Source organism: Stylophora pistillata, chromosome 1, assembly GCF_964205215.1.
Source record: "Stylophora pistillata chromosome 1, jaStyPist1.2, whole genome shotgun sequence".
In the NCBI taxonomy this organism is placed as follows: domain Eukaryota; kingdom Metazoa; phylum Cnidaria; class Anthozoa; order Scleractinia; family Pocilloporidae; genus Stylophora; species Stylophora pistillata.
Window position 1 is genome coordinate 59,466,063 of NC_142519.1, and position 125,550 is coordinate 59,591,612.

The 125,550-nt window shown below is 38.5% G+C and overlaps 11 protein-coding genes and 2 long non-coding RNA genes across 14 annotated transcripts in view; 8 read left to right on the forward strand and 5 right to left on the reverse strand.

Moving 5' to 3' along the window:
• Window positions 1-3,961: 3,961 nt before the first annotated feature.
• LOC111319194 (uncharacterized) lies at window positions 3,962-17,018 on the forward strand. Of its 2 annotated transcripts, XM_088726448.1 has the most exons (11): window positions 3,962-4,535; window positions 4,936-5,007; window positions 5,694-5,765; window positions 6,150-6,221; window positions 6,529-6,600; window positions 6,670-6,741; window positions 7,351-7,422; window positions 14,440-14,511; window positions 14,988-15,059; window positions 16,542-16,613; window positions 16,783-17,018. In XM_088726448.1, exons 4-11 carry the CDS (start codon window positions 6,175-6,177, stop codon window positions 16,892-16,894), a joined length of 591 nt encoding a protein of 196 aa, XP_088582574.1. In that variant the 5' UTR covers window positions 3,962-4,535; window positions 4,936-5,007; window positions 5,694-5,765; window positions 6,150-6,174; the 3' UTR covers window positions 16,895-17,018. The 2 variants fall into 2 exon arrangements, with proteins under 2 accessions (XP_088582574.1, XP_088582577.1); XM_088726451.1 differs by lacking the exon at window positions 6,670-6,741.
• A 94-nt stretch (window positions 17,019-17,112) lies between these two features.
• Window positions 17,113-23,023, forward strand: LOC148743457 (G protein-coupled receptor GRL101-like). Its single transcript, XM_088726445.1, has 9 exons — window positions 17,113-18,090; window positions 18,370-18,454; window positions 18,779-18,847; window positions 18,946-19,008; window positions 19,783-19,845; window positions 20,322-20,384; window positions 21,202-21,243; window positions 21,596-21,635; window positions 21,978-23,023. Exons 1-9 carry the CDS (start codon window positions 17,122-17,124, stop codon window positions 22,075-22,077), a joined length of 1,494 nt encoding a protein of 497 aa, XP_088582571.1. The 5' UTR covers window positions 17,113-17,121; the 3' UTR covers window positions 22,078-23,023.
• Window positions 23,024-29,109: 6,086 nt separating this feature from the next.
• LOC148743458 (uncharacterized) lies at window positions 29,110-36,104 on the forward strand. The gene is made up of 9 exons (XM_088739019.1): window positions 29,110-29,220; window positions 29,592-29,719; window positions 29,986-30,050; window positions 31,523-31,846; window positions 31,955-32,194; window positions 32,485-32,608; window positions 33,877-33,948; window positions 34,255-34,326; window positions 36,029-36,104. Exons 3-9 carry the CDS (start codon window positions 30,008-30,010, stop codon window positions 36,102-36,104), a joined length of 951 nt encoding a protein of 316 aa, XP_088595145.1. The 5' UTR covers window positions 29,110-29,220; window positions 29,592-29,719; window positions 29,986-30,007.
• A 7,392-nt stretch (window positions 36,105-43,496) lies between these two features.
• On the forward strand, window positions 43,497-44,126 carry LOC148743459 (uncharacterized). Its single transcript, XM_088739457.1, has one exon. It carries the CDS (start codon window positions 43,497-43,499, stop codon window positions 44,079-44,081), a length of 585 nt encoding a protein of 194 aa, XP_088595583.1. The 3' UTR covers window positions 44,082-44,126.
• A 5,954-nt stretch (window positions 44,127-50,080) lies between these two features.
• Window positions 50,081-59,015, forward strand: LOC148743460 (G protein-coupled receptor GRL101-like). Its single transcript, XM_088726455.1, has 17 exons — window positions 50,081-50,142; window positions 50,830-50,901; window positions 51,297-51,368; window positions 52,055-52,126; window positions 52,510-52,581; window positions 52,888-52,959; window positions 53,029-53,100; window positions 53,713-53,784; window positions 55,666-55,737; window positions 55,906-55,977; window positions 56,215-57,172; window positions 57,402-57,483; window positions 57,654-57,701; window positions 57,820-57,879; window positions 58,190-58,258; window positions 58,445-58,504; window positions 58,625-59,015. Exons 5-17 carry the CDS (start codon window positions 52,535-52,537, stop codon window positions 58,675-58,677), a joined length of 1,737 nt encoding a protein of 578 aa, XP_088582581.1. The 5' UTR covers window positions 50,081-50,142; window positions 50,830-50,901; window positions 51,297-51,368; window positions 52,055-52,126; window positions 52,510-52,534; the 3' UTR covers window positions 58,678-59,015.
• A 3,733-nt stretch (window positions 59,016-62,748) lies between these two features.
• Window positions 62,749-64,080, forward strand: LOC148743461 (uncharacterized). The gene has a single exon (XM_088751277.1). It carries the CDS (start codon window positions 62,749-62,751, stop codon window positions 64,078-64,080), a length of 1,332 nt encoding a protein of 443 aa, XP_088607403.1.
• A 3,741-nt stretch (window positions 64,081-67,821) lies between these two features.
• Window positions 67,822-69,654, reverse strand: LOC148743462 (uncharacterized). Its single transcript, XM_088751293.1, has 2 exons — window positions 68,704-69,654; window positions 67,822-68,364 (listed from the first exon to the last, which is right to left on the reverse strand). Exons 1-2 carry the CDS (start codon window positions 69,652-69,654, stop codon window positions 67,822-67,824), a joined length of 1,494 nt encoding a protein of 497 aa, XP_088607419.1.
• Window positions 69,655-74,169: 4,515 nt separating this feature from the next.
• Window positions 74,170-75,091, reverse strand: LOC111344418 (uncharacterized protein K02A2.6). Its single transcript, XM_088751308.1, has 2 exons — window positions 74,856-75,091; window positions 74,170-74,722 (listed from the first exon to the last, which is right to left on the reverse strand). The coding sequence occupies exons 1-2, from the start codon at window positions 75,089-75,091 to the stop codon at window positions 74,170-74,172; spliced, it is 789 nt and encodes a 262-aa protein (XP_088607434.1).
• A 17,911-nt stretch (window positions 75,092-93,002) lies between these two features.
• LOC148743463 (G protein-coupled receptor GRL101-like) lies at window positions 93,003-97,598 on the reverse strand. The gene is made up of 13 exons (XM_088751313.1): window positions 97,531-97,598; window positions 97,299-97,370; window positions 96,687-96,758; window positions 96,140-96,211; window positions 95,907-95,978; window positions 95,753-95,824; window positions 94,545-95,505; window positions 94,235-94,316; window positions 94,019-94,054; window positions 93,841-93,900; window positions 93,462-93,530; window positions 93,207-93,266; window positions 93,003-93,067 (listed from the first exon to the last, which is right to left on the reverse strand). The coding sequence occupies exons 1-13, from the start codon at window positions 97,596-97,598 to the stop codon at window positions 93,003-93,005; spliced, it is 1,761 nt and encodes a 586-aa protein (XP_088607439.1).
• A 557-nt stretch (window positions 97,599-98,155) lies between these two features.
• On the reverse strand, window positions 98,156-99,822 carry LOC148743464 (uncharacterized). Its single transcript, XR_015995158.1, has 3 exons — window positions 99,167-99,822; window positions 98,674-98,745; window positions 98,156-98,228 (listed from the first exon to the last, which is right to left on the reverse strand). It is a non-coding gene; the product is annotated as an uncharacterized LOC148743464 (long non-coding RNA).
• A 9,383-nt stretch (window positions 99,823-109,205) lies between these two features.
• LOC148743465 (uncharacterized) lies at window positions 109,206-110,715 on the reverse strand. The gene is made up of 2 exons (XR_015989199.1): window positions 110,614-110,715; window positions 109,206-109,934 (listed from the first exon to the last, which is right to left on the reverse strand). It is a non-coding gene; the product is annotated as an uncharacterized LOC148743465 (long non-coding RNA).
• Window positions 110,716-120,264: 9,549 nt separating this feature from the next.
• Window positions 120,265-121,621, forward strand: LOC148743466 (uncharacterized). The gene is made up of 2 exons (XM_088726469.1): window positions 120,265-120,503; window positions 120,643-121,621. Exons 1-2 carry the CDS (start codon window positions 120,330-120,332, stop codon window positions 121,102-121,104), a joined length of 636 nt encoding a protein of 211 aa, XP_088582595.1. The 5' UTR covers window positions 120,265-120,329; the 3' UTR covers window positions 121,105-121,621.
• A 2,826-nt stretch (window positions 121,622-124,447) lies between these two features.
• The window catches only part of LOC148743467 (G protein-coupled receptor GRL101-like), a 2,498-nt gene continuing 1,395 nt past the window's right edge, over window positions 124,448-125,550 (forward strand). The window contains exon 1 of the mRNA XM_088744563.1: window positions 124,448-125,402. Coding sequence (XP_088600689.1) covers window positions 124,461-125,402 — 942 coding nt within the window. The 5' untranslated portion in view covers window positions 124,448-124,460. The remainder of the gene's footprint in view (window positions 125,403-125,550) is intronic.

Consider the following 125,550-nt stretch of genomic DNA (forward strand, 5'->3'; position numbering starts at 1 on the left):
TTATATCGGTTTATACTAATATATTTCTTAGCATGAGTTAGAACTCTCTTCATTTAGTGGGTGACGAGGAACTGAGAATTACTTACACTAAAAGAGAACACTCTTCTGTGGAAATCTGTTCAAATTACCCTACAGCACATACTATTTTGAACAACCAACTGTAAAAAGCTGTATTAGCAAATATATTTGAAAAGACCTTAAAGTCAGGGAATATCAGTAATTTTCCTAGTGACTTAAGAACAACCAAATTAAGGATTTACCTCCTGGACTCTTTAATAAAAATTCCGAATTGGTCAACTTGAAATAGACTACAAGCAGTCCCTCCTTTTCGGCAAAATTCATCGCGCAAGTCAGGAAAATCAGCGAAAAAAATGGACGTAACGCTTACATTTCACCTCTTTTCGCCTGGACTATTACAGTTGAAAAATTTCGAGCAGTTCTTCGTGCTTTGTCTTTTCACCCTCAAGAAACGTTTTTAAACACCTTTAGGCGGTTAAGCAATAACACAATCAAGGAATTTGAAAATTTTGAGCAGTTCTTTCTGCTTTGTCTTGTTACCCTAAAAAGACGTTTTTAAACTCTTGTAGGTGGTTAAACAAAAACCAAATCAAGAAGTTGCGTGGTGATTTATTTGCTCATTTAGTCAAGCTTCAGTGGCTGTAAGTGAAGAGCCTATGAATATTTATTGCTGATAGAGTCTTGGATAATAGCCAGAGATTGTGGAATGTGTCAACAGTCATCCACCATGAGCATAGAATCTGGTTAATCATTAATTTTACTCAAAAAGGCCTTAAACTCATTTCAGAGAATCAGTGAAAGGAAACTTCGCTCACGGACAATATATCTTTATTCAAAATTCTGCACAGTAGGTACTTTTTTTATAGTGTGAAATTGGGTCTCCTCTTTGGAGGCACCGTCGATTGTCGATTGTTCAATTTCTTATCTTAAACTGCACCGTCATTTGCTGCCACTGTCGTTTTGTTAAGGTCGAGTCCGGCTTGAGACTAATTGCGCGATATAAAATATACCAATTCCAAATTGTATCGTTTGTCTCGAAAAGAGAAATACCCAACAACAACATTAGTAGAAGAGACGATAAACCCATAGTTATTATCAACCATGAAATGGTTGAAAATAACCATTCATTCATGTGCGGTTGGCTCAACCAGTCGAGCAATGTTAGTCGACGCTTCTATGACGAGTACACTTTGCTCCAGCTTTTTAAAGATTGTTACAAAATCTTGCATTTTCCGATTCATCTCAAAGCCTTAAATCAACAACCTCAAAAGGAAGCAACAAAAGTAACGTTTAACTCACTAACCCGTATGTTCTCGTAGAAATCTCGGCGCTAATCAGATAGAGGAGCTACCACCTGGAATCTTCAATAAGAACACGGAGTTGACCGACTTGTAAGTCACCAATCTAATTACCACTCAATACTGTACTGAAATGTTATACCTGCTCAGTACTGATATTTACATGGCATGAGTTAGAATTCTCCTTATCTTGTGGTCGATAAGGAAATGAAAATTACTCATTAAAAGGGAACACTAGTAATCTGTTCAAATTTCCCTTCAGAAAATACTATGTTAAACAACCGACTCTTAAAAGATAGAACGGACCTTAAAATCAGGAATAATAGTCATTTTCGTAGGGTGTGATACAACGACCAAATAAAGGATTTATCTCCTGCAATCCCTCCTTTTCGGCAAAATCCGTCTCGCAATACAAGAAAATCAGCTAAATAAAATGGATGTTTGCGTACCGCGCGGAAATCTGGGAGTGTACCTCACTCCCAGCGGTCTGTGTGATGTGATAACATCAGGTGTTTTTTTTTTGCTGATTTTCTTGACTTGTGCAACGAATTTCGCCGAAGGGAGGAATTTCTCGTTATCTAACTTGTAGGTGTTTAACAAGTCCATTGTGCATAAACGCATTCAATACTATTATTATCAGTGTCGATATCGTTACTAATTCTTAAATACTCAAAGGCTGTTTTACGACAACAAATTGCGTGGTGATTCAATTACTTATTACTTTAGAATTGCCGGCTACTGCGAATAATCTCACCATTACCACTCCTAGAACGCTTGTATTACTTTTTACCAAAAATTGACAAATCTAACAACCCAGCTCGACTCGTTGTCTTGGCCTGCAGTTGTCCCACTAAACCTGTTTCCAGCTATTTAGACAAAGTTATGGCTCCCAACGTCAAAACTTTACCATCAGGTATTAAAGACAGCAAACACGCACCCGAAATTTTTAGACTTTAATTTTCTTGTTGAAGACAAACTTCTTTTGACTATGGATATTAGATCTCTCTACTTATGCTGTCATTCCTAATTGCGTAGGTCTCCTGGGCTTCAAACACTTTTTTGACCAAGGCACTATTAAGAAACCTGTTTCTGTCGTTCAGGCGGGCCACCATCGCGCCCAACTAATTGATCGACAATCAGCACTACAAACGTCACATAAGGAAACTACTGACCACATTCTATTCACTCTCACATTTCACTCTCACAACCGCGCAGTTAAATCCATCATTCTTAAAAAATTTAAATAACTTCAAAACGATTCAGAGACCGGTACTATCTTTTCACAACCTCCACTTACTTCATTCAAAAGCTTCAAAAACATAGGCAACTTTTTGGTCAGAAGTTCACTACAAACAAATGATCAGCCCGCAAGTTTCAAATGCACTCGCGCACGATGCAAAAGTTGTCCTTTCATTCATAAAGTTAGAAAATATCGGGACCCACACGATCAATTAAGATTACTGATCACTTCACGTGCACCTCCGCCAAAGTCATCTATTGCATAACTTGTACTTATTACAAAAAGATATTCATTGCTGAAAAAGGACGACAACAAAGGCCGGGTTGATCGATAGGGGTTAACGTTAGTCTAGGGATTTAAAGTTAACCTTGCCTTTAATTTCTCTTGTAAGGGGGCGTGTACAAGAGCTAGCGTTTTGTTGGATTTTATATCAATATGACTCGAAACTAATTGGGAAAAAAAAAATACAAAAGAATAATTCTTTTGCAGAGCTATAAGTCTAAATTAAAACTTTATACTAGCCCCAGGTTAGGTTAACCGTGTTTTGAGCAACCCTGCTCAGATGACCGATTCTGAGAACACCTTCACGACAGTAGAAAGGAATGACAGGGACGCATTAAAACGAGTCGCTAGACAATTTAATCTGACTTATCATTCTAAGCAGCATATCGCAGTCTGCAGATTTTCCTTACAATTATGTAGTTCGAAAAGCCGCAAAAGTCTGGAACAAAAGTTTATCTTTCAAATCGGCACTGTTAATCGCCACGGTATCAACGAACGCTTTTCATTCAACTAATTTTGTCTTTTTTTTTTCTCGTTACCATGTTCCCACTAAATAGCGTAACTCCATTTTTGCGTGTAGACACACGCACAACCTACAATTCCTCCATTCCTCTGACGAAGGGCTAACGCTCGAAACGTCAGCTTTGAAACTCTTTCGGTGGTCAATTTACATTATTAACTCAGTTGATAAAACGAAAATTACCTTGTTATAATCTTTGTAAGCAAAGAACCTTGCTTGAAACACAACAGATATTTGTTAGTGACTGAGAAAACCCTCTATACTCCTAGAATATCAAAATCTGAAAACTTTGAGAAGTTCCTTATGTTTTATCTTGTCACCCTCAAGAAACATTTTCTAAACTTTTATAGGTTGTTAAAAGAGAACAAAATTAAGAAGTTGCCTGGTGATTTATTTAATCTTTTAGTCAAGCTACACGAGCTGGAAGTGAAGAACCTTTGAATATTTATCGCTGTTAAAAGTCTTAACCAATAACCAGTTGATCCTTAACGATAATGCGCAACTATGATGTCAACACTCATCCACCATGAGTACAGAATCTGGTTATTCATTAAGTTTTATTTGAAAAGGCCTTTTAAATCATTTTAGAGAATCGGCAATACCGCATACCGCATATCAGCAATTAATTTTTTAGTCAAAATTCTGTAACGTATGTATGTGTTTTAAAATGTCAAATTAGGTCTCTTTCAAGTAATCAGTTAAAGGAATCGATGAATCCATCGGCGATTGCCCAGTTTCTAATCCGCAGCACTTACAACGTCCTTTGCTGTCTCTATCGTTTTGTTTAAGGTTAAGTCCGGCTTGAGACTAGTTTTGCAATACCATAAATACCAATTTCAAAATAAATCGAGTGTACCAGGAGTTTTCCAGGGCAACGCAAGTAAAAAATATCCAACTACAAGGAGAGAAGAAAAGACATCCATGGTTGGTTATCAACTATGAATTGTCTTTTTAGATTATTCATTGACATGTGGTTGGCTCAACCAGTCAAACAATGTCATTTGACGCTTATATTACATGAATAAAACCTTAAATTCACAACCACTGAAAGGAACAACAACAGCTACGTAAGACGTTCAACTCACAGACCTGTACATACTCGTAGATATCTAGACAAAAATCAGATAGAGGAACTACCGAAGGGAGTCTTCAACAACAACACCGAGTTGACCTACCTGTAAGTTTTCAATTGCTGAAATAATCAATGAATTCCATTTCTAAAGACTATATCGGTTTTGCTAACATTTACCCACCATATGGTGAGATTCGTTTTCATTAATTAGCGAAAATATATTTAAATTACAGCCGAGTGTCGTCAGTCTTAAAGGGAGTAAGAGAGGATAATATGGTGTACAAATTGACAGTTCCGAGCAGATAAGAGTAATAACTCCTATTTGAAGCATGTTTGGAGTTCCATTAACCAAAATTTTGCCACTATGAGCGTTGTTTTTCCTCACTCCATTTTCTCCTGGTTTTTCTTTCGAATTTTGCCTTTTAATTCAGCCGCACAGGGAAACTTGAACAGATTTATTACACTTCCTCATGCAACTGTTTTGCATACTTTCTAACTCTTCTAGATCCCTGGACAACAACAGAATCAAGGAGTTGCATCATACTCTATTGACTCAGTTAATAAAGCTTCAGCAGTTGTAAGTGAAGTGTGTGTTTCTTTACCAACCAAATAAGCGCATGCAATATTCTACACATTTTAAGGAGAGCGATAAAGATATTTTAAGGGTAGATTATACAACCCTTCAATATCTGGTGGCACAAGGACTGATTACGAGCCCGAGTAAAATATAGGGGCTAGTCGCATGATTTTTAATGCATGCCTTGATATTTAAAAGAGAGACATTTTAAAGTAACTTAGCACTGATTAAGTTAGTAATGTTGAAACTGAGCTTCAGAGGCGGATTGGTCGAAATCTGTTAAATAGTTGTTCATTAGTTAACAAATGGTAGACACCACACCCCAGCACAAGAAGCTAGAGTCGCTCTCGATCATCGCCTTGCGCGACTCTTAAGTTTCCCTTACGCTTAGCAACTTCCCGCGTGCATCCATAACTCCATTTTGTACGCTGTGGTGTTTACCATTTGTTTTATAACATAAAAAACAATTTCTTCCGAAACATTAACTTACTTGGAAACATTTGCTCACGTCAGCAGCGTACCCCCATGAGCAAATAGTAGACACTGAGTTGACCAATTAGAGCGCGCGCTTTACGTGATTTATGTTATAATTCAAATCCGGGGTTGCAAATTTCCCCATTTTTATTTGATATTGTTTGCTAAATTTTTATCATGACGACACTCCTTGAACTCCTCTTCTTATGCAGACGCCTTCACATCAACAATCTGGAAAAATTACCAAAGGGATTGTTTGATGGCTTGTGGAATCTAACAAAACTGTGAGTTAAGAAAACCAAGCTTTCCACGAGCAAAATTACAATTAGAATTAATTGTCTATGCCGTTTCCGTGAGACCTTAATTGATTATTTTTGAATTAGTGTGCAAAGTATCAACATGCCAAAATAGAGGTGTAAGAGATTATGAAACATTTTTGCGTTAGTTTGTTTACTGAACTGTAATCACACATGATATTTTACTAAATGAGCAGATCCAGTTAGGTGAAAGTTAATGCCAAGCGCAGATGTAAAAAAAAACTAATTTCAGCAGTACTGTATACCTTGATCTAAATAAGGAAGAAAAGCTCGTTCCCACTTAGCATTAACAGGAATAAGATTTCGGTGAGCATTGGGTATCTGAACTCAAATTTTTACAATTCCACTCAGACGGCTGCAGGACAACGCGATCCAAATGCTACCCAAGGACATTTTCAAGGATTTGGTTAACTTGGATGAACTGTAGGTTCTGTCATTTCAAGTAAATGCAATAGACAGTATTTAAATTTAACTTATTACGAGTTTCAAAAAATAAAATTCTTCCATTGAGTTATGTTCCATGACGTATTAGGATCTAACTTAGGATCCTATGCGGCTCGTTTATGTAGAGATCGAGGAGAGGTGTGGGTTGGCTACAACAAAATCCTCTACGATTTTAGATATTTTTTTATTGTTTTCCTTATTCTGTTATTATTTTTTTTATGGGCTTTATATCTGTGGATTGAAGATGTTTCTGAAACTTCTAACTCATTTTCTTTGTAACTTTCAGGGATCTCTCTAATAACAAAGTGGAGAAACTGCCAGAAGGAATCTTTAGCAAGCTAACGAAGCTCACAAAACTGTAAGGAACAAAACTTATATCTGTGGCTTTAATATCTTTCCTCTCACTCATTTTCCCTGCAACTTTCAGGGATCTTTCTAATAACAAAGTGGAGAAACTGCGAGACGGAATCTTTTGCAACCTAACGAAGCTCACAACACTGTAAGGAACAAAGCTTTCGGCAATATCCGTGGATACATATATAAATGTTGTATCGCGTAGCACTTTGAACACAAATGGTGGAACAGAGAATTAACTCGGAAGCGTAAATTGAGTGCCAAGTGAAACCCATGAAAAACCCACTGAGTGTTAGTCCTAGTAAAGGGTATTAGGGAACCACACGAGGTAAAGAAAAAACTCTTATGACCTCGGTGGAAATCGAACCCACTACCTCCGCGGCACAACATTTATATATGTACCCTAAATTTCTCTTCGCTGCGATTCACCATCTTAATCGACCCCGACTTTCTCGATCTTTCCGACCTTGTAGCTTAGTAGGCAGAGCAACGGTAGATCTAATCCGGAGGTCAGGGGTTCGATTCCCACCAAGGTCATAAGAATGTTTTCTTTACCTCGTGCGGTTCCCTGATACCCTTTACTAGGGCTAACGCCCAGCGGATTTTTCATGAGTTTCTCTTAGCACTTTAATTTACGCTTCAGAGGTAATTCTCTTTTCCACCATTAATATCCGTGGATAGTTTGTTTTCCGTTGAAACTACAATTACGGCTTTATTCTTTATCAGCATCTCGCTAAATTTTGTAATCTTACAGGATTTTATCCAGCAATCAAATCGAAGACTTACCACCAATGATATTTGCTAACCTAACCAAGCTTAGGACATTGTGAGTAGTCGTTGTGATGAGGTTTTTACTGATTAGGCGTTTGATTGAGGGATTGACCATTCGTAAATTGATTAATAACTGACACGATTATTTATTTAATTCGCAACTTTAGGAAAGAAAACTATTGTAAATATTTGAAAGTATTCATAAAATACTTGAAAAAATTACCAGGTGTTCAAAGACGAAAATATATTCATCAGCTAATAATTAATCTGAAATAGTTGGTGATGGCAATCGACAACAGTCGACGAGGTCGTCGTGCCAAATCGGTAATCGTCGATCAGTCATCAGCAGCTACGTGATTCTTCGTCAGTTTTCGACTTACTATCGACTGAAACGTCAAAGATACGTCGCTTCCTTTGGTTTGTTTCTTTGCGCCACGTTTGTGTATGCTTTGTGCTATGCTTGTACGCTCTACGTTCTATGTAAGTAGAACCAGGCATGTCTTTCAAAGAATATTTTTAAGATCTGTATGGAAAAGTTTCCAGAAGAATGAACAATGAATCAAAGTGTTTGTTTCGTGGTCATTGTGGAATGGCTTCATACACAACTCAGTGGCGTCAAGTCCAGTGTTTGGCGTTTCGTAGACGTTTTAAAGGTTTAAATAATTCCTGGAGGAAAACGAATATCCTTCAGGAGACAAATAAGCCCAGAAATTGGACAGAAAAGGTCCTTCGGGAGACAAATAATTCCAGCAATGGGATAAAGTACCTTATTTTGGAGACAAACAATCCCAGTAGGACAAAAAACCTCCTTCGGGAGACAATAATTCCAGCAGTGGGACAAGAAACCTCCTTCGGGACACAAACAGTCAGAGAAAGGGGAAAAAAAACGTCTTTCTGGAGACAAATAATCTTAGCAATAGGACAGCAAAGCTTCTTCGGGAGACAAATAATCCCGGTAATGCGACAAAAAAAACCTCCCTCGGGAGACAAATAATCCCAGCAATGGGACAATTGATATAAACATTTCATGTAAAAAACATCCCCGAGAGTTGTGCCTGGTTCTGAAGCTGATACATGTAGTAATAATGGATATGCAAATCGAGTTAGTATAGTAAATCAGTTCATGACACTTAAATGTATATAAAGAAGTAGATATTTTCAGCTACGTTCACGAGTAAAACACAAGGTTAGATATAGAGAGCCATCCAGGATATCACCAAGAAAAGTTATCAAGTCATTGCACTGCAGAATATTAAGAAGTAAACACAGGAATATGCTCAGAAAGTCAGTTCCTGTTTCATCTGTTTTACATAGCATAACTACAAGTTATAGATAATGGAGTATCAAACATATTAAGAGACAAGACAAGCAGCGAGTACATGCCGTGAATACCGACTATCAAGACAGTCAACTCGCCGTGTCTGCATACTTTCTAAAATATTGTGTTGTCGAACTGAACACAGAACTGTGCACATTTACCAAAGAATCTGCTCCTTTCATCAATACCTTTTTCTTAACCATAAGGCTCGTTTTTCAGAAAGATAAGCAGTTGGTACATTTCGACGGTTTGCTTCGCTTTATGTAATTACATGCCTGATTACACGTACTTGCTGGTTACGGAGTTATGTTATGCAGCTATCATACGTTACAGCGCGGTCACGTGCCGATGCAAGCGGCTTCTGGTGCCTGCCGCCTATTACAAAATATTCTTCCTTCTATAGAAAATTCTAGCTACAACCCTGTAACAACATCAAAATTGATAACTCAGAACTGAAGGAAAACAGCCGTACAGGCCTATGCATTGGTGTAGACCTGAAAAGAAAAAACAGCCTGTTGTGCGGTATGCAACAAATACCTCCAACAAAAGCTTCAGATGAAGAAATGATCAGTCAATTGTAGTAGTTGCAAGATAACAACACTGTTGTGCTTGTTAAAAACCAAATTGATGTGTCGCACCCTAGTTAACACTAATTAAGATGGCATGAGAAATAATACCTGCTTTAATAATGCCGCACAGACTTTCTTGACAAAATCAAGAATAGGACACCTATTGCAGATATTCCACCAAATAACCTAAAATAAGTTATTATTAAAGGCAGAAAATCAAAGAATGATTGTGGACAAAACAGCAAAAATTATTTCAAAGTTCTTGTGATACAAAGCTGTCTTGTGTTTTTATACAGTAAAATTGAGCATGTTGCAGTTCTATACATTCCCTTTATCAAAAACATTATTAAAACAAAGTTAAGTAATTGTTATTTTTGCATCTGATGACAGAGTTACCAGTGTAGAAGTAATTATTACCTAAACAATTTCCAGAGAATAATGGATCACAAACGAATGCAAGGCAAATGACGATATAAAGATGACAATATTTATTAGTCTCCGCCATTTCGATTCTCCCACAATTCCTTTCCAATCGTAAGCTGGTTTCCATGCTTCGCACGTTTATTTTCCTCCCACACGCTTAACCCCTTTTACCTTATCTCGAATTGAGTTGGTTCCAGGCAACTTAATGCGGCTTTAAGCGGCTTTAGACGACTAAAGGTCCCAGAGTCAGCCTATCTCGGATGGAATAAAACAAGGGAAATAGCACCTTCCTTCCTCACGATTCATTGATGCATTTTCGTGAATACCAAAACGCGCCATTTACCCATTGCTAAACTGGGGGAAGGGGTTAATTTTTAATTTGAAATTTCCAAGATTGTATTTCATTAATTTTATTTCTTTACATCACCTGACGGGATTGTCCATCTCCTGATCTTGTCATTTATATCCAGGATTGCATGCAAGTGTTTTTTAACAAATATTTTATATGTGATAGACTAATTTCTGAATTTCATATTGCTTCATATACAAGAGAATTATGTGTGTTATGGTGAACTTTTATACATGAGGACACTTTGTGATACATATCATCGAATAGCGCGGCCCCCTTCCGCATGCAATCCTGGACGTTACTCGATCTTGTGAGACTCAAATTTTAAAATTTACGATAGAAAGGCTGATCACCAGACTCTCCTTTAAAAAAAGGAACATTCCAAATTTCCCACAAGTAGAACAAGTAGACACATGTAGTCGTTGACTATCTATTTTTGAGATTACCTTTACTCTGATTTTAAGATAAACGCTTTTTTAGACTTATAGCTTGTAATTTTGAGAAAAGAGACAACACACTTCGACGGTTTTTTACAATTTCAGCTAAGGTAAACGCAAAGCACAAAGTTGAGTTTGTATAATGTTACATAGAAAACTAACTAGGAAACCAACAAAATAAAAGGTATCCATGTAAGTTTAACACTGTCACTCCCAAGATCTCATTAGTAATTCTCCTCTATGCGCACGAGCGTGTAATGTCAGGACGTGTCTTTTCACACTCCCTACTCCTGATAATTTCTCTTTAACTTCTAATGCCGGACTCGGCAAAATCCCTTAAAAAGAGCAACGAAGAGATGAAGGGGCAGCTCAAACAAGCTAAAAAAGAGTTGAAGAACCTGGAGTAGCGAGTTACGAAACAAGAATGTATGGCAAGAAATGCCAATAGTGAAAAAGGCGCTGCGGCCATCTTGAATAGAGAAGCTGAGGCGAGCCTTGAGTTCGTTAGTCAAGAGTTTGATGATGCTAAGCTCCAGCTGGAAAGAATTCGGGAATCCCTCGCCAACATCGAACAACAGCTTACCAATCTCGAGGAACGATTGCTAAACCTTGAATCTACATTCGATGACGTTCACAATCATAGCTATTCGTTCAACGTCAAAGAATTGGGTGTCCCAGAGCTGTCTGACTCGGAGAGTGCAGCCGATACCAGTTTATTATGTGTACGATTATTTAATGCAATGGGTAAGTCTGTTTCTAAACAAGACATCGACATTGCACACCGCGTCCCTCTTCGTGATGCATCGAGAGGAGGTCCGAGACCAATTATTTGTAAGTTTACACGACGGTTAGTAAGAAATGAGGTTATGATCTTGAGCAAGGAGGCCAACAAGATCAGCGCAGCTGTTATCGGTTTTGATGAAGATCGGATTATGTCAAACGCCAGGGTGGTTGAGCATCTAACTCCCAGATTACAGAAACTTTTTGTGGACGTAAAAGCTTTCAAAAATCAATATCAATTCGCGTTCTGCTGGGTAAAAAAATGGATCCATATTTCTCCACAAGACGGCTGACTCTCACCCTGTTAGAGTCAAGAGTCAAGAGTCAATATTAATGTTAGATAATATTAATGTTAATATTAATATTAATGTTAATATTAATGTTAGTCAATATTAATGTTAGAGTCAAGAGTCAATATTTTGTAAACTTGACGCGAAAAGAACAATCAGGCGGAACTCTTCTTCTTCTGAGATAAGTCATGCTTAATAACTCTGTTTTATCTACTTTAATATTTTTCGCTATGTCATTGTTAAATCAAGTTAAAGAGCATAAAAGCTTGCTCCGTGACTTTGGTCAAAGCATGACTCTCTACCATGGGCAATTTAATAATCTTATCCAGTTAAAAGATCTCCCAACTAAAAGTATTTGGAGCGCTTGCCTAGTTTTCATGACATTGACCTTTTTAGCTTGAACCTTGATGTTCGTGTGGGGTCTTTATTGATCTGCAAAAGGCAGTCGATACTGTCTAACATTATATTTTATTACGTAAGCTGGCTCATTACGGAATTCGTGGTATAATCAATGATTGGTTCTGTTCATACTTAAATGGAAGAACCCAAACCACTCAGGTCGGTGCCTATATTTCTAAAAAAAAAAAAACCTCCTGTGGAGTGCCACAGGGTTCGGATTTGGGTCCTTTATTGTTTCTGATTTATATCAATGATATTTACAAGGCTTCAAACAAACTAGGATTCTACCTATTCGCTGATGATACAAACCTGTTATATGCTGATAAGAATTTAAAATCACTTGAATCTGTTGTAAACGTGTAGCTACTTAAGGTCTGTGACTGGCTAAGCGCTAATAAACTCTCCTTAAATATAAAGAAAACTAATTTTGCTATCTTTCATCCATACCAAAAACGCTTAGTTTATGAAGTTAAAATTAATATATAAGACAACCAAAGTAATAAAGGCTGATAGTTTCGAAAGAAACTGTTTGGGGTTGCGTCGGTGGGAGTAACGAAATAATTTGGATATATTAACAAAGTTGAAATGGTAAATTGGCCACCTTTTTGCAATAAGTGCAAGTTATGCAATAGATTACATTGGCGGAGGTGCACGTGAAGTGATATACATCGGCGAAACAGGCAGAAGACTAGGTGACCGATTCCGAGAACACCTTCGAGACGTGGAAAGGAATGACAAGGACACATCGAAACCATTCGCTAGACATTTTAATTTACCTAATCATTCTAAGCAACATATGGCAATCTGCGGTCTTTCCTTGCACTCAGGTGACACGGAAAGCCGTAAAACTCTTGAACAAAAGCTCATCTTTCAGACCGGCAGTCTAAATCCCACAGGGATCAACGAACGCTTTTCATTCCACTAATTTATTCATGTTTTTCTCGTTGCCATGCTCCCACCAATAACGTAGCTCCATTTTCTGCCTTTAAAAGCACACACAACCCACAATTCCTCTATTCGCTCCGACGAAGGGCTAACGCTCGAAACGTCAGCTTTTGTAATCATTGCGGTGGCCAATTTACCATTTCAACTTTGTTGATATATCCAAACCAAAGTAATAGACTGATAAGTATAGAACGTAAATCATATGTTAAGTACTTAGGGGTACTAATGGACAGACCGCTTTCATAAATGGCTGCCAGATTAATATTCTTTTGTTTAAATTTAAATTAGCCTTTCTGGCCTCGTTCTCCAGTACAATATTCAAAAGAATACATTATCTCAAGCGAGGCCAGAAAGGCTAATTTAAATTTAAACAACAGAATATTAATCCGGCAGCCATTTATGAAAGTGGTCAATATAGGCATAATATCTAGATTAAGGCACTTCACTCCCTTCGTGACTTTGCTTAATATATATAGATCTCTTATTCTTCCATATATCTCCTATGTCCTTACTGCCTGGGGACAGGCAGCCAAAATGCACCTAAACAAGCTACTCCATCTTCAAAAACGGGTAGTCCGCTTGATGAATTTCTCTAAGTTTAATGTTCACACTGTTCGAATTTTTATCTCTACCAGTATTCTGCCTTTACCTTAAATTTACTTTAAAAATTGCTTTATCTTAATGCATGATGTCCATAACAAAGTCGTGCTATCTAACATTTCTGCTCTCCTTAGACCCATTAGAGATGCTCATCATTATAACACACGATCTTCTACCGCTGGTAACTTCTATATAAACTACTCTCGACTAAATCACTACAAGAATTCTTTTTCCTCTATGGGCTCAAAAATTTGGAACTGTATTCCTGATGTTTTGAGACAACTCCCAAAATATGGTTTCAAGAAAAAAATAACAGAATCTTTACCTCAAATCCTTCTAAACCAGGATTCGTATCCTGATATTGATACATTAATAAATGAAATGTCATGAAACTAGATTTCGTTAAAATAGAGTATTTTGAGCTTTTCCGTTTTTAATTATGTGCTCGTGGCTTCGAAATTAGTATACCTATATTTTTGTATTCACTTTTGTAATTGACATCTGTACCTTTGTAATTGTTATTTATTTTTTTCATTAGATTAACGTTATTTTTAATATGTAATTGACACGTTTTTCATACTACCTGCCTCGATTAGCTTCGCTATATTGCAGGTAGTCTTAATCTAGAAGTTAAATCGTGATTACAAATAAAAGATGTTGTTTCTGTCTGCCATACAACTCTTAAGATGTTTGTTGTGATAACTTGGTATTCGATGAACCAATAATCTCTAAAGTGACTTATTTCTTTATTCTCATCACTAATGTGTTTGATTTTGTATTGATAGAGGAAGAAAACATTACGTCTTGGTCACTCATGGCAGTTAAAGGGTTAAAAGGAAAGGTTTAAATGGAAAATGAAATTTCAAAACAAATGACCAGGGACCTGGTTGTTGATAAGAATTCGATTTTCCAATTCAAATGAAAATTGACCTTAAAAAGGTTTCTGTTTTGCAATTCAACAGAAAAATGGAAACGAATAAGCTAGAGAAGCTTCACCCCGTACAATTTTGGGGATTGGCGAAGCTGCATGACCTGTAAGTAGCACATGGATGTTGTTGTTTCATTTTGTCTTATCTCTGAAGATCTGGTTCGAAAATGTATTACTCTACTGGTCATGAAACTTAATCTGATCGTCGAATTTGTTACTAAACACTTTGTGTATGGAAAACACCTACCCCGATGAACTCTTCATTTTTATGGAAATTTAAATTCCCCTGATTTCACTTCATCATTTCTTTGTGAATTTCCAGTTTTTACCTGTGTCGTAGACATTCTAACTGATGTTGGGAAGCATTTTGGCTGATTTGGGCGGTAAAAGCATGACAATGCCCTTCTGAAAAAAGCTTTTAAAAAATTCTTGTAATTAGATTCATTATTTGAAAAAGAGAAACCAATCACATCGTGGTATTTTTTTTCATGCTTTATCGCGCTTATGAAAACGAATTAAAAAATGTCCCATTTTTCAATTCACATGGTTCTACTTTCACGTTATCCTTTATCGTTTTTCTAGTTACCTGTCTGGCAACAAGCTGGAAAATTTGCCACGAGGAATTTTTAAAGGCCTAAGAGAGCTTTCGATTATGTAAGTGTACTATTAAATACATGGGATATTTGCCTATATCGGAATGATATTTCACAATAATTCGCCGAAGGCGAAGTAAATATTCAGTAAATAAACCCCTACGGGCGGCTGGTATGTCGGCTCATAATGTCGGCTGGTATGTCGGCTGGTATGTCGGCTGATAATGTCGGCTGGTATGTCGGCTGGTATGTCGGTATGTCGGCTGGTATGTCGGCTGATAATGTCGGCTGGTATGTCGGCTGATAATGTCGGCTGGTATGTCGGTATGTCGGCTGGTATGTCGGTATGTCGGCTGGTATGTCGGCTGATAATGTCCTCGGATGACAGATTGTCTCTCCTTTATTAATTGTAAATTGCCACCGGCTGTCTGGAAAAGTCCCCCGCACAGTGTTGTAAGGCGCATTAGAGCATTGACATGGAAATTCGCTATAGAAATCGATATATATATATATTATTATTATTATTATTATTATTATTATTATTATTATTATTATTATTCTCTCAGCCAAGGACATTATCAGCCGACATATCAGCAAGCCAGAAGGGGTTTATTTATTTTATAACCTTTCCATTAATTTTCATATTGCAATTAAACTGCGCGTAAACACAGTAAAAAAGCCAGTGGTGATCTGATAGTGAATGCGCGTGATTGACGCAAGCAAGCAAGTACATTTGATTGGTTTAAATAACTTTATTTTCAGTGTGATTGGACCAAAACTTGACAAGCTGTCAGTTGAAATTAACTCTCATAACGCCCCTTAGATCAAAATCTCGAAAACTTGGCGCTTTTGGTTCACATTTTCCGACGTGCTGTTAAAAAACTTGACAAGAAAGAAATGTTTATCAGTCTCAGGAAAAAATCAAATCATTTCAATTGTCACTGTGAGGACTGAAAAAGAAATTACATCCGAGTTTGGTTTCCTTTCATGTAAATAGGAGAACGGAAAAGTTGAATCTCTTGTGTTGACTATGTTTCTTTTTCACGGAAAAAATCGGAGGACAAATATCGACGCGCACGGGAGTTATTGCGTGATAACTGTCCTGTGATTTTGCACCACATGACGTAAAGTAACCAATAACATCGCATCAAAATTAATGGGTGGGCTATAATGTTGAATAACCACCGAGACGAAGTTAAAGGGATTATCCAACAATACCCAATGAGCCTGAGGCGAGGTGATTGCAGCAGGGCGCGAGATGATTATAGCAGGGGCGCTAAATTTTAAAAGGGTTGCCTCCCGTTTTTTAAATGTTACAGAGGAACCCAGATAGAAGAAAATTCTATTCCGAATAGCATAAAAGATGCCACTAAGTTTGGTATAACACTTTTCGATAGAAACATGACGTTTTGCTGATTAAATTCTTGCGGAGACTAGCTGTTTATCTCGATGCCAGTAATCGAAACAATAGTAACAGAATGGTTTCAACAACATAACATAGCTGCGCTTTTTATTTTAAATTGTTGAGCATTCTTTTTGATAGAGAAATCTTTAACAACGAAATTAAAGAAGTTTCCATCGACACCTTCGAAGAAAATCAACGGCTGAAAATTATGTAAGTATTTTCTTGAGTCAAAATGATTTAAAAGTTATGAAAAGCACTGTTTAACTCTGAATAGTTCAAATAGTTAGAACATGTATTGCAAAACACACCTAAAATGCTTTGATTGCTACAATCTAATGATATCATGGCTATATTTCTGTTGACAAATTTTCCATTCCAGGTACATGCATTACAACAAGTTTAGAGAGCTTCCTCATGGATTTTTTGAAGTGCAGAAGGATATACTGCGAGTGTACGATTTTAATATCTTTATACGACGATCTAAAGTTTAAAGGATAAATTGTAAATAGAGGACGGTCTGAAAACACTTTAATTTAATTTTTGCAATAACTGCCCATCGAGAATGGAAGACGTGACATTCTACGAGAAGTTTCTGATATTGATGAAGGGACATTTGCGGTTCTCTACTACATATAGTAATTTGAAATACCTTATTTGACTGGACGATGTCTTATTTTACGATTGCAGGAGTTTCGACACAAATCTGATATGTTGTCACATGCATATGCAGGACGCTGACTGTGTTTTCATTTACAACGACGACTTTGCTAACTGCGAGAGCATGTTTAAGAATTCTGTCCCAAGGAAAAGTATCTGGGTGATTGGAATCTTTTCTCTGGCTGGTGCGGTGTTTGTCATAACCTGGCGAGTGATTTTCAAAGAGAAGAATGTGGTACAATCCATCATGTTGCTACATTTGGCGGTGTCCGATGGTTTGATGGGCATCTACCTGGTCACTGTTGGCACCAACGATCTGCTGTGGAGAGGAGAGTATTACTTGCATGACTTTCAGTGGAGGTCTGGCTTGTCTTGTCGAATTATTGGGGCGATCTCCCTGCTGTCAAGTGAGGTGTCAGTAATGATGATGACACTGATTTCTGCTGATCGCCTCAAAAATATTGTGTTCCCTTACCAGGGTGCTTCTCTAAAACCAAAGGCAACACATATCCTGTGTATCTCCATATGGGCAATTGGTTTCCTTATTGCCTTTTTGCCTATGTTTGGTATCGGGTATTTTGAAGACCCTTTCAGGTACCATAGTTACTATGGTAGAAGTGTGGTTTGTTTACCCTTGCACCTTACCTCTGATAAGCCAGCAGGCTGGGAATATTCTGTTGCTATCTTTGTCGCTTTGAATTTTGCTTTTTTCTTGTTCATCATGGTTGCTTATGTCACGATACTCCTCAAGTCTTACTTGTCGAGCCGGCGACTAGCCCGCCAGGGTACTGCAAGAGAGATCCAGGCCAGAAGAGTAAACTTTAGGAGGGAAACGGCTCTTGCAAGGCGGGTGTTTTTCATCATTCTTAGTGATTGTGTCTGCTGGATGCCGGTGATAGTGTTTGGCATGAGGACAATCATCGAGAAGTCTTTCAAAGCGCCAGGTGACCTCGCCGTCTGGATTGCTGTATTTGCTCTTCCGATCAACTCTGCCTTGAATCCCATCCTGTACACCTTGTCAACAGAACAGGTATGATAGACGCCTCTAAATCAACTACAATCAACAAAAGAGACTCCGTCGACTAGAGCTACAAAAAGTAGTTAGCATAATCATAGGAATAGTAATGGGTTGAAGCCGACCAGGAGAACTATGATAAATATGCCCACAGCTGCTTTGATGACCCGAAAATGACCCTGACACTTTCTAAAATCATTGAAAAGCAGAGAGTCACTTGTTTCATTTAATCATGTGAGACCAGTTTAAGGCAAGGAACAAAATTTAAATTTTTTTCGTTTATTGCCTATTCAGGTCCGAGGCATTCTGGGGAACAAATTGGAAAAATTCTGGAACTACTTGAAGAACGTTTTCTTTTGCTGTGGTCGAAATCAGGAAGGTGCGATGTTATGATCATATATTTGAAGAACTAAAACTACAGCTAACACTTAGTGATAAGATATAAACCAAGCAATTGGGTTAACAATTAAAAGATTTCTGCAAGTATAGTTTTTGATTGATTGATTGATTGATTTTTTTTCCACATGCATTCATTCATTCAATCATTTATTCCTTCATTTATGTATTCATTCATTTGGGAATTCACTTAATCATGCTTTTCCTTGTTGGTCTCTGCGTTCGTTCGTTACTACTTTCGTTCGTTCTATCAGATACTTCTTTCCGGGTTCGTTCACTAGCCTTTTCTCGTTGTTTTCCTTAAAAGGCGAAGGACAGGGAGAACAAGTGAACCAGCAGGGAATGGATGAAAATGATCAACACGGCGGCCAGGGAGGTAAAAACCTTTCTTCTGTCAGCTAACAATTCTTGGAAACTGTAAGCGAGGGTACAGCGGAATTCTGTGACTAAAACGTATTCGATTAATTTTTCAAGCAGAAGTCGAGGGTGCGGAAGCAATCGAACTGGCACATATGGGCGCGCATCTCCCACAACAGGGTAGGCTGACGTTTCCTAACCAAAGCCATCTTAACTAGAAGAACAGTGTCGTATTGAAGTTTCCTTTGCCCTGACGATGTTTATTGTGTTCTCTACCTGGGAAGGTTGGATAATTTTATTCCCCCTAGACGTAGGTCTTTATTGTCATTACAATCGTCCAACATTTTTTCGTTCATTTTGTTACTTTTAATTTTTACATCCCGTCATGTAACACAAAATTTGATCGATTTGAGAGCTTTGTAGACGGTTAGGTGTGTGATCCTAAGCTCACGGTCATTATCATCTCCTGGAAAGGGGAAGAAAGTGATCTAGCTTGTTTAAGAGAAGTTTTTGATTTTGAAATAACCGCAAATACTCAGATACAGTGTTTTCAAAACGTCAGGAAGAATAACGAACAATATTGTTAATTAGTCGACAACTATTTTAATTTATTACACGACTCGGGCAGTCAGAGGGCCAATAACTAAAATCAACCAATCAAAATGCTCTATTGCCGTTCAATATTCTCTCAGTATTGGACCGGGTACTGTCCCGAATGGTCTCGAATGATACCGCACTTGTGTCCCTTTGAACTTCAGTCGTATAATAAAGCTCTTATTAACCAAGCTTGCTCGGGACCATACTGGAAGAATATCGGCCCTTGGTCTTTTTTGTACGGACCTCGCTGCGCTCGGTCCGTACTGTCAAGACCTCGGGCCGATATTCTCCCAGTACGGCCCTCGCGCTTGGTTGATAAGATACATGTAAAGGTATAATTTACCTATTGGTTTCAAGGAGAACTCGACGAGGCCGAAAGAATCGAACCAGCACCTATCGGATCAGCTCAACCAAATGAAGGTAGGTCGTCTCACCTTATAATATGGTTTTATCAACTGGGTTGATAATGTTAATTGTCCACCGTAATGAGTTTGTAAAAGTCTAGTTGAAATAATCACAGATACTCAGATTCAGTGTTTTCAAAACGTTGTGAAGAGTAGCGTACAATATTGTCAATTAGTCGACAACTATTTTAATGCATGGTATAATTTACCTAATGGTTTCAAGGAGGACTCGACGAGGCCGAAAGAATCGAACCAGCACCTATAGCATCAGCTCAACCAAATGAAGGTAGGTCGTCTCACCTTATAATATGGTTTTATCAACTGGGTCGATAATGTTAATTGTCCACCGTAATGAGTTTGTAAAAGTCTAGTTGAAATAATCACAAATACTCAGATTCAGTGTTTTCAAAACGTTACGAAGAATAACGTAAATATTGTTAATTAGTCGACAACTATTTTAATGCATGGTATAATTTACCTAATGGTTTCAAGGAGGACTCGACGAGGCCGAAAGAATCGAACCAGGTGCTATCGGATCAGCTCAGCCAAATCAAGGTAATTCGTCTCATCTTCTAATATGGTTTTTTCAACTGGGTCGATAATATAAATTGGCCACCGTGAAGAGTTTATAAAAGTTTAGAAACTCTCTGCGGTGGGCAATTTACATTTATTTATCAACTGAGGTGGTGAAACCAAATCATCTTTTAATACCCTCACCGACGCAACACCACAGTTTCTTCAGAAATTTACCTTACTTTATTTGTTCGCTTACTAATACAGAATGTAAACATGAAATCTTCGGCGCTAATGAGTAAAGTTTGGGGTGGAGAAAGTTGAAATTCAACTTGTAAAATCAAAACCTCAACGCTCTTACAGGAGAGCCTTTGCTGCTCGTAGGTTGAATTGATATCTTGAAAAAAAGCAAGCGGATCAATTTTTCGATTCAAGTAACCTCAGAAAAAGGAAACTACTTCAGTAAATCACGATGGTCCACGTTAACTGACTCGGCTCAGAGATGAGAATAACTTTTGATTAGTGAAATCGACATATCCTCTCAACGCCATGATTGTTTCTCTCACTTTCCTCTTGGAACCGTTTATGATGGAGCACGTGATATGTATGTGACTTTGAACCCTGTGTTAAGTCTTCGCGGGGTTACCATTTTTTGCGGAACAAGCCAATGCAAACAAGAGGTCTATATCCCTTCTCGAGTGTGTCGAGAAACAAGATATGCAAGAGACATACACGCATGAGTACACACAAGTCGACTTTTTTCGGTTGAAAAGTCGTGAAGACCCATTTTAGAAGGAGCACAGCTTAAATACCCATAGTATATTTGCTTATTTTTTTCGTTTTCTTTTTACCAACGCAGAGCAAGGGGAGCAAGAGCTTGATTCTGTGTCCCTTACTCGAGGTAGGTTAACCTTACAAAGGGCTTACAAAGACCTTTATCACAAATTTAAAATTTCTATGGCCAGGAGTGGATATAGTCTATTATCAAACTTCGTATCAAATATCAGAATCATATGGAGAGTGGAGTTCTCAGAATAGTTATGTCTTTCTGTGAGAGGATATTGAAAAACAATTTTTTTATAAGCATAACATGATAGGGCAGAATACTGATTAATATTCAACATAATCCTGTTGCACGCCTTCGTTTAGGAGAATGATGTTAGAATGTTGTTTACTGAGCAGCAAGCAGTAAGGCATCAAGTACAACATCTCTTGAATTTTTTATTTTACCTACCGTGTCCATTTAATTGCAGGTAAACGGAGCAAAAGTTTCAGGTTTTCAACCGAAAAGAGGTGAGTGAGCAGAGAGAGACGCCCAGTTTTATCTTACGCTGATGACGCGCAGTTACTATTACATAGTTGATAGACATAGTGTCTGAGAACCTGACTGCTTAAAGGTTGACTGTTTTTCTTTTTTAAAGAGTGACTGTCATTGTAACTGACTGACTAATTGACCGAATGACAGACAAATCGCTGACCAGTCGCCTAAATGACCATTGACTTTTCAACTTGGAATTACTGACTGAGTACTTGTCTGACCAACCGACGGACTAATTGACTGTCTGACTGACCAAACGACAGAATAGGGCTGTTGTCGGAGAAAGACCCCCCAAAAAACTTCTTTCTTTTTAACAGAAGATGGGGACAATCAAGATCTTCAAAGCGTCGAAAGTCGTACTCGGCTTCCAAAGTTATCCATGAAGAGCAAGATTTCGAAAACGAGACAGCACTGTAGTTGGTGTAATTCGAGGAAATTGTTGCAAAAGAAATTTTGAACAATTTTCTAAAAAGAATTGGTCATTGGGATCAACGATGAGATACAGCTGTGGCACCATTTTAACTAAGCGTATTCATTGTAGAAGATTCTTGTACCTAAGAAGAAAATATTTGCGTTAATTTTGTGCCTCAGTTTAGGAGTTTAAAAAGAATCATTTAGTCAGTTCTATTAAACCCCTCAGTGTGCGTTGGTTATTTTAAGTCAAGTCAAATCTCATTCAGCCTTTGGCTATCTTAAAAACCTTCCCGAAAAAAAATTTTTTTCTTTGGTTCAGTGATGGTTTAATCAGTTATAGTTACACACTATCACTTATCTACGTTAAACAAATAATTGATCAGATCATTTCTTGAGGATTTTATTCCCCCATGATGCAAATCGCGCATGTCTTGGGACATCCGCCATTTCTATTGACATCATCTTTGGGAGATTTTCGGGCACTCTTTCAGGCACCCTTTCAGGCACCCTTTCAGGCACCCTTTTAGTCACCCTTTCAGGCACCCTTTTAGGTATTTCATATTCATGATTGCAATTTTCGTCATTGCCTCTTAGCATTATCAGTGCCTCATTGTGATTTACATCATCATAGTTTGTACAAACAAAAGAGGGGCGCGGTTGAAACTAATGGCATTAATTGGCTCGAAACGACAGGATGGTACATCGAGGACTACAAGGGTGTTTTTTTGCCATTTTTGATCACGTGTTTGCTCGTTCGCCCTGATGTACATAGATATATTAAGAACAAGAACAGGTATTTAAATATATTTGCTGCAGAGTTCAGAAAATGCACGCTTTCTGGCCTATGAATTATCTAACATTTGATCCTCGTTTAGACAAAAAATTAAACAGTGCGCTGGCATGAAATGTGGAAAATTTTAATTAATAAAGTTTTAACATATTGATGAAATGGCTCCTGGTTAAAGGATCATGTTAATATATAGCACCATTGAGTATATTTTACGGGGGGTGATTATTAAGAGGTAACGTCGTTAGTAATTAAATGATTATTATATTAATGTTGTAACTATATTCATGTTGTATTAAAATTCTGAGATATTTAGAGATAAAGCAAGTATCTCACCTCAACTCCTGCAACCAAAACAGCATGAAAATTTTGGAGCTTACATATTCATGAAAATGTGTGAAACTGCTTCTAGAATAAAAGAGAATAAGAGAAATGCCAGGATATTCTTTTCTGTATCGTTTTCCATGTGCTCACCTTTTATTGACATAATTAAGCGATATGACACACCTCTCCCTACTCCATAACGTAATAAATGAGGATCACGAGGAAAGTTCATAATTATTTGTTATGGCTCATAATAGTTACTGCTTCTAGTTCCACCAAGTGGTGGCGCGCCTGAGGTGTTTATCAACATCCAAACTCGGCTCAGTTCAAAAACGCTATGCAGAAATGACAAGCGTGAACGAGAATAAGAAGATAGCAAAGAAGCTAAGATGAAGGAGTAAGATAAGCGAGGCGTTTACGACAGATTTCTAAGCCTTGTTAAATTGTTGTGTCATATCTGTATCTGATCCGGGCCCCCCGCGGGGCATCGATTCTTTAACAACTGTTTCCACGAAAATAGCATTTTTTTTTGTGCGGTAGCATAGATGTTTGAATATTCATGTCAAATGTAGTTTTTGAATTAAGATGGATTTCGATTGCAATCAAATGTGGAGAAAAATCGACTGAAGTTTTCGTCTACTTAGTTTTAACCATTCGGTTCATGACGAGGGATTGTTCTCCTTTGCTAATACATCACGCTACTTATCAACCACACGAATGCGACGAGTCGTGTTGTTTTCCTCTTTACTACAACCTGTTCATACCGAACATACAAATATAATTCCAAGTAGCGTAACTGGTGTTAAAAATGTAGCAAATAAAATTCCTGTTTTCATAAGCGCCCAATATTTCTTAAGTTAACCGAGTTCATCAAATGCATAATGTGGAATCTAAAGTTTATTGGCCCAAGTAAAATTCCAGTAATAAAGGTTAGACAAAGCAAGACAAAATAACAAGGTGTTTGAGAGCAATTTGTAACGTGGGAAATATACATACGCCATAGCAGGTACGTACTAAGTAAGTAACAACTTTATTTACAGAGGGTAACACATAACAGTTAAAAACTGACGAACCAGTGGCCCCTTACCCTAAGTTAAAAATCAAAAACTATTTACGCTTATAAGATAATATAAAAAAATCTAAATCTGGGTAAGCACAACTAAAAACTAAGCTAAGAGTTTTTGGATAAGAAATGTTTGCGAACAGAAGATTTAAAAGAGCCAATGGAGTCTTTCTTGCGAATGTCTAAAGGGATTCTGTTCCATAGTTTTGCTCCACTGGCCTGAAAAGTTCGCCCCCCTTCCGTTTTTCTATTATAGGAGGGGCACACTAAGTTACATTTTCCGTAGCGACTGCTTCTGGTGTGTCGGTCTGAGTTTCTCGTTAAAAGCTCTGTTATATAGCTCGGACAATTATTTTCATCTTTGATTAGCCTAAATATTAGACTGGTCCTTTTAAGGTTTAATTCTTCCATAAGTGGCAGCCAATCGAGTCGTATAAAAAGCGTCTCGCTTCTTTCAAGGTCATCGATATCGGCATCCAAGATTTCTCGAGCTGCTCGCTTTTGCAGCCTGGATACGCGGTTAACGTTCTCTTCTGACGCAGTGCACCATGCACATGAGCCCTACAACATTATTGGCTTGATCAAGGAGTTGATCAAAAGCTTACGCTCAGCTAGAGGCAGGTTACGCTTAATCTTCTTCAGCACCACAATACGTTGTGACACTTTCTTACAAATGTCATCTATGTGTTCAGTAAAACTCAAGTGACTGCCTAATTTTACTCCAGTAATTTCTGTGAAGTTATTTGCTCAATCTCGCAACCGTTGCATGATAATTTAAGATTCGTGTCTGGAGCTTTCTTTTTTAGTCGTTTGCCAGTTACTAGAAGACTTTTTGTTTTAGAGGCATTAAGTACCATCTTGTTTTCAGATGACCAGTCGGCAATCTTGTTTATGTCTTTTTGGAGCCGATGCTGAATTGCAGGTGGATCTGTGACTACAGCGGAAGTACTTAAACTAGTGTCGTCTGCGTAGATGTCTGCTGTTGACTTAGAGACTGAGTTTGGGAGATCATTTACAAAGATAATAAATAGCGGTGCCTTGCGAAACACCGTGTGAGATCAGCCTGTATTCTGAATGCACTCCATCAATGACAACTGAGTTCCTTCTACCCTTTAAGTAGTTCGTTAAGAGCACCAATTCCCTAGATGTTATACCGTATGCTTCGAGCTTGGACAGAAGTATGTCATGGTCAAGTAAGTCGAAGGCCTCCTTGTAATCCACAAATACAAGCCCACTGACTTGGTCTTTATCCATGTAAGATAACAACTGATCCGTCAGCCGAATGAGCGCTGTCTCCGTAGAGTTGGATCTTCGGAAACCTGACTGCAAGGTGTAGAACAAGTTGTTTCTCACGTAGTTGTACAGGGCTTGGTGGATATGTTTCTCAAACATTTTTGATAGTAAAGGGAGTGCTGAGATTGGACGATAATTGTTCTTGTCGGCTTTACTTCCTTGCCCCTTGTAAATAGGCGTGACTTTGGCAGTTTTCCATGCAGACGGGAAATTGCCTGTATCAATGCAGTGGTTAATAAACCGACTTAGTGGTAAGGAGATTGCATGGGACCGAGACCGTCAGATCCCGCCGCCTTGTGGGATGGCATGAGTTTTAGCAACTCCTCGATCTTTTTCGGTGTGATATGTGGGATGATGAACTGTGGTTTTTTTACGCTTTCTGCTGTGAGGTCCTTGATGTGTTTAAGAGGAACGCGTGACGATGAATTTGGTGGTTTATTTCGTAGCAGTTTCAGGGGCTGCTTTACAAACCAGAGGTTTAGACACTCAGCAATGTCAAGTGGATCTGTAATCAATTTAGCTTCTTCCCTCAGCTGACGTATAGGAGCATGATTGTCTACGTCTTGTCTCGTTAGGTTCCTGACGAGGTTCCACAATCTTTTAGGATTATTTTTATGTTCAGTAAATTGGTTCTTAAAAAGTTGCTCCTTGGCATTCCTTATCAATTTGCACACCTCATTTTTAGCACGTTTGAAGGTAGCCCAGTCAGTAGAACTTTCAGAAATTCTAGCTTTCTTTAGTAGTTTGTCTCTTCTTCTCATGGCGTCGTTAATTTCTGTAGTGAACCAAACTGGCTGGGCATTTTTACTCACTGTTTTCTCTTTCACGGGGATGTGAGAATCAAGGATGTCAGTAAAAATTTTATACCAGCTGTCGACAATGTCGTCAGTATCCTCGAAAACAAAAGCGGTGTCCCACGGGACCTTGCTCAAGTCATCCACAAATTTTTTAGCAGTGTTACTCGAGTTATTCCTTTGTGGAGTCAGACCTTTGTAGCGTCGAACCGCCATTGTTGGAAGGTGATATGACATTCTAATATTCTTTGTTTCTACACACGTTAACCTTTCTGGGTGACTTGACCAGATATGATCTAGACACATTCCTGAAACGGGCCTTGTAACTTCTTTGACGAGTTGGGTTAGGTGTAGCAGGTTAGTTAGTGTTTTAATGAGCTTGTGTTTACCTGCCTGATTTGCATTTAGGAAGTCAACATTAAAATTTCCTAAGAGAACCATTTCTTTGTTCAACAAATAGGCTTTTTCGATGTTTTTTTTGCAATGCTTGAGTCAACCTCAGACGTGGACGACAGGGGTCTATAGACACCAGCAATGAGCAATGAGCGCTTTGATTTAAAAGGGCATACTTCGAGCCAGAGCATTTCGATATCAGTTGTCATCAGATCTGGGCGACATTTTGCGTGTAGTTTGTCATTCACAGAAATCATTATTCCTCCACCTTGCTTTCCAACTCTGTCCTTCCGGAATAAGTCATATCCATGTACTTGGTAAAATGAGTCGGGCCTTTTACTGCTACAAAAGGTCTCGGTTAAGATTAGTAGGTGAGCTTTGTTTGCTGAATCCTTGTGGGCATTAAGCGACAACGAGGGTGAGTTGTTCAAACTTAGCGTCTGTTAGGTGTTGTATGTTCCATTGCCCAATCCTTATTCCTCTGCCCTGACTTGAAACGCGTAGGTAGATGGGACCAGGGTTCAAAGCAACATCATTCGATGGGACCAGGGTTCAAAGCAACATCATTCGAAAGGAAGATCAAATTGGCAGCCAGCATGATATTAAAGAAGCGCAGAGCACGTGTGAGCTTTAGAGCGGGCGCCATCTTGAAGGATTCTTTCGCGCTAGATTTCAAACTTCTTACGTTAGGATTTATCACCACCTGATTCGCATCTTTAGCAATCACCAAAGCCTCCAATTTTTTTTTATTCGCCAGATTCCAACGACGTATTGACACCTGCACAGCAAGAATATACGATAGGAGGTATATCATGAGAACGCCACTAAGACACGACCGCACGGTTCGACTTGTAACTTGAAAGTGAGTGTCACTGGTGTCACAACAGTAGCATTACGAAATAACCCAGTAAGCAGTAACAGAAGTCAAATCTGATAAAATTCGTCGATTCATTTACTAAGGTTAGTTGGTATCTCAAAACACAACAATAATTGGGAATCCATTTACCTCTCTGCTGTTTTTCTTCATGCCAAAATGATTCCTAAAGTTATCAACGAATATTCAAATTAAAAAGACAAAAACACCTGCATCCATAACTATTATGAAAATGAAATATTGTTATTTTTTCCATTTTCCATTAAATATTGAAACTTGAAAAATAAAATTTAAAAAAGAAAAAAGAAAACAACGATTATCTCATTCCTGCTGTACATGGGGTTCATTTGCAAACATCGAAGAGGACATTATCAAGTAATAACACAGCAAAATAACAGAAAACTTATTGGTTTTCCGCTATCAGGTTAGATTAGTTTGGTCCGCAACAAAACAAAACGAGGACAAGTAAGTCAATGTATACTGAGTTTTTTTTTCTTTTGGAAAAAAAATAGAAAACCTAATAAGTCCGAATCGGATATCAAGTCAGAAAAACTGCGGGTTTTTTCCCAAAAACCGAAACCAAATGCCCAAAAAAAGAAAAATAAAAGCCGCAAACTGATACTGACACCAAATTCGGTGGCCAATTTACAATTTCAGCTTAGTCGATATAACCAAATTAAATTATCTTGTTAGCCCCACCGACGCAGCACCCCAGTTTCTTTAGAAACTTTCAGCCTTTATTCAATCTCATCATACTTTGATTAACATTACGTAACATCTTTTGGCGTGTGTGTGTGTGTGTGTGTGTGTGTGTGTGTGTGTGTGTGTGTGTGGGGAGGGGTGGGGGGAGAGGAATTCGCAGAGACCTAGTCTCACAATTGTCGCCTTAGGGCACATTCTATGGTCTCTGATCACGTCACTTATCAGACAACTTTCTAATAGCATCCCCCTTCTGGCAGAGCCAGAAATTTATGAACGTCCCCGAGGGAGGGAGGAGAGGAGACTCCTCTGAACGCTAACGGCATTTTGAAAGATGCTGGAAGAAAGTACTTCCTTTTTATTGTCAAACCAACAATGTTTTCTTAAACGCCCGTAATGTGTCACTCATTACCGTGACGACTATATTTATAGAAACGCAAAACTGGCTTAAGGCCCAATTGCTGACGTTAATGCGCAGATGTTTAAGAATGTCGTTCGGAAGCAGAAACTGAAATCAAACAAACACGTTTATTTGTAACACAGTAAACGGTAAACTCGCGGTAAAGACAGTAAATACCAACGACCGCCAAATAAAATGCTACTCAAAAACTAAAAAAAAAAAAAAAGTTGCACACCTCGAAAAAAAGTCCACGTGATTTACTGACGACATTTTAACTTATGTTACCGAACTTGTGTGCGCTGCTCACGCGCACACAATTTCGGTGACGTCTTCTTTACAGATGTCGTCCTTAGTGACTTGAAATAAATGAATGGCGCTTTCGTAAGAATATTCATCTTAAGATAATGATCTGGAACAGATGTATGCAGACGGCCTTCTGTATGTGAATTAAACGCTGTTTAAGACGGTTCGACAGTTCGATCTGAATTGAAGTGAGGGAGCAGCGAAAATATACTCCAGGTATTCTAATATTCGAAATGTCGATAAGGTGAAATGTTAGTAAAATAGGTCACAGACGTAATTGAGTAAGGGGCGGAATATCAAACCTGTGGGAAAAATTAACTGCACTTTTTCCATCCTCGATATTTAACTCAAGGCAATAATGAATTACTTCAGCCATTCTCCATTTACGGGGTTACAAAACATCTGTAGATTTGTTAGCTTGACATTAAGCACTTAGTAACTTTTCCCATGCCGCTTTCCAATAATAATGATAATAATATATTTACTTATTAATGTGTTATTATAAATAGTGGTGTGTTAGTTATTCAGGCTCTTTCCGCTGGAATAAGATAAGAATTATAACAACATATTTACATTTTCGTGTTCAGTCAGTTGTTGAAGACACGTGCTTGGTGGCGCGGACAACTAAATCGGAAGAACAAGAAATAAGTAATCTTTGGAGTAATTACCTGAAATATTACTGCGGAAATGTAATTGCAAAGGTAAGCCTGGAAAGGTAAGTGTAACTGGAATGCTATAAAATTCCTTAGTTACCGTCATGACATGAACCGAATATGGTAATTTAAATTGTTCTCGAATTGCAAATGTGCAGAGCGGTGCCTTCAATATGGCCTCCGCTAACATGTACGGCGATTTAAGCAAAAAAGGAAAAGGCTTTTGTTTTTATCAGATATTTCAACTTAATTCATGTACATAAACTAAGTTGTACTAAAATGTTATATGAAGGGATACACGCAAGTGACTATTTTCACTTTCCCTCAGCTTAACAACTGAAAACAAGAAGATGGCGTCTAGAAGGACCATATGGGGTTTCTTAATTGCTTTCTGTAAGCACTTTTATGTTTATTAAAAAGGATATCAAGCCAAAAGAATAAATATTTCACATGAGTTTATTCCAAAGCAAATCACAAGCTGATATAAGACTCAAGGTATCTTGCCCTGCACTTGTTGCTTAGATGACGTTTTTAAAAGACATGTTTCGAAAGTAACCACCATCATCTTCAGTTAAAATATTTACGAAGTAATACTTTTAACTGAAGATGGCAGTAGTTACTGTCGAAACATGACGTTTAAAAATGTCATTTATTTTCCCAAATTCGTTATATCATCTGCTCTTATCTAGCCTTGTTGCTTAAATGTTTAGGTCTGAATAGAAGGCACTCGCGAGAAGATTAGGAACCTCAGCGCGATAGAAACACTTGGCGGAAGGAAACTGTTGGACGGGGACCCGAAACATGTTCCACTGCTTTTTCTTAAATTAGGTGACATCCAGCACATAGGTCCTACTTTCGTCGCTTTCACGGCTTTTCGGTCTACGATCCTTCCATGAGTAGGAACGGGCTTATAAGCCAGCAGCAGACCATGTCCGTGACATAAAAAATATTCAAATTATGCAGCGCAAGCGTTTGGCTGAGCAAAATACAGTTTAATGGCTCTTTGTTTAATTTCCAACCAAATCGTGTTGCAAAACAGTTTTTTCTCTCATTATTAAGCAACCAGCCGTATCCCCTGCGCCTAGAGAAAGCAAATTATTTTTATTGTTGATGTTCGGCATCAAAGGTGCGCTCACGTAATAATGTCATTTATATCCGTCATGAGGAGAGACAAGTTTATTAAAAATGCGTTTGTAGAAAATCTCATCGCAAGGTTAATGAATCAGTAGTGAACCGAAAGATCGAAAGAAAAGATCATATGTGTATTTTACGGAAAACAATATCTCCATACCAATTACGCGAGAACATAGGATGAGGTCTACATGTCTACAAACATAAATTTGTTATCCGCTCGTTTATTCCAATCGGTGCGCGATACATTCTCGCCGGTTAATATCTTGCACTTAATATGATGCTGAAACGAGCAATATGTTTCTTGTGCTTGATATTAAAAACCAGGAGATAAATTACGTCTAAATATCCCTGACTATTTAACAGATCAAGCGAGGTTTCAAAGTATATGCAAGTATTCCGGCTGAACCCCTCCAAAACCAAGATATAAATAGTCTGTGTGGTTTCTTTCCTTTTACTTCTTGTCGATGCGGATGTATCAGCTCTTGCAGGTGGGAAGTCATATCCTCACCTTTATCTTACTAATACAGGTTCTCACGGACATAACCAATGACGGCGTAATTTGTTATATATGGCTTTCAATGAAACGTCCCGTCGGTTCTAGTCTCCGTTCTGAACGTTTCTGGAAAATTCGAGGTGCTGTCTTGCAATGCTCCGGCGAAATTAACATATACCAAGACCCGGGCGGGGAACTTTTCTTTTTGTCCTCTCGTTTACTCTGATTCTCCTTGCAGTTGTGCCAATAGCGGAAGTAAGCCTTCAGAGAGTTGTCCCATCGTTTAACTCAAGTCAACTTTTCCAAGCTCCAAAGGGCCATTATGTAGAACTCAATTTCACCTTGGAGACGTCACATCCAACACCATGCCTTGATGATATGTACCTTGCGATTCGCGATGGATACAACAAGTCTGCCAATCTTCTTGGAAGATTTTGTGGAAGGAACATTTCTGGTATTGTGCGATCTAGTGGACAAAACTTGTGGATCAGAAAGTTTGGTTTTTCCAAGCATAAAATCAGGTTTTGGGGCTCGTACATCAACAAAACACTTAACATAACAGGTATTGTCTGCTGAAGTTACAAACTAAAACAATTTGTTTTAAAATGTTTTTAAGTCGACAGAACATGACAGAGGTGTAAGTATATGTCATTAATTTGTTCCCTTCTAGTCTACCCAAACCTTGACAACGTGGCTACAACTCAGTTTGTTCTTTTTAACCGAACCTCGTCTCTATGGTGTCCAGCACAAGGTGCACCGGCACCAATTATTGTTTGGAGAAAGAACGGCACAGTGGTACAGAACAGTACAAGTGTACAGTATCAGCTGAACATTATTGGAGAAAACTATGATAAGTACAGCTGTGAAGTGGACAGACATGAAAAAAAAGAAATTCGTCTTGTCAATGAAAGTGAGTTTATTTGGAAATATTTGATTGTAAACCCAATAGGGCTGAGAAGGAAATACACTGCACATTTGCAAAGTTTCCATGCCTCGCTGGTGAAATGAGCAAATCCTAAAGCTTTTTCACCTGCCTTCGCAACTGCGAGATTGACATTATCGTTTAAGCGACCCAACAACATTGAAATAGTATTGAGGATGCACGAGATAACGAGAGCGAAACTCAGCAAGTACAACCAAAAAACCTAAATTTCAACAAACAGCAGGTAAATAAAAACATGTTTTCTTGCCATATTCTAGGCTGCCCAAATCCTTGCAAATGCACCACAGCAGTTGGAATCATGAGTGCAGCTACCCGCATTGAATGCAGAGGAAAACATTTAAAGTCAGTTCCATGGGACTTGCCCCTTTCTACTGCGAAATTGTAAGCCTTTCAACTCTTTTTGTTTAACATGCATATACTCGTAGTTATCTTGGTGAAAATCAGATAGAGTAGCTACCATCTGGACTCTCCGACACCAACGTACATACATACATACATACATACATACGTTACTTGACCACTCCCCAGGGGGGCTTTTCAGGGCCAATTTCCACCCATCCCACCCCAGGGGAGGACAACCACTACACAGTAATCTCCTGCGCGGGAAATTAACGTCTCCTACCCCTAACCCTGCAGGAGACGGGGCCTACGGATTATTCGTCCTTAACCGAGAAGACTTGAATATCTATCCATTTTTTGATTATAGAAAGGTAGCAAATTCTCCTCATTTATTTTAAGACAATGAGTATCGGTCCAGCCGGGGCTCGAACCCTCGACCTCCCGCACAACACAATCCGGCGTTCTAACCAATTGAGCTAACCGGGAGGCGGTTTAACAAGAAGTTGAACCAAATGTCACTAAAGTTAAACATCCCAGCGGTCCGAAATCCTAACTCTTCGAATTTCATTGGCTTATTTAATTTCGGGAGCTCCAGCGGTCCGGATTTTCCCATTCAGACCCCGGGTACGGAGTAGTCCGAGTGTTACAATCTGTTGCCTAACAACCGTTTGTAATTTAATAATCGTCCTCAAAATGTAACTTCAATAGAAAACAAAAACTTACATTTCCAACTACAAAAAGAAAGAAACAACACGAAAGCAAGACGTTTTCTCGGTTTTTCTTAGCTTGATGCATATAAAAAACGAATTTAAACTTCAATCCAGGCGGAAATGTCTTCAAACCCCATTTTTGTAGTTCAAAACACGCGCTGCCTGCGAACGAAATTGTCCACTCTTCCTCGCGGCCAGAACGTCACGTGATTTTCTTTCGTGACGCTAAGTTGTGTACAGCCATCGAAACCAACATGGATTACAGAGCGGCAAAAAGAGTGATTCTATAATTTATAGAATCAGCAGAGTGACACTCGCTCAAATGAATGAATGACTCGGCTCTCACCTCCACACGTTCCGCAACTGAGTGTTTTGTGTACACAAAATTACGTCACGAAAGCCGTGAACTAGGTCCCAGATTCCGAGACAATTTTCACCAGAAAATAGTACCTTTTAGAGCGCAAAAATTCAAGTTTGAAAACGTTTCTGCCAGATTGAAGGTTAGAATCGTTTTTTTTATATGCATCAGGCTAAAAAAGACCGAGAGAAAAAATACATGTCATAGGCACTTTAAACTCACTAACCTATATACACTCATAGAGATCTAAATAACAATCAGATAGAGGAGCTGTCACCTGGAGTCTTCAACAGAAACACGGACTTAAACTACTTGTAAGTCACCAAAGTTTTGAACAACCATTATTTGTTTTCTAAGCATCTCAGCGGCCCAGAATCCTTAATCCTCAAATCTTATTGGCTTAATCCACGCGCTGCAGCGGTCCGGATTTTCCCATTCAGACCCAGGGTACGGAATGCTCCGAGTACTGCAATCTGTTGCCTAAAAACCGTTTGTAATTTAATAATCCTCCTCTAAAATTAACTCCGATGGAAAGCAAAAAACTTACATTTCCAACTACACAAAGAAACAAATAACAGGAAAGCAACACGTTAAACTCACTAACCTGTATATACTCGTAGAGATCTACAGAACAATCAGATAGAGGAGCTGCCACCTGGAGTCTTCAACAATAGCACGGAGCTGAACCACTTGTAAGTCATCAAAGTTTTGAATAACCATTATTTTTTTTCCAAGGCATCTCAGTTGTCCAGAATCCTTAATTCTCGAGTCTTATTGGCTTGTTCCGCGCGCTCCAGCAGTACGGACTTTCCGAGTATTTCAATTTGTGGCCGTTTATAATTTAATTATTCTCCACAAAAGTAACTCAGAAAGTTAAAACGCGAGGTGTTTACAGTTGATCACTGGAAATTTCTTTCATTTAAAATCCTAATTTTCCTAAAAAATTTCTCCGTTATAAATCGTTAAGCAAAGTTTTGAGTCCTTCTGCAAATACACACTCCAGGCAAGTTACTCGAATGTAGGCATTTCTAGCATACATTGCACTACAGAAAACTCTGTAATTGTCAGTTGCCAGATCATGATCGATACTTATAAAGAGAAAATGTCTCAAAGTTTGTTTGCCTTCTAATCGCCTTTATCATTACGCTAATAAAAGTATTTCTGTGAAAGTTTTTCTCTTTTCTCCACTGTCTACTCGCTAAAAAGGTTAATCGGTTCATGAAGGAGCTTACAGTTACAACAGCCCTAAATCATTGGGTTCCTTTTGGGAAGCATTTCGTCAAAATTCTCTAACTTAATTAAGTGGTCTATAATAAACTGATACGTATATGAGAACGATCCTTCGCAGTAAAGCACTATTTGAGCAATAGTGGAAATCAGACCTGAAAAAAATTTCAGGCCTGTACGGGATTCGAACCACTGACCTCTGCGATACTAGTGCAGCTAGTATCGCAGAGGTCAGTGGTTCGAATCCCGTACAGGCCTGAAATTTTTTTTTTTTCAGGTCTGATTTCCACTATTGCTCAAATAGTGCTTTACTGCGAAGGATCGTTCTCATATACGTCTCATAACCGCAGTTCACACATATGTTTCATATGTTTGTTGTTGTTTGATTTATCATCTACGGGTTTATATCGAATTAATTTGATGGCCTGCTCCCAGTTGGCTTGTTAGCTCAATTGGTAGAGCGCTGCACTAGTATCGCAGAGGTCAGTGGTTCGAATCCCGTACAGGCCTGAAATTTTTTTCAGGTCTGATTTCCACTATTGCTCAAATAGTGCTTTACTGCGAAGGATCGTTCTCATATACGTCTCATAACCGCAGTTCACACATATGTTTCATATGTTTGTTGTTGTTTAATAAACTGATAATTACTCACTAAAATAGAATATAGGGGAAAACGGCGAGCTAAGACTTCCAAACTACGTGAATGTATCAGGGTTTCTACGTTTTTAGCGAACTTGCTTTATTTGTTTGCGTGAGGTATTCTCCATGGCTTGTGTCCAAGGGGCGGAGGGGAGGGGGGAGAGACGGAAAGGGAGAACACAAATGAAGGTCGTACATGCATGTGTTCTCTCTCAGATCTCAATGTTACGGCTCTGTAGTTCCCGTCTCTTCCCTCTGTTTATTAATAGAACACTGATAATTTCTTGTGAGACAAAGTTTCAACACTTGCAGATGGTTACGTAATAACAAGATCAAGAAGTTGCGAGGTGACTCCTTTTCTCAGTTAGTCAAGCTGAAAAGGCTGTGAGTGAAAAGTATATCCGTTTTTACATATATCAGGGCACCCATTTTTAGCTCTCCTATGAAATTCATTTTGAGAATATGTACAACAACAATACACAGGAAGTTAAATGTTTCACCTCAATGCGGAATACATTTTCCTTTTAGAGACTTGGGTACAAACCAAATAGAGGAGCTGCCACCTGAAGTCTTCCACAACAACACGGAGTTGGTCAAACTGTAAGTAACTAATACCTATACCTAAGCTTGTGCTAATTTTAATGACGCGCGATGTGACAAGAATTGCAATTAACAAATGGTAAACAGCACAGCGTACACTATTGAGTTATGGATGCACGCGGGAGGTTGCTAAGCACGAAAGAAGCGTAAGAGTCGCTCGAGGCGATAGCCGAGAGCGACTCTAGCTTCTTGATTGCTTAGCAAACCTCCCAAGTGCATCCATAACTCAATAGTGTACGCTGTGCTGTTTACCATTTGTTTTATAACATAACATTGATACATTGTAGCTAAAGAGTTCCCTTTTATTTAACAAATCTTGCGTGACCAGAAAAAACAAGCGCGCACGGAAAAATAGTCTTTGCATTTGCTCACGTCACCAGCGTACACCCATGGGCAAATGGGGGACGCTAAATTGACCAATCAGAGCGCGTGCTTTACTTTGGTTATGTTATAATATAACACATGCATGGTAGGTTAGTGAACCATATAGGTAATGGAATAGGGTTGGAGGGTTTTCAGATCGGTAATATTGGCAGAGAGGAGTAGGGCATCCTTCCATCTTCATAAATGACAACATACTGAAATTTTCAAATTCCATTTTCCAATTTTTATCGGTAAATTTGTTTCATTTGGAAACGCGAAGTATTCTGGGTTGCCAACGTGGAAAGGGGAGGCAGATAGAGCGCGAAATGTGATCGTCTTTGAAGGTTTTCCCTCTCAGGCGACAACTTTCAGGTTCCGTACTACGCACCACTTTCCCTAGTTTTACCAGTTTAGCTGTCGTATTTTCCTATATGATGGTAAGACAAAGTTCTTAACGTTTACAGATGGTTAGACGGTAATAAGATCAAGAAGTTGAGTGGTGATTTGTTTTCTCAGTTAATCAAGCTGCAGTGGCTGTAAGTGAAAATTCATACTCTTATATCAGCCATTTTATGTTTCAGAACGTACCATTTCTTACAGAAAATAGAATTAAAAAAGTTAACTACCGGAAACCTAGTACGGGATTGAATTAATTTCCTGAAGATTTGAAAAAACGGTGATAATTAACGGACGTTTAAAAAGTTCCAAGCAAAAACTCATTAGGTATCATTTTTATACGAACCTAAAGGAGAACCAGATAGAGGAGCGTTCATTTCCAACTACACAAAGAAACAAACAACAGGAAGGCAACACGTTAAACTCACTAACCTGTATATACTCTTGGAAGCCTTTAAATGACTTCTATCATTATACTAAATTAATAAAAATATTTTTGTGAAAGTCTCTCTCTTTTCTCCGCTATCTACTCGCTAAAAAATTGATCGGTTCATGAAGGTTGAGTTTACCGTTACTACAGCCCAAAATCACTCGGTTCCTTTTAGGAAGCATTTCGTCAAAATTCTCTTACTTAATCAAGTGGTCTATAATAAACTAAAAATTACTCACTAAAAGAGTATACAGGGGATTACGGCGAGCTAAGACTTCGAAAATACGCGAATGTTCCAGGGTTTCTACGTTTTTAGCAAATTTGACAGAAAGGGAGAACACAAAAGAAAGTCGTACATGCATGTGTTCTCTCTCAGATCCCAATGTTACGGCTGTGTAGTTCCCGCCTCTTCCCTCTGTTTATCAATAGAACACTGATAATTTCTTATGAGACAAAGTTTCAACACTTCCAGATGGTTACGTAATAACAAGATCAAGAAGTTGCGAGGTGACTCCTTTTCTCAGTTGGTCAAACTGAAAAAGCTGTGAGTGAAAAGTATATCCGTTTTTATATGGATAAGAACACCCATTTTTAGCTGACTATTAATGAAGTCATCTTAAGAAAATATAAAACAACAATACACAGCAAGCTAAAAGTTTCACTTCAATGCCGGATATATCCTCTTTTAGGGACTTGGGTACAAACCAAATAGAGGAGCTACCATCTGAAGTCTTCCACAACAACACAGAGTTGGTCAAACTGTAAGTAACTAAGGTCTATACCTCTGCTTGTGCTTATTTTATTGAAGCGCGATGTGACAAGAATTGCTACATAACTCATGCATGGTAGGTTAGTGAACCATGAAGGTAATGGAATAGGGTTGGAGGGTTTTCAGATCGGCAATATTGACAGAGAGGAGTAGAGCATCCTTCCATCTTCATAAATGACAATATACTGGAATTTTCAAATTCCATTTTCCAATTTTTATCGGTAAATTTGTTTCATTTGCAAATGCGAAGTATTCTGCGTTGCCAACGTGGAAAGGGGAGGCAGAAAGAGGGCGAAATGTGATAGTCTCTGAAGGTTTTCCCTCTCAGGTGACAACTTTCAGGTTCCGTACTACCCACCTCGTTCTTTAGTTTTACCAGTTTAGCAGTCGCATTTTCCTATATGATGGTAAGTCAAAGTTTTCAACATTTACAGATGGTTAGACGGTAACAAGGTCAAGAAGTTGAGTGGTGATTTATTTTCTCAGTTAATGGAGCTGCAATGGCTGTAAGTGAAAATTGGTACTCTTATATCAGCCATTTTGTGTTTCAGATCGTGCCATTTCTTACAGAAAATAAAATTGAAAAAGTTAACGATCGCAAACCTAGTACAGGACTGAATTAATTTCCTCAAGATTTGAAGAGATGCCGATAATTAACGGACGTTTAAAAAGTTCCACCCAAAAATTCATTATGTATTATTTTTATAGGAACCTAAAGGAGAACCAGATAGAGGAGCTACCATCAGGAATCTTCAGCGACAACACTGAATTGGTCAAATTGTAAGGCGGTTAACAAGTTTGTGCTCGATTTTGACAAGTTGTTTTTTTACTGTCATGATCGTTATCGTTATTAATTATAAAATAATCGACATACTGTTTAACGAAACCATAGTCGTCGTGAGAGAGGGAACATTACTTTTGTGTTCATCATCGCGAAAACCACAATAGAAAAGCGACTGACAAAAAAAAGCGTACTATAGTTATATTTACCCTCTATGACGTTCTATTTCCCTAGTCTTGGTTCGTTATTTAAATTTGAAAACTGAGAGCAATTGTACATGCTTTGACTGCTTTATCTTGTTATCCACCAATAGATGGTTAAATAAAAACAACATCACAAAGTTGCGTGGTGATTTATTTACTCCATTAGTCAAGCTGCAGAGGCTGTAAGTGGAGAACCTTTGAATATCTATCGCTGATCAAGTCTTGGACAATGTAGAGTGTTTATTAGATGATCAAGATATATTTAGCACACAATACTCCGTGATGTTTTATTCTACTTTTATTTAAGAAAGTAGATTTACAACACGATTGATTAATAGGGATTGTCCTTACAGTGGTAATTATAAAGCTGTGTAACGCAATACATTACAGATAGTAACTAGTTGATCCTTCTTTATTCTCCGACTCCAAGTGTCGTAGTCATAGACTTCTTCAGGAAGTTTTACAAGTACAACTAAACGCCTGTGTTTATAAGCCAGAGTTACGGGGGCCAATGACCATAGAGGCTTGGCCGGACTTACCAACAGGAACAGGCAAAGTTTTGTGAAAAATTTTAAAACGTGTAAGGCTAGGTGACAAAAATATTTTGGGGACCACGGTTTTAAAGGCGTTTAGAGGTGTTTTTACAGGCGTTTAGTTATACTAGTAAAACTCCCTGAAGAAATCTACGACAGTTAGACGGAACGCGTTAGAGAATAAAGAAGTTTTACAACTACTGTTCGCAGAATTTCTGCTCACTAGTTTATATTTAAAAAATTGCGAGGTGACTCCTTTTCTCAGTTGGTTAAGCTAAAAAGGCTGTGAGTAAAAAGTATATCCGTTTTTACATACATGAGAGCACACGTTTTTAGATGACTATTATAGTATTAATCTTGAGAAAATATACAACAACAATAAGGAGGAGGTTAAATGTTCAACCTCAGTGCAGGATGTATCCTCCTTTTAGGGACTTGGATACAAACCAAATAGAGGAGCTACCACCTGAAGTCTTCCACAACAACACAGAGTTGGCCGAACTGTAAGTAAACAATGTCTATACCAATGCTTGTGCTTATTTTATTGACGCGCGATGTGACAAGTATTGCTACTTGTCACATCACATCTTACTAACCTACTCACGCATGGTAGGTTAGTGAACCATGAAGGTAATGGAATAGGGTGGGAGGGTTTTCAATAGACTGGAATTTTCAAATTCAACTTTCTAATTTTTATCGGTGAATTTGTTTCATTTGCTAACGCGAGGTATTCTGGGTTGCCAACGTGGAAAGGGGAGGCAGTGAGCGCGAAATGTGATCGTCTTTAAAGGTTTTCCCTCTCAGGTGACAAATTTCAGGTTCCGTACTACCCACCTCGTTCGCTGCGCTTACTTGTTCGATTGTTTTTTGATACATTACAACTCGCGAATAAAAATCGTTTGTGCGCTCTTTATATGGAATAATCTCAGTCTATATCTTACTGAGAGCAACACATTTCTGAAAGACAGAAAATACGAACCTTTCATACATGAAATAGTCTACTTGGCGTTTTGCGTAAGAGTCGCTTGCAGCGTTAACTATTGCGCAATCGCATTGCATCACAAGTTTCGAAAAGATTTAATTACCTAATAAGCTAGCCCATAATCGTGAGTGACGAACCTTACTTTTATGTTCACTGTCGCGAGAAAGCGAGAACCCTAAGAGATATTTTTTAACGACTGCGAAAGACTTCACCATGTTCATTGCACTATTCTCAATAGACGTGTACTATACTTACCATCTATTCGTCTAGTCTATCAAATTTAAAAATTTCGAGCAGTTTTTTTCTCCATTGTCTTGCTAACCTAAAGCAACGTTTTTAAACTCTTGTAGGGGGTTAAACAATAACAAAATCAAGAAATTGAGTGGTGATTTATTTACTACTTTAGTCAAGATTCAGATTCTGTAAGTGTGGAACCTTTGAATATTTATCGCGCAGAAAGTCTTAGACAATAACCAGTTGATCCTTAACGAGAATGTGGAATTTGTCGGCAGTCATCCACCTTGAGCATAGACCCTGGTTAACCATCAATTTACTTGAAAAGCCTTAACTGACTTCAGATGATCTTTGAATGTAAACTTCACATACCGACGATGAAGTTTTTTTAAGCACAATTGGTAGTAATGTTGCAATCTGATTGGCCAGTTTGCCGTAGTCAAGCAAGACGTGTCACGTAATGCATTGATCAGCTCGTCAATACTGACGTCCATATTGCGGTAAAAACGAAACGACAGTGGTTTAGCGTGGTCTGTACTCTTATCGACAACGATATTCGTCATCGTACCTTGGACAAAATTTGTTGCGGATTCCAACAGGATTTTGACCATTGTTATGACGAATATCGTTGTCGATAAGAGCACAGACCACGCTCAACCGCTGTCGATCCGTTAAGTATTCAAAATTCTTTACAGGACGTACCTGGTTTACAGCGTGAAATTGGGTCTCTTTTGAGTGATTGGAGGCACCGATCAATCCATGTCGATGGTCCAATTTCTAATCTCTATCTTATGCAGCGTCCTTTGCTGACATGAACACTTTGCTCTGCTTTTCAACGATTGTCACAATTTCTTATTTTTCTGATTGAAAACAAAACCTTAAATGTACAACCACCCAAAAACAATAAACAAGAGCAAAGCAAGACGTTCAACTCACTGACCTGTATATGCTTGTAGACAACTAGCTGAAAATCAGATAGAGGAGTTACCACTTGGACTCGTGGACACCAACAAGAAGTTGAACCAGTTGTAAGTCACTAATGTTTATTGTAGCCATTTATTGTTTTCCCGAACATCTCAGCGGTCCGGAATCCTAACTACTCGAATTTCATTGGCTAATTTAATTTCGCGCGCTCCGGCGGTCCGGATTTTCCCATGCAGACCCCGGGTGCAGAACGCTCCGAGTATTGCAATCTGTTGCCTAATAACCGTTTGTAATTTAATAATCCTCCTGAAAAAGTAACTCCGATGGAAAACAAAAACTTACATTTACAACTCCAAAAAGAAACAAACGACAGGAAAGGAAGACGTTAAACTCACTAACTTGTATAAACTCGTAGACATCTGGATGGCAATCAGATAGAGGAACTGCCACATGGAGTCTTCAACAACAACACGGAGCTGAAGTTCTTGTAAGTCACCAAAGTTTTGAGTAACCATTATTTTTTTCCAAACATCTCAGCGGTCCGGAATCCTTACTCCTCGAATCTTATTGGCTTATTCGCGCGCTCCAGCGGTCCTGACTTTCCGAGTATTTCAATTTTTGGCCGTTTATAATTTAATCATTCTCCACAAAAAGTAACTTAGAAAGTTAAAACGCAAGGTGTTTACAGTTGATCACTGTAACTTTCATTTATTTGATATCTTAATTCTTGTAAACAATTTGTCCGTTATAAATCGTCAAGCAAAGTTTGAGTCCTTCTGCAAATAAACAATTAAGTTCCTCGAATTTGGGCACATCTACCATACATTGCACTACAGAAAACGATTCGGAAGGAATTCAATGAAGGAATTCAATTCTTGGCCACGACGAACTCAATGCGTTAAATGACTACTTTGGTGACCTATGTACTGACCACGCCTACATAAAGCCAACACCTCTGGAGATTAGTGAAGACCAGGAAGTCCCAGAAATCTCAGAGCGACAAGTCCTGAATTCTCTCATGCGTATAAAGAAAACAGCAACCGGACCAGATGGTATCCCGTACACTCTATGGAAAGACTACGCCGAGCTATTCGTTCCAGTTATCACCAGGATTTGGAATCTGTCTCTTAGAACACACGCCTGGCCTTTCTCTTGGAAAAAGTCAGACCTGAACCCCTTGCCGAAGGTTGATCTACCTAAGGGAATATCAGACTTCCGCGGAATGAATGTGACACCTGTCATCGCAAGGTGCTTTGAGAAAGCTGTCTAAGGAACACACGCAAGGGAGACCTTCGATGAACATTCTGGGATCTCACAGTTTTCATACATAGAGGGAGGGAGCTGTTCGAATGCTCTACTGACTATCCAACATACTGTCAATCAATGTCTTGATATCCCAGAGTGCAAAGCGGTACGCCTATTTCAGCCAGGCTTTTGACACTTTGAAACACGATCTCCTCTCACACAAATTGAAGCAACTCCGCCTAAGCTCTTATATAATTAACTGGTATCTAAGCTTTTTGGAAGACAGGCAGCAGAGAGTCATTAGCAATAGATTTATTGGTAAATGGAAAAGTGTCAACAAAGGTACCACCCAAGGAAGTGTCAACGGGCTGCACTTGTTCAATGTCTTTCTCAGTGATTTAGAGATACACTTGGACAATAAGAGCGTACTGGTAAAATATGCTGATGATACAACCATTATCTCGCCTGTGATAAGTGATAATGACAATTCTATCGCACTGATTAATCAGTTTTCCCAGTGGTTTAGAAATAATGATATGAGTAGTAATCTATCTAAGTGCAAGGAAATCATTTTCCGCAAGAAAGGTTGTACAATAGAGTTTCCTATTGTGTCTGGAATACCACAGACAAAAGAGCTTACTATTTTAGGGGTAACATTTCAGGAAGATAGCAGGTTTATAACACATATTCGGGAAAAACTAATCAACGCAAACAAGTGCCTGTTCATTTTAAGATCTTTAAGGAAAGAAGGGTACAATCAGGCCGAAGTAGACCATCTGTTTCTAAATCTGGTTCTACCAAATATGTTATACGGGCTGCCCGTATTTGGCGCTGTAAATTCCGAATTAACAACAATCCAATTTTTCTTAGATCGATGTTATAAGCGCAAGTATGCATCCGACCACATTAATGTCTATGAATCGTTAGATCAAGAAGACATACGTGTCTTCAAGAATGTTTTTAATAATACAACACACCCTTTAAGAGCTATAATGCCAAAAAAGAAATCAACCAAGTACAATCTGAGGAAAGAGACAAGTCACCATCCTAAAATAAACACTGATAGGTTCAAAAACACGTTTGTCAACCGCTTAATTTTTAAACATAATCTAGTCTTATAATTTTTATCATGACTTTCTCTGTAATTTATATATATAGTTTCTTTTAATGTTGTAACATAGGATATGTGATTATTTATCTTATGCCTCAATAAAGATTCATTTCAAATTCAATTCAATTAAAAGCCGCATTAAATCCCTTTGCGTCCAGCTGGAAAATTGTGTCATTTGACTTAAGTTTTTCGGTGGAGAAAAGACAAGATCATGATTTACAAACGCCACTGCAATAAACAAATAAACAGATTCTCCAAACTTCAAAACATACATTTTGAAATTCCTTTCAACGACTTTCCTTGCCATTTAAAACTAAACAGAGTTAAATCTTTAAAGATGAATCTTGGCTGGAATTGAATAATACTTTCCGTAGGATCACTGACTGTTTTTGTTGAGAAGCTTGTCGCGATATTCATTCAACAAGTGTTTGTTTGCCATTTAATCGAAAGTGTCCGTGCGCTTTTTTTCGCTCTGTAATTGTCAGTTGCCAGATCATTACCGATACTTATAAACAGAAAACGTTTTTTTGGAAGCCTTTAAATCACCTCTATCCTTATACTAATAAAAATACTTTTGTGAAAGTCTCTCTCTTTTCTCCGCTATCTACTCGCTAAAAAATAGATCGGTTCACGAAGGAGCTTACCGTTACTACAGCCCTATATCACTGGGTTCCTTTTGATAAGCCTTTCGTTAAAAATCTCTTAATCAAGAGGTCGATGAGGAACTGAAAGTTACTCACTACAAGAGATCACTATTCCGTGGGAATCTGTTGAAATTACCCTACAGCACATACTATTTTAAATAGCCGACTCTAAGAAGCTCTAAATTAGTAACTAAGAAAAGACCTTAGAATCAGGGAATATCAGTAATTTTCGTAGAGACTCAAAATACAACCAAATAAGGATTTACCAGCTGGAGTCTTCAATGACAACACCGAATTGGTCAACTGGAAATAGACTACGAGTAGTTTTCCTTTTTCGAGGAAATCAGTCGCGCAAGTCTAAAAATTCAGGGAAAAAAATTGCTGTTACCGCACGGTGCAGAACTGTTGGAGTGCGCCAAACTCCCAGAGTTCCACGTGGTGTGGTAATATCAAATCTTTTTTTCTTGACTTTCTTGAAAAATTTGATCCCGTGTTAGCACACGGCGCAGAACTATGGGAGTGAGGCGACTCCAAGAACTCCGTGCGGCGTGCTTACATAAATTTTTTTCCACGCTGATTTTCTTGACTTGCGCAACAGATTTTGCCTAAAGAGGAGGGTTTTCTCGTAGTATAACTTACAAGGCAGTAAACAAGTTTATAGTTAACTTAAATATTTTACTATTATCCTTATCTTCATATTTATTATTTATATTTATTGATTATAAAATACTCAAGGATTGTCGAACGACAACTTGTTGCATTATGATTTAATTACTGAGTCAGTCAAGCCATAATCCTTTTGTGTGACGAACCTTACTTTTAGGTTCATCATCACGAGAACCCTAAAAGATATTTCTTAGCGACTGAGAAAGACTTCATCATGTTCGCATCACAACTCTCAATGGACGCGTACGATGGTTATATTTACTCTCTATTTGCCTAGGCTATTAAAATTTAAAAATTTTGAGCAGTTCTTCCTGCATTGTCTTGTTATCGTAAAGAAACGTTCTTAAACTCTTTTAGGTGGTTAAACAAAAACAAAATCAAGAAGTTGCGTGGTGATTTATTTACTCATTTAGTCAAGCTTCAGTGGCTGTGAGCGAAGAGCTCATGAATATCTAGTGTTGATAGCGTCTTGGATAATAACCAGAGATTGTGGAATGTGTCAACAGTCATCCACCATGAGCATAGAATCTTGTTTATCATTAATGTAGGCCTCTAAACACGTCTCAGAGAACTTCGTATACCGGCAATATACTTCGAGTCAAAATTGTTGTGTAGTCGTACGTGTTAAAAGAGCTAAACTGGGTCTCTCTTTTGGGTGATCGTAGGCACTATGCCGATTATTCAATTTCTAATCTAAGGCCTATGCACCGTCCTTTGCTGTGACTGTCGTTTTGTTTTAGGTTAAGTCCGGCTTAATAACTTAAGACAGGTTACATTTTCCAATGACAAACAAAACCTTGACTTTACGACCACGAAAAGATACAAACAAAAGCAACACAAGACGTTCAACTTACAAACCTGTATGTTCTCGTAGAAAACTCGATGCCAATCAGATTGAGGAGCTACCACCTGGAGTCTTCAATGGGAACACGGAGTTGACCGAATTGTAAGTCCCCAAAGTTTAAAATAATCAGATAATACTCTATTGAAATGTTACATCGGTTTATGCTAATATATTTCTTAGCATGAGTTAGAACTCTCTTCATTTAGTGGGCGACGAGGAACTGAGAACTACTTACACTAAAAGAGAACACTCTTCTGTGGAAATCTGTTCAAATTACCCTACAGCACATACTATTTTGAACAACCAACTGTAAAAGGCTGTATTAGCAACTATATTTGAAAAGACCTCAAAATCAGGGAATATCAGTCATTTTCCTAGTGACTTAAGAACAACCAAATTAAGGATTTACCTCCTCGACTCTTTAATAAAAAAACCGAGTTGGTCAACTTGAAATAGACTACAAGCAATCCCTCCTTTTCGGCAAAACTCATCGCGCAAGTCAGGAAAATCAGCGAAAAAAATGGACGTAACGCTTACATTTCACCTCTTTTCGCCTGGACTATTATAGTTGAAAAATTTCGAGCAGTTCTTCGTGCTTTGTCTTTTTACCCTCAAGAAACGTTTTTAAGCACCTTTAGGCGGTTAAGCAATAACACAATCAAGGAATTTGAAAATTTTGAGCAGTTCTTTCTGCTTTGTCTTTTTACCCTAAAAAGACGTTTTTAAACTCTTGTAGGTGGTTAAACAAAAACCAAATCAAGAAGTTGCGTATTGATTTATTTGCTCATTTAGTCAAACTTCAGTGGCTGTAATTGAAGAGCCCATGAATATTTATTACTGATAGAGTCTTGGATAATAACCAGAGATTGTGGAATGTGTCAACAGTCATCCGCCATGAGCATAGAATCTGGTTAATCATTAATTTTACTCAAAAAGGCCTTAAACTCATTTCAGAGAATCAGTGAAAGGAAACTTCGCTCACGGACAATATAGCTTTATTCAAAATTTTGTACAGTAGGTACCTGTTTAAAAGTGTGAAATTGGGTCTCCTCTTTGGAGGCACCGTCGATTGTCGATTCTTCAATTTCTTATCTTAAACTTCAGCATCCTTTTCTGCCACCATTGTTTTGTCTAAGGTTGAGTCCGGCTTGAGACTAATTGCGCGATATAAAATATACCAATTCCAAAATGTATCGTTTGTCTCGAAAAGAGAAATACCCAACAACAACATTAGTAGAAAAGACGTTAAACCCATAATTATTATCAACCATGAAATGGTTGAAAATAACCATTCATTCATGTGCGGTTGGCTCAACCAGTCGAGCAATGTTAGTCGACGCTTCTATGACGAGTACACTTTGTTACAAAATCTTGCATTTTCCGATTCATCTCAAAGCCTTAAATTAACAACCTCAAAAGGAAGCAACAAAAGTAACGTTTAACTTACTAACCCGTATGTTCTCGTAGAAATCTCGGCGTCAATCAGATAGAGGAGCTACCACCTGGAGTCTTCAATAAGAACGCGGAGTTGACCGACTTGTAAGTCACCAATCTAATTACCACTCAATACTGTATTGAAATGTTATACCTGCTCAATACTGATATTTACATGGCAAGAGTTAGAATTCTCCTTATCTTGTGGTCGATAAGGAAATGAAAATTACTTATTAAAAGGGAACACTAGCAATCTGTTCAAATTTCCCTACAGAAAATACTATGTTAAACAACCGACTCTTAAAAGATAGATTAGAGACTTAGAACGGACGTTAAAATCAGGAATAATAGTCATTTTCGTAGGGTGTGATGCAACGACCAAATAAAGGATTTATCTCCTGGAATCCCTCCTTTTCGGGAAAATCCGTCTCGCAATACAAGAAAATCAGCTAAAAGAAATGGATGTTTGCGTACTGCGCGGAAATCTGGGAGTGTACCTCACTTTCAGCGGTCTGTGTGATGTAATAACATCAGGTGTTTTTTTTTGCTGATTTTCTTGACATGTGCAACGAATTTCGCCGAAGGAAGGAATTTCTCGTTATCTAACTTGTAGGTGTTTAACAAATCCATTGTGCAAAAACGCATTCAATACTATTATTATCAGTGTCGATATCGTTACTAATTCTTAAATACTCAAAGGATGTTTTACGACAACAAATTGCGTGGTGATTCAATTACTTATTACTTTAGAATTGCCGGCTACTGCGAATAATCTCACCATTACCACTCCTAGAACGCTTGTATTACTTTTTACCAAAAATTGACAAATCTAACAACCCAGCTCGACTCGTTGTCTTGGCCTACAGTTGTCCCACTAAACCTGTTTCCAGCTATTTAGACAAAATTATGGCTCCCAACGTGAAAACTTTACCATCAGGTATTAAAGACAGCAAACACGCACCCGAAATTTTTAGACTTTAATTTTATTGTTGAAGACAAACTTCTTTTGACCATGGATATTACATCTCTCTACTTATGCTGTCATTCCCAAATGCGAAGGTCTCCTGGGCTTCAAACACTTTTTTGATCAAGGCACTATTAAGAAACCTGTTTCTGTCGTTCAGGCGGGCCACCATCGCGCCCAACTAATTGATCGACAATCAGCACTACAAACGTCACATAAGGAAACTACTGACCACATTCTATTCACTCTCACATTTCACCCTCACAACCACGCAGTTAAATCCATCATTCTTAAAAAATTTAAATAACTTCAAAACGATTCAGAGACCGGTACTATCTTTTCACAACCTCCACTTACTTCATTCAAAAGCTTCAAAAACATAGGCAACTTTTTGGTCAGAAGTTCACTACAAACAAATGATCAGCCCGCAAGTTTTAAATGCACTCGCGCACGATGCAAAAGTTGTCCTTTCATTCATAAAGTTAGAAAACATCGGGACCCACACGATCAATTAAGATTACTGATTACTTCACGTGCACCTCCGCCAAAGTCATCTATTGCATAACTTGCACTTATTACAAAAAGATATTCATTGCTGAAAAAGGACGACAACAAAGGCCGGGTTGATCGATAGGGGTTAACGTTAGTCTAGGGGTTTAAAGTTAACCTTGCCTTTAATTTCTCTTGTAAGGGGGCGTGTACAAGAGCTAGCGTTTAGTTGGGTTTTATATCAATATGACTCGAAACTAATGGGGAAAAAATACAAAAGAATAATTCCTTTGTAGAGCTATAAGTCTAAATTAAAACTTTATACTAGCCCCAGGTTAGGTTAACCGTGTTTTGAACAACCCTGCTCAGATGACCGATTCCGAGAACACCTTCACGACAATAGAAAGGAATGACAGGGACGCATTAAAACGAGTCGCTAGACAATTTAATCTGACTTATCATACTAAGCAGCATATCGCAGTCTGCAGATTTTCCTTACAATTATGTAGTTCGAAAAGCCGCAAAAGTCTGGAACAAAAGTTTATCTTTCAAATCGGCACTGTTAATCCCCACGGTATCAACGAACGCTTTTCATTCAACTAATTTAGTCTTTTTTTTTTCTCGTTACCATGTTCCCACTAATAGCGTAACTCCATTTTTGCGTGTTGACACACGCACAACCTGCAATTCCTCCATTGCTCTGACGAAGGGCTAACGCTCGAAACGTCAGCTTTGAAACTCTTTCGGTGGTCAATTTACATTATTAACTCAGTTGATAAAACGAAAATGACCTTGTTATAATCGTTGTAAGCAAAGAACCTTGCTTGAAACACAACAGATATTTGTTAGTGACTGAGAAAACCCTCTATACTCCTAGAATATCAAAATCTGAAAACTTTGAGAAGTTCTTTATGTTTTATCTTGTCACCCTCAAGAAACGTTTTCTAAACTTTTATAGGTTGTTAAAAGAGAACAAAATTAAGAAGTTGCCTAGTGATTTATTTAATCTCTTAGTCAAGCTACACGAGCTGTAAGTGAAGAACCTTTGAATATTTATCGCTGTTAAAAGTCTTAACCAATAACCAGTTGATCCTTAACGATAATGCGCAACTATGATGTAAACACTCATCCACCATGAGTACAGAATCTGGTTATTCATTAAGTTTTACTTGAAAAGGCCTTTTAAATCATTTCAGAGAATCGGCAATACCGCATACCACATACCAGCAATAAATTTGTAGTCAAAATTCTGTAACGTATGTATGTGTTTTAATTTAGAATGTGAAACTAGGTCTCTTTCAAGTAATCAGTTAAAGCAATCGATGAATCCATCGGCGATTGCCCAGTTTCTAATCCGCAGCACTTACAACGTCCTTTGCTGTCTCTATCGTTTTGTTTAAGGTTAAGTCCGGCTTGAGACTAGTTTTGTAATACCATAAATACTAATTTCAAAATAAATCGAGTGTACTAGGAGTTTTCCAGGGCAACGCAACTAAAAAATATTCAACTACAAGGAGAGAAGAAAATACATCCATGGTTGGTTATCAACTATGAATTGTCTTTTTAGATTATTCATTGACATGTGGTTGGCTCAACCTGTCAAACAATGTCATTTGACGCTTATATTACATTAATAAAACCTTAAATTCACAACCACTGAAAGGAACAACAACAGTTACGTAAGACGTTCAACTCACAGACCTGTACATACCCGTAGATATCTAGATCAAAATCAGATAGAGGAACTACCGAAGAGAGTCTTCAACAACAACACCGAGCTGACCTACCTGTAAGTTTTCAATTAAATAATCGATGAATTCTATTTCTAAAGACTATATCGGTTTTGCAAACATTTACCCACCATATGCTGAGATTCTTTTCATTAATTAGCGAAAATATATTTAAATTACAGCCGAGTGTCGTCAGTCTTAAAGGGAGTAAGAGAGGATAATATGGTGTACAGATTGACAGTTCCGAGCAGATAAGAGTAATAACTCCTATTTGAAGCATGTTTGGAGTTCCATTAACCAAAATTTTGCCACTATGAACGTTGTTTTTCCTCACTCCATTTTCTCCTGGTTTCTCTTTCGAATTTTGCCTTTTAATTCAGCCGCACAGGGAAACTTGAACAGATTTATTACACTTCCTCATGCAACTGTTTTGCATACTTTCTAACTCTTCTAGATCCCTGGACAACAACAGAATCAAGGAGTTGCATCATACTCTATTGACTCAGTTAATAAAGCTTCAGCAGTTGTAAGTGAAGTGTGTGTTTCTTTACCAACCAAATAAGCGCATGCAATATTCTACACATTTTAAGGAGAGCGATAAAGATACTTTAGGGGTAGATTATACAACCCTTCAATATCTGGTGGCACAAGGACTGATTACGAGCCCAAGTAAAATATAGGGGCTAGTCGCATGATTTTTAATGCATGCCTTGATATTTAAAAGAGAGACATTTTAAAGTAACTTAGCACTGATTAAGTTAGTAATGTTGAAACTGAGCTTCAGAGGCGGATTGGTCGAAATCTGTTAAATAGTTGTTCATTAGTTAACAAATGGTAGACACCACACGCCACCACAAGAAGCTAGAGTCGCTCTCGACCATCGCCTTGCGCGACTCTTAAGTTTCCCTTACGCTTAGCAACTTCCCGCGTGCATCCATAACTCCATTTTGTACGCTGTGGTGTTTACCATTCGTTTTATAACATAAAAAACAATTTCTTCCGAAACATTAACTTACTTGGAAACATTTGCTCACGTCAGCAGCGTACCCCCATGAGCAAATAGTAGACACTGAGTTGACCAATTAGAGCGCACGCTTTACGTGATTTATGTTATAATTCAAATCCGGGGTTGCAAATTTCCCCATTTTTATTTGATATTGTTTGCTAAATTTTTATCATGACGACACTCCTTGAACTCCTCTTCTTATGCAGACGCCTTCACATCAACAATCTGGAAAAATTACCAAAGGGATTGTTTGATGGCTTGTGGAATCTAACAAAACTGTGAGTTAAGAAAACCAAGCTTTCCACGAGCAAAATTACAATTAGAATTAATTGTCTATGCCGTTTCCGTGAGACCTTAATTGATTATTTTTGAATTAGTGTGCAAAGTATCAACATGTCAAAATAGAGGTGTAAGAGATTATGAAACATTTTTGCGTTAGTTTGTTTACTGAACTGTAATCACACATGATATTTTACTAAATGAGCAGATCCAGTTAGGTGAAAGTTAATGCCAAGCGCAGATGTAAAAAAAATTAATTTCAGCAGTGCTGTATACCTTGATCTAAATAAGGAAGAAAAGCTCGTTCCCACTTAGCATTAACAGGAATAAGATTTCGGTGAGCATTGGGTATCTGAACTCAAATTTTTACAATTCCACTCAGACGGCTGCAGGACAACGCGATCCAAATGCTACCCAAGGACATTTTCAAGGATTTGGTTAACTTGGATGAACTGTAGGTTCTGTCATTTCAAGTAAATGCAATAGACAGTATTTAAATTTAACTTATTACGAGTTTCAAAAAATAAAATTCTTCCATTGAGTTATGTTCCATGACGTATTAGGATCTAACTTAGGATCCGATGCGGCTCGTTTATGTAGAGATCGAGGAGAGGTGTGGGTTGGCTACAACAAAATCCACTACGATTTTAGATATTTTTTTTTTGTTTTCCTTATTCTGTTATTATTTTCTTATGGGCGTTATATCTGTGGATTGAAGATGTTTCTGAAACTTCTAACTCATTTTCTTTGTAACTTTCAGGGATCTCTCTAATAACAAAGTGGAGAAACTGCCAGAAGGAATCTTTAGCAAGCTAACGAAGCTCACAAAACTGTAAGGAACAAAACTTATATCTGTGGTTTTACTATGTTTCCTCTAACTCATTTTCCCTGCAACTTTCAGGGATCTTTCTAATAACAAAGTGGAGAAACTGCCAGACGGAATCTTTTGCAACCTAACGAAGCTCACAACACTGTAAGGAACAAAACTTTCGGCAATATCCGTGGATACATATATAAATGTTGTACCGCATAGTACTTTGAACACAAATGGTGGAACAGGGAATTAACTCGCAAGCGTAAATTGAAGTGCCAAGTGAAACTCATAAAAAACCCAGTGGGTGTTAGTCCTAGTAAAGGGTATTAGGGAACCACACGAGGTAAAGAAAAAACTCTTATGACCTGGGTGGGAATCGAGCCCACTACCTCCGCGGCACAACATTTATATATGTACCCTTACTTTCTCTTCGCCGCGATTCACCACCTTAATCGACTCCGACTTTCTCGATCTGTCCGACCTTGTAGCTTAGTAGGCAGAGCAACGGTAGATCCAATCTGGACGTCAGGGGTTCGATTCCCACCAAGGTCAGAGGAACTTTTTCTTTACCTCGTGCGGTTCCCTGATACACTTTACTAGGGCTAACGCCCAGTGGGTTTTTCATGGGTTTCCCTTAGCACTTTAATTTACTCTTCAGAGGTAATTCTCTGTTCCACCATTAATATCCGTGGATAGTTTTTTTTTTTCGTTGAAACTAAAACTACGGCTTTATTCTTTTTCAGTATCTCGCTAAATTTTGTAATCTTACAGGCTTTTATCCAGCAATCAAATCGAAGACTTACCACCAATGATATTTGCTAACCTAACCAAGCTTAGGACATTGTGAGTAGTCATTGTGATGAAGTTTTTACTGATTAGGCGTTTGATTGATGGATTGACCATTCGTCAATTGATTAATAATTGACACGGTTATTGATTTAATTCGCAACTTTAGGAAAGAAAAATATTGTAAATATTTGAAAGTATTTATAAAATACTTGAAAAAATTACCAGGTGTTCAAAGACGAAAATATATTGATCAGCTAAGAACTAATTTGAAATAGTTGGTGATGGCAATCGACAACAGTCGGCGAGGTCGTCGTGCCAAATCGGTAATCGTCGATCAGTCATCAGCAGCTACGTGATTCTTCGTCAGTTTTCGACTTACTATCGACTGAAACGTCAAAGATACGTCGCGTCCTTTGGTTTGTTTGTTTGCGCCACGTTTGTGTATGCTTTGTGCTATGCTTGTACGCTCTACGTTCTATGTAAGTAGAACCAGGCATGTCTTTGAAAGAATATTTTTAAGATCTGTATGGAAAAGTTTCCAGAAGAATGAACAATGAATCAAAGTGTTTGTTTCGTGGTCATTGTGGAATGGCTTCATACACAACTCAGTGGCGTCAAGTCCAGTGTTTGGCGTTTCGTAGACGTTTTAAAGGTTTAAATAATTCCTGGAGGAAAACGAATATCCTTCAGGAGACAAATAAGCCCAGAAATTGGACAGAAAAGGTCCTTCGGGAGACAAATAATTCCAGCAATGGGATAAAGTACCTTATTTTGGAAACAAACAATCCCAGTAGGACAAAAAACCTCCTTCGGGAGACAATAATTCCAGCAGTGGGACAAGAAACCTCCTTCGGGACACAAAACAGTCAGAGAAAGGGGAAAAAAACGTCTTTCTGGAGACAAATAATCTTAGCAATAGGACAGCAAAGCTTCTTCGGGAGACAAATAATCCCGGTAATGCGACAAAAAAAAAACCATATCAGCAAGCAAGAAGTGGGTTTATTTATTTTATAACCTTTTCATTAATTTTCACATCGCAATTAAACTGCGCGTAAACACAGTCAAAAAGCCAGTGGTGATCTGATAGTGAATGCGCGTGATTGACGCAAGCAGGCAAGTACATTTGATTGGTTTAAATAACTTTATTTTCAGTGTGATTGGACCAAAACTTGACAAACTGTCATTTGAAATTAACTCTCATAACGCCCCTTAGATCAAAATATCGAAAACTTGGCACTTTTGGTTCTCATTTTCCGACGTGCTGTTCAAAAACTTGACTAGAAAGAAATGTTTATCAGTCTCAGGAAAAAATGAAATCATTTCAATTGTCACTGTGAGGACTGAAAAAGAAATTACATCCGAGTTTGGTTTCCTTTCATGTAAATAGGAGAACGGAAAAGTTGAAACTCTTGTGTTGACTATGTTTCTTTTTCACGGAAAAAATAGGAGGACAAATATCGACGCGGACGGGAGTTATTGCGTGATAACTGTCCTGTGATTTTGCACCACGTGACGTAAAGTAACCAATAAAATCGCACCAAAATTAATGGGTGGGCTATAATGTTGAATAACCACCGAGACGAAGTTAAAGGGATTATCCAACAATATTCAATGAGCCTGAGGCGAGGTGATTACAGCAGGGCGCGAGATGATTATAGCAGTGGCGCTAAATTTTAAAACGGTTGCCTCCCGTTTTGTAAATGTTACAGAGGAACCCAGATAGAAGAAAATTCTATTCCGAATAGCATAAAAGATGCCACTAAGTTTGGTGTAACACTTTTCGATAGAAACATATGACGTTTTGCTGATTAAATTCTTGCGGAGACTGGCTGTTTATCTCGATGCCAGTAATCGCAACAATTGTAACAGAATGGTTTCAACAACATAACATAGCTGCGCTTTTTATTTTAAATTGTTGAGCATTCTTTTTGATAGAGAAATCTTTAACAACGAACTTAAACAAGTTTCCATCGACACCTTCGAAGAAAATAAACGGCTGATAAATATGTAAGTATTTTCTTGAGTCAAAATGATTTAAAAGTTATGAAAAGCACTGTTTAACCCTGAATAGTTCAAATAGTTAGAACATGTAGTGCAAAACACACCTAAAATACTTTGATTGCTACAATCTAATGATGTCATAGCTATATTTCTGTTCACAATTTTTCATTCCAGGTACATGCATTACAACAAGTTTAGAGAGCTTCCTTATGGATTTTTTGAAGTGCAGAAGGATATACAACGAGTGTACGATTTTAATATATTTATACTACGACCTAAAGTTTAAAGGATCAATTGTAAATAGAAGACGGCCTGAAAACACTTTTAACTTAATTTTTGCAATAGCTGCCCATCGAGAATGGAAGACGTGGCATTCTACGAGAAGTTTCTTATATTGATGAAGGGACATTTGCGGTTCTCTAGTACATATAGTAATTTGAAATACCTTATTTGACCGGACGATGTCTTATTTTACGATTGCAGGAGTCTCGACACAAATCTGATATGTTGTCACATGCATAAGGAGGACGCTGACTGCACTTTCATTTACAACGACGACTTTGCTAACTGTGAGAGCATGTTCAAGAGCCCAACCTCAAGGAAGAGCATCTGGGTAGTCGGCTCCCTTTCCCTGGTTGGGTCTGTGTTTGTCATCACATGGCGTTCCATACACGGTACAAACACAGCACAGTCAATCATGTTATTGCACTTGGCAGTCTCTGATGGTTTGATGGGAGCATACTTAATCACACTGGCTGTCAAAGATTTGTTGTGGAGAGGAGAGTACTACTTACATGACTCCAAGTGGCGGTCCGGCCTGGCTTGTCAGATAACTGGCGCTACCTCTTTGCTATCCAGTGAGGTCTCTCTGATGCTGATGGCTTTGATATCTGCTGACCGACTCAAGAACATTGTGTTCCCCTTCAGAGGTGGGGCGCTTTCTCTTAACATGACACACTTTTTTTGCGCCATCATTTGGCTCGTCGGCTTCCTCCTGGCATTCTTTCCAATGTTTGGCCTGAGATACTTCGAAAATTCAGAAGCACACCACAACTACTACGGAAAAAGCGTTGTCTGCCTTCCCTTACAGCTCTCTCGTGACAAAACGAAAGGCTGGGAGTACTCTGTTTCTGTATTTATTGGCCTCAATTTTTTCCTCTTCATGTTCATCACGGTTGCCTACCTCAGCATATTCATAAGCAGAGTGTGGGTCAAAAACCAATCAGCCAACACAAGGAGGGAGACAGGTCTTGCCAAAAGAGTATTCTTCATCATCTTCACTGATTGTCTCTGCTGGATGCCAATCATCGTGTTTGGTCTGAGGTCGGTTTTGGAGGAGAATTACAAACCACCAGGAGGTCTGGCTGTGTGGATTGCCGTCTTTGTTCTGCCCATCAATTCAGCGATAAACCCGATTCTGTACACGTTAGCAACACCAAAGGTAAAGAATAACATTTCTTTATCATCTTTGAAATCTAAATAATTTAAGAAAGAACCCGGTGGTGTACCGATTAACACACTGGGCTCTTCAACACACTGTGTGGGTTTCTTGGGCTTGACACTCGTACAGTTACTTTTCATTTCTTTGCACTTTTCACTCTTTAACAATTGATAAGGAGAACTGGTCATTCAATGAATGTCGTTCTTGGCTAATTTCTTTTTCTCTCCAGGTGCAAGAGTATCTGGGAGGCAAAGTAGCAAAGCTGAAAAGCTTCCTACGCAGCACTTTTAAGTGCAGTGAGGAGCAAGAGGGTAGTTATGCCCACTTTTCCATTCTTTGCATCACATAAGTTTAAAGAATAAAATCGTGAACGTTGTTCTTATTAGCGAAGCTTTCTTTCTTAGACTAGCGCCATTTTCTAGACAGATATCACATTGCAATGGTATTAATCTGTTGATTTACTCATGTATTATTTTATCAGAACAACAACAAGATCCACAAGAGATTGAGGACAACGGGCCACATAAAGGTAACAGCATTTTAATGAGTTCTTTTAGCCACTGCATTTTCCTCAAGAAACATTTCCCTGTACATTTTTATTTTCATGATGCTGTCCTTCAATTCGCTTTTTATTATTGTTTCCTCAGATGAACAAAAAGGAGAGGCCATGGAAATGCAGTTTCTTGGACTGCTACAGCCACAACAAGGTGTTTAACCTTGAATTTGTTCGATTAGTGTCCTAAACGAAGTAGATATTAATCGAAGGTCTCTTGGCTTAAAAGAGCCGACTGTTTTTTTTTTCCAAAAAAAACAGCGCAAAGAACTTTGGCGGGGAAATGCACCAAGGCTCGTCAGATAGAACTTCGGTAGCATTTTGACATATTATTTTAAGTTTTCGTTTGCTACAATTACTTTTTGCATCTAATTACCATTATGTCCATCACTTGTCTCGAAATCGCCTGTCTTCTCAGTACATGATTTTAATCTTTCGCTCTTGTTTTTTATCCATTGATCAAGACGAACAAGACAAACAAGTGCAGCATGGCGAAGATCGAGTTGGAACTGAAGAACAATTTCACCTGGAAAGTATGTAATGTTATTATTATTATTAAAATTATTATTATCATTATTGTTTTTTACAATGTTTGTATTAATATCAAAATCATCAACTCCATTCAAAAACTTGCCCTACAATTGCAAAAATCGTTTCTGTTTTGCTTTTGTCATTACATTAAGAGGCTTATTCACCCAACTATTTTTCTGTGTACTTAGATCAGCAAGGAGCTGAACTGATAGAGATTCGGGCTTTGAGTATGCCGCCTCAGGAACAAGGTTCTTCATAACTTCTCTATTTCTGTTCGTTGAACAATAACATAAATATGAACAATTCATTCTGTTTTGGCTTTTCCATCATACTCTAATAGTGTTGTTGTGGTTTCACATTTTTTTCAGAAGATGATCACGAAGGAGAAGAAAATGATCTGGAATATGATACAAAATTGTAATCATTGGTCGATGAATGGATATGAAGCTAACAACATTTAAACCCTAAACTGTTTAGATCTATCTGGCAATTATCCTTTCTTATATTTCATTGCGATTATATTAGTTACGAGACTTAAGCTTATAGAACTTATCAAGTCTAGCTTATAGAGTCTAGCTTATAGAACTATTGAATTCTAGTCACCTGCTCGCTGTGTGACACTTTGAAATTGCAAGATAAGGTTATCTGATAATCAGGACTAAAAGGTTAGGAATAGATTTAATCCTGACCTCTACCAAGATTTTCTTGTTGTAGCACACCATCAAACAATCAATAAAGAGCAGTATGTTGGATCATTAACGAACGGTTACCTGTAGAAAGAAATATTCGATCAGTATTATTTTGGTCGAACACAGAAAGTTTCCCTAAAGCAAGGTTGGCTTCCTATTTTTGCCGGTCAGATCACGGGAAACTTTTTTTCAAGGATCATCATTTCATAAAAGAGTGATCGTGTTTTATATCACTGGCCTATTGATTCAGTCGGTTGTTCTCCATGTTTTAAACCGAGAAACATATCCTTTCTTGCCCGAAAATGATTATAGAGGATAGAAATATTAATTAGAAAAAAACAGTCGAAATTGTACTTACATTTGCTCATAAATCTTAGCAAACCTATCAATACTTGATACTCCTGTCGGGTAATTATGAGGATCTTGATTTGACCCAGAGCTACCCTGGAGAATCCTTAATCAAACCATGTATATGGGGCAGACCGCAGCATTACTGGAAAGACACCATCTACCTAGTGTATCTTCTACATGGTTAAAACTGCTTAGAAATGCTTATAAACAACACGTTTAGGCTCTGTAAGTGTTTATTTGTTACAAATATTATTATTGATCTTATGACTTACTTCTTCAGTAACTGATAATAATGCAGCCAATAGTTTCTAATAGGAAAATTTCAGTTGACAAGGATGAAAAAGTAGAAAGAAAGTAGCAGTGCAGCTGATACAGCGAAGTAACCTAACTGCTTTGCAATGGGATTGTTCACATCAGTACCCATTCTAGATGTTCACATCAGTACCCAGTCTAGATGACTTTTCTGTCTCATTTACGAGTTAAGATTAACATGCCTATTCAAGTTTGTTTGCATTTAAGTGCAGGTCGTAGTTAGTTGCAAAAAACGAAATTGTAGTGCCGCTATTAAAAATCCATATCCATGATACATGGAGTGTTTTTGTGTGCTTTGCCGAACGGAGATAAAAAAGAGGAGAGGGAAAAAAATGTCATTTAAGAATTAGGAAAATGTGGAGGGTAAATCAGAAACTCTTATCTTTTCTATGAAAATTGTTCACTGTAATTGCTCCAACCATGGCTAAAGGAAAAGAACATGTAAGCTTGGAAGAAACGATTTTCAAAAGTATTGAAGTACGATCCCCAAAACTGGTAAGAAGTCCGGGGTTGGCCTGTCAAAACCTGATCCCAATTTTTGGAAAGAATCTCCTGAAGCTGCCAACGTTGGAAAAATTGCTATCTCGCCCATAACCCTCCCCCCCGCCTCCCCAAACTTAATATACAATCTTGATCTGTTTCCTCTATTTATTTTCTTATAAAATGATGATAAAAATAAGAAAAAAAGAAAAACATTGGCGGCTGACTTTACTTGATTAGTTCATTAAACTTCTCTAGGTTAGGATTATATGTAAGACATTGTGGTAGAGTTGAATAAGATTCTAAAATAATAATGATGGAGATCCAGCTGTCTAAAGAGCGAAAAGGAAGTCACTATACGATTGCTAATAATATGTTCCGGATACGAATGAATTGATTTGTATAGATATGAATTTCTATCAAGTATTTGAACTGAAATTACCGAATGTGGTTTTGAGCAATTTTGGCCAAATCAAACACGCAGCAAGATGATAAAACGATGAACTAATTTTTAACAAGTATCAAGAAAACAACAATTTGCACTTTTAGATGTGGAACCTCATGCTAGAGGTAACAATTGAAAACGTCTTACCTGTAGGTGTCAGTATACATTGACTGAGTTGACAGCGTTTTGTTTCAGCGAGGACTAAATTAATCTAACCCGCCTGTCGACGGAAAACCAATAAGTTCTTCATTATTTTGTTTTGTGCGTTATTACTTGAAAATGTTCTCTTCAATGTTTGCAACTGAACCGCGTGAGCAGTAGAAATGGAATAATGGCTTTTTTTAATTTATTAATTTCATTTTTCAAGTTTCAATATCTAATGCAAATTGTATAAGATATCATTATTTTATTTTCATAATAGTTATAGAACCAGGTGTTTTTGTCTTTTTATTTTTGAATTTTCGATGCTAACTTTAGGAGTCTTTTCAACTTTAAACGCTTTGACTTCCGTTACTCCTTACTAGGTTATTTCTTAGTGCTACTGTTGTGACACCAGCTACGGCGTACATATATTTCCCACTTTACAATTTGCTCTCAAACACCTTGATATTTTGTCTCGCTTTGTCTTGGCAATACATTTTGGATCCCATATCATGCATTTGATGAACTCGTTTCACTAAAAAATATCGTGCGCTAATGAACATAAGAATTTTATTTGCTATATATTTAACACCAGTTACGCTACTTGGCATTATATTTGTATGTTCGGTATGAACAAGTTGTAGGAAAGAGAAAGAAAACACCACTCGTTACATTCGCGTGGTTAATGAGTGGTGTGACGTATCAGCAAAGGGGAGCAATCCCTCGTCATGAACCTAAAGGTTAAAACCAACTAGACGAGAACTTTAGTCGATTTTACTCCGTAATTGAGTGCCATCGACACCCATCTCGATTCACAAACTGCATTTGACATGAATATTCAAATATTTATGCTACCGCACAAAAAAAAAATGCGATTTTCGAGGAAACAGCTGTTAAACAATCGATGCTCCGCGGGGGGGGGGGGGGGGGGGGGCCGAGATCAGATAAATGCACGGACACAAGAATCTAACATGGTTTAGTTCAAAAAATCTGTTGTAACCGAAACGCCTTGTTTATCTTACTCCTCTATGTTGTCTGTTATCTTCCTATTCTCGTTCACGCTTGTCATTGCTGCATAGTGTTTTTGAACTGAACTGAGTTTTGATATTGCTAAACACCCCAGGCGCACCGCCACTTGGTGGAACTGGAACCAGAAAATTGTTATGAGCCATAACATAATGAACGTAGTACGCATCGTCTGATTTTTCAGTTCAGTTTCCAAGCGGATGCCTTATCAGATTATAGAGTCAGCATGTACTAACTAGTTATGTCTTAAGCTAGCATTAAGAAATGGTTTCCATAGAACACGACGAGCTGAATTCAAAGTTACCAAGCATGGAATCAGAAGCTTAGCTATCCCAGGACATGATCCTCCTTTGGATATAACTGTTCATCAAGATATCTCTAAAAATCCTGGTCCTACTGGTTTTCATGGATTGCTTCATCGGTCAATTGATTCTACATCGATTATTGTACAACAGTCGACTACAGATCTCATGTATATATTTATTAATGATGACAGGAACATTAGCTCTACGCTAACTAAACAAGAACCAGACTTGCTAAAGCATATACCAATATTCAAAGATTTTATTCTATTCATAATTCAACCTCAAACTCGTCGAATATGAATACTAATTTTACTCAAGAATACAATAACTCAATTCCTGTGAGGATTACTACACGCATTGATGCTAAATATGCGCCTTCCATCAACAATTACAGTTCACGCTCACTGGTTCCAATCAAGTCAACCGCCAGTACAAAGCCTAATCAAACTAACACTACAAAAAATACATTATTTGCTCTATTTAACATCAGATCCGTCAGAGATAAAGCTATGGCTATGAAGGATTAAGTTGTGGATAGCAACATCGATATTCTGGCACATACCGAGACATGGCTTCGTCCTGGGAAGTATGATGAATTAGAAATCGGCACATTGTGCCCTTTTGGCTATAGATTCCTTCATGTTTCAAGATTGCATGACAAAGGGAGAGGAGCAGGCGTGGTGTTTAAAGCCAACCTCAGAATAAATTATATACTTAAAGATGATTTTCCATCTTTTGAAGTAATGGATCTTCGTTTTAGATCCATCAAGTGCATCAGGTTTTTGATTATTTACCGACCACCAGATTCAAACTACATAGCTTTTTTCCAAGATTTTTCACGACTCCTAGAGCAAGTTCATGCTGAGCCTACTAGTCATATTATAATTGCTGGTGACTTTAATTTCCATATTGATGACCCAGACAATCAACATGCCCGACAGTTTCTGCACTTACTTGATTCTTCGAACTTAAGACAACATGTGATGGAGGATACGCATATACATGGTCACACCCTTGACTTGGTTATTTCAAGATCAGATGACTTGTTAATTAATTCATATAACATCATGGATTCTGGACTATCAGACCACTATGCTGTTCTCTGTGAACTACGCCTACAAAAATCTAACTTCGAGGTAAAACCGGTAACTAGTCGAAATGCACGCACTTTGAATATGGAGAGTTTTTGCACTGACTTTATTGATGCTTTCTCTGATGAACAATGCTCAGATCTGAGCTCACTGGTCGATAAATATGATACTACACTGCCCTCTATAATTGACAAATACGTTCCAGTAAAACATCGTTGGATTACAGTTCGACCAAACGCTCTATGGTATACACCTGACGTGAGTGAGCAGAGGAGAATTAGGAGGAACCTTGAACGAAAGTGGCGCCTAACAAGATTGCCTTCTGATCGTCTGCGTTATGTAAACCAGTGCGATGTTGTTGTTAATCTCATTGCTAGACTAAAATCTGATTACTATTCATCTATTATCGAACAGCACTCATCTGATCAAAAGGTGTTATTCTCTACCGTAAAGAAGCTCTTGCAGAAATCAACTCCCAAGAGGTATCCTATCTGTCATGACAACGCAGCGTTGGCCAACTCATTTGCTGATTTCTTCTCGGAGAAGATAGACAAAATCCACCATTCACTGTTAGCTAAACAAGATGCAATCAGCAATGATCTCACTTTGGAGCCACCTACTGAAATTTCAACGTCATTCTGTGATTTCGTTGAGGTAACAGAAAAGCACATTGTGGAGTACGCCGCCAAATCTTATAATAAATCTTGCTGTTTAGATCCTATCTCATCTATCGTCTTTAAAGGATGCTTTAAAGTGCTACTTCCAGATATTACGAAGATTGTTAACATGTCACTCGATACAGCTACTGTACCTAAATCCCTCAAGACTGCTGCTGTCTTTCCTCTCCTAAAGAAGCCCGATACTGATCACAGCCAGTTTGCTAATTTTAGACCAGTATCAAACCTAAGCCTTGTCTCTAAAATCACTGAAAAGTCTGTGGTGGTTCAACTTACCGGATTACATAACGAAGCACCACTTGGGTGAGATGTTCCAATCTGCCTATAAGGTTTTCCATTCTACAGAAACCGCCTTAGTTAAAGTGCAGAATGATATCCTACGCGCTGTTGATACAAACCATTCTATTGTTTTGCTGCTATTAGACTTATCTGCGGCCTTCGATAAGGTAGACCATTCTATACTGTTGTCAAGACTAGAGCAAAAATTTGGTGTCAAAGAAAAAGTGATCCAATGGCTTAAGTCTTATCTCATGGACCGTGAACAGTTTGTACAAATTGAAAACTGCAAGTCAACGTTACGCAAATTGGTATATGGCGTTCCACAAGAGGCCCATTATTGTATGTACTATATACCTCTCCAATAGCTGATACTATTAAGAGCTATGGTCTACAATATCATTTATACTGTGATGACACGCAAATTTATGTGTCTTTCTTGTCAAGTTCGCAAGATGAACTATCAACAGTTAAATCTAAAGTGGAATTGTGTGTAAAACACATTGATTCGTGGATGATATTGAACGGCTTGAAGCTCAACCAAGATGAAACCGAATTGTTACTCATCAGTTACAGGTTTCGTCAATCTCCTGTACTCAATTTTTTTGAAGTTAGGGATGAAAAGACTAGCCCAGCTCAATCTACAAAAAATTTAAGAGTGTTTTTCGATCAATATCTAACAATGGATGAGCAAGTTAAAAAAGTCTGTCAAGCTTCGTACTATCACCTAAAGAACATAAGTAAGATACGAAAATATCTCAGTTCGGAAACTGCTGAAATTGTGATTCATGCTTACATTACATCTAAATTGGATAATTGCAATTCCCTTCTATATGGACTACCTGACTATATGATTAACAAGCTACAGTCTATACAGAACGCTGCTGCGCGAGTTATTACTTTGACAAAGAAATGGGAACATATTACACCTGCATTAAAGAAACTTCATTGACTACCTGTTAAGTATCGCATTATCTTTAAAATACTTTTACCTGTCTGTAAAGGTCTGCATGGCTTAGCTCCAACTTATATTGCTGAACTGTTGCATCACAGGAATTATGGCTCTCGTGTACTGTGTTCCTCATCACAAATGCTCCTGATGGTTCCAAGAACATTTCGAAAGAACTATGGTGACCGTGCCTTCTCCATTGCCGGTCTCAAGCTTTGGAACAATTTACCATATTCCTTGAAAACATCTGAATCTGTTGCAATTTTGAAGAAGACTGTGACCTTAAAACATACTTGTTCAAAGACGCTTTTTAATTTACGATTTTTTAATAATTTAATGGCTATGTTGATTAGTCTATAATTTTGTAAAGCGCTACGGAGAACTTGTCGAGCTTAGCGCTATATAACTGCTTTATTATTATTATTATTATTATTATTATTATTATTATGTCATAAGAGCGATAGAACGTATTTTTCCGAGCTCTATAACGTGATAAAGCCTCTTGAGATATTTTAGGAACACTTGGAAAGCTTATATGTCGCTCGCCTTCGGCTCGTGATTGATGAGCTTTCCTCGCGACCCCCATTCATCGCGTTTTAGAGCACGGAGAAATGTGTTATATTGCTTAATTATGTCAATAAAAGGTGAGCACAGGGAAAACGATGCAAAAAAGAATATCCCAGCATTCCCCTAATTCTCTTTTATATATTTTCATGAATATAATTAGCTTGACAATTTTCATTCTGTTTTGGTTGCAGGAGTTGATTTGAAGCACTCACTTTATCTTTAAATTAAATATCTCAGTATTCAAAACAAACATCACTTCAAACATCCAAGATGTAACTTACTTTTCTTGCCGTTTTTTTTTTATGATAGCGATAAGAGTTATCCAGTTTTAATACGAAGTAAATATGATATAGAGACATAGCATTTCATTGACCATATACTCACAGTTCATCCAAATTGGTCAAATCTTTGAACACGTCTTTGGGTAACGTTCCAATACCGTCTTCTTGAAGCCATCTGATTAAAAGTTAAAATATAATAGGCCACTGCCTATCTCAGTTAATTTTCGTTACATCGTCTATTCATGGCGAGTTTTCCACCCCGATTTCAGATCCCAATACTGCCAGACACTTTATTGAAGTTTATTTCTGATCATTTTTGATGTCTGCGAGAGCTCGCTGGCAAACCAGTTTTCTTTTTTCGTAGAGTGCCACACTGCTGTTATTAATTGTTTATTAATAATAATAATAATAATAATAGTACGGTATCTAGATAGCGCTATTTCTATCACTATCCAATAGCGCTGTACAGTAATTTTATAAATCGGATCGATAAGATTATAAAAACCATAAAAATCTCTAAAACATGAGTAAATGAAACTAGCTAATAAGGTAGTCTGTAATAATGAAAGTAAAAACTTTAAACTTATATTGAAATTAACTAATTTCCTAGCCAATTAACTAGCTCACCAACTAATCAACTAACTTACTAGCTAACTATCTAGCGGCCTAACTTACTACTTAAATAATTAAATAGCTCAGTAAGGAGTAGTCTAATTATAAAATTTGTTAAAAAGGTATGTCTTTATACAGGTCTTAAAATGTGATAGCGAGCCGCTCACTCTTATGTTGTTTGGAAGAGAGTTCCATAGAGTCGGTGCTATAGAAGATAAACACCTATGACCATAACTTGCTAGCTTAGCAGATGGTACTTTAAGTAAATTTTTAGAGGAGGACCTCAGATTTCTGTTCGTTACATAAGGCTTCAACAGTTCAGTGATGTAACTAGGGGCCTGGCCGTTGAGCGCTTTGTAGGTCAGAAGTAGTATCTTGTAATCTATGCGCTGGCTAACTGGGAGCCAGTGCAGCTGCCTTAAGATAGGTTTAATATGGTCGTACTTTCTTGTATGAGTGACGACACGAGCTGCGGCATTCTGGACATTTTGTAAGCGATCTATCAGGAATTTGGGCAGTCCGTATAGTAGCGAGTTGGTGTTATCTAGCTTAGATGTAATGAATGCATGAACTAACTTTTCAGTATCTGCTAGAGATAGGAAGTCCCTTATCTTGCTAATGTTTCTAAGGTGGAAGAAACAGGCTTTGCAGGTACTGGTGACATGCTTATCTAATGACATGTGCTCATCGAGGATAACTCCAATGTTTCTTGCAGAGGGAGATGGCTGGATCCGCTCACCAGACACATCAACATACTCTACTAATGGGGGTGGACGGTGTCGTGCGCTCAAGATCAATAGCTCCGTCTTTTCTCTGTTTAGTTTCAATTTATTGCACACCATCCATGAGTCTATCTCAGAAACACATGCCTCTATTTTTGCTATAGAACTAGGTTGTTCGGCTGGGTTGGGCTTGAAAGGGAGATAGAGCTGGATGTCATCGGCGTAGAGATGGTAATTTAGTCCGTGCCGTCTGATGATGTCCCCAATGGGTGAAGTGTAAAATAAGTATAAAATCGGACCCAGTACTGATCCCTGGGGAACACCGTACCGAAGTTCTTTCGTCTTTGACTTGTTTCCATCAATTGTTACAAACTGTTTTCGGTCTTGGAGATAGGATCGAAACCATTTTAGCACATTTCCTTTTACTCCATAGCGTTTTTCCATTCTTTCTAGTAGTAGATCGTGGTCGACTGTATCAAACGCCGCAGACATGTCCAACAATAGCATGGCAACACATTTTTGATTGTCTATTTCTAAGAGAACGTCATTTTGCACCCTCAAGAGGGCAGTCTCTGTGCTGTGAAAACGCTTATACACAGACCGAAAGGATTCCTCTAGATCATTATCACGTAGGTGATCGCTCAGTTGACAAGAAGACAAGAAACTGCCTTTTCAATTATCTTTGTTATGACCTTCAGATTTGAGATAGGTCTAAAATTTGAATAATCCTCAGAGTCCAGGTTGTCCTTCTTCAACTTCGGTTTGATCGCTGCTTCTTTTATTGCAGTAGGCATTGATGCTGATTGGAGCGACATGTTAACGATGTTAGTTAGGATAGGTAGAAGGGCTGATTTACATTCCTTTAGAATAGATGCTGGTATAGGATCAATATCGCATGATTTTTTACCGATAGTGTCTACAAAACCCTCAATCTCTCTCTCCGACATCACTCTGAACTCTTTGAATTCGGCATGACAAGGCTTTTTGTTTGCTTCCCAGGACTGGGTACTGGTATTTGCTTCATTGGATAGCTTTGTTCTTATTGTTGCTATCTTCTTGTCAAAAAAGTCGGCAAATTTGTTCGTAAGCTCAATCGTTGAGGATGCGGTCGGATAGCGTCTCTCTACTTTGCGGTTTAATAGCTTGTCAACGGCGTCGAAAAGCACTTTTGGATCTGATGCATTCTATGAGATAATAGATGAGTAGTATGAAGCCTTTGCGTCTTTAAGCATTTTATTCACAGCCCGACACTGGTCGACATATATTTGTCTGTCAATGCACAGTCTTGATGATCGCCAGCGGCGCTCCATCTTCCGGCGTTTTCTCTTAGCATTACTAATACCCTCGTGGTACCATGGTGCTGATGGGCGGAGGGTTATCAGGCGTCGTTTTAAAGGGGCATGCATTTCAAGTATTTCCGTCAGTGTGTTTTCGTATTTTTCAATGAGACCTGTGAGATCAGGGGTGCTAGTCGACAGAAGGTCGGACTGCTTTAGGTCATCATTAAAAATGCCCATATTTACCGAGCGCAGTTTTCGATAACTAATTTCCTTTTGTTCCAGAGGTGGTTTCTTTAGACGAAGTATGCAGTGTACAGCATAGTGATCGGACGGCATGGGATCCCGTATTTCAGTGCTATTAACTAGTTCGTCCTCGGCTCTAGTTATGATCAGGTCTAAGGTATGGCCCTTTTTATGGGTGTGTCCATTTACATGCTGGACTAGGCCGAACGATTCTAAAATGTTGTTAAATTTGACAGTATCCAAGTTGCTGATATTATCCACGTGGTAGTTGAAGTCACCCACTATAAGTAGGTTACCAGGGAACACAACTAGCTGTTCTGTGAGAATGCAGAATTCTTCGAAGAAGAGAGCACTATTTAGTTGATTTGCCTTAGATGGAGGTGGTCTATAGATGGTGACAATTCTTGTAGACCCAGTGGAACATATCGTTACGATGTCCAGGTATTCGAAAGACTTGAAATTTCTTTGGGTTTGTTTCGTAACCCTCACGCGTTTCTTTATTCGGAGACCAACTCCTCCCCCTCGTGAGTTTTTCCGAGGAACGTGATAAAACTGGTATCCAGTGGGGCAGACTTTGGTGATGGAAAAATTATAGTTTTCATTATTACTCAGCCATGTCTCAGTCATTGCGAAAATGTCCACGTTATTGTCGACTGCGTAATCTTTGATCGCAAGTTCCTTCTTATTGATCGATCTGGTATTCAACAAACAGAAGTCGATGGGTACGAATCTATTCTGCAGTTTTTGCTTTGAGCATCCTATGCTGATAAGATTGTGCCAATTCACTCCTCTGGGACAGCAATTTTTGGAGCCGAGGGCGACGTTGTGTAACACAGTGGTTGGCCGTAATGCATGGCTACGCTTGGCTTGCGATGAAACAATGACCGGTATTGTTTTGTTCATAGAGGGTCCGGGATTGAGTTTAAATGTAAGATCGCCAGTTAGTTCCATGTTGAAAGCGGCGAGGCTGTTGGGATAATAAAAGAATGGTCTTTTGTGTCTTTTTATCCTGCGCCGCTTTGATAAATTCCTGTGCAGAAGCGAACCAGTGATTGTACAGCAATTCATCCAACGATGTGAAATGCTCGTTGTGAACAAAACATCTTTGTTAGAGTAATTAGATGTATTGTGAAGCAAGATTCCGGCAGCTTTGTTGGTCGAACAGAAATGCGACGATGGATAGAAAAAGTCCCTTCAAGGAGGCGGAATATTCAGTCTCGGATCGCATTTTCGAGGCCAATTTGTAGATTCATAGCTTCTGTAACGTCTTCCGTTCAGAAATGGTTGGTTGGTCCAGTAGAGAGCGAAGTAGAGGAGAAAGAGTGCAGAACGATCACATACACGTCTTACCCTCATTGTTGCTGCGGATTATTTTCCCCTTTCATCCAATTAGTACATTACACGGTATATGATCTCTTGCAGCGATATTTTTGCGTCTTATGCCATATTTTTGGCATAAAAAGTAACTAGGCGCTGTTATGGCTGCCACATGTACTTTAGCTCTAGGCTCTCTTATCCATTTATTAACACATTTACTCTTAAGTAGGGATTTGCACAGCTCGAATGATCAGGAAAGAACTTCAGGAGCCACTTCCAGCGGATTCAGCTTAGCTCCCGTTGCCTTCTCACGATACCGCTTTCGTTCCGCAGGCTGGTTAAAATCCCCCGATGGATTCAGCGTGTACAACTTGCCCGGTCGAAGCACGGTTATATATGTTTTTCACCACCAGATTTTGAGCCTAGATACATATTACCATATAGATATGGAAGTTTTCATCAATCCTGGTCCTTGGAAAAATGAGACTTTGTCGACTGGCAAGCCTTCACACGAATTGAGTGCGACGCCGCCATCTTGTCAAATAACCGCGTTGCGCTTCGACTACTCGAGGAAGTCGCTTTTCCGTTTAATCCATTATCCTAAGTCTATCATTGAAACGCATATCTTCGAAGACCTGAAAAGATCTGGAATATTTTCCTACAGAGGAAAGCCTGGAGGTGGACGAAAAACAAGACGGCATGCAATTCCTGTTTTGGTTACCAAAAGCCCAGTCAGGAAACACCCGTCAATGTGCCGCGGATGCGATCACAACAACTTAACAAGAATTAAACGTTCTCAAATCAAGAACTCTAGCACTAATTCTCCCACGGAAGACAAATATGCGTTCCCTAAATGCATGTTTCTAAATATCTGTAGCCTTACTAAGACACGGAATGGAATCAAAGCTAATCTGGCACTTGAAGCTGACTTGTTTACGAATGATATCGACATCTGCGTTGTTTCCGAAACACGTTGAAAAAGGATCGTGCCGGACTCGGTTGTAGCCATATCCAATTATACCATGCACAGAAGGGATCGAAACTGGTTTGACAAAGACAAACGAGAGAAAGGAGGCGTAGCGATTTATGTGAGGAAAAATGTAAAAGTGAAATCAGTTTCGAGATCGGAGTTGTTTGAGTCCATCAGTCTGGAAATTGAATTACCATCGGGCCATCATATGCTAATGTGTGGTATATGCTGATGTGTGGTAACCGCCTCCCGGTTAGCTCAATGGATAGAGCGCTGAACTATAGTGCGGAAGGTCGAGGGTTCGAGTCCCGGCCGGACCAACACTCAAGGTCTTAAAATAATTGAGAAGAATTTGCTACCTTTCTATAACATCAAGAAATGGTTAGATACTCTAGTCTTCTCGGATAGGGACGAATTAATGGAGGTTCCGTCTCCTGCAGGGTTGGGGCAGGAGACGTTAATTTCCCACACACGAGATTACTGTGTGATGGATGTCCTCCCCTGGGGTGGGATGGGTGGGTTAGGACAGCAGGTCCACATCAGCTATTACAGCTGCCAAATTAATCAACCTGCTAAAACAAATAAATGAACTTCAACTTCATTTATCATCCACCAAGATCTAAATACCAGGAAGACGACTTAATTGAATATGTCACGGATACTGGTGATCAGTTTCTCGAGCATCAACCAAGTGGACTAGTGCTATGTGGAAGAGACTTCAACCGGCTTGATTTAGAAAAGCTTTCGAATTTATCTGGTTTAAAAGTGCTGGTTGGCTTTCCAACTCGAGGCGATTCTGTTTTCGAGAATTTCTTAGCTTATAATGAAGCCCTCTTCTCTAGGTGCTACCCTATTGTCGCACAAATGAAAACAGACCATAAAGGCGTAATTTTACCAGCAGGTATGAGACTAAAGCCCTTGAGATTCAGTAGCACAATGCGTGATTACCGAGAGCATCGCAAAATGATGTTTTACCATAAGTTCCTTGAACAAGACTGCAATCATGTCAATAATAACTTTGTCATCGATGCAGCGGTAAACTCGCTGCATTCCATCTAGATCTTAGAGAAATTAAGTAACGAATGTTTTCCAAGCAAATCGTTTCCAATGTCTTCCAGAGACCCTCCGTGGATGAGTCTATCAGTGAAATCGCTCTTGTAGAAAAAAACAAGATCTCGAAAAGGCGGCGGGAGAGACCTAGCTGAACTGATGGAGAAGATAGGACGACTAATAGCTGAAAATCGCCGAGCTTTAGCGTCTGGGAGACTTGGATCGCTAGCCTGGTGGAGGAAAGTTGATCGAATGTCCATGCGTAAAGACAAGAGCAGCTGCGAACCAGACAAGTATTTCATCATTAGTTTAAATGATTATTTTGGCGACATTTGCTTTAATAACGAGTTCCTGCCGAGATTGATGCGAACATCCCTGCTCCACAACTATCTACATTTCAAGTGTTTATTGCCTTCTGACAAATATAGCATACTGCCGCCGGACCTGATGAGGTTCCTTTCTGGATATGGAAAATTTATGCTGAGATATTTATCCCAGTGATTGAGAATTTATGCAACATGTCTCGAGCTCGGCAGATTTGGCTAAGCCGTTGGAAGGAGGCTAACGTCAATCCCATCCCAAAAGTCGAGACAGGAGTCGAATACGCAGACTTTAGAGGAATCAATGTTACTCCAGTTATTGCCAGAACGTTTGAAAGAACAGTATATAACATTTTTAACAAGAAGCGCCTGGAGCAACATCTGAATCACCCTCAATTTGCGTACCGCTCAGGTGGAAGTTGTGTAAACGCTCTGTTGAAAATACAGCATACATTTCTTGCGGCATTGGATAGACGGGACACCTTAGAGGTGAGAATGTTTACGATAGATTTTTCAAAAGCCTTTGATAACGTTAAACACAATCTCCTAGTTGAAAAGCTGAAACGCAGTCCACTTAATTCATGCATTAACTGGTATGCCAGCTTTCTTGAAGGTAGAAAACAGAGGGGGATTTTCAATAATTTGATTTGCCAGTGGAGAATTGTCAACAAGGGAACAACGCAGGGAAGCGTCAGTGGCTCATATCTTTTCAACATATTTTTGAATGACCTAGAGATAGATGGTTACAAAGATATATCATTGTCTAAGCATGCAGACGATTCAACGTCTTAGTCAAGATCACTAAAGATTCCCAGGATATATCTGACATTGCCTTGTCCAAGTTTATGGATTGGACTGTTCCAAACGGCATGCACTGTAACCCTAGTAAGTGTAAGGAGCTAGTCATGCGTAAGAAAGACAATTCAACAGTCTACCCAATATCGAACAATATCGAACAATACAATAATATTTCTTTATTGGGCGTCACATTTCAAGCTAATTGTAAGTTCAGCATGCATGTCAAGGCCAAGCTCCATGAAGCCAACAAGTGTTTATTTGTCCTCAGAAGCCTACGTTAAGAAGGATATACACAAGACGAAATAGACCACCTTTTTAATTCAATTGTGATCCCTAAGTTATTACACGGTCTTTCAGTTTATGCTGCAAGTGTTTCCGAACTTACTGTTATACAAAGGTTTTTGAAAAGATGCTATAAGAGGCGCTATACGTTGTAGCAATATTGGAGGGATATTGTTGATGAGAAGATAGCTTCAGTGACTCCACACGCAGTTTTTAAGATGGCCGATTAACAAAGACAGCTTTATTCCTAAAAGCGAGGTCATGACGTAAGCGTCACGCAATACACACTGTAACATCTTTCCTTTTTTGTGTGTGTGTGTTTTGGGGGGGGGAGATTAGGGTAACAATATGAACTAGCAAATTGAGCAACAATGTGGCGAAAGAAAAAAAAACGATTACCAAATGTAGGCAATAAAGGAAAATATATGAAAACAAAATGTCACAGTCTCTTTGTTCCGTATTGGTTTGTCTCTCGCAACAGCGTTCAAGTTAGCACATAGTCTCTCAGCCTAGCTGGTGGCTTAATGGCACGGCCTGATCGGGAACGCTTCACTGCTCCAGATTCACAAGGGTTGGGCAAAGTGGTTGTCTCACTTGCTCCCTCTTCCTGGTTCTGTGGGCTGGCGTTGTGCTGTGTGTCTTATCCTGGGGTGGTCACCTTACAGTCAGCACTTGGCATAGGATGAGGTTCTTTGGCAAGGTCTTGTTGCTTGGAGGGCTGTGAGGTTTTCACAGGTGTTGTCGGTTGCGTCTGTAGGTTGTGCCGGAGGCCTGAACTTCATACGATCTTTCATTCAGCCTGCGGGTGACCTCAGCTTTCTTCCAGGTGTGTTGTCCAAGGACAAAAGGTTTCATGCGGACAGTGTCCCCTTCCTTCAAGGTAGGTAGGTCATGTGCGGTACGATTATAGTACTTTGCTTGTCTTTTCTGGTTTAATTGAAGCTGTTCCATCTCGTGAGGGTTCAGGGGATTTCTTGGTTCCAGCAGGGATTTTGTAGTCGGCAGCAGGGTCCTGGTCCTCCTACCCATGAGACACTGGGCTGGGCTGCTGTCTACGCCTTGTGTTGGGGAATTCCTGATGTTGAGCAAGGCAAGGTATTGGTCTTGGCCTGATTTGGCGGTTTTCCGCGGCATGCGCTTGGCTACTTTCACGGCGGATTCAACTTTGCCATTGGCTTTGCTGTTGTGAGGTGAGGTGGTGGTGTGTTCAATACCCCAGCTCTTGGTGAAAGCGTGAAATTCACTTGACACAAACTGAGGTCCATTGTCAGAGACCAGCTGTCTGAGAATCACGAATCGAGCAAGATGGGCTTTTAGCTTCTTGATGACCGTTGTGGACTTGGTGTCAGTAAGGCGGTCCAGGTCCCAGAAGTTTGATTTGTAACAAGCAGTGATGAGGTAGTCTTTACCATTACATTATAACAGTTCGATCGCAGCCAATCTTCTCCCAGGCTCGTTCAGGAATGTCTTGGCTCATAAGAGGCTCATTGCATGGTGTCTGTTCAAAATCTCTACACGCCTCACACGCTTGTATCCACTCTTTTATCTCTTTACTCATTCCAGGCCAAAATAGATATTCTCGAGCTCGTCGCAGGCATGTGTCGACGCCTTGGTGTCCAGCGTGGATGTCTTTTTTTAACTGAGGCCTCATGTACTTTGGTATAACCAATCTCTCGCCCCGGAGGATGAGGCCATCAGTGACTGCCAGTTCGTCACGGATGCTGAAGTATGGTGTGACAAGGGGTGATAGTTGGTTCTTGTCTTTTGGCCAACCTCTTATGTCCTCCAAGATCAATGATTGTAGGCGACCTTTATCGTTCTGTGTGTAACAGAGGTCTGCTGAGAAAGTGTTCCAGGAGCCGAAAGTGGTGGTCAACCGATTTGGCTGAGACTTGGCATAAAAAGTTGTATGTGATAAGATATTTCAAAAGCCACTTTGGCTCACTTCTCTGACTGTTTGTTCTGGAGTTTCAAGGGGGTCCCATTTGCGGCCTATGGAGCACCAAAACTCATCTTTGTAGGTGGCACTTTGAAAGTGTTATAAAAACCCATTGGTAAATTGTGCTGCCAAATGAATTTGACCATGGAATCTACTACAGTGGAGCTTTTACTTCATAAATGTAACTGTGTTCTCAAGCGATTAAACAGAGAGGGGCCTGGGGCTAAAGTGAGGTCAAATTTGAGGTCAAACTCACTGCCAAAAATTGCCATTTTTCAAAAAAAACCATGACATTTATTTGCTTTCTTGCATAACTTTCATACGAAATCCAGTATGTACTTAAGTGACTTATTTATCAAAATCAGTTGAGAAAAATTTGGCTTATTAAGGTTTGTTAAGTTTTTCGCACAAACTCTCCATGCCCCTCTAAGGCCAAGCAAAACGGAATTTTAAGCATAATTCATGCTATAAACAGACCAAAGTCAGCGGTTTAGCAAAATAAAGATAATTTTTTTCCTGTGAAAACCTTGTGCCAATCATAGAGCACAAATGATGATGTTCTGACATAGATACAGCAATATATTTTTCAAAGATGCTTGAATTTTCTGTGATCTATGTTTTTCAGGCCATATTTCCGTACATATTATACTCCAAACATGCAAAGTCTCTATATTTTGTCGGGTCGTTTTTTAATTGAAAATAAAATGACCTTAACCCGGCCTCAACCAGTGAGCTCAGAATAAAACGATCGTTAAAAGATGATCTACGCCTGACCTTTGAATAAACTGAATAGCTCTCGCAAATCACTTAGCGAGCATGACCATAAGTTTAAGTGCCGCAGTGAGCACCTTCCAGGTGACTTGTGATCCGCCAGACATCTTAGGTACTTTAGAACTGAATAAATGGAACCATCTAACAAAGAGGGAGTCCAAAGTCAAAAGAGCTGGATGACAAAAAATTATTGTTGCTGTTTAAATGAAATATTCCACAAGAGACATGAGATGATGCCAATAGGGCCCGCCATTTTGGACGTGAGAGTATTAGGACTGGACCAAGTTTCCATTCCTCCCCCTATTCAAGTGTAAATGTTTGTGTCCTTATCAAGTATTAAAAGTATAGCGATAAGAAGTTTCAGGATAATTTTACGATGGCGCTTTGTTTCTTTGGAGGGGTAAATGATCAGTGCGGTGCCGCGTCATGGGCTCTGCACGAAACAAGAATGACTCCTTTGTTGTCTTGCGCTAAATAATTACATGACTACTTGTCTAAAATACAAGTACAAGGGTTCAAGTGAGTTCGGGGCGAGAGGAAGATCGGGTTATACCAAAGCTACAAGTACAGTTAATTAAAAATATCAGAAAGGGCTCATACACGCGCATAAATGTAGCAAATGGCTTTTTTAGTGCCACTCTCGCTAAAAGCAGTCCTCTCAACTTCCCGTCAAAAAATTGTTTCCTCAATTTTTCCTATGAAAAGGGTTTAGGACACATTTTTCAAAATAGTTTGATGGTTTTCCAGTTCTCTTTTGTATGAAGATTTCAACTTTCGCGAACTCTCTGCCAAGGGAAGATTAGCCAAGGTGTTACAAAAGCAAAAGTAAATAAGTAAGTAAAACCTTTATTTAGACACGATAAGCATTGAAGCTGTGCAGCTTGTGGGGCCGTGTATAAAATAAAAAGATGCCTAAACAATAGTTGTAATAAAGTACAAAATAAGACTTACGTATAAAGATAAGATAATGTTTATATTAATAATTGATAGTATTACCTAACTAATAAATTTATAGACCTAAAAGTACTTCCTTTTGAGAGGAGGTATCTTTTACAGTATAAATTAGAACCTCTTCTGCAGTAAGCAAATTCCTGTGATTGCCGCAAGTGATAGTCGACAAACCCGCGTTACTCAAAACTCAGTGAAGGTTGCGTGACTCCTCGACTTGGTGCAGTCCTCTCACTCTCGCGTCCAATATGGTTGGTCAGTCGATACAATAACAAATGTATCTCGAGGTGTTGCATGGCATGTTTCATATGAACTGCAACACAAAATATTTGTTATCCAGCTCTCCTGAGTGTGGATTTCTTATTTCCTGCCGGATGATTTGATTTATTCAGCTCTAACGTACTTGGGAAATCGGATGGATCACAAGTCACCTGGACGCTACTCACTACAACCTGTATGTATCATCCTGCTCTTTTACTGATGCCATCATGCTCATTTACAAGAGCTAGCAAGGCTATCAAAAGCTTAACCACAGATCTTCTGTTAACGGTCGTTTTCGTTAGGCTCACTTCATACTGCATCAAAAAATAGAGACTTTGCATGCTAGTGAGTATAGTAGGCATGGAAATAAGACCTGAAAAATATAAATCAGAGGAAATTCAAGCATCTTTAAAAAATATTGTCATATCTATGTCAGAACATCATCATTTGTGCTGTATAATGGGTATTAGGTTTTCAAAGAAAAAAAAATTACGTTTATTTTACTAAACCGCTAGGTGTTTGTAGTACTAATCATAGGCCTTCTTAGAGTAATTGTAAGCTATGAGTCGACATATTTCTTAATAAGCCAAACTTTTCTCAACTGATTTTGATAAATAGGTCACTAAAGTACTTCCCGGATGTGATTGAAAGTTATGTAAGAAGGCAGGTGAATGTTATGGTTTTTTTGAAAAATGGCAATTTTTGGTAGTGATTTTGACCTCAAATTTGACCTCACTTTAGCCCAAGGCCCCTCTCTGTCTAATCGCCGGGGAACAAAGTTACATTTATGAATTAAAAGCTCCACTTTAGTAGAGTCCATGATGAAATTCATTTGGCAGCACAATAGACACTTCCACGGTTTTTAGCGGCCACATTGTTTGGGGGTCAAACAAAACCTCGTTGCGTAGCAACGAGAATATATTCTTTTGTAATATTAGACGTGCTTCGGTACCTTGGCTCAATATCTTAACTTTATACAGGGAAAATGGCTTATTTTCGTCTCCAAATCTAGTGGAAACAAAGATAAGGCGTTACTGAAAGTAAGTGCCGAATTGTTCGAAATACATTTTTATCTCTGCGTTTTACGAGCAGATTGGTATGTTGTTCGAAAGTGACATAGAGGCCGCCATGATGCGAGAATGGCATTTTAAAAAGCACTTCTTTCGGTTGAGAAATTAGAATATATTTTAAAGCCATCGATATTGTGTAGTTTTAGTTTTTAGGATTTTTGGTGGTAAAATTACAACGTACTTAAAACTTTAGTTTTGGTTTTTGTACTTTAGGTGTTTTCAAGCTTTTAAAAATAATTCTTAAATGAATTGTTTTTATTTCGAAACGTGCCTACGCGTGTTCCTAAAGAGCCCTCTAGTGTAAATCCAGAAGATCTTAACGAAAACTTCTTCCAGAAAAGCTTAGGGAAACTAAAAGATTACCTAAGTTTAACAGGTTCTGCTTCTGAACGCAATTTTCGGGTTGTGGTATCCGACGAGGAGTTGAGGTCGAGACTTACAGTCGAGTACCAACAACCAATTAAGAATCTCCCTAGCGACCCCAGGCTTATTGCGGAATATGATTGGAGAAACGATATGACAACATGGCCAGCTTTAGACCTTGGGATAGTGTTTTCTTTTATTTTGTCAAAGAAATAATTTGACTCGGATTATGTAGGGAAGTACAAGCTTTGTAAAGGCTGTTTCTACTTTGCCGGTTGATTCGTGGGTACGGTGTATTCACACACATTTGTTACAACCGGAGAGTGCATTTTAAAGTGCAAAGATACACCATCCCAACGAGTAAGAGATGAGGCACGGGAGGTGTGGGTAGCCATTGATACAAATCGGGGGTGAGGGGTTGTCCTGTCTGCCTGGTGTAGCTGTACAACAGGCTACTCCCAAATTAAGTTGCAATCATGTTATGGCACTTTTGTACAAAGTGGAGCATGCAGTTTCTATAGGCTTCACCAATCCTTCATATACATCTGTACCATACAGATGGATTGAATGCACCTTCAGAGAGGTTGAGCCTAAGAAAATCAAAGACTTGAAAATAAGAACTGATTCACACAACAAAAAAACCCAAGAAAGGAGGGAAATCAACTCAGATTTAAAGAAAACTTTTGATCCTCGCAGAGAGTGTGAACGTGCTGTCATTGAAGAAAGCAAAAATAGATTTCTTGCAAAATGGAAAAATTTTACTAATAAGTCCGTGATTTTTAAGGCTGTCGAAGAGGAAAAAGATAGTCATGATGCACAAGACTTACCTCTTCCACTGAACCAAGTTGCAGAGAAATTTGCCTCAATACACAAGGGAGAAGGGGAAGTAACCATGGTGATAGGCTTTCTTGAGTCACTTCACTTTAGCCAGAATCAGTGTGATTCCATGGAAAAGGTCTCTACGGCTCAAAGCCAATGTACAGAATGGGTGTAGCAAAGGAAAGGAAGGATTGCCGCCTCAAAACTTCATGAGGTTCATACCAAAGTGAAGACACTGATAGCTGGATGCAAAAAGGTGGTCAAGACCAAACCCCTTATTGCCAGAATTGTTCATCACCAGTCCCTAAATAATGTTCCAGCTATGCAGTGGGGGCGAGCTAATGAGAAGGATGCATTAGATGCTTTTGTAAAAACAGAGGGACCTAAGCACACCAACGTGCAGATTTTTCTGGCTGGCTTATTTGTAAAAATGGATCTCCCTTACATTGGGGCAGGTCCTGATGCTATTGGCACCTGTGATTGCTGTGGAACATTTATTGTAGAATGCAAATGTCCATACAGCATTAAAGGTGAAAGGTTCTTGATGCCTGGAATCGAACCGAGTTTTTACGGATGGATAGTGGTATAGTATGTCTGAACAAGGGATATAAGTATCACACCCAATTACAAGGGGAAATTGTCCTATCAAATTGCTGTAAGGGGTATTTTGTTGTGTGGACACAAGTAGGTGAACCTTTAGTGGAAGTAGTTCTGCCAGATGAGGTTTTTTATCAAACACTTGAGCAGAATTTGGTTTTCTTTTACAAAGGTTATGTTGTTAAGGCTTTGCTGGCCTTAGTAGGTATCTTTTATTGTCCAAAATGTAAATGCCTGGGCTTGGAACCTGTTGATATTGAGAAGGATGGTGAAAATAGTGTATGCTGGGATCAGTGTGAGCTGTGGTATCACAGGGAATGTAAAGAGCTCACTACTGAACCAGGAGAACTTCACTGGCTATGTTATTCTTGTAGACAGCTTAAATCAATCAAATAAATTAATCACTGTCATTTAATATGTATCAATAAAGATTTAGAAATGCAAAGACTAGCAAAAACTAACGATAAAAACCGACGTTTCGGTGTCATCATGACGCCATTGTCAAGGAGAAATAAAAAATGAAGTTTGTGGCAAGGTGTAACACTAAATTAGCAGAAATATGTTACGAGCTAATTAAACAAATACTTTTGCGCGAATTGAATCGCTTTGCACGTTCAGAGTGGGTTTTAAGTCTCTGATGAAAAGCATTTCGTTCACCAAACAATCGAACTTGTTAAACGTCGGTTTTTATCGTTAGTTTTTGCTAGTCTTTGCATTTAATATGTAAGACAGAAATCAGCAATATAGCTCTAGTCCTTTTTGTTTAATTTTTTCAAATTATATAGGTATCTAAAAGTTATGGTGGATATTTCCTAGCAACTGAACAGCTCTCTGCTTAATTTACATGAAGTGAATGGGCACAACAGTTTCAACTTTTACATGTAACTGCAAGACTGTCTAGCGAGAATACAGGCACCAGTATTTTTGGTTCTCTTTAATATATATTACTCACATAGGGGAGGAAGAGGATTGGATAGGCTACAGAATGTGATGAAGATGTCATCACACAAGGGCAGGCAGCTCATTGGCATTATATGACTTAAAATCTTGAAGTGTTTGACCCTGCCTATTGCCTGCTCTACCTAAATGCGCACATTTGCCATCCTTGATGTTTCTAACACATCTTGTGATTGCATTTGGAAGTACCCCACAATACTTGGTGGAATGGCCAAGGTAGCCTAATACATGGCCAAGTCATCACGAATCTTGAAGCCTCTGTCGGCCATAACTTGGTCAAATGGCTCAAGGTGGTTCATGAACCTACTGTCCATGACAATAAATTTGTCTGATGCTCTACCCCCCATAGCAATCAGACACAAAAGAAATTAATCCATTAGGAGTTATTCCAATCAAAAACTTAAATGTGCAATGGTGCTTATCGTCTGACCAACAAATAGCCTGTATCTCTGAGCTTTATGGTGTTCTAATAAATACTTCTGAACAGTCAATAATGCACCGAACTTTAGAGTACTATTTTTCGAAGCACTTTGGTAGCACTTTCTTTGTGTGCTCCTTAGAGGGCCACCTGATAAGCCATGAGAGCTCATAGTTCATTAGCTTTATCCAGCAGATAAAAATTGAACTGACAACAGTGTCTGATATTGCAAATCGGAATGCCAGATCCACAACAGACAAAGCTAAGCGAAGCCTCATCATTACCAGTAAAAGTTCCTGCTCAAGTTTTAGTTTCCTTTAGGGGCCAGGTTTCCTGAAATTTGAGAACTCATCCATGGTCTTATCAGAGTACCTTTTGGGCTTCTCTGCCTCAGTTTGCTTATCCCTTTTCCAGTAAGTGATATTCTTAGCTTTAGGTAGTAAGTATTCAAATAAGGTTCTGAAATAAAAGCATCTGTATTTTGCATGCCAGTATAGAGTCGAACATCAGCATCTCTGGTTATTTGTGCAGAGGCTGTACACAGTGTTAACCGTGGGGAATCATCTTCACTTTTCATCAGTTCGTCACTTGCGGGTATATCGTTATTATCAACCGGTATTACTTTTGATGGGCCGGCATGTACAACTGACTTGGTTACAGCTGACGTTGCAGTCTCCTTTTGATACTCTAATCGACGCAGCTTTTTGGGTGACTAAGTATTTGAATGCTCAAAAGGAGTCAAAAAAAGAGTAGGTATTGGGTTGCTTACTGAAGGCTTCCCGTATCGAAAATAATTGGAGCAGACGAAAACACTCTCCATTGGCTTTCCTATTGAGAAATCTTTTCTTTCCTTCTGAACCTGTCGAGACTATGCTTCAATAAACGATTGCTTGGGCTTGTGGAACGATAACTTCTGTACATGTGAGTGGATGACCCATTTTTTCGCATATCTTCTATTGCTGTTACAGCAGCCGACAGAACACCTATCTCCAAAATCCAACTAAGCAATGGTTTCTCTATGCCGAGTTAATGGTTTTTCAAGATTATGTTAGCCTGTCTGGACGAAAAGGTTTTAAGAGAACGTAAACACATTTATTTCAATTTTTCCTCTGCCCAATTAAGTTACTTAATAATAAAAAGTCATTCAAAAAAGCATACTCTGACCTTCTGGCATTATGTCGGCCGCGAGGTCATGTCCAAAGGAAATCGATCCGAATGTTCCCATAAGGTTTTTCGCCAAGAGGAGAAAAAGTCACTCACCTTAATTAATGTCTTCTCTTTTTCAGCGATGAATATTAATTCTTGTTCCTGAACGAAGCAAAAATTAAACGAGGGTAGCGATACCCGTCTTCTTATCATAAGAGATTCTATGGCTCGTTGCTACGCAACGAGGTTTTGTTTGACCCCCAACCAATATGGCCGCTGAAACCGTGGAAGGGTCTATTTACCAATGGAGTTTTATAACACTTTCAAAATGCCACCTACAAGGATGAATTTTTGGTGCTCCATAGGCCACAAATGGTACCCCCCCTGAAACTCCAGAACAAACAGTTAGAGAAGTGAGCCAAAGTGGGTCTTGAAATATCTTATCACACTCAACTTTTGTGCCAAGTCTCAGCCAAATCGGTAGACCACCACTTTTGGCTCCTGGAACACTTACTCAGACAGGGACACTAAATTAAGTGTTGAGAATCCATTCGATGAAATGGAACATGCACTACTAGATGATAAAGTGTGTTGTCAATACTACTAATAATATGAGAGGACGACTTTCACTTACAGCCATTGCAGCTTGAATAGTTGGGAAAATAAATCACCTCGCAAATTCTTGATCTTCTTGCCATATAATCGCCTTTAAGCTTTGAAATCTTTTTAATTCCAATACGTGGAAATGCATAAATCCTCTTCGCGTTTACCTGAGATGCTGGCGCAAAGAGAAATGCGGACTGCGAGGAGGGAGGTCTAGCGGGTTATATTAAATCATTTTCAAAAAACAAGTCCAAGTCCTTTTTTTACATCAGTAATGATGTGGACCTAGTTTGTTCGGGGCCCGTCTCATGGTATTGTCCATGTCACCGTCGTTAATTTTAGTTCTTAGCTTCTTTATATCTGTAAATGAGTGTATTTTTAAAACCTCAAATCTCGCCAAGGTCTTAGTGTCCAGTTCGCGCCTTTTCCTTTAGGGTTCCGTTTCCCTTAGTTAATCTACTTATTTCTTCTTAATCTGTAAATAGTAGTTCCTCATTTATCAATCTCTTTTTCGCTTCCCTTCACCTCTCCTTTTCATACCAGCTACACTTGTACAAATTTAACAAAGTTATTAAGAGAATGGGGAATGGGGTTTAAAAAGCGAGAACCACCGACATCTATAAGAATATGATCATTAATTAAACTGAGAGGATGCTTTAATGAAGGTATTTTACTCTCTTCTGTCCAATACTGTCCATCTACAAACCGTCCCACTCCTTTTACTTTCTCTATGGCTGACTACTCCCACTAAGCTTGAGGACCTTTTTGATCATATCTAATAAATATTAAGATCAAACTCTTCGTGCTATCAACAGAGGCATGAGTACAAGTTACTTACAATCTGATCACCTTGGTGGTAGCTCAGTTATCTGGTTGATACCCAACTTCCTATAGGAAGATATTTTCTTGATTTCAGTTGAAAGTCACCTCTTACTGTATTGTCGCTGTGGCGAACCTTTTTTTCTGTCGGATTTACATTTTATTCGTGTCATGTCCAGGTAAAACAACCGCCTTTGCAATAATATTGATATGACCGATATATGATCACTCCAAGATGCTAATTTACAAGCGAACCTAACTCTATGTTACTCGCCTTGGTGTCGATCACAGTTGTTAAACATGAAGACATATTCGCTCATATTCAACAAATAACAGGACTTTGAGCACATCTCGATCACGAGCCAGGAAAAAATTAACTCTTAAAATATTCTATACAACCACTATTTAAAGAGGAGAAGTTATCCACTTCAGTTCTTTACTGCCACTAATGCAAGTTTGATTCATTCAAACAGTCAGTTTTCAGCGTACGTTCATTTTTGACTCGAGGTTGCTGTGAGTCTCCTCGGAGCACGTGATGATATAAACTAACACTTGTCAATATCTATTATTATCCTTTTCCAGCAGGTATTATAAAAACTATGCCACTATCAGTACACCATGCGTATATTGAAGAGTTGTTAAATTTTGTCCTGAAAGTGACGTTTTGCACTTAGAGCGGCTATAGCTTGACCAATAAATCAATTACCACAATTAGCTTAAAAACCATCCTCGACCCTGTTTTCCTCGCCATGAATGAAGTGTGAAGAAAATTTGACTGCTTTAAGTAAATGAAAAGAATGAAAACATCATCTTTGTAATCTTAAACTTTTATTACTTACAGAAACTAAGAAACTAAACGAAAAAGGATTTTACTCTGGAAGTAAGGTTTGTTCTAAGTAAATAAACCAGCTTTCAGGTGTCAATCAGTTGCTGCATGGGATGTTTTCCTTTGAATGTTCTCTGGTACGACTTTATGACCAATTAAATTATATTTGCCTTCCGTAACATCCACAAAACTCTCTTTTCGTGAATCGAATTCAAACGAAGACTAATGTTAGTGGATATAAGGTTCCAAAATTGGGAGGAATGTCACTTGGGAAAGTGGGAGGGGGATGGAAAGTCCTGGAAGTAAGTGTTACAAAAGTTTACATAAATCATTTGTACAGACAACTTTTCACTTAAAGCCACAGAAGCTTGACTAATTGGGAAAATACTTCGCCTTGTAAATTCTCGATCTCGTTGCCGTATAAAAGCCTGTAGGTTTTAAAACTAAGTGTTACTTATACGCAGAAATTTATAAATCCTGTTCGCGTTTGATTGAGATACTGACGTACATAGAAACGCGAAGTGTAAGGTCCGTCTTAAGCTGAGGGAACGCTTGAAGGTTCTTTAAACCATTTTATAAATCAGTATATCCTTTTTAATATCAATTTTTGTTGTGGACCTGGTTTGTTGGTGGTCCATCTCATGGGATTGTCTATATCACCATCTTTAATTTCATTTCTTTGCTTCTTTATATCCATATACTTGTAAATTTTAAACCCTCAATTCCCCTGGGTGGGCGCTTGGGTGGGCGCGTCACATGGTGTTCCCTTTGGATTTTTCTCCATACAGTTACCCTTCTTATTTCTTCTTATCTTGAAAAAAGTATGTCTATGCTTCTCTCCACCTCTCCTTTCATACCAGTCACGCTTAAACAACTAAAGCAAAGTTAAGGCAATAGAGAATGGTGGTAACAAAAGGAAGAACCTCGACATATATAAGAAGATGACACCTTATTTAATTGAGAGGATACTATAATAAACTAAGGTCTGTTATTCTCTTCTATTCAATACTGTCCATCTACGACCCGTCCCAGCCCCTTTCAGTTTCTTTATGGCTGACCACACCCACTAAGCTGGAGGACCTTCTTGATAATATCTAGTAAATAATGAGATAAAACTCTTACTACTATCAACAGAGGAAAGAAGATCAGTTACTTACAGTCCGACCAACTTGGAGTTGCTATTGAATACTCATGTTGGTAGCTCCTTTATCTGGTTGTTAACCAAATTCATACGAGAACATATTCCATTGATTTCAGTTAAAGGGGTTAAATCTTGCATATTTTTGCAGTAGCGAACCTTTTTTTCTGTCAAGTTTACAGTTCATTCCTGTTATGTCCGGGTAAAACAAACGCTCGACTTGAAGTTGCCGTAAGTCTCCTCGGAGCACGTGATGGTATAAACTAACTCTTGCATTGTCAATGGCTATTTTTATCGTCATTTTAACAATCAACAATGCCACTGTTGGAGCACCATGCGTATATTTAAGAGTTTTACAGTGCAAGTTTGTAATTAGAGCGGCTATAGCCTGACTCATAAATCAAATACAACAGTTAGTTTAAACGACAGGATATTCAAGAGAGACAACAGTTTTTTCCTTGCAGTAAATGGTTTGAACCCGGGGGTAACATGTGAAGGTGTAGTCTGATCGTCCGGGTGAGTGTAGTCCTGAGAAGGACTGTTGTCGGTGGCAGTGACTGACGTTTCGACAACCTGTGCGGAAGTCATCATCAGAGTCAAGTGAATGATTGTTGTCAGTAGACAACAGTAGACATGTTGTCTACCCAGTAGACATTGTTGTCTACTGACAACAATCATTCACTTGATTCTGATGATGACTTCCGCACAGGTTGTCGAAACGTCAGTCACTGCCACCGACAACAGTCCTTCTCAGGACTACACTCACCCGCACGATCAGACTACACCTTCACAAGTTTTTTCCTTAAGATAAGATGGTTTCTTAGGATATCTTGATGAAACCCTTGGCCTTCACAATAAGCCTTAAACTGCCTCGATAATCGCCACACGAGCAACGAACAAGATGGCGCTCACGCGAGTAGTCTTGCTCCTGTCATCCTAGTTCCTAATGGTTTCTACTTCTTTCAAAGACTCGGCTAACCCTAGTGCTAATGCATGTTCATCTGTTCGGCAACTGCTTTCTTCTCACACAGCAGCTACCCAGCGCCGTATATTTTATCTGCGTCGAGTCCTTCGACGTGAACAAGCGAACTGGACGAAACATGGTTACATCTGTTGCTCGCTACCTGACTTTTACCACAGCATAGATTTGACTATTTTCATGGACACCTCCCCTAACCCTGATCGGGACCGCTTAAAAGATTGTTTACATGTTCTTTATTTAATTGCTCGAAGCCTGAAAGCATTTGTTCCACTAGCAGGCGATGACACACCTACAACTAAAATATGCAAAATCACAATATTACAGCAGCACATTGCGGGAAACAAACTTGACCTATTACTCTTTAATTGCCCGGAGGTCATCGAGGACGTCCTGGTATATCATCCACGAGAGGATAAATTTCCCCCCGATAACTATGTCGTCGAATTTAAGATCCGATACAAATTCAAACGTACAAGGGGTGCTAAGCGCTCTGTGTTCGATTACGAGAATGGCAACTTTAACGGCTTGAGGGATTCCCTTGCAAACGTCCCCTTCACTTTAGCCGCCTCCGTAGATATTGACGAGCATTGGGCAAACTGGAAGGATTTGTTTTTGTCAGCAGTCAAAGACCACATCCCGATAAAAACTATGCGTGACAAAAATTCTCCATCTTGGATAGATACCGAAGTGCGCCGCCTGATCCGAAAAAAGTACGCTGCGTTAAAGCAATACAGGAAAAGTAAAACGCCTGAGCGTAAACAAAAGCTCCGGACGCTAAGCCAGCAAACCAAGATGTTGAAACGGGAAAAAGATCGATTGTATTTGGCCAAGATGGAGTCTAGTTTTAAAGATAATCCAAAGTTGTTTTGGAGTTACCACAAGACGTTCCTGGGCATCAAATCTGGTGTGCAGACTATAATCTCCTAGAAGGGCGAGACAGCTAAAAAACCGGTAGACAAAGCTGAGCTTTTGAACAAGTATTTCTCCACTGCGTTTCGGCCTGCCTCAGATAAAAACATTGCTGAAATTTGCATTTCCCATCTACAACTCTCAGAAGTCGAGGTGTCTGTTGATGAAGTGCGTCACCGACTAAAAAACCCTGACACCTCGAAAGGAAGTGATTCCGACGGAATTTCAGCTCGCCATCTCAAAGAATACAGTAATCAAATCGCACCAAGTCTTTGCGCTATTTTCAATCCGTCGCTTGGTAGCGCCAAACCCCCAAGTGAATGGAAAACTGCCGATATTGTACCAATCCACGAAAAGGACTACAAGGAACTAGCTGAACACTATCGTCCGATATCATTGCTACCGATTGCTAGCAAAGTTCTCGAACGCTGTGTCCTCAATCACCTTTATGAACATCTAAAGAGCTTGAAAACTGATCTTCAGCACGTTTTTTAAAAAATCGATCATGTGTGACTCAGTTACTTTCGGTTCTCCACGATGTCGGGCTAAATCTAGATAAGAACATACAGACAGATGTGATCTACTTAGATTTTGCAAAGGCTTTTGACAGTGTGGACCACAACATTCTGCCTGCTAAACTGAACGCGTACGGACTCTCTGGGAATTTGCTATCATGGCTTAATAATTATCTTTCTGGCCGTTTTCAACGAGTAGTTCTTGAAGGTGCTTCGTCAAAATGGGCCCCTGTCACCTCTGGAGTGCCCCAAGGGAGTCTCCGGGGTCCGCTCATGTTTGGTATTTTTCTTAAAGACCAGCCTGACGCTGCAAATGGCGAAGTAAAGACCGCGCTTTATGCTGACGATTCTAAGATCATAACATATTAATGTTATCGTGTCGAAAGTGAATAAGTTACTTGGTCTTCTAAAGCGTACTTGCCCACTTTTGACAAACCTGGCAGTCAGACGGACATTATATTTGTCCCTTGTTAAATCGCAACTTTGCTATAGAACGCAAGTGTGGTCTCCAAGTCATAGCTACCTACAAGGCAAGATTGAGCGCGTGCAGAGAAGAGCCACCAGATGGATTCTGCGGTCTCGCATTGAAGAAATGTCTTATAAGGAAAGACTTATTAGACTGGATTTGATACCACTAGCATATGATAGAAAGCTTAAGAATATAACGTTTTATTATAAATGCTTGTATGGACAAATAGATCTAAATCGCCATGAACTCGTTTCTTTTGTAACTCATGGCCGTACTAGGCTTAGTAATTCCTACAACTTAAAAACCCCTATTTGCAAAACCTCTACATTTGAAGCTTCATATTTTGATAGGATTGTAAAGTTATGGAATTGTATCTGTAAATCTGTGCCTGATAATAGCTTCTCCAGTTTCGATGTTTTTAATAACTGTTAAGGACATTAGCCAGAAGGCTCATTTTTTGATTGATTATTGATTAGTTCACTAATTTCAGAATGATCTTAGATAGCCACATGGTTACAATGGCTATCTGTTTTTCTGTATTTCTATTGGTTTTGTAATCGGACCTTTCAGCGTCATCACGCGCATATAAAAGGCAAGTTTAGCGTCCCTTTAATCAGTTCTTCGTAAGTTTTGAATAGTCTTAGTAAATTTTCACCCTTTCGTTTTCTCAACCTCTGGCACAAGCGGGACCGATATTGAGTACCTTTGTAACTTTGTTTTTCCTTTCCAGTCTTTTCAGTGTTGGGCGACAATATACAATAACAAATATTGCGATAATCTCTATGGATTTGAGATTTAAAGGCCGAATTCGTGCCAATTCGTCAGTGAACGCCCATCATTTAGATAGAACAATGGGCTGTTTATCAGCCACCAAAATTCTTTTAATTTGTTTCGAAACTTTTGCTCTGTTTTACTTTTATTGTTAATCTCGTTGTAGACGTTAGAGCCCAGTATTTGACATGCGACTCTTTGATTATGTATTCCGCGGCTTTTCATTAGATTGATAGAACTTCATTGTATTGTTGTTTCAGTTTACGATTGATCGTTCGATAAATTGATTGACTGTGAGAATAATCGTTATTTTCGTCGTTGATTTTGGTTCGTGGTCGATTGCCTTTCAAGAATAAAGATTCGTGCAAACAGTCAACTTTGGTTTGTCATTTCGATCAGTAAAATAGTCCCAAACACCTCGTTAACCGCGTTTTGGAGCGACACGCCCTTGAACTTGAGAATTTAGATTTTTGGTCGCCGCAAAGCTACAGTAAAATATCGTCGCATCATTCCACCATTGGTTATGAATTGTCGCTGAACTTCGCTGTAACAGTGCCCGTGCGCTTTAATTTCCGCAGTATTTTTATATTCCCCTTTTTAGCCTCTACAGCATTTTTACGTCACAATGACTCCCCGCTAGTCATCACGTGACCTTAGCTTATATGCCGCAAACACTTATGTAATTTCGAAAAGGCTCACAGAAATTCGACGGGCAACTTCAAAGAACTTTGAGCAGCCTTTAGTTACATTAGGTCGACTTCCATCCCCAAACGTATCAGATCTATATCAGTCTCGTTGTTCTTCAGCAAAGTGTCCAATACAGCATCTGTTATAAACAATAAATCCCAGCCTTGTGGAAACTGTGAGTCCTTAGTTCATTTTTAGTTTCACGGATCTCTCCGCCACAGGAGCTGACGCCGCTACATTCGCTTTTATATTTGAAAACCCGTCTTTCCTGGCAAAACATTGAGCACAGTTAGCGCACCTACATTTCACGGTTCACCAAATCCGGACATTGACGTGCCGCCACAAGCCAGGAGACCACCCAAAAGCGTGACAGGCATACAGACATCCGATTTCGAAACCTCGAAAGGAACTGGTCGTATAAGAAAAATGACGGAAAAGAGATTGGCTTTTCTTTTGAAAATTAAACTCGCGAATCGACATACTGCTTATAAGAAACTTAAGGAACAGATGCAAAAGATCCTTGCTTTACGCGACTCACCAGAGACTGAAATAGAACAGTTAGAGGGAGAGAGATTTTATCACGATAATTTAAAGGACGAATTCAATGACGCTCACAAGGAGTATGACGACTTGTTAACATCAAAAGAGAAAAGGGAAGCTTCGTATCAATGGTTCGATATCCGAAATCGAGAATTTTTTGGGTGTCAGAGTAGACTTTGCGAACGCATCCATACGTTTGAAAGAAATTCGGCCAGTTGGGCGCCATCTGTTAAATCGGGTCACAGCAGAAAGTCAAAGGCGTCTGGTAAGTCGACAGTAAGTTCCTCGTCCATAAAGCATTTCTCTCTCGCCCTAGTCGATGCGGCAGCTAAGGCCGCAAAATTGCAGGCTGAAATGGAATTTCTAGAAAAGGAAAAGGAACTAAGACGGTTGCAAATAGAAAAGGAACTAGAAGAGTTTTTGATTTACCCTCAACATTTTCCTGGATTATAAATGATGCCTTTCTCCGTTTCGCTTTAGGCAAAGTACACAAAAAAACACTTAATGCATCACTGATATTGACTTTAATAGCTTCAACTGATTTTTGCTTTTTGCTACTCCTCAGTAACTATACTACTAACTATGACCTGCACTTAAAGGCAAACTAACTTAAATAGCCATTTTAATCTTAACTCGTAAAGGAGACAGAAAAGTCATCTAGAAGTGAAGACAATCGGTAATGTGAACAATCCTACTGCAAAGTAGCAAGGTTACTTCGCTGTATTAGCTGCACCGCTACTTTCTTCATACTTTTTCATCCTTGCCGACTGAAAAATTATGTTAGAAACTATTCGCTGCATTATTATCGGTAACTGAATTAGTAAATCATAAGATCGATAACAATATTTGTAGTAAAGGTTTATTTATAAGCAATTTTTAGCGGTTTTAATCATGTAGACGATACACTAGGTGGATGGTGTATATTCTTTCCAGTAAGCATATACACGGCTTAAAAAAGGATTCTCCAGGGCAGCTCTGGGTCTACTCAAGATCGTCATATTTACCTGACAGGTTTAATAATAATAATAACGATAATGTTACCAATTTATACAGCTCATATTTACATGTGCTGATCTATAGCGCTTTACAATCATAGATAGAATTACGGTAATATTACATGTTGTTGTTAAGGTTTAGATCGGACGTCAGCATTTTATCAGGCGCCTCTGGCAGCCGCTTCAGTCCATGTAACGATCTCACCTTCCCACCCATCCCACCCCAGGGGAGGACATCCATCAGACAGTAATCTCGTGCGTGGGAAATTAACGTCTCCTATCCCTAGCCCTGCAGGAGACGGAACCTACGGCTTTACGTCTTATCCGAGAAGACGAAGCAATGTGAGTGAAGCGACTTGCTTAAGGACACAACGTAGTGCCCCAGCCATGACTTGAAACCGGGCCATCCGACCCAGAGTCCAGCGCACTGACCGCTGGACCACTCATTCATAAAGTATTGAAAGGTCTACTAAGATTTATGATCAAATGTAAATACAATTTTAGCTGTTCTTTCTAATTAATATTTCTATCATCTATTATCATTTTCTGTCAAGGAAGGATATGTTTCTCGGTTTAAAACATGGAGAACAAACGATTGAATCAGTAGTACAGTGATATCAAACAGAATCACATTTTCATGAAATGATCAGCCTTGAAAAAAAGTTTTCCGTGACCTGATCAAGAAAGGTAGGAAGCTATCCCTGCTTTAGATAAACTGTTTTCGACCAAAATGTCATGAATATGATTTTTCTCTCGATGGTGTACTGCAAGAAGAAAAATCTAGCTAGGTAGATGAAAGGGATAAATATATTCCAAAACTATCAGTCCTGATTATCAGATCACCTTACCTTCCAATTTCAATGTGTCATACAGCGAGCAGGTGACTAGAATTAACAGCGCTATAAACTAGACGTAATATCCATGTCACACCAGTCTCGTAATTAATAGAATGATTAGAGAGATCTAAAGGGGATTGGGTTGAGCTGTTGTTAGCTTCATATCCTTCCATCGACCAATAATTACAGTTTTGTATCATATTCCAAGGCATCTTCTTCAACATCATCTTCCTCTCCTCTGTGATCTTCTTCAAAAGAATGTCGAAGGGGAAAAAATTAAAAGAAACCAAAATAATACTAAGAATATGGTGGAAAAGCCATCACAGAATGAATCGTTCATATTTATGCTGTTGTTCAACGAATAGAAATAGAGAAGTTGTGAAGAACCTTGCTCCTGAGGTGGCAGTCCTAAAGCCTGAACTTCCATGATTGCAGCTGCTTGCTGATCTAAGTACACAGAAAAATAAATGAGTGAAAAGGCCCTTCATGTGACAGCAAAAGCAAAACAGAGACAGCTTTTTCAATTGCATGTAAGGCAAGTTTTTGAATAGAGTCAATGATCTTGGTATTGATATAAACATTGTAAATAACAAAAATGATTTTAGTAACAATGTTAAAAATAATAATGCGATCATTACATACTTTCTTGGCGAGATTGTTCTTCAATTCTAACTTGATCTTCGCCATGCTGCTCTTGTTTGTCTTGCTCGTCTTGATCAATGGATAAAAAGGAAGAGCGAAAGAGTATAATCATGTACTGAGAAGACAGGCGATTTCGAGACAAGTGATGAACACAATAGTAATTAGATGCAAAAAGTAGTTGTAGCGAACGACAACTTAAAAATAATGTGAAAATGCTCCTGAAGTTCTATCTTGATGAGCCTTGTTGCATTTCTTCGCTACAGTTCTTTGAGTTGTTTTTTTCCAAAAAAAAAAAAAAGTTCGGTGTTTTAATTCAAGAGACCTTCAATTGATATCTACTTCGTTTGGGTCACTATATAAAAAATTCAAGGTTAAACACCTTGTTGTGGTTGTGGAAATCCAAGAACCTGCATTTCTATGGCCTCTCCTTGTTGTTCATCTAAAGAGACAGAGATAAAAAGCGAACTGGAGGATAACGTCATAAAAATAAAAATGTACATGGAAATGTTTCTTGAGGAAAGTGCAGTGGCACAAAGAACTCAGTAAAATGCTGTTACCTTCTTGTGGCCCGTTGTCCTCAATTTCTTGTGGATCTTGGAGTTGTTTTTATAAAATAAGGTATTAGTAAATCAATAGACTAATACTACAGCAATATGACATCTATCTAAAAAATGGTGCCAGTCTCAGAAAGAAAGCTTCGCTAATAAGAACGACCTTCATGATTCTATTCTTTAAACTTGTAATACAAAGAATGGGAAAAGAAGCATAACTACCCTCTTGCTCTTCACTGCAGTGAAAAAGGCTGCGTAAGAAGCTTCTCAGCTTTGCTACTTTGCCTCCCAAATATTCTTGCACCTGGAGAGGAAAGGAAACTAGCCTATAATGACATTCATTAACTGACCATTTCCCCTTATTAATTGTTAGAAGGTGAAAGGTGCCAAAACATGAAAAGTTACTATACTAATGTCTAACCAAGAAACCCATACAGTGCATTAACGAGCACAGTTTATTAGCCAGTAAACCACCGAGTTCTCCCTCAAATTATTTAGATTTCAAAGGTGATAAAGAAATGTTATTATATACCTTTGGTGTTGTTAATGTGTAAAGAATCGGGTTTATCACTGAATTGATGGGCAGAGCAAAGACGGCAATCCACACAGCCAGATCTCCTGGTGGTTTGAAATTCTCCTCCAAAAGCGACCTCAGACCAAATACGATGATTGGTATCCAGCAGAGACAATCAGTGAAGATGATGAAGAATACTCTTTTGGCAAGACCTGTCTCCCTCCTTGTATTGGCTGATTGATTTTTAACCCACACTCTGCTTATGAATATGCCGAGGTATGCAGCTGTGATGAATATGAAGAGGAAGAAATTGAGGCCAACAAATACAGAAACAGAGTACTCCCAACCTTCAGTTTTGTCAGGAGAGAGCTGCAAGGGAAGGCAGACAACACTTTTCCCATAGTAATTGTGATATGTTTTCGAATCTTCGAAGTATCTCAGGCCAAACATTGGGAAGAATGCCAGGAGGAAGCCGACGAGCCATATGATGGTGCAAAGGGTGTGGGTCATCTTACGAGACAGTACTCCACCTCTGAACGGGAACACAACGTTCTTGAGTCGGTCTGCAGATATTAAAGCCATCAGCATCAGGGAGACCTCACTTGATAACAAAGAAGAAGCCCCAGTTATTTGGCAAGCTACGCCAGACCGCCACTGAAAGTCATGTAAGTAATACTCTCCTCTCCACGACAGATCTTTGACACCAAGTGTGATTAGGTAAGCTCCCATCAAACCATCGGAGACTGCCAAGTGCAATAACATGATTGACTGCACCGTGTTTGTATCCTTAAAGATTGAACGCCATGTAATGACAAACACAGACCCAGCCAGGGAAAGGGAGCCGATTGCCCAGATGCTCTTCCTCGGGGTTGGGCTCTTGAACATGCTCTCACAGTTAGCGAAGTCATCGTTGTATATGAAAGCACAGTCAGCGTCCTGCTTGTGCATATGGCAACACATTAAATTCAAGTCAAAACTCCTGCAGTTACAAAACACATGTCATTGTAATAATTAAAAGTTTATAGCCTATCATCAGAGTCCGGCCAATCAAAACCTCTTTCCTGAAATAAACAGATATTAGGTTGAGGAAAGAAACGACAAATCATTTGTCCGGAGCGCTCTGTTTAATATCCTTTAAATTAAAGCACTCCAGACGCTGCCTACTCACAATATTTAGCTTTTCTCATAGACTATAAATTGAAGTTTTAATCATATCAAAACCTTACACTCGCAGTATGTCCTTCAGCACTTCAAAAAATCCATTTGGAATCTTCTTCATCTGGTTGTAATGCATATATCTGAAAATTAAATCGGGAAGAATTCACTATATAGAAAGCGCCTTTTACATCTTGATTGTCATTTAATTAAGTTAACACTCACAGAATTTTCAACTGTTTAATTTCTTTGAAGTTGTCCATGGAAACCTCAGTCAATTTGTTTCCAAAGATTTCCCTGACAGAAGTGAAGATAAAAAAAAAACAGTCAGCGCAAAAGCAATGATACCATCTTTCAGCATTGATGTGTGGATTTAAAACCAAAAAGTGCGATTGGTAGAAGATGTAAAGATACCACTTCGATGAAATTAATCACCGTATGATTCATTGCCTACTTACATTATCAAAAGCTCGCTCAGATCTTTGAAAATTCCATTTGGCAAACATTCGAGCTCGTTTCCCGATAAATAGCTAGTGAAAAAAGGAAAAATGTTTTCACTGTTTTCATCTAAAGGAAAATAATTGAAAACAATTATTGATGTAATCAGATTGGTTTTTTGCAGTTTTTGTTCATTTCTAATGAAGCATCATCATTGCATAAACTTTACCACTAATTTCCAAGATATTCGAAAAATCCCAGTCCTTATTTCTAACTCGACCTATCCCCTCCCATCATTACCGTAACCTTAAGGCACGTTCTCCAGTTATCTCCACAGACCCTCCACAAGCATTTATTTCAGAAATTCCGGTGAAACATTGAGACGTTATAACATAGGGCCTTAAATGTCCATAATTTAAAAACGTGATCGATCCCAGCGTATTTTGCAGGCAACTACAAGGAGGAAAAAATCCGTCAGTCAGGCTGGATCATACAAATCAGCGTAGTAACAAATTCAAACCTAAAAACTAGATACCAAAATTACTTAGATATACAAGAAATACTTACAGGTCGTGTACCTTTGTCAGTCCCCAAAATTGTTCAGGATGGAGCTTCTTTAACTTGTTCTTCTCCACTTTTCTGTTAAATTGCCAATCATATAACTATTCATGGTAGTTTTTTCCTTCTCTTTTTTCAATTTGAAAATTGAATCTTTTATGGCTGGTAAGTATATAGAGTGCCTTTCCAGTAAGTGCCCGAAAACCAAAGCCAAACTAATCGCAACAGATCCAGAGGACACTAAGTGCAGATACCAGAATAAGCAACCGACTTCAAGTGCGAGCACAAGCGACTGACCGAGTTGCAGTTAGTTTTAATTTTGTATCCAATCGATTGGGAGAATGACACAAGTTTCAAGATTCGTCCTGAATGAAAGTAAAAAATAAGAGCAATACTTGACGATTAAGTTGATCTTTCTTTGACTTCGCATAGCTCTAAAATTGTCGAATTTGAGAGCAGTTCTAGGAAAGTCTAACTAAGCAATTTTTGTTTTCATAATTTACATTTAGCATTTTTTTTAAATTGGCTTAAGTGTTCAATTTTCAAAGTTCATAAATCAATTAATCGATTAAAAAATAGCTAACAACCAATCAATAATTCAAACTATTCATCACTACTCACAATGTCCTGAGCTGGGTCAGATTAACAAATATCGATGGCGGTAATTCTTCAATTTGGTTGTTCGATAAAATCCTGCGATAATAGAACAGTTAGCAGAACGCTGAAATGATTCTTGTAAGTGTATAGCAAAAGAAAAAACGCAATTGGTGTTTAACAGCAAAGCAATCCTTTCCTTTAGATTTTGATGACAAATGGTGTAATAAGATCTAAGACATCTTGTTTGGTGACTTACAGGTTTGTGAGATCTGATAGATTGCTAAATACTTCTTGTGGCAGACACTCGACTTTGTTATTAGACATATCCCTGAAAGGTATAACATATCATTCCATTAGAACTTTCAGAAACAAAATAACGTCACCTGGTATGTTTTTCGCATAAAAGGTGAAAACAGGAATAGGAAAACAGTCCACTTGTATCTTGTTGAGGAGCTCTAGCGCTAAATTTGAATCAGAACTTTGTTATATGCTATGTAACCATCACGTTTTTAAATTAGAAGTACATTACACTTGTCCGGTTGGTTTTCAGGAGCTTTTCCAAGCATCCTGAAGCAAATAATTTAATGTAAAATGTTATTAATTCCAATCGATTGAGACCGGAAAACGGGATCGAGCACTGGAACCCAGGAACACCAAGAAACAGCTCCACGTAATGGTCAGAGCGGGATTCAAAACCAGGAACAGCCCTTTCGAAATGGTCGTCTGTTTCAATCAGTGACCAGGTTATTCACTGCATACTCGTAACAGGATTACGAGTATGACATGGTCACTTCGTTACTATTCCCATGTCAGGAGGAGCGCAAAATTGATTAAAAGTAAATACAATATAAAGACCTAGTATTTCATTAACCATATACTCACAGCTCATTCAAATTAGTCAAATCTTTGAACACGTCTTTGGCTAGCTTTCCAATTTGGTTTTGTTGTAGCCATCTGATTAAAAGTTAAGATATATTAGGTCAGTGCCTTTCACAGTTAATTTTCGTTACATCGTCTCTTTATGTCGAGTTTCCAACCTGATTTCAGATACCCAATACCAGCCCAACACTTTGTTGAACTTGATTTCTGGTAATTTTTGATAGGTCTGTGGCAGATCGCTTGCAAACAAGTTTTTATTTTTGTCGTAGAGTGCCACTATGCTGTTATTAATTGATTAGTAATTGGAGACATTCTTGCTGCGCATCATTTTGCCCATTCATCCAATTAGCACGTCACACGGTATATGATCTCTTACAGCAACATTTTTGCATTTTCCCTTTTTTTTTTCTAAAAAACACATTAGTTTCTCCATCTTCAGTTTGTATAGATCCGAATTGTTCCACAAAAGATCTTAACTATTTTCATTTTGTACATTGAGGTTTTCCTTTAATTAACTCACAAGCGTTTCAGTCCTCTTAAACCATCGAACAAACCCTCTGGCAACTCTTTTAGGTTATTGTTGTCAAGTTGTCTGTATAGGAGAAAAAGAGTTTAAAAGTTGTTACAATTACTTTCAAACTTAGTTACTACACTTCAATCACTTTGAACTGGCTGAAAAAACTCATCGGACTGATAGGCTATCTGTAGTTTAGAATTTAGGAATAACAACTTCCGAGTTCCAAAGTGATTTATTCGGCATTAAAACGACCCTTGCTCTAATTTTCCAAAGAAATATTTCACATGAGGCTTGTCTTTTGAGGGAGCTAATCTTATGGACCACTTTACTTATATTGGCCAATCATGATCATTGATTATAGGCGACCTTTATCGGTTGTGTGTAACACAGGTATTTAAGGATTAAAACATCCGCTAGATAAAATAAAATATGCACCATTGGAAGTCAATGTGTTTGTATGACAAATAGTTTATATGAGAGGACGACTTTCACTTACAGTCGCTGCAGCATGACCAATTGGGAAAATAAATCGCCTCCCAAATTCTTTATCTTATTGCCGTATAAAAACCTGCAGGTTTTTAAAAGCTTTGTCATTCCAATATGTGGAAATGTATAAATCCTCGCTGAGTTCGACTGAGATACTGGCGTAGAGAGAAGGAGGGGGTACGCTTGCGGGTTATTTTAAAAAATGTTTGAAAAATAAGTAAAAAATAAATTTTTTATATCAGTATTTGATGTGGACCTGGTTTGTTCGTGATCCATCTCTAGAGATCCACCTCTCCTTTTCATACCGGCTACGCTACTACAAATAAACAAAGTTATCAAGGGAATACAGAACGGGGTTTAAAAAGCGAGAACCATCGACATAAATAACAATATGATCACTAATCCAACTAAGAGGATGCTTTAATGAAGTTATGTTACTATCTTCTGTCCAATACTGTCCATCTACAAACCGTCGCAGCCCCTTTCACTTTCTTTATGGCCGACTACACCCACCAAGCTCGAGGACCTTCTTGATCATATCTAGTAAATACTTTAATAAAACTCGTAGCAATGTCAACAAAGGAATAAATCTCAATTATTTACAGTCCGACCAGCTCCGATTTGTTATTGAATACTCCAGGTGGTAGCTCCTTTATCTGGTTGTTACCCAAATTCCTAAGAGAAGATATTTTCCTGAATTCAGTTAAAAGTGTTAACTCTTGTGTAGTTTTGCTGTAGCGAACATTTTTTTCAGTCAAATTGACAGTTTATCCGTGTTAATTATGTTCAGGTGAAACAGACGCTTTTGCTATAATTCTGATATGATCGATGTAGGATTATTCCACAATGCTACTTTACAAATGAACCTGACCCTATGTCACTCGCCTTGTGGTTGACGACACTCATTTAACATAAAGACATATTCGCTCATATTCAGCAAATAATGAGATTTTGAGCACATCTTGACGGCGAGTCTGGAGAAGCAATATTCCTTATAGTGTTCTTTATAACTTAAGCACCAAGCGTATATTTAAGAGTTGTACAATGCTGACACGAAAATGAAGTTTTGCAATTAGAGCGGCTGTAGCTTGACTCATCAATCAAATACGACAGTTGGTTTAAACACCATCCCCAGCCCTGTTTTCCTCGCCATGAATTAAGCCTGAAGAAAATGTGGCTGAGATAAAGTTATGGAAAACAAAACAAATAAAATTTTCCTTCTGTAACATCCATAAAACTCTCTGTTTTCTTGAATGAAAGGCAAACAAAAACGAATCTTAGTGGATATAAGGTTCGAAAACTGAGGAATATCAATAGGGTAAGGAAAAAAGGGAACAGCGGGGAAGTGCTGGGAGTGAGTGTTGCAAAAGTTGATATAAAGCATTTGTACAGACGACATTTTACTTACAGCCACTGCAGCTTGACTAATTGGGAAAAAACATCGCCTGACAAATTCTTCAGCTGGTTGCTTTTTAACCACCTGCAAGTTTTGAAACGGTCTATTATCAATACATGGAAATCTATAAATCCTGTTCGCATTTGACTGTCATACTGGTGTAAAATAAGATTTAAAGTGCGTGGCCCATCTAAAGCTGAGCCGGGAACGCTTGAGGGTTCTTTAAATAATTTTATAAAACAAGTATAAGCCCTTTTTAATATCAATTTTTTTTGTGGACTTGGTGCGTTCGTGGTTCATCCCCTGGAATTGCCCATATCACCATCCGTAATTCTATTTCTTTGTTTCTTTAGATGCGTATATTTCAATTTTTAAAACTTCAGTTTCTTGGGCAGGCGCATCACATAGTGTCCTGCTCGTACCTTTCGCTTTGCATTTTTTCCCACACAGTTATTCTACTTATTTCTTGTCTTATCTTGTAAATAGTATGTCTTTGCATCTCTCCACCTCTCCACCTCTTTCATAACAACAACGCTTAGAGTTATCAAGGCAATAGTAAATGGGGTTAACAAAAGGAAGACCCCCGAGATGTAGAAGATGAATATTTATTTAATTAAGAAGATACTCAAATAAACTAAGGTGGGTTGTTCTCTTCTGTCCAATACCGTCTATCTGTGACCCGTCCCACCCGTCTCATTTTCTTTATGGCTGACTACACCCACTAAGCCTAAGGGCCTTCTTGATCATATCTGATAATAATGAGATAAAACTCTCAGCGACATTAACAGAGGAATGAATATCAGTTACTTACAGTTTGATCAATTCGGAGTTGTTATTAAGAACTCCTGGTGGTAGCTCCTTTATCTGGTTTTTATCCAAATTCCTACGGGAAGATATTTCCCTGAATTCAGTTAAAAGTGTTAACTCTTGAGTATTTTTGCTGTAGCGAGCCTTTTTACTGTCAGGATTACCATTCATTCGTGTTATGTCCAGGTCAAGCAAACACTTTTGCTATTATTTTCAAAAGGTCGATATATGATCATCCCACAATGTTAATGTACGACTGAACCTAAATCTGTTACTCGCTTTGTGGAGGACGAAAAATGACATATCCGCTCATATTCAATAAATAATGAAACTTTGAGCACACCTCTTTGGCGAGCCAGGATAGAGGTAACCTTCACGACATTTTCTTTAACTTGAACTGCGATTTAAGAAGGGGAAGTTGGATTTTGTAGATGGCGTGAAGGTAAACAAAACCGATGTGATCTTAAAGGTTGTAACTGATTACTTATAGATCGTTGAAATCTACGTTGTTAATGAAGACTCCAGATGATAGATCATTAATCTGATTGTCCTGTAAGCGGAAAAGGATTTTACCTTGGAGTTATGGTCTGTTCAAAGAAAGAAAATCACCCTGGTCTCGTAAATGCAAGAAATTTGTGAGTTTTCCCTTCGTTCTTCTAAAAAATAAATATTGTCCTAAAAGTATCGTGCGATGAGGGATTAATTTGAAAAACCGTACTATCTTAGATATTTCCCAAATTTTCAACACAAACCTGCGCAATTTTCTGTCGGGGAATTTCCGTAAGCAGCGATTCATGCTGAATCTACTACGCGGTTTTATGTATGCAAGAAGTTCGCTCGTTGAATAAATAATTGGTCTCTAAATATTTCATGGTCGTTTTTGCTTTGTCATTTATTAATGGTTTTCGGGTAGAGTACGACTAACTGGTAAACATGACTAGTTGTAATAAACTCTTTTTCTTCCTGCTCAACGTGTATATTCATGCTGTGTTATAAAAAGATTGGTTCGTGCTTTAGCTGTGCGTATATCGGGTTGTAGATGCACTTTCGAAGATTGGAGAGCACCCAAGAAGCTAGAGTTGCTCTCAACTGCGCCTCAAGCAACTCTTACGCTTCTTTCGTGCACTTAAAACTTCCCGCGAGTGCATCCATAACTCCAAACTGGATCTTGAGCTTCTGAGACTAAACCAAGTGAAATTAAATTTCTCCCAAGTTGTTGAGGTTTTTGATTTTGAGATTTGAATTTGTACCTTCTAACCCGCGAACTAATTTGTATGCGTGGTATGGAATCTATGTAAAGACGTGTTGTGATACATAAAATAATTTAAGTAATAATAAGTTTGCTCACTTACAGCAACTGCAGCTTGGTCAATGGAGTGAATATATCACCATGTAATTCCTTGATGTTGTTCGAGGCCAACCACCTGCAAGATTAATGTAGGTCCTCCTTTTTTCAGCATTTCCCCTTTCTAGACACCCACACAAAAAAACAATTCCACCGACTTCTAATCAACTTGCGGCTATCAAAAGTCATTGCACTTAGAGAACTTTATGCTTTCATTTATAACAGTGGAACCCCTATTAACTATAGCTGGAGAGGAAAACGAAGTTAAGTTGAAATCTCATGTTATACTCTGTATGTTGAATCATAATTCATTTGATTTCAATTTAGCTCCTTTAAGTACGCATTTCAACTATTTCTTTCACATTCACTTTGTAGAGTATGTTATAAACTCATACGAACAGTAGTTCCCACAAAGCAGATTACCAGTAGGAAACTAGATAACTGTCAAAATCACGCTATATATCATCTTAAAGTTTATAAACAACAGAGTTCGACAACTTATTTGTTTTTTATTTTCCTGAAATGCAGAGATATTAATTGAGCATAAAGAGAAAACTACTGATGTGTTTTCAATCGATTTATACACGCTTAGGTATTTTTGCTTCGGCAGACAGTCTTTGGGAAGTCAAGCAGCACATATTGTGCTAAGGAAGTGTGGGGCAGATTAATGATTGACGTGTTATTTGAAAAGTAATAAACTTTTCAAGTTCGAGTATGTAATTTTTATTTCTGACCTTTGCGCTCTTGATCATATCTAAAAGAAATTCAGCCAGACGATTTTTTACTTCAACTTTTATCTCACTCCGGGCCAATTTTCACAAAAGATCGGTTCATTGCTATGAGCCCGAATTCGAAAAGTTTTCTCCAATCGGTTCGAAAATCAAAGCAGAGTAAAGCGCTTCCAAACTTTGCTTAGACGATTTGTTTAGTTTGATCCGAGTTTGATTTTTTCCTAAATTCTCGCAACAAATAATGTTTTTATCTGCTAAAATAATGAATTTCGATAGATTACAATTAATTACTTCAGATTGTTGGAAAAAATCATTTTCGAAAGATTTTGGACAGTTCGTACAATTCTATTAAAAGCTGTTATTTGGCTCTATTTGTTTGCTTATTTTAGTACATGGACCTATGGACAGATCGAGCCGACCAATCTAAACTGACTCTCTGGTTCTCAGCCAACAGAGAAACACAAAACTAGGAATAACATCTATAACAACCGGCTACCAAATCAAACAACTCCTCTCCCCTCTGATGATGAATTCCAACCACGTTTCGGATCCCTTAACGACTACTCTCAGTCGTAGGATCAAACTACATGATCAGAGTTTAATGCTTACAATTTCGCAGTGGAGTGTGGAAATTTATCTGGAACGGACTGTAGTTGTCTGTCTTCGCAGCCAACTCGTGTAACCATATCCATAAACCTATATGTAGTTGTACATTGGCAAGGATCCAGACAACCTTAAAAAAAGGAAAGATGATAATCCCGTTGTCATGCTTCATAATGCATTTTATAGTAAAGTTCGGATATAACGCACGCTGTCATTGGTTAAAAGGGCGAGCTCTATTAGAGTACAGAGCACGGAACTGAGCTAAAGCTGTCACACCATTTGCAAATTTGTACTGTATATAGCGTTTTTTTTCGTGAATCTTAAGTGAAATTTTGGAACAAGCGAGCACGCAAGTAGGACCAGAAGAGCCAAAGTGTAGTGTATGCGCTTGGTTCTTGTTAGCATGCGCACGCGTGCGTATTATTCATTCCATGTGTTTTTCGAAATAAAACCGAATACATGACACAAACAACGGTTTGTAAACGTGCCAAGTGCCGTAGTTTGCATTATTTTAACGTGTGCAGAGACGAAAATTCTCAAAAAGAACTAGGAAAATAGACAGTCCGAGTTTTGAAGGTAATCACGCTCAGTTAGATTGTAAACTTACGTGCGGTAATATCAAGTAAACATGACTCTCACTTGTATAGTATATACATGTATAGTTTCATGTTCTAACACAAAGGAGAACAAAGGAGGAATGGTGAAACTTGAAAATTTATCAAACTGGTAGAACTGTTAAATGTTTGCAAATCGTGACGATTTCCGAGCGACTGCAATCATGCTGAGTTCCATCGCGGCTAGCTCATCATGGCAATCTCCGGTCATCACAGTGAAGCTAGCCTCAGAAATAACATTGGCCGCCTCGCGAGTGAACTGAACTAAAAGCTTGCTCTGATATCCTTTCCGATGCGTGGAGTGGAAGGCCATATCAGACACAACAAACGCGTTTTACGATTTTGTCATCCCGAAAAATCTTCTTGTCCCTGTGAATTCGAATGTCGTTCATTAATAAGACAAACGCCTTAAGCAGTTTGATTTTCTAATAGTCGACTACGTCCCGTGTTTCTCTCTACACTTCCTTCGTGCTCTAGCCGATTTCTATGTGCTTTACAACAGAACAGAACACAGTCAAGGCCTTTCTGTTTGTTAACTAGTAAATGTGGTTGGAAGTGGAAATTTTGAATGCGTCCGTGTAAGCATGAATAAATGTCAAAATGTTAAAAAACTCACGTTCGATGACAAGACGGAATTCTTTCTTGTCAACACCATCCTTTCTATTCACTTCACAGCTGTACTTGGAATTGTTTTTTTCAGTAATTTTTAGTTGAAACATCACACTTGTACTGTTCTGTACCGCTCTGCCATTCTTTCTCCAAACAATGAATGGTGCTGGTGCACCTTGTGCTGGGCACCATAAAGGCGAGGAATGGTTGAAAAGAACGTACTGAGTCTTGAGCACTTTATCCAAGTTTGGCTCGACTAAGAGAGAAAAAGCAAATACAGAAAAATTAAAAGCACTTCAAATATGGTTATCTCATTTTCAGATACTTTCATCAAGACAATACTTGCCGGTTTTATTCGCTGCTTTGTTATTGGTAAAATAACTCATCTTGTAATAACCAGTTATCCAGCGAAGAGAATCGTAATATGACGGATTTAAAAACAAGTTCTGTCCACTGGATCTCACAATAGTAGAAAAGTTCCTTCCACAAAATTTTCCAAGAAGATTGGCAGACTTGTTGTTTCCATCACGAACCTCAAGATACATATCATCAATGCATGGTGTTGGATGCAAAGTCTCCAAGGTGAAAGTGACTTCCACATAATGTCCTTTTGGAGCTTGCAAAAGTTGGCTCGCGTTAAAAGTTGGGACAACTATTTGAAGGCTTATTTCCGATATCAGCGCATCTGTGTGTAAAATCAATAGAAAACGAGAGGAAAAAGAAGGAAAGTTCCTCGCCCAAGTCTTGAAATATGTAAATTCTATCAAAGCTATTAAAGGCACCATCTAGAATGAGAGTTCGAGTTCAGATACGTCTAAGGGGACTCACGACGTTACGTTTTGATTCAAAGTTATACACGTAAGAAAACGCTGAGATTGGCTATGTCTATGAAAACTAGTAAGTAAACTAGTAAGTAGATGAAATCACACAGGGGCGAAATAACAATAGCTTTGATATAAAGCAAAGGATGACCGACCAAGGAGACTGTATCACTTGTATCGGACATTGCAAACTACGACAAGTAAAGAGATTTGTCTCTTCTAGGAACAATAAATGTGGCTGGATTTTTTGTGACCGTTTTTTCCGTACAGTTTAGTTTAAAATTGAGTGAAGAAAAGCAATTATGTCTCTGTTTAGTTGCTCAAGTGCTCCCCATAAATTGACTTTTGTAATACGTCACGCGCATGGTTTGGAGCTCACGTGTAATGGTCGCCCCCTCCCATGGATCGCGGAATAACGAAGTTCGGACTCGAGAGGGAAGTGGAAGTCAACTCCATTGCTTCTATGTTTTTTCTTTGTTTTTTTTTTTAATTACCAGGGAACAGTTAATCGATTTTCGTATCCCCCTCAGAGCTTCACCGCCACGTGTCTCTTCCGTGCGTGTGTCACTCGCTTAATCGCGAGTGTATCCTACGCAGGCCGGAATATTTCATCGACGTGTGAGGTATTCTCACTAGACCAAAACCCTTATTAAGGTCGGTAAAAAGTAACGATTTCCGATCCTCTAGAATCGGCTTAAATTAGATATTTAGTCTCCTAACTTGATACTCTATAAATAAGAAAAATAGCAGTGCTTACAGAAGGCAATAATGAAACCCCAGAAGGTCCTTCTGGACACCATTTTCCTGTTTTTAGCTGATGAGCTGTGTGGAAGTTTTAAATATTGAGTCAACTTTAAATAATTGGATTGAGTAACATAAAACGATGGATGATGCATTTTTTCCGCCAAGTTAAGTGCCTTGTATGTTAGCGGATCTCATTATAGATCAGAGATGCCGAGGCTGTGTTCCTCACAAAGCAGTTAAAGACGACGAGATGCAGCTATATCAAATTTTCTTTTTTATGGCACTGCTTTGCTTTACTAAGGTTTTTAAGTGAACTTCCCAGTGTTATATTTCACAGCATTTGATAATAAGAACAAGTTATATAACCATAATACCCCGAAATTATCCTTATGCCGTAAAAGAAAAGTTGTAAAGAAATTCTTGTAGAAATGGCTTCTCCCTTACCTTTACAATTACATCATCTCCAACGATGTAATTTCTCCTAAGGTTCGTTTATCCTTCCTTGTATATGTATTTCTGTCTCTGTGTGCGCGCCTGAAAGAACGTGCCGCGGCAAACAATTGACTGAATATAAAAACATGAAAATGCTGTAATTTTTATTATCATTCCAGTTTTTAAAGTGGTGTGGGAAAGAAATCAATACTCACTTTTAAAATTATGGCACTGTAAAGATAAGTGCAGTGGATGTTGGCAGACCTGAGAACGCTGAATTTATTTATCAGCCTTTAAAATGAAGAGTGCATATGTAGTAACTCATATTCGCCTTGAATATTTGAATATCGAGTAGGCACAAGTACCAGTATTTTTTTTAGAATTGAAATATCCGCCCTTCCCTCACTTCATTCACTGACGCTGAATTTTCTTATATCGTATCAAAATTTCAAACATCAAAAAGAAATAAATACCTGAAATGTTTTTTTGCTGCTCCCTCACTTCAATTTACGAATCGAAAGGTCTTTAAATAGCAAACAATTCATATATAGAAAGTTCGCCTGCATACAGCTGTTCCAGATCATCTTAAAATGAATATTCTTATGAACAAGCCTTCCATTCAAGTCAAGTCACTATATATATATAACTCAAGTAGTTTAAGGCATGGGTCAGGAGATTAAATTGCCTTAATAAAATAAACAGCCATATCTCCATAAATATACAGCCGATTTCGCTGAAACTTTCAGGGACGATAGATTTCCATACGAACTTTTACCTTATGGCAACAATGCCGAGGACGACGGTCACGTGTCGGGTCACGTGATCAAAACGCTACTCAATCGGTTTTTAGCGGAATTGGTAAGATTTACACACACTCGTTACTGATCAATGAATGAGAAAAATACTCAACAAAAAATGCTAGCCATCTACGTTTGGAATGAATTTCCTTCGTTCCTTAAAAAAGAGATTAGAGATTTTTAGGAGCTGAGAAGGAACTTTTCTCAACTTAATGGTCTTTAGATTGTTATCAACTCTGCTCGGCACTTCATTCCAAACGAGAAGATAAAGTTTATCAACACCTTCTTCCATTTCGCTAAAAATAACTGCTTGAAATAGAAAATTCGGCACCGGCGATAGCATTCTGACTACCCCTTTTCAAACTACTAAAGAAGTAGCCATTTTGTTTCTTTTCGAACATAATACATGAACAAGACTTGACTACCACATTATACCGCTGACCAAGAAGGCGCAAATCAAATATGGTGTTTATAGTCGTCAGGTCGATCACCGGACAAATATCTGATGGGAAAGTAAATCTGCTGGCTTAGCAAGCCTAAAAACGAGCGAATTAGTATTTACGTTTCTAGTATTGTATGTCTTTATCTCCTGTAATTGTAAGATACTGAAATGCTTCAAGAATATTACTTCAAATTGTTTGTTGCTTTTTTCGCAATTTCCACGTCCGTGACTGAAAGGAAATAAAAGATGCTAAAAAAAAATGAAGAGATGTACTGTGGGACTCACTGCATGGGTTGTTGTTTCCCATGAAGTCATATATACAACAGCTTTAATTTTTCTCTTCACATGACAACAAAATCAACCCACAACATGGACCAAAATTGAGCCCCAGGAAGTGAGAGGTGGGAAGGGAGAAATAACGGCTTGTATTAGTGCTCCATGTGTTTAAAAATTATAACCCCGCTCTTAGGTCTTATGAAAATCTGTTGGTAAGAAATGAACAGGGATTTCAACTGGCCTGGCAGCAAGAAAAGGGTCAAGAACAAGGTTATTCAAACTTCAAATTCTCCCCTCCCACCCCATCTTGATGGAGAGATAATTTGCATGTGCACTTTGCACTGATTTCCTGTCAGCTCAGTTGGAGGCGTCTGTCCAATTTCATGTCGTACAAAATAACAAAAAAAAAGGCAAAAAATATTGAGTGAAAAATAAAATAGAAACAAAATGTACATTGACATGGGGATTGCCTGGGGATTGATTCACCCGTGTTTATTTATGGAATACTAAGTCCCTTGCACAAAAAAATTTTCAAGAAAGGACAAGGAATCAGAAAAGGCGTATAAAAGCCAGCAATTGGAAGAGAGATATCAACTCTAAATGGAAAATTTCAAAGAATTTCCCCATTTACATGTGAGCAAAAGTAAGTGTTTCTTTCCATAAATCTTTTGAAGGTCACTAAATACTTACAGGTAGAAACATGAAGCACAATTACAAAAAAGTATAATTACATCAATAGGTCTTTTTCTCAAGAAATATAAGGCCATTGATAACCAAATTTCACAGTCGTCACCACCAGAAAAAAAGCAATGGTATCTAAATGCATATTCTATGGAAAGCTGGCAGAAAACTGCCCAGGGTAAAAAATCTCTGCACCAAATAGAATGCAAATGCTGTCTCTTAACAACACCAGCAGAGAGTAGACTCTTCAAAAAAAAGCACAGGTTGTGTGGTGAGCAGAAGGGAGGCATTCACAGAAGTAAAAAGTCAAGACAAAGAGCTTTCAGGAAAAAATCTTCAAACCAACACAAAAAGAAGCGAAAAACTTAGGGTCGGTGATATATAAGGAATTCGACTCTGAATGTAAGGAGCAACTGGGAAAGTCCTTTAGAGAAGTCATGTCCAAGGTTTCCGACGCTGGGTTGACAAAGAAAGTTTCACCTGTTGAGGCAAAAAAAAAAAATCCGTAAAGGAGAGAGAAAATTTAACAAAAAAGTATAGAAAATTCCTGAAAAAAAAAATTAGGTCAACCTTCACCTGGCTCAACGAACATATTTTGCAACCAGGAAAAGGCAAAGAATGGTAGAATGTTTTGAAACCATTGATGAAGCAAAATGGAGGGTAAAAAGTTCCCCAAAGCGGAACACCTGAAGTCGTAAAGCCTGAAAAATTACACAACAACCTAAACCACAACTCCAAATCCAGATATTATGCCAACAGGTATGAAAACCACCTGGCAAAAATACAAGTTCTTGTTCTGAAGGCCACTAGGCAACTACAGTCTGATACAAAGTATGGGATGCAACCTTCTTAATGCAGAATAACTGGTTTCCCAATGCTAATGACTATGAGTTATCAGATGAGGTAACAAGTACTCTTCACAAGAAAAAAGTTGCTCTGAAATTGCTACAATCCTGGAAGATGATTACAGTACATTTATAAAGTATTTTGATCAAGCATTCTTACCTAATTTTGTTCCCTTAAATGATTTAGTCAGGTCATTTAAAAAAGGTAATAAATCACTTGAAAGTTATTGTTGTCCATCATTTTTACCACCAAAAGCTTCAGATTGAGAGCAAATTTGTTACTGGTAATTAACACTTATTTACTAATTGCTCACCTTCATCATAAGCGAGTCAAAGATTATGTTTGACTGTAGAATAGCTATGCTGTTGAGCTATCTTGTCCCTATGGATTTAAAAAAATACACTGTGAACATGAAATTAGAAAAGAAGTCTCAGGCAACAGTTTACATTACTTGGCTTAGAATTCTACCATAACTTAGATGGCTTTAATTTCACAAGTTGGACAACATACCCTGATGAATGTGGAAGTTGTATAAGAATTTAAGTAAAAATCATAGTTAAGAAAGGGTAATGGTCAGATTCCTGTTTGCCATGTTCATGTATGATTGAGAATGTCTGTGTATACCCCCTTTAAATAAAGTCGATTATTATTAACAGATATTTGTTAGCGACTAACAAAAAAATGCGTACTATGGTTATATTTACCCACTATGACGCTCTATTTCCCTAGTCTTGGTTCGTTATTTAAATTTGAAAACTGAGAGCAATTGTACATGCTTTGACTGCTTTATCTTGTTATCCACCAATAGATGGTTAAACAAAAACAGCATCACAAAGTTGCGTGGTGATTTATTTACTCCATTAGTCAAGCTGCAGAGGCTGTAAGTGGAGAACCTTTGAATATCAATCGCTGATCAAGTCTTGGACAATGTAGAGTGTTTATTAGATGATCAAGATAGTATATTTACCACACAGTACTCCGTGATTTGTTATTCTACTTTTACTTAAGAAAGTAGGTTTACAACATGATTGATTACTATGAATTGTCCTTACAGTGGTAATTATAAAGCTGTGTAACGCAATACATTACAGATACTAACTAGTTGATCCTTCTTTATTCTCCGACTCCACGTGTCGTAGTCATAGACTTCTTCAGGAAGTTTTACAAGTACAACTAAACGCCTGTGTTTATAAGCCAGAGTTACGGGGACCAATGACAATAGAGGCTTGGCCGGACTTACCAACAGGAACAGGCAAAGTTTTGTGAAAAATTTTAAGACGTGTATTTTGGGGACCACGGTTTTAGAGGCGTTTAGAGGCGTTTTTACAGGCGTTTAGTTATACTTGTAAACTCCCTGAAGAAGTCTACGACAGTTATACGGAATGCGTCGGAGAATAAAGAAGTTTTACAGCTACTGTTCGCAGAATTGCCGCTCGCTAGTTTATATTTAAAAAATTGCGAGGTGACTCGTTTTCTCAGTTAGTCAAGCTGAAAAGGCTGTGATTGAAAAGTATATCCGTTTTTACATGCACGAGAGCACCCATTTTTACATGACTAATATAGTATTAATCTTGAGAAAATATACAACAACAATAAAGAGGAGGTTAAATGTTTAACCTCTATGCGGGATGTATCCTCCTTTTAGGGACTTGGGTACAAACCAAATGGAGGAGCTACCACCTGAAGTCTTCCACAACAACAAAGAGTTGGCCAAACTGTAAATAAACAATATCTATACCTATGCTTGTGCTTATTTTATTGACGCGCGATGTGACAAGTATTGCTATATAACTCACGCATGGTAGGTTAGTGAACCACGAAGGTAATGGAATAGGGTGGAAGAGTTTTCAGATCGGTAATATTGACAGAGAAAAGTAGAGACAATATACTGGAATTTTTAAATTCAACTTTCTAATTTTTATCGGTAAATTTGTTTCATTTGCAAACGCGAGGTATTCTGGGTTGCCAACGTGGAAAGGGGAGGCGGAGAGAGCGCGAAATGTGATCGTCTTTGAAGCATTTCTCTCTCAGGTCACGACTTTCAGGTTCCGTACTACCCACCAGGTTCGCTGCGCTTACCCGTTCTATTGTTTTTTGATACATTACAACTCGTAAATAAAAATCGTTTGTGCGCATTTTCTATGGCATAATGACAGTCCATGTCTTACTGAAAGCAACACATTTCTGAAAGACAGAAAATATGAACCTTTCATACATGAAATAGTCTACTTCACGTTTTGCGTAAGACTCGCTTGCAGTGTTAACTATTGGGCAATTGCATTGCATCACAAGTTTCGAAAAGATTTAATTACCTAATAAGCTAGCCCATAATCGTCAGTGACGAACCTTACTTTTATGTTTAATATCGCGAGAAAGCGAGAACCCTAAGAGATATTTTTTAACGACTTCGAAAGACTTCACCATGTTCATTGCACTATTCTCAATAGAACTCAATAAAGAGATCTATGCATGGATGGCATTTAGTTTAATAGGCCTGGGCTCAATAAGACTGAGCTTTTGGTTTTAAATATAATGCCAAACATCGCCCACGACCACCAATATGTGACATCAAAATAGCTGGTGTCGGGGTAGTTTCAACTGAGTCAGCTAGAAACATAGGAGTAATGTTTAACGATGTTATGAATCATGAGCATCAAGTTCAAAATATCTGTAAAGTAGCTTTCTTTCACATACGCAATTATCTGAAATCAGGAAATGTCTCACTCAGAAAGATACTGAAACGTTAGTTCATGCTTTTATAACATCTAAGCTGGAAAATTGCAATTCATTGTTGGCTGAATTGCCACAATACTTATCAGATAAGGCTCAGCGGGTGCAAAATGCTGCGGGGCGTCTCGTCTCCTGCACTCGAAAATATGACCGAATTATGCCAGTCCTTAAATAGCCTCACTGGCTTCCTGTAAAGGAACGTATAATCTTTAAAATGTTACTACTTACTTATATGGCCCTGAAAGCTTTAGCACTTCAATACATATCTGACTTTTTAGTACAATATAAACCACCTAGAGCTTTGCGTTCGTCCGATAAGAAACTGTTACAAGTTCCTCGTTTCAAGCTTAAGACTTATGGAGGCAGACCCTTTAGTTATATAGCTCCATATCTGTGGAATCAGCTTCCGGACGCCACACGGCAAGCACCATCGCTCGTGACATTTAAATCCAAACTGAAGACTCATTTATTTGATGAAGTTTTCAATTAGTTATTAGGTTTCTGTTTAATACTTTTAGTAAGTTGTTTTATGTAAAGATGAAATAAACAATTTTTTTAAAAATCGAGTTTCCAGATGGGATTTGAACCCACGACCCTCCGTGATCTAGTCGGATGCTCTAACCACTGAGCTACAGGAGACTCTATGGTGAGCAAGGGTCAATTAGTGGGTATTGACTGGAACCGCATCACGCGGCTACACAGCCAAACATCAGCTAACGCATAGAAGCTCACTAACAGCATCACGCTGTCACATTAAAGCATCGCATGCAGCCAACCAGCCTCCAAAGTGAGCATGTAAAGATGAAATAACAATTTTTCTAAAAATCGAGTTTCCAGATGGGATTTGAACCCACGACCCTCCGTGATCTAGTTGGATGCGTGATGCGGTTCCAGTCAATAGCCACTAATTGACCCTTGATCACCATAGAGTCTCCTGTAGCTCAGTGGTTAGAGCATCCGACTAGATCACAGAGGGTCGTGGGTTCAAATCCCATCTGGAAACTCGATAAGTTGTTTTAGTCATCTTTATCTTATTTTTTTGTCCACACTGCTGTACAGTGCTCTGAACTCTAGCATGGGCGCTATAAAAGTCTTGTATTATTATTATTATTAGACGTGTACTATCTTACCATCTATTCGTCTAGTCTATTAAAATTTAAAACTCTCGAGCAGTTTTTTTCTGCATTGTTTTGCCACCCTAAAGCAACGTTTTTAAACTCTTGTAGGGGGTTAAACAATAACAAAATCAAGAAATTGAGTGGTGATTTATTTACTAATTTAGTCAGGATTCAGATTCTGTAAGTGTAGAACCTTTGAATATTTATCGCGCATAAAGTCTTAGACAATAACCAGTTGATCCTTAACGAGAGTGTGGAATTTGTCGGCAGTCATCCACCTTGAGTATAGACCCTGGTTAACCATCAATTTACTTGAAAAGGCCTTTGAACTGATTTCAGATGATCTTTGAATGTAAACTTCACATACCGACGATCTAGTTTTTTTAAGCACAGTTGGTAGTAATGTCGCAATCTGATTGGCCAGTTTGCCGTAGTCAAGCAAGACGTGTCACGTAATGCCTTGATCAGCTCGTCAATACTGACGTCCATATTGCGGTAAAAACGAAACGACAGTGGTTTAGCGTGGTCTGTACTCTTATCGACAATGATATTCGTCATCATATCTTGGACAAAATTTGTTGCGGATTCCAACAGGATTTTGACCAATGTGATGACGAATATCGTTGTCGATAAGAGTACAGACCACGCAAAACCGCTGTCGATTCGTTAAGTATTCAAAATTCTGTACAGGACGTACCTGGTTTACAGCGTGAAATCGGGTCTCTTTTGAATGATTGGAGGCACCGATCAATCCATGTCGATGGTCCAATTTCTAATCTCTATCTTATGCAGCGTCCTTTGCTGACATGAACACTTTGCTCTGCTTTTCAACGATTGTCACAATTTCTTATTTTTCTGATTGAAAACAAAACCTTAAATGTACAACCACAAAAAAACAATAAACAAGAGCAAAGCAAGACGTTAACTCACTGACCTGTATATGCTTGTAGACAACTAGGTGTAAATCAGATAGAGGAGTTACCACTTGGACTCTTCGACACCAACAAGAAGTTGAACCAATTGTAAGTCACTAAAGTTTATTGTACCCATTTACTGTTTTTCCAAAAATCTCAGCGGTCCGGAATCCTAACTACTCGAATTTCATTGGCTAATTTAATTTCGCGCGCTCCGGCGGTCCGGATTTTCCCATTCAGACCCCGGGAGCAGAACGCTCCGAGTGTTGCAGTCTGTTGCCTAATAACCATTTGTAATTTAATAATCCTCCTCAAAAAGTAACTCCGATGGAAAACAAAAACTTACATTTACAACTACAAAAAGAAACAAGCAACAGGTAAGGAAGACGTCAAACTCACTAACTTGTATAAACTCGTAGACATCTGGATGGCAATCAGATAGAGGAACTGCCACCTGGAGTCTTCAACAACAACACGGAGCTAAAGTTTTTGTAAGTCACCAAGGTTTTGAATAACCATTATTTTTTTCCAAGCATCTTAGCGGTCCGGAATCCTTAGTCCTCGAATCTTATTGGCTTATTCGCGCGTTCCAGCGGTCCTGACTTTCCAAGTATTTCAATTTTTGGCCGTTTATAATTTAATCATTCTCTACAAAAAGTAACTTAGAAAGTTAAAACGCAAGGTGTTTACAGTTGATCACTGTAACTTTCATTTATTTAATATCTTAATTCTTGTAAACAATTTGTCCGTTATAAATCGTTAAGCAAAGTTTTGAGTCCTTCTGCAAATAAACACTCAAGGCAAGTTCCTCGAATTTGGGAACATCTACCATACATTGCACTGCAGAAAACGATTCTGAATGAATTCAATGAAAGAATTCAATTCTAGGCCACGACGAACTTAATGCGTTAAATGACTACTTTGGTGACCTATGTACTGACCACGCCTAAATAAAGCCAACATCTCTGGAGATTAGTAAAAACCAGGAAGTCCCAGAAATCTCAGAGCGACAAGTCCTGAATTCTCTTATGCGTATAAAGAAAACAGCAACCGGACCAGATGGTATCCCGTACACTATATGCAAAGACCACGCCGAGCTATTCGTTCCAGTTATCACCAGGATTTGGAATCTGTCTCTTAGAACACACGCCTGGCCTGTCTCTTGGAAAAAGTCAGACCTTAACCCCCCACCGAAGGTTGATCTACCTAAGGGAATATCAGACTTTCGCGGAATAAATGTGACACCTGTCATCGCAAGGTGCTTTGAGAAAGCTGTCTTAGGAACACACGCAAGGGAGACCTTCGATGAACATTCTGGGATCTCACAGTTTGCATACATAGAGGGAGGGAGCTGTACGAATGCTCTACTGACTATTCAACATACTGTCAATCAATATCTTGATATCCCAGAGTGCAAAGCGGTACGCCTATTTGCAATGGATTTCAGCAAGGCTTTTGACAGTGTGAAACACGATCTCCTCTCACACAAATTGAAGCAACTCCGCCTAAGCCCTTATATAGTTAACTGGTATCTAAGCTTTTTGGAAGACAGGCAGCAGAGACTCATTAGCAATGGATTTATTGGTAAATGGAAAAGTGTCAACAAAGGTACCACCCAAAGAAGTGTCAGCGGGCCGCACTTGTTCAATGTCTTTCCCAGTGATTTAGAGATACACTTGGACAATAAGAGCGTGGTGGTAAAATATGCAGATGATACAACCATTATCTCGCCTGTGATAAGTGATAATGACAATTCTATCGCACTGATTAATCAGTTTTCCCAGTGGTCTAGAAGTGATGATATGAGTAGTAATCCATCTAAGTGCAAGGAAATAATATTCCGCAAGAAAGGTTTTACAATAGAGTTTCCTATTGTGCCTGGAATACCACAGACAAAAGAGCTTACTATTTTAGGGGTAACATTTTAGGAAGATAGTAGGTTTATAACACATATTCGGGAAAAACTAATCAAAGCAAACAAGTGCCTGTTCATTTAAAGATCTCTAAGGAAAGAAGGGTACAGTCAGGCCGAAGTAGACCATCTGTTTCTAAACTAATCAAAGCAAACAAGTGCCTGTTCATTTTAAGATCTTTAAGGAAAGAAGGGTACAGTCAGGCCGAAGTAGACCATCTGTTTCTAAATCTAGTTCTACCAAATATATTATACGGGCTGCCCGTATTTGGCGCTGTAAATTTCGAATTAACAACAATCCAATGTTTCTTAGATCGATGTTATAAGCGCAAGTATACGTCCGACCACATTAATGTCTATGAATTGTTAGATCAACAAGACACACGTATCTTCAAGAATGTTTTTAATAATACAAAAAATCCTTTAAGAGCTATAATGCCAAAAAAGAAGTCAACCAAGTACAATCTGAGGAAAGAGACAAGTCACCATCCTAAAATAAACACTGATAGGTTCAAAAACACGTTTGTCAACCGCTTCATTTTTAAACATAATCTAGTCTTATAATTTTTATCATGACTTTCTCTGTAATTTATATATATAGTTTCTTTTAATGTTGTAAGATAGGATATGTGATTACTTATCTTATGCCTTAATAAAGATTCATTTCAAATTCAATTCAATTAAGAGCCGTATTAAATCCCTTTGCGTCCAGCTGGAAAATTGTGTCATTTGACTTAAGTTTTTCGGTGGAGCAAAGACAAGATCATGATTTACAAACGCCATTGCAATAAACAAATAAACAGATTCTCCAAACTTCAAAACATACATTTTGAAATTCCTTTCAATGACTTTCCTTGCCATTTAAAACTAAACAGAGTTAAATCTTTAAAGATGAATCTTGGCTGGAATTGAATAATACTTTCCGTAGGATCACTGACTGTTTTTGTTGAGAAGCTCGTCGCGATATTCATTCAACAAGTGTTTGTTTGCCATTTAATCGAAAGTGTCCGTGCGCTTTTTTTCGCTCTGTAATTGTCAGTTGCCAGGTCATTACCGATACTTATAAACAGAAAACGTTTTATTGGTAGCCTTTAAATCACCTCTATCATTATACTAATAAAAACATTTTTGTGAAAGTCTCTCTCTTTTCTCCGCTATCTACTCGCTAAAAAATAGATCGGTTCACGAAGGAGCTTACCGTTACTACAGCCCTATATCATTGGGTTCCTTTTGAAAGCCTTTCGTTAAAAAATCTCTTAATTAAGTGGTCGATAAGGAACTGAAAGTTACTCACTACAAGAGATCACTATTCCGTGGAAATCTGTTGAAATTACCCTACAGCACATACTATTTTAAATAGCCGACTCTATGAAGCTCTAAATTAGTGACTAAGAAAAGACCTTAGAATCAGGGAATATCAGTAATTTTCGTAGAGACTCAAAATACAACAAATAAGGATTTACCACCTGGAGTCTTCAATGACAACACCGAATTGGTCCACTGGAAATAGACTACGAGCAGTCCTCCTTTTTCGAGGAAATCAGTCGCGCAAGTCTAAAAATTGGAAATTTTTTCAAATGGAAATTTTTTCTGTCGTTATAAGATTGTATTGTCTTTTTTTTTTTTTTTCAACTTTGTAGTTTGACCTCTTCGCTATCTTTTTTATTTAACAGTTTATTAATTTCTGGAAAATCAATTCCCTTGTAGTTTAAATAGCAAACACAATTCTCAGTAGTCACTCGACAATTAACATGCAAACAATAATGTGGTAAATAGATCAACTGTAATTAAATTTGACTAGTGTAACTGTATTGTTATATATGTATTGTAAGTAGTGTAAGTTAATGTAGTTTAAACATGGTGTAAAAAGTAATTATAGTGTAAGTACATGTGTAAGTGTAATAAACAATGCTGTAATAAAAAAATAAAAAAATAAAAATAAAAAAAAAATAAAAAAGTCTAAAAATTCAGGGAAAAAGATTGCTGTTACCGCACGGTGCAGAACTGTTGGAGTGCGCCAAACTCCCAGAGTTCCACATGGTGTGGTAACATCAAATCTTTTTTTCTTGACTTTCTTAAAAAATTTGATCCCGTGTTAGCACACGGCGCAGAACTATGGGAGTGAGGCGACTCCAAGAACTCCGTGCGGCGTGCTTACATAAATTTTTTTCCACGCTGATTTTCTTGACTTGCGCAACGGATTTTGCCTAAAAGGAGGGTTTTCTCGTAGTATAACTTGCAAGGCAGTAAACAAGTTTATAGTTAATTTAAATATTTTACTATTATCCTTATCTTTATATTTATTATTTATATTTATTGATTATAAAATACTCAAGGATTGTCGAACGACAACTTGTTGCATTATGATTTAATTACTGAGTCAGTCAAGCCATAATCTTTCTGTATGACGAACCTTACTTTTAGGTTCAAGAAACCTCCTCCGGGACACAAACAGTCAGAGAAAGGGGAAAAAACCTCTTTCCGGAGACAAATAATCTTAGCAATAGGACAATAAAGCTTCTTCGGGAGACAAATAATCCCGGTAATGGGACGATTGATATAGAAATTTAATGTAAAAACATCCCCGAGAGCTGTGCCTGGTTCTGAAGCTGATACATGTAGTAATAATGGATATGCAAATGAGGTTAGTATAGTAAATCAGTTCATGACACTTAGATGTATACAAAGAAATAGATATTTTCAGCTACGTTCACGAGTAAAACACAGGGTTAGATATAGAGAGCCATCCAGGACGGTGGCGGATCCAGGGGGATGGTCCGGGAGGTCCGGACCCCCCCCCCCCCCATCAGACCTGATGACGCTTACAACTTTGAGACTGAGATTCTTACATCGACAGGATCGTATATTACTTTTTAACGGGATGATTTTTTAAAATGAATCCAAGTAAACGATAAGCAGCCAAGGATTTATAACGTGGAAGCGCGACTGGTGGGAGGGGGTGTGGGGGGAGAAGTAATTTGCCTCAAAAGAGTCCAACAGTCCTTTCTGAACCAAAGTTTGGACCCCCCAATCAAAATATCCTAGATCTGCCCCTGCAGGATATCACCAAGAAAAGTTATCGAGTCATTGCATTACAGAATATTAAGAAGTAAAGACAAGAACATGCTCAGAAAGTCAGTTCCTGTTTCATCTGTTTTACATAGCGTAGCTACAAATTATGGATAATGGAGTATCAAATATACTAAGAGACAAGACAAGCAGCGAGTACATACCGTGAGTACCGACTATCCAGACAGTCAACTCACCCTGCCTGCATAGAGTCCTAAAGTGTGACGTCACGTTGCCATGACAGCATTTTTTTCTGGTCTAAACAGTTTAAACTCATACTTCAAACATGGCGTCTTTATCGATATGCTCACTCGTTTCTTTCTTTTCTGGAGAGCAGAAATCGCTTGATCGCGGAGAAAACCACTTCAAATCCGACCATGTCCAAAGCTTTATTTATTCCAGGGGAGTTATCAAAGGTGAAGTCCAAGCAAGCATGAAAAATAAGGACTACAAAGTCACAGTAAGTTGCCAATTTGGGATCACAACACGTATGTTCAATTCGAAGAACTCCCAACCCCGATTTCACCTCCAATTTAATGTTTATATTGCGGAATATATATTGCAACTTACGTGTCTGTTTCGAATTATCTTTTTATCAGATTTATCTCGATGAAAACCTTGAAATAAAAAACACAGAATGCGAGTGTCCTCGCGGCGAGTTCAAGTGCAGTCACGCGGCAGCCATATTTATTTATGGCATCCATAACCTTAGCAGGACGGACCTGGAATGCCAATGGAAACGAAAGCGAAAGGCAGAAAGCGTACAGTCTGCAAGCCAGATGTTTCCAGCGCCACCGAAGAAGAAGGATTACAGCCCTTTGGCGCGCGATCCTAGCCGAGAAGATCGGATGTGGCTGTACAGCGAACTAAAGCGCTATGGCAAATTTACAGGGACCTGCTGGATCTTGAGTCCCGAACCACAACCTGCTACCCCTCTCTCGATCAAGACGATTGAGGATATCATTTACTCAGAAGGTTTCCTTATGGCATCTACGAAGGAAAAACAATTAGAGTACTTGATTGAGAATGCCAAAGTAGAGGAGCTAGCTAGAGAACCATAAATGTTGTGAGCACCCTCACGGCTGGCCAGCGAAACAGCCCTGCATGGCACCAAGCTCGTATAGGCCGCCTGACTGCTAGTAATTTTGGCTCCGTCCTCCAGGCAAAAAGAGTTACACCGTCTCTTATCAAGCGACTACTTGGGGAATACAACTTGAATGGAGTTAAAGCAATTGCATGGGGACAGGACAATGAGACTGAGGCCCTGAAGTCCTTCACCAACATCACAAACTTTACACCTGTACAGACCGGCCTTTGGCTACTCGAGTCGGGAGTTCTGGGTGCTTCCCCTGATGGACTTGTGGGAGACGACTCGGTGATTGAGTGTAAGTGCCCCTACACACATCGAAATGCGACAATCAAGGAAGCTTGTGGGCACAAAGACTTTTACTTGGAGGAGAAGGAAGGGAATTATACGCTGTCTACCACACATGTTTACTGGCATCAGTGTCAAGGCCAGATGTTCCTGACAAAGCGCAAATTCTGCTACTTTGTTGTATGGACCACAAAGGATAGTGTTGTTATAATAATAATAATAATATTAAAATTTATAGTGCGCAAATTCCATAAAATGTTCAAATGCGCATTACAAGATTAAAAATTACCATTAAAATAGACTTTCAATAATTTTAAGAAACAATTAAAAGTAAACTTAGAATGGCTAAAAAAGCTATAAAAATGCACTACGAAAAAGGTGAGTCTTAAGTTTAGCTTTAAAAATATTTACTGTTCCTGCGCTCCTGATATCCAGCGGTAGTTCGTTCCATAGTTTCGGAGCAGCACAGGTAAAGGAACGGTCCCCCAGTGTAGCTTTCGATTTAAATGATGGATGGCTAAGTAAAAGCTTATCGCTGGAATTTCTTAAATTATATTTGGAGGGGGGTCTAAGGGAAATAAGAGAGGATAGATAAGAAGGGGCTAAAAAATTAAGAATCTTAAAAGTAATTAACAATATTTTAAACTTAATTCTATATCTAATTGGTAACCAGTGTAACTTAAAAATTAAGGGCGTAATATGACAAAATTTCTGTTCTTTAAGAATAAGTCTTTTCTCTGGAAATCTGATTTGAAAATGTACTACTATACTGATTATAAAACTTAATGTGACCGCCAAATTTGTTAATAAACACTTTTGTGTACGGAAAACACCTACACCCGGCGATTACCTCCTCTTTTTTTTAACAAAATTTAAATTACTCAGATGTCACTTCCTCATTTCTTTATGGATTTCCAGTTTTTACCTGTGTCGTAGGCATTCTAACTGCTGTTGGGATGTGTTTTGGCTGGTTTGGATGGTAAACGCATGATAACTGCCCTTCTGAAAAAAGGCATAAAAAATTCTTGTAATTACTGTAAGAAATAGACAACTTTTTCGAGAGACATGTTTCGGCATGCTTATGCCTTCTTCAATCAGTGAGTAACAGAACGTGTTGTGTTATATAACGGACAAGTAGATGAATAAAATATTTACAGTATGATGTAATACAAAAGCGGGTACTAATTACAACGTGACACCAAACATCAAAGGTGTGAACTAAAACGCTAGAAAAGTGTCATAATACTGTAATTGTTTGTTAAGTTCAGGTTTGATCTTATTTATATAAAAAGGTTCTTTGAGTTCTAAATTAATTGAGTTGTTAGCAGAATCCAGAATACTAAAGCAAGAAAGGGAGTATTTGTTCTTACAAGAAGGAGATGTATTGAAATGCTTAAAAATATGTGAGTTTTATCGCTTTCCGTGTGCTCCTTTATCCTATTAGAGAAGTGGCGACTAGTTTCGCCAATATAACGGGAATTACATCCCGCACAAGAAAATTGATAAACTACCATGGATTTTAGAGCATCAGGAGTACGATCTTTATCATTATGACACCACACTTTTCTAGCGTTTTAGTTCACACCTTTGATGTTTGGTGTCACGTTGTAATTAGTACCCGCTTTTGTATTACATCATACTGTAAATATTTTATTCATCTACTTGTCTGTGATATAATTACTCACGTTCAGTTACTCATTGATTGAAGATGGCATAAGCATGCCGAAACATGTCTCTCAAAAAATTTGTCTATTTCTTACAATTTTTATCATACTTGCTACTACTACGATCTTGTAATTACACTGAAAAAGAGAAACGAATTACATCGCGGTCTTTCTTTTCATACTTTATCGTGCCTATAAAAATCAACTTAAAAATGTCCCACTTATGTATTGACATAGTCCTACTTTCACGTTATCCTCTATCATTTTTCTAGTTACCTCTCAGACAACAAGTTCGAAAATTTGCCACAAGGAATTTTGAAAGGCCTAGGAGAGCTTTTGATTATGTAAGTGGACTATTAAATACATGGGGTATTTACCTTTATCGGAATGATATTTAACAGTAATTCGCCGAAGACGAAGTGAATATTGTTGAATATTCCTTGAGACGAAGTTAAAAGGTTTATCCAACAATATTCAGTGAACCTGGGGCGAGGTGATTACAGCAGGGCGCGAGGGGATTATAGCAGGGGCGCTAAATCTTAAAACGGTTGCCTCCCGTTTTGTGAATGTTACAGAGGAACCTAGATAGAAGAAAATTCTATTCCGAATATCGTAAAAGATGCCGCTAAGTTTGGTGTAATGCTTTTCAATAAAAACATATGGCTTTTGCTGATTAAACTCTTGCAGAGACTGGCTGTTTATCTCGATGCCAGTAGTCGAAGCAATGGTAACAGAATGGTTTCAGCAACATAAAATAGGTGCGGTTTTTATTTTAAATTGTTGAGCTTTCCTTTTGACAGAGAAATCTTTAACAACGAACTGAAACAAGTTACCATCGACACCTTTAAAGAAAATCAACGGTTGAGAACGATGTAAGTGTTTTCTTGGATCGAAATGATTTACAAGTTATGAAAAGCACTGTTTGACCCTGAATAGTTCAAATAGTTAAAACACGTATTGCAAAACACACCTTAAATTTTTTGATTGCCACAATCTAATGATATCAGGGCTATATTTCTATTTACAAATTTTCCATTCCAGGTACATGCATTACAACAAGTTTAGAGAGCTTCCTTATGGAGTTTTTGAAGTGCAGAAGGATATACTGCGAGTGTACGATTTTATTATATTTATACTACGATCTAAAATTTAAAGAATAAATTGTAAATAAAGGATGTCTGAAAAAAATTTTAATTTAATGTTTGCAATAGCTCCCCAACGAGAATGGAAGACGTGGCATTCATTATAGGAAGTTTCTTATATCGATGAAGGGAATTTACGAATCTCTGTTATAATTAGTACATATAGTAATTTGAAATACCTTATTTCACTGGACGATGTCTTATTTTACGATTGCAGGAGTTTGGACACAAATCTGATGTGTTGTCATATGCACAAGGAGGACGTTGACTGTTCTTTCATTCACAACGACGACTTCGCTAACTGTGAGAGCATGTTTAAGAGCTCAACCCCAAGGAAGAGCATCTGGGTAGTCGGCTCCCTTTCCCTGGTTGGGTCTGTGTTTGTCATCACATGGCGTTCCATTTTTAAAGATACAAACACGGTACAGTCAATCATGTTATTGCATTTGGCAGTCTCCGATGGTTTGATGGGAGCATACTTAATCACACTTGGTGTTAAAGATCTGTTGTGGAGAGGAGAGTATTACTTACATAACTTCAAGTGGCGGTCTGGCTTGGGTTGCCAGATAACTGGCGCTACCTCTTTACTATCCAGTGAAGTCTCTCTGATGCTGATGGCTTTGATATCTGCAGACCGACTCAAGAACATTGAGTTCCCCTTCAGAGGTGGTGCACTTTCTCGTAACATGACGCACATTTTTTGCGCCATTATATGGCTCGTCGGCTTTCTTCTGGCATTCTTTCCAATGTTTGGCCTGAAATACTTCCAAGATTTGGAAGCATATCACAACTACTACGGAAAAAGTGTTGTTTGCCTTCCCTTGCAGCTCTCTCCTGAAAAAACGGAAGGCTGGGAGTACTCTGTTTCTGTTTTTGTTGGCCTCAATTTATTCCTCTTCATGTTCATTACAATTGCATACCTCGCTATTTTCATAAGCAGAGTGAGGGTCAAAAACCAATCAGCCAACACCGAGAGAGAGTCAGGCCTAGCCAAAAGAGTGTTCTTTATCATCTTCACTGATTGTCTCTGCTGGATGCCAATCATCGTGATTGGTATGAGGTCGGTTTTGGAGAAGAATTACAAACCGCCAGGAGATCTGGCCGTGTGGATTGCTGTGTTTGCACTACCTGTCAATTCAGCAATAAACCCGATTCTGTACACGTTAGCAACACCGAAGGTTAGGGACAAGATCTCTTTACCATCTTTGACATTCAAATAGCTTGAGGGAAGACCTTATGGTCACTGGTTAGCACGCTGAACTCCGGGTCAAGAAATCAGGTTTCAAGGCTTAGAACAAATTTACTCCTACGCAGGCTACTTTTAGA

Bases quoted from the DNA above. Each gene is read 5' to 3' on its own strand.
- LOC148743461 (XM_088751277.1), top strand. From the start codon at position 62,749: ATGGATCTTCGTTTTAGATCCATCAAGTGCATCAGGTTTTTGATTATT.
- LOC148743462 (XM_088751293.1), bottom strand. From the start codon at position 69,654: ATGGAACTAACTGGCGATCTTACATTTAAACTCAATCCCGGACCCTCT. The intron at 68,365-68,703 runs GTAAATATGGGC...ATTATCTCATAG, and splicing joins GTTATCGAAAACTGCGCTCG to AATGCATCAGATCCAAAAGT.
- LOC111344418 (XM_088751308.1), bottom strand. From the start codon at position 75,091: ATGAGGCCTCAGTTAAAAAAAGACATCCACGCTGGACACCAAGGCGTC. The intron at 74,723-74,855 runs GTAATGGTAAAG...CGTGATTCTCAG, and splicing joins TGCGATCGAACTGTTATAAT to ACAGCTGGTCTCTGACAATG.
- LOC148743460 (XM_088726455.1), top strand. From the start codon at position 52,535: ATGCTACCCAAGGACATTTTCAAGGATTTGGTTAACTTGGATGAACT. The intron at 57,702-57,819 runs GTAACAGCATTT...TTGTTTCCTCAG, and splicing joins GGACAACGGGCCACATAAAG to ATGAACAAAAAGGAGAGGCC. The intron at 58,259-58,444 runs GTATGTAATGTT...CTGTGTACTTAG, and splicing joins AGAACAATTTCACCTGGAAA to ATCAGCAAGGAGCTGAACTG.
- LOC148743463 (XM_088751313.1), bottom strand. From the start codon at position 97,598: ATGTCTAATAACAAAGTCGAGTGTCTGCCACAAGAAGTATTTAGCAAT. The intron at 93,267-93,461 runs GTATGTAATGAT...CTGTGTACTTAG, and splicing joins AGAACAATCTCGCCAAGAAA to ATCAGCAAGCAGCTGCAATC. The intron at 93,068-93,206 runs GTTCTTCACAAC...ATTCTTTTGAAG, and splicing joins ACTGCCACCTCAGGAGCAAG to AAGATCACAGAGGAGAGGAA.
- LOC148743457 (XM_088726445.1), top strand. From the start codon at position 17,122: ATGCATATGCAGGACGCTGACTGTGTTTTCATTTACAACGACGACTTT. The intron at 21,244-21,595 runs GTAGGTTAACCT...ATTTAATTGCAG, and splicing joins TTCTGTGTCCCTTACTCGAG to GTAAACGGAGCAAAAGTTTC. The intron at 21,636-21,977 runs GTGAGTGAGCAG...TCTTTTTAACAG, and splicing joins AGGTTTTCAACCGAAAAGAG to AAGATGGGGACAATCAAGAT.
- LOC148743459 (XM_088739457.1), top strand. From the start codon at position 43,497: ATGAGTAGTAATCTATCTAAGTGCAAGGAAATCATTTTCCGCAAGAAA.
- LOC111319194 (XM_088726448.1), top strand. From the start codon at position 6,175: ATGCTACCCAAGGACATTTTCAAGGATTTGGTTAACTTGGATGAACT. The intron at 7,423-14,439 runs GTGAGTAGTCGT...GCAATTCAACAG, and splicing joins CTAACCAAGCTTAGGACATT to AAAAATGGAAACGAATAAGC. The intron at 14,512-14,987 runs GTAAGTAGCACA...TCGTTTTTCTAG, and splicing joins TTGGCGAAGCTGCATGACCT to TTACCTGTCTGGCAACAAGC.
- LOC148743458 (XM_088739019.1), top strand. From the start codon at position 30,008: ATGGCGTCTAGAAGGACCATATGGGGTTTCTTAATTGCTTTCT. The intron at 31,847-31,954 runs GTATTGTCTGCT...GTTCCCTTCTAG, and splicing joins CAAAACACTTAACATAACAG to TCTACCCAAACCTTGACAAC. The intron at 34,327-36,028 runs GTAAGTCATCAA...TTTTCCTTTTAG, and splicing joins AGCACGGAGCTGAACCACTT to AGACTTGGGTACAAACCAAA.
- LOC148743466 (XM_088726469.1), top strand. From the start codon at position 120,330: ATGGCGTCTTTATCGATATGCTCACTCGTTTCTTTCTTTTCTGGAGAG. The intron at 120,504-120,642 runs GTAAGTTGCCAA...TCTTTTTATCAG, and splicing joins ATAAGGACTACAAAGTCACA to ATTTATCTCGATGAAAACCT.